This window comes from Schistocerca nitens, chromosome 3, assembly GCF_023898315.1.
Source record: "Schistocerca nitens isolate TAMUIC-IGC-003100 chromosome 3, iqSchNite1.1, whole genome shotgun sequence".
NCBI lineage: Eukaryota > Metazoa > Arthropoda > Insecta > Orthoptera > Acrididae > Schistocerca > Schistocerca nitens.
The window spans coordinates 434,878,541-435,022,719 of record NC_064616.1 but is presented as its reverse complement, the minus strand read 5'-3'; positions in this window follow the sequence as shown (position 1 = coordinate 435,022,719).

Sequence of the window (144,179 nt, the reverse complement as noted above, 5' to 3'; positions counted from 1 at the left end):
CAATACCCGCTGCGTTCACAGGTTGTCGTCCTGGTGCCACTGCCATTTCTTTGACACGAAGGTGAGTACAACACACGTCTACGTACGGCTGCTGCGACACAACGTGCGCTTCCACACAACATGCTGCCCTGGCCAGCAAAATCAGCGATCCTCCCGCCAGTCGAATATGGATGGGACATGGTGACGCGGGAAAGTACTCCTTCTCCAGCGCCTGCTAGAACCATTGCCGAATTGCAGCATAGGTGCAACACGCATCGGACAATCTATCGCAGGATGTCATTCGTCACCCTTATGACTGTTTGTGTGCAAGAATACACGCCTGCGTTGCCGCCAGAGGGAATGCACTGTGCACTGATGCGACTGTTTGGGTACCTGACGTGTTTATTTCATTTGTTGTGGGTTTATTATCATATACTCCTACAATGATCTGCCATGTCATGTCTCAATAAAATGACGCTGTTGTTGAGGATGTTGCATTTTTTCGGCATTTATATAAGAAGAACTATGAGCAATTTGAGAAACTTTACTGACTTGATATGTATCATGTCTCGAGATTTACAAAACGCACATCCAGAAAGTAAGTTGGCAGAGGAAGGAGATTGACGAGTGTCACATGATGGTAACTTTTCATTTCTGATACGAGTTAATAGAGCAGCTAATGCGACAAACAGGTGACGTGCGATAAAATACGGGGTGAGACTGCCAAGATCGACCACCCAAACTATACTCAGAGCGATTAAACATTTTGAGATGCCGTTTTTTCTAAGTTAGAGCGTATACTGTGGACAATTTTCTTGTGTACGCATTGGAAAATCTTTTTTGTTCCTGTTCTAGTGACTGCAGAACATTGGTTTGTGGCGCTGTTGTCTTGTTTCTCTTTGGCCACAATTCACACATGTCATGTGGTTGAAGTCACCTACGAAGGCTCTTTCCAGTACCACAGAGAAAGGGGGGGGGGGGAGTTGGTAGGTCCATCAAGATGACGTGGTAGGTGCCAAAATTCGGCAGATGTTACAAATTACTTGCGTATGCCACATAAACCGCTACATAATCTCCACATAACTGCGCCTCGATCTATTTACTCGTTTAGGGTATATTTTGGGTGTCTTTTGTAGCTGCGTCGTTCTGTATATAAGACATTTTAGTATCCACAAATATCAGATAACGTTTCTAAAGTTCTAGAACGGAATATGAATGGACATTAACTGACACTTGCTTCTGATAAACAGACAACTTTGCAGTGCAGCGTCATGATGGGTATCATCCATCAGAATGACCGCTGCATATGCAGACACTCATCCCTTCTCCAGATTTATTTGTTACGATATTCGTTTCATTGTGACATATTTTTCCTCACAGCAAACTTTACCTTACACTAACTGTGATGGAGAAATTCTGAAACACTCTTTACTGTAAATGGCCATAATGTGACTCGTTAAGTAGATTATTAGAGATGTAAGCAAAATAAAAGACAAATTATGTACAATTGCATTTCATTCAATAAGTCGCAAACTATGAAATGAGCACGTACTGTTCAGTTAAATAATATAATACCAGTATTACCAGCTGCTTCCAGAAGATTTGTGACCACTTCATGAGAGTGAGTTGGTAAAGGAATTTTACGATAATGGCTTGCTATAAATAGATGGCATTCCATACATACCGTTGTTAATATTCAGTGTGCTGTTTTTGTTGGTGGGATTACAATTAATTCAGTCTATTTCTTATTTGCCTAAAAAGGTAAGTACACACTGGCTGCCCCGTATGCGCCTCCCATTCCATCAAAAACTGATGCTGAAGAGCTTTAGTAAATAAGTGGCTTGTTAAAATTAAAGCCTCTCTCTTGTCAAAGAAGCTGCAGATCAGAGATTGAATCAGTGTTACGCCTCATGGGACACGCTTTACGACGGACAACAAGTCTGGGGAAATGGGTGCTCTTGTGATCCTTCCTACCACTATTTAACGCCTTAGGTCGCCGTGGCACTCGGCAGCGATAAATGTCCTACGCAGAAAGCTTGGAAATAAAATACAGTAGGATGTGGTTTTCCACAGGGACGATCGTTTACGGCGGCGACGAAAGCCTGGAATGTCATGAAACTAAATGAGGAATCCAACCACAAGGGTTGGGCTGCCTTTAAGTGAATACGTTCTCACGGGAGAAGCGGTGAGCTAATTTTCTTCTGTCAAACAGTCTGAGAGGGAAGAAGATGAACAACGTTAATTTCTTATCCTGGATGCTGCCCAACCGCAAAGAACAAATTTGCTGTGGGGAGTGGTCCTTGGCTTTCAAGGTCAGGCTTGAAATAGAAAACAGTTAAAACTCTTGCTCACGTGTTTCCTTTCCTAGAATTTCCTCAAGCGAAAACAAAGGGAACTGAAATATCGTAACTATATTTTCATTATACCTGCATCTTAATTGCGGACACCGCGATTGCATATGATGAGCTTTTTCGCCTTTAAAGTTTATCAGGTGATTTAAAGCTGTTAATATTATTTTTCAGTTATCGCACTGCTCATCAGTATATCTTTCGTGGTGCCGGAAGATGAGTACTGAGAATATGGGAATTTGTGTGTACTCATCTTTTTCGCGTAGTATGTTGCACGAAAACTAGATTCCCCAGCCGGCCGCTGTCTCCGAGCGGTTCTAGGCGCTTCATTCCGGAACCACGCTGCTCCTACGGTCGCAGGTTCGAATCCTGCCTCGGGCATGGATGTGTGTGATGTTCTTAGGTTAGTGAGGTTTAAGTAGTTTTAAGTCTAGGGGACTGATGACCTCAGATGTTTAGTCCCATAGTGCTTAGAGCCATTTGAACCATTTTTTACTTTCCCCAAAATCTGCAACTTTTAAAAATAATACATCAATGTTGCTTCGCTGCATAATTTTAATGTCATTCTAGAAATATAAGTTATTTATCGACTTTAGAACCCAATACTTTCCTGGATAACATTTACTAGGGTATCGTCTGTTGCTTAACGTAGGACAACAGGAACATATTTTAACCGGCAGAGTGGTGATTTTAACACAGACGAATCATTCATTATTGATGATGGATGATTTATATCAACTGAAAACTTTGCCTACCCACGTTAGCTGTTACTCTGTGGCACTCTGTAACAACTCCCTATACCATATGACAATTTTAAAATTATCTGTAGCGACTTAAATAAATATAGCTAAGCTATTGGACTTTTCATTCTGTTTTATATTTTAATAGTTTTATAGTTTAGTAGTTAGTAGTTAAATACTTGTTGTACTGAATGATTTGTGAATAAGTCATTTATTTAAAAAAGAGCACTTTTTTAAATCTAAATATGCGGCATGTAATCCTAAAATGAATACTTCAAGCTTTGCAGATGTGTTTGATTAGTCTTATTTGAAGACAGCTTGATTTTGACCAAGCCTCACCTCTGTCAATTTCTCTAATCTGGTGTTTATCGTTCTTGAGTAATTTTAGTTGGCTGAGTGGAGCGAATTGAATCGTCGATAATTTTCATATTTTGATCAGTTTCCTTCTATGGAAAGGAAGATGCTATGCATTTTGACACAAGGATTAAATATCATGTAGTATATAACATTAGTTTACTAAATGAAAAAGTCTTAACTCCACGGAGGGGCTTCGTTTGTTGGTAGTTTTGTGTCATCTCATCTGCTCCACTAGTTTTCTCGTTTTTATGTGGCATTAGTGCTACTTTCAACTGTAGAAGTTTTATCGAATCTATGGGTTTACGACTTTTTTTCCTGTTTTTCGTCTTCTCCAGTTGAAACCTCCCTTCGTTATAAATTCTCATGGTACTTCCTCAATTTCTCATCTTGCATAGTATTCAGTTTGACTATTTCCTTTCTCAATATACTGTCTTTGGTCTTATAATAAATAAATAGTCCCCAACTCAGGGAATGAGAATGGGTGGGGTGGGGGTGGGGGGGGGAGGGGGGGGAGATGTAGGAATCCAGCACAGCTGCTCATGGAAAGACTTCAGTGGAGGTGGTTCACCGTTGCCTTCCTCCGAATTGTTACGAAGTCTGAGGCAAGTATCTGTGTCTTGTGGACGATTGTGATGAGTTCTTGCTCGGTGTAGTGCTGGGTTTGTGTTGTTATGGATGAGAAGGGGGAAAGTGAAACACGGGCAGGACATAGCTTACTCCTCTCGAACAGCACGAAGGGGGCCACCGAGCTTAACGTCCTCCTCTGACGGACTAATAACCAACAACAGTGTCACGTGCCCTCACTTCACGATACACTGCGGAGATGTTTGGAATATAATCCAGGACATTGGTACAAAGTCTGGTTATCAGAAACCCTACGCGACCACCACTCCTCCTCTTGCCGGCCAAATATTAGCACTGAAAATATCATACATCACCAATATTCGAACTGTCCAGCGCCACCACGCGTTAGCGAACTAGGCTACGGAGGTAAGCGTCTTAGGCCTCACACGTAAGAAATATTAGTCGTTTGATGTAATGTTTCACTAAATAGAAAACTGTCTCTGTTGCAAGTGATTTATTAGTAATGAGGTGTTTCGCGCGCTTATCCCATCTTCAGATTATCTGTATTAGTAAAAGCACTTCTCATAAAATAGTTTTATTCACGAACCTATGTAGCACCAATCAACAGCAAAACTATGCTAAGGGTGAGAAGTAAAGACATTCAAGTGTGATGAACAGAGGAGACAACATTATTCATATCAAAAAGCCACAGATATGATGGCGTTAAAGCGAAAACCGCAGCCGTCAAAATATGGACATAAGAAAGCCTGAAACGTCGCATGAAATCCTATAAGTCAAAGGCATAAAACTACAACATTAATAACAAATTAAATCCTTGTATGAGCAGGATTAAGAACCAAAAGAGAGACTCACCGAACTATGGCAGTATGCGGTGCAAAGATAGGTTAGCTATCACAGCCAAGCACAGATAATCTGTAGATGCGATAACGCACGAAACACGCCACTGTTAATAAAACTCTTGCAACAGAGACAAAGGACGTACTGTACGCTCTCTGAAACGAAGACTAATGCACATTATCACTGCAAACTACCAATTGGCGTATATTCAGTTCTATATCTTAAAACACTGACTTCGAGTACATTATACAAGGTGTACTGTTCAAATTATTGATTATAATGAGATCCGGTTTTTGTGTTACTAAGAGTTTTATGAAACTTTTCCTCAAACTTAAAAGAACCTAAAAAAATAATGGCAAGTTGTAAAATAAAAATTTAGTGATTATACACTATCCCACATGTAAAAGAAAGTGCACATTTAGCTTTTACGAAAAAGTTACGTGTATTTTTAGAAAATAGTAATAGTTTTCTGTTTAGAGAACACTAAATTACCTTGAAACATCGCGTAAATTTACATTTGTAAAAATATTCGTATCATGTGGCACTTTTTTATAACTCAGGTTCAGTGAAATCTATGGGATAACTAATCTTCATGACTAACAGCTTTTACATTCGAAGCCGGCCGAAGTGGCCGTGCGGTTAAAGGCGCTACAGTCTGGAACCGCAAGACCGCTACGGTCGCAGGTTCGAATCCTGCCTCGGGCATGGATGTTTGTGATGTCCTTAGGTTAGTTAGGTTTAACTAGTTCTAGGGGACTAATGACCACAGCAGTTGAGTCCCATAGTGCTCAGAGCAATTTTTTTTTTACATTCGAAGATACAATGTTTCAATACGTTTGGAAATAATTTGGAAACGTATAGAATTATCGTAAATACTTTAGCATAATGTCGTAATCCAGTAGGCTTGACTCCTGTACTGCATTACTGCAGTTGGAAAGAACATCGCCGAAAAAGAGAGACGATCGCATTTTTTGGTAAACTGACGGTGTTGTCGCAAACTATATTTTAAATAGTAATCCCATAATTTTGGACAGTAATACCGGATACTACTCTGTATTATTATCCTCATAACCTTTTTATGCAGTCCAAAAAATGAGTTCATTGGTAATATTGAGTGCATGCAGGAATAGTACACAGTTACAGTGCGCCATCTGTTACAAACTAGTGACAGAACTAATGATATGGCATAGTGATTTTGTTCTCGTTGCTGGTTTCTTCGTGTGGTCGTTCTGTTTCAGGTGACAGTCAATATTAGTCTTATAACTATTTTGTCCGTTATGCAATCTGTTCAGTCCGTATAATGAGTTATTAGTAATGGAAACGAAAGAAAAATTTGGAGTAGGAGGTAAGGTCCCGGGAGATAAAATACACTCCTGGAAATTGAAATAAGAACACCGTGAATTCATTGTCCCAGGAAGGGGAAACTTTATTGACACATTCCTGGGGTCAGATACATCACATGATCACACTGACAGAACCACAGGCACATAGACACAGGCAACAGAGCATGCACAATATCGGCACTAGTACAGTGTATATCCACCTTTCGCAGCAATGCAGGCTGCTATTCTCCCATGGAGACGATCGTGGAGATGCTGGATGTAGTCCTGTGGAACGGCTTGCCATGCCATTTCCACCTGGCGCCTCAGTTGGACCAGCGTTCGTGCTGGACGTGCAGACCGCGTGAGACGACGCTTCATCCAGTCCCAAACATGCTCAATGGGGGACAGATCCGGAGATCTTGCTGGCCAGGGTAGTTGACTTACACCTTCTAGAGCACGTTGGGTGGCACGGGATACATGCGGACGTGCATTGTCCTGTTGGAACAGCAAGTTCCCTTGCCGGTCTAGGAATGGTAGAACGATGGGTTCGATGACGGTTTGGATGTACCGTGCACTATTCAGTGTCCCCTCGACGATCACCAGTGGTGTACGGCCAGTGTAGGAGATCGCTCCCCACACCATGATGCCGGGTGTTGGCCCTGTGTGCCTCGGTCGTATGCAGTCCTGATTCTGGCGCTCACCTGCACGGCGCCAAACACGCATACGACCATCATTTGCACCAAGGCAGAAGCGACTCTCATCGCTGAAGACGACACGTCTCCATTCGTCCCTCCATTCACGCCTGTCGCGACACCACTGGAGGCGGGCTGCACGATGTTGGGGCGTGAGCGGAAGACGGCCTAACGGTGTGCGGGACCGTAGCCCAGCTTCATGGAGACGGTTGCGAATGGTCCTCGCCGATACCCCAGGAGCAACAGTGTCCCTAATTTGCTGGAAAGTGGCGGTGCGGTCCCCTACGGCACTGCGTAGGATCCTACGGTCTTGGCGTGCATCCGTGCGTCGCTGCGGTCCGGTCCCAGGTCGACAGGCACGTGTACCTTCCGCCGACCACTGGCGACAACATCGATGTACTGTGGAGACCTCACGCCCCACGTGTTGAGCAATTCGGCGGTACGTCCACCCGGCCTCCCGCATGCCCACTATACGCCCTCGCTCAAAGTCCGTCAACTGCACATACGGTTCACGTCCACGCTGTCGCGGCATGCTACCAGTGTTAAAGACTGCGATGGAGCTCCGTATGCCACGGCAAACTGGCTGACACTGACGGCGGCGGTGCACAAATGCTGCGCAGCTAGCGCCATTCGACGGCCAACACCGCGGTTCCTGGTGTGTCCGCTGTGCCGTGCGTGTGATCATTGCTTGTACAGCCCACTCGCAGTGTCCGGAGCAAGTATGGTGGGTCTGACACACCGGTGTCAATGTGTTCTTTTTTCCATTTCCAGGAGTGTAAAAGTCCGCAGCTCGTGGTCGTGCGGTAGCGTTCTCGCTTCCCACGCCCGGGTTCCCGGGTTCGATTTCCGGTGGGGTCAGGGATTTTCTGCCCCGTGATGACTGGGTGTTGTGTGATGTCCATAAGTTTGTTATATGTTAAGTCCCATTGTGCTCAGAGCCATTTGAACCATTTTTTTTTATGAAATAAAAACTATGAGGTTTGCCGATGATTCTGTAATTCTGTCAGAGGCAGCGAAGTACTTGGAAGAGCAGTTGAAAGGATGTACGCTGTATTGAAAGGAAGATATAAGATGAACATCGACAAAAGCCAACCGAGAATAATGGAATGTAGTCGAATTAAATGAGGTGCCGCAAACGGAATTAGATTAGGAAATGAGACACTTAAAGTAGTAGAAAAATTTTGCTATTTGGGAAGCAAAATAACCGATGATGGTCGAAGTAGGTAAGATTGGCGATGGCAAGAAAAGAAGAAGAGAAGTTTTTTAACATCGAGTATAGATTCAAGTGTAAGGAAGTCCTTTCTGAAAGTATTTGCATGGAGTGTAGCCGTGTATGGAATTGAAACATGGATGATAAACAGTTTAGACAAGTAAAGAACAGAAGCTTTTGAAATGAGGTGCTACAGAAGAATGCTGAAGATTAGATGGGTCGATCACGTAACTAATAAGGGGGTATTGAACTGAACTGGGGAGAAGGGAAATTTGTGGTACAACCTGACAAAGAGAAGGGATCGGTTGGTAGGATACATTCTGAGGCATCAAGAGATCACCAATTTGGTACTGGGGCGAATCGGTGGGAGGTGGGGGTGTAAGAATTGTAAGGGGACGCCAAGGGATGAATACAGAAAGCAGATTCAGAGGGATGTAGGTTGGAGTAGTTACTCGGAGATGAAGAGGCTTGCGCAGGACAGAGTAGCATGGAGAGGTGTATGAAACCAGTCTCTGGACTCAAGACCACAGAAACAACAACATGCAATCTATGGAATTATCATCTACATTGAACGTTACAGAATTACTTTCCCTCTTTAAGCGGGAATTTATGCTGTTTGGATTCTATACCTAAGCTTTTGCCCTGTTACAAGTTTTCCAATTGTAAACATTGTGCAGGATTTCATTTGCTGTATCTACCACAAGTTGCGGTATATTATCCGTCACTAAAAATTGGCTGTCATAAGAAACGATTTTTCGTCTTGCCCAAAATGTCTGTTTTATATTTGGAAGTGTTAACTTATTTCTCGCATTGTAATAACAGCAAAAACGAATGACACATCGAATTTTTGAAGATAAGTCACTCTTTAGGAAAGCGTGTTTTACCGTTCCATCTATTTTACACAGGAACAATGAACTACCAAACATTCTTTCGCAAGTTGCTAGGGCTTTGCAGCCAAATAATCACTTGACTGACGCACGTCACGAACAATCGTTCTGAAGGAACGTCCGTGGAAATTCTTAGTATGAATTACAGTGCGTCTGAGGTTAAGTGAAAGGATTCACTTTAGGACAGGTTATTATTACACCATAGCTTCAATCACATGGCTCGAGCGAGTAAGGCAGGGAAAGTGTGTGCGTTTGTATGTGTTTGTGTAGGGGGGGGGGGGAGGGGGGGTTATAAACAGAGACAGAGAGAGAGAGAGAGAGAGATGAGAAGAAAGAAAACAGGTGTAGAAAACAACAGGCACGCTGAGCGTTTTGAAACAGGTAGGGCTGCGGCGGCGTGGCCGGCTGCGGTTCGTGACCGACCTACTTCCCGCTGCCCGCGCTCACGTAACCGCCGCCGCCACCGCCGGCATCGGCATCCACGCGCGCAGTCTTGCTCACGCGTCAGGCCCGATTCCCGTCAATGAACTCTCCACTGCCACTATAGCAGCCAGCATTTGTTACTATTCAACTGTTTCTCTGCTTAAGAGAAAAGATTTATGCGTGGCATTTAACTCTCGGACAAATACACTTCAGACGCTAAGAGCTTTGCAAATGAACACGAGTGCAGCCCTCCCCATCTGGTGGTCAAATTGGAATCGTAGTAACTGCTAGTGAAGCGGTGACATCTGTGATTCTAAATGGACAGAAATATACCGGCGAATAATTTATCAGAAGAGGTAGATCCCTGACACTAACAGACAGAAGTACTCATACACTAGAGACGCGCTATTATCGAGGTGTTGTCTAACACTGGTTTAAACAGGAGACTGTAACGTATATGAGACACAATTTTCAAACTGTGATATTTCCAAATGAAGTACTGGTGGTGGTGGTTAGTGTTTAACGTCCCATCGACAACGATGTCATTAGAGACTGAGCTTATGCTCGGGTTAGGGAAGGATTGGGAAGGAAATCGGCCGTGCCCTTTCAAAGGAACCATCCCGGCATTTGCCTGAAGCGATTTAGGGAATCCAGATGAAGTACTAAAATGGTTTAAATGGCTCTGAGCACTATGGGACTTAACATCTATGGTCATCAGTCCCCTAGAACTTAGAACTACTTAAACCTAACTAACCTAAGGACATCACACACACCCAGTCATCACGAGGCAGAGAAAATCCCTGACCCCGCCGGGAATCGAACCCGGGAACCCGGGCGTGGGAAGCGAGAACGCTACCGCACGACCACGAGCTGCAGACAAATGAAGTACTAAGCTACCGGTTAAGAACGTAATACGAGTATATGTAACAAACTTTATGGTTGGATGTGATTATTCCTAAAATCCATAAAACTCAAAGTGACTGGAATTTAGAAAGTTCTCATCTGTAGGTAAGTCTCAAAAACAGGAAATTTATCAAATGCAGGACACCTGCAAAGCTCGACGACTGGTGCCGGGACTGGCTGTTGATCCAGAGCAGAAAAACCATAAAGTTCCATTAATTTTCTATTACACTATTCGTGAAAACCACTGGAAACAGTAACACACGTAACCATCAGAAAGTATCCGTGTGGAATGACATAAAGATAAAAAGCAACACAAATTTTTGTAGGAAAAGACGGTGTAAAAGCAAATGACACATTGAGATTCATTAGAAGAAATATATAGAAATTTTATGCAACCATGAAACAGATAGCTTACAAAACCACATTTCGACCAATTCCTGAATAATGCTCTTCAGGTTCTGACCCTTATCAGACAGTAACAGGAGAAGAGTTGATCCACAGAAGAGTGGTACTTTTTGTTCAGTAAGCATGAGAGTGTCAGGAAAATACTAATCAAATTCCCAGAGCAGCTACTGCTGTAAAGGCATTCTGCATCTTCATCTATAAGGGGCAATCAAATGAAAACGAAACAAATGAAAAATTGATTAAACTGTTTATTATATATAGAAAAATATTTTTTATGTTCCATCAACTGTATAAATTATATTTATTCGACCGGTTTCAGATGTTTCAACCATCATAAACTAGAAGAAAAATTATAATATTTGTTCGTTTAAAAATTCTGATTTCTCGCAGAAGACACTTTCTTGTACCAAACGCAACGATGAGAAAACTTGGAGTGAAACAGAACCAGATTTTGACATTATCTTTAAAAGCTTAGGTAAGTTACACATAACTAGTAACAGTTAACACGCACTAAAAGATGATGTATCGTATGGATGTATACCATATCTGCATTTTCTATTACTGCTGTCACAAAAATTTCACGTTCGAATATTAATAACATTGTTAATATTTATTATGTAGACAAGGTAATAATTTTATAGCAATCGTCTACATATTATCATTTCAACGCTGTCATCAGATCTTCTTTAGCTCTTTTGGAAACGATTTAACTGATTTTGGTGGATAAATATATTATATTTTATAGTAAAATATATTACATAAATCAAATATCAAGCACCATACTTTCTGCCAATTCTCTGCATAATGTCCTATTATAACATAATGTATGCTGCAGGACCCACGGTGAAGAATTATACACACTACAAAAAAAGTTTTGCATCACCCTGGTTCCCAGAACTCCTGAAGATAGACGTTGACTGTGGGTATTGTATCACAGACACAGTCTTTTTGACTGTTCAGAGATGTCACTGAACCCGCCCAAAGAAGTAAACAACCATGCATGAGCAGCTCCTATTAGACGGAGGGGTTCTGACAGCCGATCAGTTGCAGTCATTCCACCAGGAAGGAGGTACACGGCTTGTGTTGCCTGTTGTTCAACCATGCGTAGACGGTCAACACCGCATTTCGATCACGTCCGCATTGTTACTTTGTGCCAGGAATGGCTCTTAACAAGGGAGCTGTCCAGGTGTGTCGGAGTGAACGAAAGCGTTGTTGTTCTGACATGGAGAAGATACAGAGAGACAGGAACTGTCGGTGGCTTGCCTCGCTCAGCCCGCTCAAGGGCTACAACTGCAGTGGATGACCTTTACTTACGGAATATGGCTCAGAGGAACACTGAAAGCAATGCCACCATATTGAATAATGCTTTTCGTGCTGCCACAGGATATCGTGTTACAACTCACGCTGTGTGCAGTAGGCTGCATGATACGCAACTTCATTCCCAACATCCTTGATGAGGTCAACCTTCACAACCACGACATCATGCAGTGTGGTACAGATGGGCCCAACAACATGCCGAATGGACCACTCACTATTGGCATTACGTTCTCTTCACCGATGAGTGTCGTATTTTAGTAGGGGGACAAGCCAAGTTGTGGCACATTTCGTTAGTGCGGATTGCCCACATCAGCGGCAGGTACGCACTCAGGGGCAAACCTATTGTTCTCCTTTAATTGACAGGTACTTAACCTAATGTTCTCCTTTGGATGACATGTCCTTAACCTGTTGTTCTGCTAAGTAGTTTTCTATGTCACTGCACTTAACCTATTCTTCCTCAACCCCCTCCCACGCCCCTCTCGCTCAGGTAGGGGCTGCTGGGCCATTTTGTTAGTGAGAGTTGCCTAAATCAGGGGCAGGTATGCACTCAGATGCAAACTTATTGTTCTTCTTTGAGTGACAGGTACTTAACCTATTGTCCTGTTGAGGCCTTTCCCAAATCAATCACATTTACTTTTGATTGACAGGTGCTTCAAACTTTCTGCTTCCCCCACCCCTTCCCCCAACCCCCTCCCCATCGCTGTTACAGGTACACTTTCAGGTGTGAGTTGTTGGAATAGGCCCCACTATTACTCTTATCAATTTGATTGACTATTTAATTAAATTGATCAAATAATTAACCTCTCTGGTGGGATAGAGCCATGCTCCCCTGCCATGTCCCTCTGGTGGGAAGTTCCAATTCCATCACAACAATGCAACCTCTACTAACCAAAGAAAATGGCAGGAAGATACGTCACATTGACTGCTTCATTAAACATCAATTAATTAACCTCTCTGGTGGGAAAAAGCCTCTCCCCTCTGTCGAACCCCCCTGGTGGGTAGTTCAATTTCCATCAGGACAATGCAACCTCTACTAAACAAAGTAAATGGCGGAAAGGCGGGTCACTTTGACTATATAATTAAATTGATCAGTTAATTAACCTCTCTGGTGGGAAAGTGCCATGCCCTCCTGCCGTGACCCCCTGCCAGGAAGTTCAAATTCCATCAGGACAAAGCACCCTTCATTTACCTATGATAATGGCGGGAAAAAAGAGCACCTCCACTAACCTAAGTCATCCGACCACCACCTCTTCCTAGGAATTAGCAGGAAAAAGGTTCAGTTGATCGATCGTTTGGAGGTTATTCGATTATAGTGTATGGAATATTGTTTAAATAAATCAAATATTGTGTGGAATATATGGAGAGGGTATATTATTTATTTATAAAAACTTCAATTTGTGGGGCTTGAATTTATCTTGCTCATGATTCTCTGCTGTTTGGAAACATCTAGGTCTAGCAAGAAGCAGTTACATGGGGCAAACATGTTCCATAACCTAATGTTCATCACTGGGTGTCCTAAACTAATGTTTGGCCCTTTGTCGGCACTTAACCTATTGCTCTGTTAAAAGGTTTTCCACGTCACTGCACTTAAACTATTTTACCACCATTGAAACGAAATTGAGTAATTAGTTATGTCCTCTCACCATTTTCTGGTACACATTTCGAATTTCCCATGCCTTTCAACGCCATTTCTGGCGCAATCTTCTTTGTCACCTACAACCTGACACTATTGTATTGCGTTTTTCATAAAAATTATTTAAATTAACTTAGTGTTCTGCACTTAACCTGCTGTTCTGCTCCATGTCACCCACTCACACACTCCCTCCCATTAACTATTGTACCGCTAACAATGCACTGATACAAAAACATTATGCAAGTTAATTAAATCGATATTTTCACTTGTATGGGGTAGTTTTTTTTTTATTTTCAGCATCCTATTGCTTGGTGAAACCGATGGAATATAGTTTAAACACAATATTGCTAATAAAAAACATATCCCGCCATTCGACGCCCGCAGCCGACGATGTACCCCCCACACCCGCCGCTGCGAGCAACTTCTAGAGCATGCCAGTGTGAGCCATTGCTCTCACACACTGCAGCAGGTGAAAGTTGGGTCTATTTTCGTGTCTACAGTTAGAATTCTTTGAGTGTTATACTGACGTCACAGGACTCCAAGGCTGGCACCATACATGATGATGCATAGCTGTGGTATAGACCAACACCGAAAGAGATGTTCCAACGCCTCCCAGAATAGCTCAGGGTGCATTGTTCCTAGTAATCTTTTGCCATTGTTTTCTGAAGAAGAGACTTTCAAAGGTAAAATAGTTTTTGCACAGATCGTTAAATTGCAGTGACAGTTAAACACTGCAAAAGTTAGCTACAGATCATCAAATACATACAAGACTCATAAGAATATTGAAAGCCAGGAACATATTTACCAGTGTAACTAGAATTAAATATTACGATTGCTGATACAGTCTGACACCAGTCTATGTACTGATAATGTCTCCTCTTGATGGCTGTGGTTCTTGAACGAATCTGAGTATCTATAGCGAACTCTCGCAAATTGCATAGTGTCCTAGAGATACTTTTGTAGGAGTTTTCGTCATGTCTCGGCTTGTATGCACGGAAATTCTTGCCCTAACAGAACCTGTTTACGAAAATAGCGCAGAATGACATGGCATATGTCCATCACGTGTTACCCTTCCAGTTTTCAACATACGCAAACGTTCTCACCGCTAAAAGCCCGTGCACGCTCGCGAAACATCGCTAATCATTAAAGTAATCTTGTTGTTTGGAAAGAAAGCAGTCTCTAACCACAGACGGGGGAAATCAGAACAATTACACATACAGAATTCGAAGCACTGTCTTACAGAAGAGAAAAAAATGGCGAGAATTTTCGGTATCCTACAGCTACAGGTCTGGAGATGTCCTAATGCCACAGTGGTGGATGGGTGAAGGCATCCCCACCAAAGATGGATGGCCTGCTTCAACTTGTCTTTGAACAATAGCTTTCTCAGAACTTTCCTTATATACCTTGTCTCCTTCTTGTTCGAATCAGTTTGTAGATGCTCCTAAGAATAGAGCATATACACAGGTATGCTTATACGCACATATACAGAAATAAGAGCAAATGCTCTCCAAATATGGAGGTGATTGGATACAGTCGAGTACAGTGCAGTATTAGCCTCCCGATCAGTGCATTTGGGCTAGGTGTTGGCATCTGTGCTACATTTACAAGCAATTTTAGAACACAGAACTAGAGGCTATGTCATGACCGCATGGATAGATCTGACATAAAACCGATAGAATTGCTGAAAATGAGGAGGGTATAGGTATAAATTAACCGAAAAATGGTTCAAATGGCTCTGAGAACTATGGGACGTAACATCTGTGGTCATCAGTCCCCTAGAACTTAGAACTACTTAAACCTAGCTAACCTAAGGACATCACACACATCCATGCCCGAGGCAGGATTCGAACCTGCGACCGTAGCAGTCGCGCGGTTCCGGACTGAGTGCCTAGAACCGCTAGACCACCGCGGCCGGCAATTAACCGAATATACATCAAAATGCGGGGAAATTGAGGAAGTACTTGTGTATCTTCTGGTTCGCGCCGAACGATTTGTACATTGGAACAAGTATGCGGCAACAAGGTTTTCTTCCATCGAGGCTGCATTATAGTTAATGTCTATTGGGGTACCAGCGATTCATGCGAGTTGACTACTGTATTTGGTGCTTTTCAGGAAGACAGAGAACCATCCGGCTCTAAACTTCCTTCAATCTGCATTAAAGGATAACAGGAAGTGGACGGGGTGATTGCTTCAGATGGAGCTGTAATGAGGCACGATTTAAATGGTCGACTGATGATGCATTCTAGAGAAGGAGAAGTTGCTGCAGGTCAGTTTTTCCAAGGCACTGCATTCCCCATGTACATATTTGCCTGACAGGTGTGCTGATTACAAAGTTAGTGATGGAATGACTGGTAATTTTCACATGTCGGACGCTGCTCTTAGGCGTTTATCTGTTTCTCTATAAGAGTTATTCGCCGTTACTAACGATCATTTTATATAGGGCCGAACCGTGATCGGATGTTAACAGTGAGCGCTATACATCTCTGGAAAGCTATATTTCACCCGTATCACACAGAGCCAATGTTTTAAGGAAGTAGTTTTTTCGTTTTACAGTTCGATTACATAGTTTATCGTAGAGAAACCGGGAAGAAGGGTGTATGTCCTGTGCTTGAAATGTATTTCTTACATTGTAATATTAAAAATGCTAATTTCCATACGACTGATAGGTTGGAAATTCAGTCAGTCTAACATTATTGCCCGTTTTAAGTGCGGAACATTGTAGCCCTATGAGTGTGTGTGTGTGTATGTTCTCTCTTAGCAATACCTTCCAGGTACCGATCCTAGACTCTAGAACAATACTTTAGAGTATGCTTGGTGACTCTCATACGCAGAGAGATAGATCGTAAATTACGCACTGTGCTCTAGGTGTTAGAAATATGTAGGCTCTGTCTGGTATACTTTGATGATTTATGTGTTCGAGAATTAACACGGAATGGATGTAATGTGCAGTCATCTATCTAAATTCGCAATGATGCTCGTGAAGAAGGCAAGGGGCATTTTAGCAATGATACTGAAAATGGGGAAACATGATGTCACATTATTGGTCGGTGTTGAATTTATTGTAAAACAGCTAAAATTTTCGCGCTGTCAACTGTGATGCTTATTATTACAAAAAATCGGCGGCGTCTTTTCCATCCCATCCATGCAGACGTGACTAGTTTCTAGTTAGTGGTTTACAGCACGCCACCACCTAGCTAAAGTTTCGGGTTTTGTAGAGAAATAATTTCCAGTCTATATCTTACGAATTATGCAGCGAGACGCAATCGGTAGGATGGTGCTGTGTGCTTGATATCGAGAAGTACCGCGAAAATGGTATAATATTATGGCGAACCATGTGAAAATACGTCTGTTCTTGTAATCTCCGAGTCTGGAGATGTGTGTAGAAAAGCGAGCAAGAAAGCAGGTCCAGACTAGAAACAGTAACGCGTTTGTGCCGAGGGGAAAAAGAGTCCAAATTTGTAGAACAGTTCTGAGAGTGACTTCGGCCCGATGTGAGCACTCTGGTCACCCATCGAGGGTCGATGACATCTGACCTCACATGTAAGTATCCAGCACTACTAGGAGTGTATATGGTGATGTCTGTCTTCGTGGTATATTGTAAAGTTGTTGCTTTAATTTGCTATGAAAGCGGTGCTGATAGACAATAGAAGCGGGTTAAAAGCTGTGAGCTGTCTGGGGAAGTTAACCGTGCATTACTGCGCAACTGTTTCACCAGGTATCTAGTCTAGGTTTAGCAAATTCCCAACCAGACTAACATTAATTATAATCTTTTAATAGTCATACAACAACCGGTAATAGTATATATAAAAAAGAGAATTTAAATAAAAAGAAATAAATCAGTTTATATTTGGAAATTTATTTTAACATTGATCATTGAAATTTCAGCATATTAAACTTGATTCATTACTAAAGTGGTGCCTTATTTAGGTTTGTTAAAATTTGAGTTTGTAATCTTACAGAACACATCAAATATGGAGCCAAGATTGGGAGACTGCATACAACACTGCATTCATAAAATAACACACAAAGAACGTTGAAACATATACAAGAGGAAATTAATCACAACCAACCGATTCAATTTTCACCCAAAGAAGTTATGTTCGTAGCGCAATCCTGTCCGTCATGTAATTACCACACACTGGTATACTAAATTCATACTAACTCTCTGTGAAATGTTCCCGAAAAGAATAGCTGAGGGCTACTTTGATGCTTTCACCACATGCTTCACGTGGTCAACTTGGTTTACACAAAGAGTGTAACTCCACAATAATTTTGATAATTAAAATAAATTACATCGAAACGCAATTTACTAAAGAAAAACCTTGAACTGGTTACTATCGTCTTACTATTAACCTGATGGGTCAAACAGTTATATAAGCACGTGGTACTGGTCTCGCAAAGTACACCCCACGTGGGTTGAACATAAAGAAAAGTTGCTATATTGAAAAATATTGTCAAGACGAGACGTTATAATCACACAAGCATTCGCATTTAAGATTGATGATCTTAGTTAGAGTTACTGTTCAACACGTGGTTCCACTTTACTCACAAAGTAGTGACAAAGCAACTACCGGAAGATATTCTGAACTTCACACGCGAATTACACTGCGTTGCCATTTAAGATAACATTAGATATTGTAGAGATAAACCTGAAATAAAGGTGATTAAATTTTCAGTTAGGCTGAACTTAAGAAATCCATTGTCCTGCGGACTTAGCAGACACGCGCTTAGCCGGAGATCTTACCACTTTAGACGCTCGCCGCGGACAGACTGCCCTGCGCTCCTACCGAGCGCGCTTCCCAGATACAAACGGAAGTGACCAGAGAGACAGCTTCCTATGCCAACATGACAAGGGACGGGCAGAAACATGCTAAGAATGGAAACCTCTCTGCTTTTAGAAAGCGTAGCTACCTGTTCCGACGTTGGTCCTACTGTTCTCTAGCAGACAGGCTTGTCTGCTACCCTCAAGCATGCAACTAGAAACACATTTGCCCATTCATCCTCTCACACAGAAGGGAAAGGGGATGACAGTATCTTATCATATACAGTATATAAAAGATAGCGGATGTAGGTTCCGTATGAGACTGTGTGACATGAATTACGTATAAACTGTGTTTTAAAGTGTAGTAGTGTGACAGATCGTTCTTGTTTATGTGTAAAAGTAACACGTTTCACTGCTCAGTCTCCTCCCAGATAGTCAGAAATACCACAGTAAATTTAGAAGAGGAATTTATGCCGTAAATGACAACAGATTTAAGAAATTAACATGAAAGGAATCCAACAGAGACCTTTCAATATGTACGGATGATGTAAAATAAATGATTTTGAATGGCACAGAATAGGATAGGTATGTTTACTACACTGACACGGTACGTGGCGATATATTACTGGGTTGGAGATCTGTTTTCCGCTCCTGTATTCAAGCTCATGTCCTCAGTGGGAGAGCAGTGTAATTGTGTGAGAGTCTTTCTATATTTTACTAGATGTAGGGCACGTTGCCAGGTTTAATTTTCGATGTAATATGGTGATCTGTACAAAATACAATCATAATGCTCTATTCATTCACAAGACATCCATTGTGCTGTGGCATAGGTGTGTCTACAAACTGATTCGAACAAGACGGAGACAATGTATGTGCGGGAAGTTCTGAGGAAGCTATTGTTCAAAGACAAGTTGAAGCAGATAATCCATCTTTGGGGGGGGGGGGGGAGGGGGGATGCCGCCACACATTCGCCACTGTGTCGTTAGGACTTCTCCAGACTTGTAGCTGTAGGATACCGAAAATTCCGGCCATTTTTTTCTCTTCTGTAAGACAGTGCTTCGAATTCTGTTTGTGTAATTGTTCTGATTTCCCCAGTTTGTGGTTAGAGAGTGCTCTCTTTCCAAACAACAAGAGTCCTTTTATGATTAATGGTGTCTTCGCGAGTGTGCACAGGCTGTTAGGGGTGAGAACGTTTGAATATGTTGAAAGCAGGAAGGTTAACACGTGATGGATGGGCTGCCACGTTATTTTGCGCTATTATGGTAAACAGGTTCTGTTAGGGCAAGAATTTCCGTGCATAGAAAACGAGACATCACAAAAACTCCTACAAAAGCGCACGTTAAGTATCTCTGGGACACTATGCAATTTGCGAGAGTTCACTATAGATACTGAGATTCCTTCCAGTACCACAGCCATCAAGAAGAGGCATTACCTGTACATCAATCGGTGTCAGACTGTAGCAGAAACCGTAATATTTAATTGTAGTGGCACTGGTAAATATGTTCCTGGCTTTCAATATTCTTATGAATCTTGTATGTATTTGATGATCTGCAGATAACTTTTGCAGTGTTTAACTTTCAGTGCAATTTAGCGATCTGTGCAAAAGCAATTTTACCTCTGAAAGTGTCGTCTGCAGAAAACAATGGGGTATGGATCGCTAGAAACAATGCTCCCTGTGCTGTTCTGGGAAGTGTTGGAACATCTCTCTCGGTGCAGGAACATACCACAGCTGTGCATCATGTGTATGGTACTAGCCTTGGAGTTCTGTGACGTTAGTATAACACTCGAATAATTCTAACTGTATACACGAAAATAGACCCAACTTTCACGTGCAGATGGTTAAGTGCCTGTCAATCAAAAGGAAATATGGGTGACATGAGAAAGCACTTAACAGAACAACAGGTTAAGTACCTGTCAATCAAAGGAGAACAATAGGTTTGCCTCTGAGTGCATACCTGCCCCTGATGTAGACAACCTGCACTAAGAGTATGGCCAAGCAAACCCTTCCCGAGGTGGATGGGGGAGCAATGGGGTGAGTGTGGTGACATGGAAAACCACTTAATGGAACAATTGGCTAAGGCCCTGTCAGTCAAAGGAGTACAATAGTTTAAGTTCCTGTCAATCAAAGGAGAATAGTAGGTTTGCTCTGAGTGCACACCTGCCCCTCATGTAGGCAACCCACACTAACAAAATATGCCAGAACATAGCTTGTCCCCCTACTTGGCTTCAACCAGACAATCATTGGAGACGAGTTTGGAGGCAACCCAGTCAGGCTGAACGCCTTAGACACACTGTCCAGCGAGTGCAGCAAGGTGAAAGTTCCCTGCAGTTTTGGGTTGGCATTATGTGGGGCCAACAGACACCTCTGGTGTTCATGGAAGGCCCCGTAATGGCTGTACGGTATGTGAATACCATCCTCCAACAGATAGTGCAACCATATTGGCAGCATATTGGCGAGGCATTCGTCTTCATGGACGACAATTCGTGCCCCCATTGTGAACATCTTCTGAATGACTTCCTTCAGGATAACTACATCGATCGACTAGAGTGGCCAGCATTTTCTCCAGACACGAACCCTATCGAACATTCCTGGGATAGATTAAAAAGGGCTGTTTATGGATGGCGTAACCCACCAACTACTCTGAGGGATCTACGCCGAAACGCTGTTGAGGAGTGGTACAATCTGGGTCAACAGTGCCTTGATGAACTTGTGGATAGTATGCCACGACGAGTATAAGCATGCATCAATGCACACCTCCAGGGTGTTAGAGGTACCAACGTGTACAGCAGCCTCCTCTGGAGGTCTCGCATATGTTGGTACAACATGCTACGTGTGGTTTTCATGAGCAATAAAAAAGGCGGAAATGATGTACAAATTGATCTCTATTCCAATTTTCTCGGAACCGAGGTGATGCAAAACTTTTTTTTTGATATGTAATATTTCAATTTTGGACTCATTCAGAACGTAGCCACGCTGCTAGCATCCGTAGCCACGCAATGGTATGGCTCGATTTTTCTCCCCCATTCGTCAATCCTAGCAGCATCCGCGCACTGGACGACCAGAAATCTACTCGCACTCTGATGTAGCTCGCTGGGGTCTCTCTGTGAGATGGCTTTCACTTAGCGGTCCGTCCTGGTCACTACGCTGCAACTTGCCAGCCACATAGAGATAAGTTAAACCATATGCATGTAATGTCATAGCTTCCTCCTTTCCACCTTCCAGGCGCCAAAGTTTCATGGGAAGAACGATTACTGGTAATCCTCCGAGTGCGATGAAATCGCTCTAAGTTTACCATCATGGTCATATAGCGGTATTTACGTAGGAGACAGTAATGTGTTGGTTGACTATACCATGAATGAACTCTTAAGTTCTTAAACCACACCATGGCGCAGAAAGCCTCTTCTGTAGCGTCAGCCTCGTTGGCTAAGTATGTCTGTGACACTTTCGCTCTCACTACATGAAACAGTAATGAACCACACTGTTATTCTCTGGGTCTTCTCTATTACCTCTATCCATCATATCCGTTATGGATCCCACCCTGACGAGAAATACAGTATTTATGTATTAGCCGAATAAGCGGTTTTCAAGATACCCCCTTGTGGGTAGACTAGATTTTCTGAGGATTATTCCTATGAATATCTGTGATTCGCTTTATTTCCGATTAGTTTTATGTGGTCGGTCTACTTTAAAACGTCCTGCATGCATAATCCTAGATATTTTATGGATGTGTTTGCGTCCAGTGATTCTTCTGAAATTTCGCAATCGTACATTAATGGGACTTCTCTGTCCACTCATGTGTGATACGTTACACTTCTTTACGGTTTGGGTCAGTTGTTAATCTCTGCTGCAAGTGTCGATCCTTTGCAGGTATTCATGAATTTTGCAACAATTTTGTAGCGTTGCTACTGAATGGTTCAAATGGCTCTGAGCACTATGGGATTTAACTTCTAAGGTCATCAGTCCCCTAGAACTTAGAACTACTTAAACCTAACTAACCTAAGGGCATCACAAACATCCACGCCCGAGGCAGGATTCGAACCTGCGACCGTAGCGGTCACGCGGTTCCAGACTGTAGCGCCTAGAACCGCTAGGCCACCCCGGCCGGCCGTTGCTACTGAAAAACGCCCTCCGCTTGTACGCTTATCAAAATGTATAAAAATTGGGAAATGGTTAATTAGCGGCACGTTCTTTCGCCATTTAACATGGACTTTCTTAGCCGCGAGCTTCCTGGTGAACAAAGCACCCTCTAGTTTCACTTGAATTCGTAAATCATCGGAACTCCCGAAATAATAATTGACATTAACGTTAGGTTTTGTCACAAAGAAAAAGCGAAACGGAAATCTAACTAACGACCGGTGACTGAACTTTATAAAATGCTCTCTAGTAACTTCCTCTTTTACATAGCAATAACAATGAGTGTATGGCATTGGTGGTCGGGAGACGCCTAGCGGGGCGGTTCGGCCGCCGCTCCACAAGTTGCGTAACGCCGCTACGGCGACTTGCGAGTGAATGAGGATGAAAGACACACAACACCCAGTCATCTCGAGGCATAGAAAATCCCTCTACCCGCCGGGAATCGAACCCAGGACCCAGTGCACGGGAAGCGAGAACGCTACCGCAAGGCCACGAGCTGCGGACCTCTTTTACATCATGTCAGTGGTCACAGGGAGGGTAAAGCGTGATGGTATGCACATTGGGGAAAGGTATAACGAAATAAATTGCTGCTTAAAGAACATTTAATCACAAAGTGCAGCCTACTCATGAACTTAAATATACGTGCAACATATATAAAATCGTAGAACAATGTTTTCGTAAAGGTAAACTGTATTTATCATCATTATTCGGAAAGGACTAGATTGGCGCAGAGGTGCAACGTGGACGTTCATGTGCTCACAAGCAAAGATTGAAACATTCACTGAAATACAAAAGACAGTATTCACCATGTTCAAAAAAACTGAGAAGTTGTAGCTGGCTTCTGAATTGCACCGAAAAGAAACACGAAGCTCAATTGGCATCACGATATACGACGTACATCAGGACCGGATGAAAAGAAGTTAGTCACCATTTGAATCTACACTGAGCAACACAACTTAAGTGTCACTTTTTGGAAAGCTTGAACTGTCTCGCATTATTATGCAGAAGCTTGAAATTGGGCTCAAAGGTGCCTACAAACTTTCTCTGTAATTGTGCACAATCGTCGCGTCATACGACTTCACCACTGGGCTCGGAGACGCTTCAAACAGCAGTGCGTCGACACATGCGAAGAAATGTCCAGAGCTTAGAAGCTCATGTAAAGTGTTGTCACATTGACACCAAACTTCAACCTAGTTCTGTCCAACGACACTGTACGTGTCACACGATGGGAAAGTCGTCACACCTTCCTTCACCCACATTTCAGTCCTTCTCTTAACGCCTCGGCTACGGAGGTCAGATCCGCAAGGCTCTGAGTCGAAATTACTCGGTTTTCTTATGTGCTGCAGAGGAAAACCTTACACACACACTGCCGCTAAGAAAAAACACCTCAGTGAGTGCGTAAGGGTGTCAGTGCAACGACACGTTTCCTTGGGGCACTGATTCCCACATATTTCTCGGACGTAAACGACTGTTGGCAGTGCGATGAGAAGCAGGACGACATTCTTGACACCCTTGACACTGCTGATACCATCCTTATCTAATGACATCGTGACCCTGAAAATTCGCTGCACTAAGCAGGCACTTTTGCGCTGGTACACAGGTAGGAATCACTAGCGGCCGTTGAAAACCGTCCGACGAAATTTGAAGGTTATCCGAAGAAAAAAGGATGTTTATTCTTATTCTAGCTACTGTTTCGCGGCCTCCTGTGGCGTAATGACGGGGGTGGGGGAACGGAAGGTGCAAACATTCGGCGCTATCCACTAGGACAGGTACTGGCCCAATAACAATGGACTGGGATCCACCCGAAATTACTCTTGGGTTTGTAGATTTCTCTTCGTTTAGAGTGACACGCTCTTTTCTGATTAAAAAGCTCTTCAGTACAATAACATAACTACGTAGTCTGATCGGTACTCTCGTATTTTGTGCCTCAGGCGGCAGAGCGGAACTATATAGAACGCTTCACGGAAGTTAAGGAATGTAACATGAACCTAGACGCCGGTACCTGCTGATTTTTAGGTCTTGTGGACGAACATGGCGAGCTCACTTTGATACAGTCGATGTTTCCGGAATCCCTGTTGATTCCTACAGTGCCAATTTTTTGTCTCCAGGAACGTCATAATACGCGAGCATAAAACATGTTCCAAAATGCTTCTGCTGTCCGACGTCAGAGATATAAGCCTATAGCTTTGTGCTACACTATATGTATTCGCAACTGCGAATAAGAACAACCTTCAGCTGTAGAATCGAATGACGACAATGAAGTTAGCCGGTTTGTCTATTTTTATTTATATACTACATTTTTTGTATTTATTGATACTTTTTGTATTAATAAAAGATCCTACAACTGCCGTAGCGAGCGTCCGAGTAGCCTTCTCATCGGTTGGTAGGGGTTCCCCCTATTCCGTCCGTAGGGGATCAATATGTTCCACAACGCTTCTTCAGGTACAGAACCTCATACCCGGAACGCCCCCCCCCCCCACCATTAGCAGGAGGGTCAGCAAATAATGAACCTATATAATTAGAGAAATGGGTCCTGTAGTTCAGGTGGCGGCGAAAGCTACATGTGTTGTGATCAGTAAGGAGCAAAAGTCGAGTCTGCAATTGTATGCATCACGAAAAGGATAGTCCATCAGATGACTGAAATGTAGACTCTGACGAGTACCAAACTTCCTGTTCACAACCACATATCACGTATCACAATGAATGCACCGTCGTAGGTAGAAAACTGCTCGCCACACCGTGTTCCATCCAACTTTGGGGCCCCCGTGTGCGATCGTATTGATAGGTTGCTGTTGTTGGTAAAGGCGATAATAGTCTTTCCTGCTTGGCATCCGTGTTGACGGAAGGTCCGATCGTAAGTAGTTGAGGTCAATCAAGAATTCTCTGATGAGAGCGAGTGCCGATGATATGTGTCCAACAAAAACCGGTGGTTGCAGAGAGCGTGGTTCAAAAATGGCTGTGAGCACCATGGGACTTAACTTCTGAGGGCATCAGTCCCTAGAACTTAGAACTACTTAAACCTAACTAACCTAAGGACATCACACACATCCACGCCCGATGCAGGATTGGAACCTGCGACCATAGCGGTCGCGTGGTTCCAGACTGTAGCGCCTAGAACCACTCGACCACCCCGGCCGGCAGAGAGACTGGTGCCACTTCAGCTGTCAGGGTGCCCTCAGATCTATGTGGGCAGAGGTCCACGTGCAACGCAGTGTGTTGAGATAGAGCGCTCGCGCACGGTCATAGACATGACTTAAACCGATACGGCCGGCCGCTGGTGGCCGAGCGGTTCTGGCGTTACAGTCTGGAACCGCGCGACCGCTACGGTCGCAGGTTCGAATCCTGCCTCGGGCATGGATGTGTGTGTTGTCCTTAGGTTAGTTAGGTTTAAGTAGTTCTAAGTTCTAGGGGACTTATGACCTCAGCAGTTGAGTCCCATAGTGCTCAGAGCCATTTGAACCATTTAAACCGATACGGACCGCCCGCTGCGGCAGTGTCAGGGTGGCGTATCGGACTTCAAAAACAAGACCGGCCTTAACGAAATGTCCATGTGGTGCTTGAAGTCTGTCGGCCATCGAAACCATCAAGGGAAGGACACGCGCAAAATAGTTCAGTCTGGGGACAATATATGTGTTAACATAACGTACTCGAAGGAGCACGTCCATTCGACGTCATTTGTTTTCCTGTATCAGGGTACATGTCTGATAGCAGGCGGTAAGAAGCTGTCGTCGTGAGGTGAACGTTGCTATAGAACAGCATTCATAAACATTTGAGTACGGGTCCCTCGTCAAAGGGCACCGTAGTTGTGTGGGGAAGCCCCCCCCCCCCCCCCCCCCCGACATCCATGCATTTTGCCATCTTCATGTTGGTTACGCTACCAGCGACCGCCCCGTACGGGCGTAGCCACTGAAACGCCATTTGTATTTCGTCTCCTGACCTGGCCATGAACACCACATCATCGACGAATGCACCACAACCAACGGTCACGTCCCACATTCAGATCCCTGCTAATCGCCGTCGTAGACCATGCGAAGCTAGTTCAAGCGCTGCTGCAAATGATATGCCCGACAAAGAGCATCCTTGTCGCACTGACCGTCAAACAACAGTGTGGTCATTCTGGTAATCGTTCACCATCATGCGGGAACGCGCCTCGTGGACTAATAGAAGGACCACCTAAACAGACTCTGGAGAGAGGCCAATGCATTCCAAAACTGAGCGTAGGAATGCGTAGCCGACGCGGTCGAACGAGTGGCGACAAGGGCGCAGGCCGCCGTCAAAGCTATTACGTCGCGGTATGCTCCTAATGCTGCATGGATGTTGCTGACACCACCTAAACATGCGTGATCGGTGTGAACGGCTTTCCCGAAAGCGGTGTGGAGACGCACGCGGAGGATGCTGGCGAAGATCTTGTAGTCGTTGCAGAGGAGTGTGAGTGAGCAAAAGTGCTCACATCTACGACCACCATTTGGTTTCGGTACTAGGACCCGGATGCCGTCTGTGAATTCCGTGAGGTAAGTGAAATCAGAGTGCACCTGTTCTTTAAACATTTGTAGCCACTTGTCGTCCATAAGGTAATAAAAAGTGCGGTGGAATTCCAGGGGTAAACCGTCCGGCCTTGTTATTTGTTCGGTGCTCCACGTGCCACGGCCGATGTCAGCTCGTCGGATGTGACGGGCAACAGCAGTGTATCATCTGGTGGCACGTCCTTATGGGTGACAAAACCGTGCAGCACCTCGTCATAATCACGTACGTTTCGCGGATCTTCCATGTAAAAGGTCCCATGGTGCTGGGCGAACATGTGCGACCGCTTTCCTCCGTGTTTATCGCCATGATGTGCCGACGTTTGCGGTGGCGCCTCTCGCGCACAATGTGATATATTGATGCCATGTCGTTGGTGATTGCGGTCTTGCACTCTCAAATGGTTCAAATGGCTCTGAGCACTATGGGACTTAACATCTGAGGTCATCAGTCCCCTAGAACTTAGAACTACTTAAACCTAACTAACCTAAGGACATCCCACACACCCATGCCCGAGGCAGGATTCGAACCGGCGACCGTAGCGGCCGCGCGGTTCCAGACTGAAGTGCCTAGAACAGCTCGACCACCAGCGGCCGGCTCTTGCACTCTCGCACGGATGCGGGCACCTTCTAGGTGCTCTGACCTGATGCGTAGTAGATGGGCTTTGATGTGTTGTACGGACATCTGACGTTCAGGAGGCGGTGGTTGAATCGCCAGTTCACGCAACGCTGTATAGTAAAATTCCGATGTCGGCCCTCGCCAACTCGATCTTTAACGTATGTATGCCACCATGGTCTTTCCGAGTACAGGTCTGACGCCCCAGTTACCACAGCACGTGAAAGCGTACATGGGCAGGCGCCTGATGCAACGGCGCCACGTGTCAGTAACTTCTTGCCGACGTGCTTCCTCTCGAAGGAGGGTGACGTTACGGTCCACGGGCATCTGCTGCATCGGTTGTGTTGGCGTGGTATGGTTATAATGCTGATACATGCGAGGCGATCCGAGAAGGCCGTCGGCCAGATTTCTACATCACTGGTCGATGCACCGTTTGGTTGCAGTCGAGTCGTCGTCATTGTCGGCGCCTACTCTCCAACGGAACTTCTAGCGGCTTGAGGGGGTCTCAGGTGTTGAGCATCCGTCACGTCATGTAGTGCCGTCTCCGCATACGTTAGTGAGACAGAGGTCATAGTGGATGGCTGGTGAAGTTCAGTGCGGGGCACCTGGACGAAGCGGCGCTTTAGAGACTCAGTTCGAACATGGCTCTCCCGGCCAGAGCCCGAGCAGGTCCGCAGTGGCCACCATATGTAACAATTGCGCGGCTGCTTATTAGGCGCGAGACATACATCCGGTCCAATCGACTGGCAGAGAGGACCAGTAAAGTGCGTATGTCCTTGCAGGTTCCCATGGTGTAAGAGCCATGTGTCGTGGAGGGCGAGGTCACGAACCAGTGCATGTAGAGCTGGGCATGGGACGCAGTGCGGTGTCGGGACCTCGGGTCACAGAACACTTCAAAATCGCCGCGCACTGTGTGATGGTCCATGTTTCCCTGCAAAATTGGGGCGAACTCCTCCGAATAGAAGACTTGCCTGTCACCGCGATGTGAAGTACCTGGGAGCGCGTAGACTTTGACGAGGCGGACTGCGCCAAGTAAGAGTGTGATGCCTCGCGCATTCTGCAAGTATATCATGATCGTCGCTTCAATTTCTTCTCGGAGAAGCATAGCCGTTTCTTCTGCGCTATCAGCAGATGTAGCCTGTAGCTGCTGTAGCCTTAAATGTAGCTCTGGACGGAACTCCTGGAGAAGGGCAATGTCCAACTCTGCCGCTCTTATCATGTCTTGTAACATGTGGGTTTTGAAAGTGGAGTGTATACCATTGACATTGACTGTCCCCACACGGTAGGTCTGAGACATCGCAAGTGGTGGAGGCAATGCATTGGCGCAGTTCCATGGTGAGGTCGTACACCACACAGCCACCGACCACATGACGTGCATTACTATTCTGTATGATCCCCTGTCAGGCAGGGCCCTCCAGGCTAAGTTTCAGTCATGGGCGCCGGAGGAGTTATCGATGTGTGCTGCACATCATCTGCCTCTACATCGTCTACCCAATCACCATGAGAAGATTGGGATGTCAGTGGTGGCTGGTCACTTTCACTGGAGCCCACGATCTGGGAGTCGACCCGATGTGCTCGTTTACCAGGCCACCAGGAGAAGGCGATTATTCCATACTGCCTGGCGCCTCATGGTGAATGAGGAAACCGTTGTCTTCCACCAGTCTCACAGTCTTGTCATGTTCTTTAGCTCATAATCGCCTCTTCTTAGTGCACTTGGATGATTTTTGCTTGCGGCACCGAGACTCGTCATCCACTGCAGGGCGGGGCTCGACACTGTCCTCGGAAATCCCTGCTTCCTATCCCAACAGTGACGGCGGCCGGGTGCTCCCGACGCCGCAGTGGGCAGAGGCTCCAAGACCCTCTGTACCATTCGGTTGCAGTGGCGCCGTCGTCACCGTCGGTGCCTACTCTCCAGCCGGCCGCTGTGACCGAACAGTTCTAGGCACTTCAGTCCAGAACCGCGCTGCTGCTCCGGTCGCAGTTTCGAATCCTGCCTCGGGCATGAATGTGTGTGATGTCCTTAGGTTAGTTAGGTTGAAGTAGTTCTAAGTCTAGGGGACGGATGACCTCAGATGATAAGTTCCATAGTGCTTAGAGCCATTTGAGCCTACTCTCCAACAGAACTTGTAGCGACTTGAGATAGTATCAGGGTTTGATCATTCGTCACATCCTGTCGTGCCACCTCCGCATACGTTAGCAGGGGAGAGGTGATAGCGGATCGCAGGTGAACTTCCGTGTGGGGCACCTGGACGAGGCGGCGATGCAGACACTGAGTTCGAACATGGCCCTTATAGCTGCAGCCCTAGCAGATCCTCGGTTGGCCATCATATTTAACAATTGCGTGGCAGCCGCCAACGAAAACGTATGATAGAACGTGCTTAGTAAGTTCTATGCTCACTTCGCGTACCCTGTCAAGTACAGGGCACGTTTCAAAGGTATTCCATTCCTCCTCTGTGTGGCTCAAAACTCTGCCATATGGCCGCAGCTTGTCAACGACATGGTTGGTGGGAATTTCGAACGGCAGTTCGAAGATGTGCACAGTATGCACCCCCAGACCAGCATGATCAACTGATACCACGCTCACATTGCCGTCAGCGTGATAGAAGCAGAAGCCGTTGGTAGATTGTGGGAGGAGTCCGTCACAGGCCGCTCCGTAAATCAGTCTGAGGCACACTGTGCTGTATACAATACACAACAGGATGCCATTCAGTTCTTGAGGTTCTATGTGCGAGACGTCTCGAACAAAGCATTCTATTTCATCGGCCTGCGGTCTTCTGTACGATGTGCTGAACGTTAGTTTGATTGTAGCTTCGCCGGCCGAAGTGGCCGTGCGGTTAAAGGCGCTGCAGTCTGGAACCACAAGACCGCTACGGTCGCAGGTTCGAATCCTGCCTCGGGCATGGATGTTTGTGATGTCCTTAGGTTAGTTAGGTTTAACTAGTTCTAAGTTCTAGGGGACTAATGACCTCAGCAGTTGAGTCCCATAGTGCTCAGAGCCATTTTTGATTGTAGCTTGTAGACATAATAACGCCATGGTGGGCCGGTGCTAGGACAATACAACGACGCCGATGGTGCACTAGCAGGTAAACAACAACTCCTGTGGAGCGATGTACAACTCGCCGAGCTCGTCCGCAAGGCGTCACAGCTGAAAGCCGCCACGCACCATTTGGCTATCCGTGCACGACTCACGGCCAGATCTAAACTTCCATATTTTGTCTACCACGTATCTACAACCTGTACTCGCACATCTATTATGTATATTGAGGTACAGGTGAGACGTTTTACTTTCAACTCGCATGCATGTCCAAAGGAAATTTGTATCCTAATTCAGAATAACGCAGGCACAGTAATATCGTACAGTTTTTTTGCATCTGTTCGACGACACTTCTTAAAAAGAGGAATGATCTAGACTATTTTTCAGTCATTATGAATGCTTCGCTCCTCCAGTAACCTATAGTACACTGCTGTTAAAAGAGGAGCAAGTTCTTTTCCATACTCAGTGCACTAACGCTTACTGAAAAGTAAATTTTTTGTTCTGTACTCAGTATTACTTGAGGTATTAAATGTCATTTATTTACTGGTTGATCTTCCCGCTTCGCTCACGTGAGTTATAACACTCTATTGCTAGAGGGCTCTGAACTATAGCGTGTAACATGTAGGTGTGTAACGTAACTATGTCGGTGCGTGAGGAACAGTGTGCTGCAACCGAGTTTCTAACCAAAGACAACTGCATCCACAAAGGCATTAAAGCTGTGTATTATGATGACTGTACTGACACCAGTTATGTGTTGCGTTCATCATTTCGTCCATGATTGCCAAAGAGCATCAATGGAGTTGCGCCATAAAGGACCACCGAAATATAAAAAGTTCTGTACGCAGTCAACAGCAGATCAAGTCATGCTCACATTGTTAAGGTATGTTTACGGTGTGGTCCATTTGGAATTCAAGCCTAAAACACCACAATTAACTCTTCAAGGTACTGCGAGACCCTCAAAAAACTGAAAACACGAATCTAAACCGGTCTACCACACATGGAGGACCCTCTCCTTCACCATGTGTCCAAACACATACGAGCCCTGCGACAACTGCAACAGTTCGACACCCTGGGTTCAGTGTCACCGATCATCCTCCATACAGTCCCGACTTCTCGCCATCCGATTTTCATCTTTTTCCAAAACTTAAAGAACACCTTCGAGGATTTCAAAAACAAATGGCTCTAAGCACTATGGGACCTAACATCTGAGGTCATCAGTCCTCTAGACTTAGAACTACTTAAACCTGACTAACTTAAGGACAACACACACAACCGTGCCCGAGGCAGGATTCGAACCTGCTACCACAGCAGGTTCCGGACTGAAGGGCCTAGAACCACTCGGCCACAGCGGCCGGCGAGGACTTCACTTTGATAATGATGAAGTGTAGTAAGCAGAGGTGTGATTGTGGCTCCGTCAACGAAGTGAAATATTCTGCAGTGACTGTATCAACAAAGTTTTATGTCGTTAGGAGAAATTTGTTCTTCACAAGAATGATTATATAGAGAAATAATTATGTAGTCATGAAAAATAAACATCTAGAATGTTAACATAGTTTCTTTTCTTTAAAAATCTTTATGAGCCTTCATATAAAAAATTCTAATGTATTCCTTAGCAGCACGCCCTAGTATAATCGTGTTGGTATTCCGTCTGGTTCAGTGGCCTTTCATCTGTGGAGCGATTTCATTTGTTTTTTTTTATCCCGTGGTCACTAATTTTGATTTCTGTCACTCTGACGTCTGTGGGACGGATTAAGGGTGAAACTACAGTACGATCTTCCTCAGTGAAACAGTTTCCAGAAAAGACGTTCAGTATGTTGACTTTCTCTCTGTCATGCTCCATTTCGATGTCATTTGATCACAGTGTGTGTGGAAAAAGATCTCCGATCCGTGCAATGATTTAACGTAAGACCAAACTTCTCTAGAGTATCTGTCAAGCAGGTTGATAGAATTTTACTTCCAAATTTGTTGAACGCTTCATGCTCTCCTTATGATAATTTTGACTTCGTTCTGTTTCTGTTTGCCTGTGAGCCTTTGGCTTCGTTTAAATTTGTAGTGATGCTCTCATTTCTTTAGTAGCAACTCCCTTAGACGACTGTCGAACCACGATGAGTCTTTCTGATCCCTCACAACTTCGCTCGGCACTTACCTTTCTTAAACCTACTATACAGTACTCTTGAGATTCGTCTATTATGCTTCACATTGTCGGTGCTGCAGATGAAATTTTTGTGTTGATCACCCAGGTAATCTGAGGTACGTGTCTTGTCACAATTGCCAAGCAGAAATATCTTCCTGTGTTTCTTTATATTCCTATGTATTTACAGCGGTATTCTGTGATACTGTAAAGGTCTATTGGTTGCTGATTCCTTTATCTGTATGACTAGGTCGAAACGTTCGGGTCTTTCGGAGAACAGCAGATCTAATATGTTATTTTGTTGACTCAGTTCTCTGATTAACTGTACAAGATAATTTTAGGATCAGAATATATAACAGTTTCACATGATTGTCTGTCCATAGTACCGGCCTAGCGTCACAGAGAAGCTTTCAACCATATTACCAAGTGAATACGTTCTAAAAAGAAACAGGCTACATAGTACTTCCTCGGATGTATATCTTCGATGATAGGAAATTCACGGAAATTCTAGACCTTACAAAGATTACCAACCATTCTTCTTCCCAAGTACAATTCACAACTACAACGATAAAGTGGAAAATTAATAGCAGGACCAGAGATACGCTCGGAAACGCACCGAAAGAAGATGCTGATGGAGATATAGAACACCTCTGAAAGACCTACACATCTCGTAAACTTGATCAGTAAAATGATTTCATTTGCATGAGAACTTGGCCGCTGCTTCTGCTCTATCGACGCATCAAACTTTTCTACATCTCTAAATGCTCCAAATCCTGTTCCAAGCTACCTTCAATCAACTCCCACTTCTTGATCCTTCCTACCAGCTTCAGTCCCTTTCTTCTCCTCTCTACAAATCAAGGCTTGGTTACGGACCTCTCTAACTCCCACTCTGCATCTCCAACACTACATATTATACACATAACACACATCTACAACTCCATTCCTGACACAAATCCAAATCTGAGAACCTGCTGCTCTTTACTTCGCTTCCCATGTATCTACTAATCTACGCACTTATAGTTACCAGAAGCCACTACTCTGTCATCTGTGTCCCACAGCCATCAAGTTGTGAGCATAATGATATTCATTAACACAGTTCCTTTCTTTTAATCCTTTAACTTAACTACCTCTTAACATGGTAGGTATTACTGTGAGTGGTTAAGGTCGTGTAGTCTGAAAGTACTGATGTTTTATTATTTAAATATTTTGACGAACCGACGTGCCATAATGGCAGATACGATCTCTCGTTCAGCCACATCACGAATAATGCTGTCGGTTAGTTGGCCTATCGACGAGTACTATCAAGGGATTCTACGTGGAATGGTATACGAATCATAATCGTGTAACGCAGCGTAACAATACTAGTCTTAAAAAGATACAAACGGAATGGAAACGGCGAAGAATACCGTGACTTGTCATGGACAATTGGTTTTAACCCGGACAGGAATTATGGCCAGTTATGAGAGAACACAGTGAAGAGAACTGTGTTCGACAGACACTGGAGTCGTTTACCTCGCAAAACGTCACATTAAGCTGCATTTCTCCACTGGTGCAAAAACACAGAAACTGGACTCTAGGTGACTGGAGATGAGTAAAATTGACCGACTAGCTTCAATCCATTCACTTTTGAATTGATGGAAACCGTGGAGGTGCTTAACACGCAGTTCAAAATGGTTCAAATGGCACTGAGCACTGTGGGACTTAACTTCTGAGGTCTTCAGTCCCCTAGACCGTAGAACTACTTAAACCTAACTAACCTAAGGACATCACACACACCAATGCCCGAGGCAGGATTCTAACCGGCGACCGTAGCGGTCGCGTGGTTCTAGACTGTAGCGGCTAGAACCGCTCGGCCACCCCAGCCAGCTAACACGCAGTGCATGAATGGTGTAGCTCAGGTGGATCTGTTTTGTTTTAGGGATGGTTTCCCTACGATAAGTAGACCACACTTGTTCAACGAGAGTGTTTGTTTCATTATTATGAGTGACTGAGTGTTGTCTTTTCTTCTACATCTTCATGAGGCGTACCCTGTGGAAGCTCTCATCTTCCAAGATGACAACAGCCATGTTCACAGCCATATTAATCCCACAAAAAAATCTGGAATTATTTGAACAGCAGGTGAAACGTAGCTATCAACATCCCCGTAATTTGGTGGGTGGACGGGATATCTTCATCGAAGAGTAGCTTCAGCTGGATACGGCATAACTGAATGGACTTATGGACTCTCTTCCTCGCTGAAATGTGACCATAATACTACTAGAAACAGTGTTACACGGTATTAGCGTCATATCTCCTGGGAGCAACTGATCTGGTGAGTTTATTTGCATTGGTGGGTCACTCAGAGTGGGCAGTAACTACAATGTTTGGGAGCTCTTTGATTTAGAGGGCATACAGACCACGGACTCGCTGATCCTGTAACAAACGAACTTAACTAGTAAAAAGAAGAACATTATGTCCTGATCATCCTTATGGATTAATAAATACACTCACGTAGTCACCCACAACCAACTAGTAGATGGACTAGCCAGACTCAACATCAGTAAAGAGAAGCCTTTACTTGCACATTTTCCTTATTGCGACTTTCTCTACATTTCGAAAGACAAGAGTTGACATGCAATGGGAACATTACTGCAAAAATATCAGTAGGCAAAAGATTGACATATGTTGTAGTCCAGTGCCCCATATCAACAAAGGATAGGTACTGATAGACATGAGACGCCAAGTGTTCACATTATGTTGGAGTAGGTTTTTCACGCTGACCACCTGTATAGGAGTGGTGTTATAGATTCTTCTGGATGTAGCAAACATCCGGAAGTGAACGAACTTCAGAATTATGTTATCCTGGATACACATACACTAAATACGCTCCGAGCTTTAATAAACAGTAGGAAAAGATAGCAAGACAGCGGATTCTTTTGTCAACAATCACGACACCATAACGAGTGAGTTTACTATCGAAATTAACCACATAATAGCACTGTTACAGCGAGGAGTCGCCATATATCCCTGACACATCAAACATCATAATTTGGAAGTTTATTCGTGTGTATAGTAACTGTATGTTTTAGATTTCGTTCTTTGGACTAGTAGCTGAGAAGTACTATTGACAGTCTGGAATGACTGAGATGAAATTTGACAAATAACTTTCTAGGCTTGATAATGTTTTGCCTATTTCACTAGTTTTAAGTACGTTTGTGAAAGAATATTATGCAGAAATAAACTGAATCCATTGATCTATAATTATGGATGGCCATGTTCGATTGTAATACAAATGTTAATTCAGTAATGCCCTCAAGTGCCCTCAGCTCGGAAATATCAGGCTCGCTAAACTCATATTCGGCCAACACTGTTTAAGTTCTATGAGATCCTCGGCGTTAGACGTAATCCGAGAAACATGTGTGGCTTATAAAATGTAACTGAGCATTTAGGCTCCAATTCAGTAGGTTAGTAGCTGGGTCCATTATGGTCTCTCCTTTAAATCCATCGGTTTTTGATCAACTACTCAAGCAAGGTACTTAAAAGCTTTATTGTACTATTTTCGAGTGTTAGAAAGATATTATAGGGACGGAGAGCTAATTTTCATTCCTTACAGGATGTCAAATCAAACATCTTTCAGCAGTCTAGTTTCCAAAATTATTAATTATTTTGTGGCTGCTAGTTTCGGCGATTTACTACGCCATCTATATTCTGTATTGAACAGCCGAGTCCCACAACCATCTCTGAAAAGATGGACCCACAGAGACCTTTCTACATCCTCTGCTGTAATACTGTATATACCAGAAACTTACAATGTGCGTGAGCCGAAGGAATCGCGTGAAATGAATGTGGGATGATACAGAGGGCAAAGAAAGCAGTGTCGTCAACAAAGAGACTAATACTTATTCATGGTTTATCTGGCTGAAACACTATTGTTTCTACTCATTTAACACAACCAATTAATTCGAAGTAGGATATACTGATTTCCAGTCTTAATGAAGCGTTTTGATTAAATTATTGCTACCTATCTGTGTGAAAATTCTTGACTCCATTTATATACTGGATTAACCACGAATAGGTTAATATAATAGAACGAGGGTAAGGGGGGCAGTCATAGCAAAGATTAGAAACCAAGCTTTTTAACATATATTTCTTATATATTGCAGATTATACAAGAATATGGGACCACCTGCTTCCAACAAGACTACAAAAGGGTCAAGCAATACGCATAAAATAAATTTATCTTCATATCAAAAAGAAGCAAAGTTTCCAAGAGGGTCTAGCCTAAGTTATAACAATAGTTGAAACAGAAATTGAGTTATCCCAAATCTTTATCCCTGTCTATACACTCTCTCTTCTTTTTACAAAATTGACCAATTGTTGATTCGATTAGCGTTGTAAATGGAAAACGATTGCGATTCACTTCAGAAATATAACCAGCGACTCACATCCTTGGTTATAGAGAGAAAACAAACGTTATACACGTCATAAACCAAACGCAAGTTTAACTTGTGTCATCCCAAGTAATATCCCAAGTGCTTCCCCATCCGAGTCACACCAAAAATTTATGTGTGGATGGTGAAGTTAAATGGCCTCCTTCCAGTAGTGCCCTTGTGTGAAATAAAGAAAAACTTCCACTTGTCGCTTACTAAGAAGTCTAAGAAAGTACACGCAAGAATTTTTTAAGAGCACATGATCACCATGGATCTACAATAAAAAGTTTTCATAGGCTGACAATATAAAAGGTGAGAAAAGTATAACTAAACGCGATTTTTAATGAGTAGGAGGAAAATATGAGGATAATAATAATGGGAATATTAGAATAATATCCTAGTGATGTTGGTTCACACTAAAACAGAGAAAAAATATAAATGTATTTATAATGGAAAGAACATTTCTGTCTGAAGAAAGAAGAAAAATGAACTGCACGAAAATAACCAATGTATTTTTTCTCCATGAATTTTCAAGTACAGATACCGCATATTATTTCTCTAAGGCACTATGCGGAACTAATGACCTATAACAATAAAGCGAAGAGCACAAAGCATAGTACTCAACTCAGACGCAAACAGAGATAGAGAAAAGAGAGAGAAGGGCAGGGGAAAGTTAAGGAGCTACAGGATTTACTGAGCTTAATGGCGTCACGAGGAAGCTTCGTGTTTGTAGCTGGTCTGCGAAGATTAGTACCGCAGATGTCAACTGTGTCTGAGGACGAAACGGACAGGACAGTATTTGTAGATGCGACATCCTTATTATGATCGACGTTGTTGGCAGGGTAGGATGTCAACCGTCACACACCAGTCGTTTGATCCCAGTACGGCACATGGCGCTGCAGTGCGAAAGAATGATCCTGCTGGAGACGGTGCTGTTTCCGTGCTCATGAGTAGTCATCTGCCAAGCTGCGAAAGACCTGATGAGGTTCCTTCCTTTCCTGTATGTTATTCTGGCTGAGACCCATACACCTAGTAGGCGTATGATACGCAGTATACTAGGTGGCTCATCATGGCTTCTGTCAACTGTGCACGATGCATATTTAAATTGCTAAAGTTGCAAGTAGCTACATGTCTGGACCTGAAGCTATTAGGAAGACCTTATGGTACCCAGTTTCTCCTTTGACTAGTGCTCTAAACTGTTGTGCCCGAATTTTCCACAGTCTTGAGACCCTCTCTGCTCATAGCTTACACTGAAATGTATGACAGCTATGAGTGACTTTTTCACATAGACTTCTTAAACAATCTGACTAAAATATTAAAACAAAATTAAATTTATAACAATAGTGATAACAACAAAAAATGAGAAGCACGAGAATATTAAGTAATAGATACACTAGGCAACGAGAAAATCTGCGAGTTACATGTAAGCTTGTTCACTTTAAAGACCGAAGCTTTGTAGCGAGCTCCTTTCATAAATCGCTGAACTGTGGTACGCTTAAGTCGCTTTCCACTCACAAATTATTATTCAATACTCGTACTCCGTCGTGTCAATGGCTCATCTTTGCCAAAACGGGGAAATGCAAGGATCTCTTACCTGCAATGCTAAGGCTTTGGACAATACGTAATCCATACGAAGAAAGGAAAAAAAAGTTCGTCCATACGACGTTCTACGTTCGAGTGAAAAGTCTATTTTTATCTCCTTCTTACTTGATATGTTACGTTCATATATGTTGAGGTTAATTAAATTTGTTTAACAGTAAGAGTCAGACTCCCAAGGCCAGGCTAAAAACTTTACGTGGTGGATACTCCTGAAAACTTATGCCACCGATGAAGCTAATTTCTCGTTGTCTATCCTACCAAGATTCAGACTGTAATCTGTAAAACCACACCAGTCATAGCATCGTCAACAACAAAATTTGTATATGATCTCTTTACTGAGACAGGGAATGTTCCAAACTCCATGGTGACCGACATTTCAGAGCTGCTCAACCTGCTCAACTAGGTTCCGCCGTAATGCCTCAAAGGAGTAACAGACACAGCATTTGTAATTTAATAACTTTAAGTTATTCTTTAGCGTGTGGGTGAATGAATCGATAATTCTACAGAATTCCAGAGGTGATCTCGGCGTGACTGACCAATGGAATATTTTCGAGTTTGCTGATCCCACTTGATGCTTCCATGTTAAGCACGCTAATTCGACAACTTATCTAGGCCATCTCTTCAGTATTATGTGTTGTGGCTGCTTGGACCCTTATCAGAAGCTACAAGTTTTGTAGAAAGATAATTGAAGACTGTGAGAGATTCTTCCGAAGTCAGTGGGATTTTAAAGGGACTATAAGTTTTGATCGGTAACTTTTAACATAGCCTTCGAAACCAAAATGGGACTTACGGTATTGGAGACAGATGAAATGTTACATACGAATCTACGATGAAAGTCACAAAGGTCGGCATATGGTATAACAATGATTATGAAACTTTACTGGCTGCGCTTCGCAAGCTACTGTAATCAAACATGCACAAAAGTGGAGCTGCATTACTTTGTACGGTTATTTTCCCTCTGTTTTAATACTGTCAGTATAAAATTCTTCAGCAAGTAATGGCCGTGTAACATGTTCTGTATTGAACGTTGACACACAAGTATTAATTATGCTAGCCTTTTGTTCTAAGTTGAACGCACGCTTTTCGATATTTTAATCTGGAGTACTTGCACTGTTTTTGTTTTTATTGCATTCACTGTTTCAATTTAAACAAAAGTACTTAGGTTATGACGTCCTTTACAACTACAGTTTGAGTAAAAGCGTTTCGCTGTTTTCCAAAGTGTCAAAACTGAGCACCGTAATGATTATGTTTTGGCATTTAGTTGAATAAATGGAAACAAAATCAGAATTTATGTTTATCTTTGGCTTTTCGTTCCACATGAGTGCCGTATTTAACGTCACTTAGGTATACTGAACAAGACAAACACACAAAACTGTACTATACTTAATATATGATTAATTCACGTTGATTTTAATTGCGCATGTTTTCATGAATTGAAGTGAGAGTCGTCATTTCCATTTATCTAACTTCTCTTTTCCGCATTTGTTGTGTATGATTAGATGTTCTTTTTTCTGCAATGTCTGCTATTTTCACGTTCATAGGGCAGTGGTTTAATGACGTCCAATAGCTCTTCCAAAGAACAAACTTTTATTCCATGATTACTTTTGATTGAGGAAATACATTTTCGTTACTAACATACTGGTGGAGTGAAGGCGAAGAACAGGGACAGCCGAGTATCATATCCATTACTGCGGAAACATTGCTTATAGTCAAAGATATCGTGTGTAGTATTGATAGCGTTCGACTTCTAATTTCTTATGTTTCAGTTGCAACGTTTCTTTCCAAAAACGTAAATTTTAATGCACCGCAGCACTGCAGACGTCTCCTTACGGAGAAAGTGAAAATGTTTTTCAGTACTTTAAAGTCTTGTATCATCCTTCCCATGTCACTACTATGCCCACAAAGAACACCAAAAGCATACAAGCAGATCTGCGTATAGAGTACATCGTAATTCTGACACACTACATCGAAACAACGTAAGTTGACTCGTATTTCCGAAATCAAAACAAGCTGCCATTGTGGCGTCACTTTCTCAATGTGTTCGTATTATTTTTGTACAGTCAACGTAATAACTAAATACGAAAGCGTCTATTTCACTACAGACAGAATGTGTTTAGGCTGACATTTCCAAATATCAACGGACGACTGTTGCATTGACATAACGATTTCCTCTGCGCTCTCCCACGTCACGGACGGCTGCGGAAAGTGGGAGGATGAGGCCAGACGCCATCTTCCTGTTGACATTTTGCTACAGCCGGTCTCCTTCGACCTCATAAGCAGAATGTTACATGTTTCCTGAACACGTTTATCGGACGTCCCTTGGCCGGTAACTGTCTGACCTTCTCCAAATATTTTTATCCTCTGACCTACCAACTGATTTCTGGCAGAGAGCTTCCTGCAATGGATGTTATGAATTGGTTCCTGCTGCTAACATGTCGGAGTACATATTTAGAACGATACCTTATTTTCGAATATGTAATTAAGTACTTAGTCGTTCCTAGTCCATTAGAAGTTGTCCGTTGCCAGGAGACACATCTCTTCAGATGAGAATAAAACATAGTTGTCCTACAATTCTAATCTTAGTACAAATATAACAGTACTATTACCTTCACAATCTTACTTAGATATCTGCAGATTCCAGAACTTCCATATTACGGAAGACTTCAACGATTATTGTGGTTGTAATTATGAAGTTTCACGTCAAATACAATGCATATTGAAAAATGCATATTGGGACTACCTGTGTTTTGTAAAGATTTCTTCGTAAACGAAAAATAATGAACATATTTAGAGAAATAAGGACACGACAATGGACCTCTGTGGAATATTTTTTCTGTTTTAATAATTAACAGCCATAATATACTATGTACGACACGCTCTGTCAGAGCTTTAACAAGTTCACTTATATTTGTCTCGGACTTTAATTTGTATCTAGAAATACGCGAACATTATTTTGTAACCGAACGGTCTCAGGTTTTACTACTGTCACATGTTTTTAATTTTTATCAGTTTCTCTCTGTGCCAAGTAGGTTTACTGAGAAAAACGTGTTTTATTGTTTTCCTCGTTGCCCGATTCTCTTTATCTGTTACGTCTCTCTTTCTCTTTTCTAATTTGCCGTGCGTGTAGCTCATCAGCTTTCCGATTAGTAGAAAGTGATTCGAAATTCACTCTATACGTCCTGAACAAAACTCGATTTCCCTACTAGCGGGTCCTTTTAAAGCGATGAACAACTGGTTTGGTTGTTTATTACGCTCGCCTTCTCTTTCAGTCGCAGTAAACAGATTTCTGACGAGGAAATTAGTCGCGGACGGAAGCTCTTGTATGAGTGATGTAGCGGCCCTCATTTAAGGCTCCATTTTTCATTGGTTTGTATACAACTAAATGGTTTTTGACAGGCAGTAATGGTTTCGTGCTAGCAAGCAGTCGTTGGCAATAATGATGTTTCTTATTTATTTGTAATTTTATGATTTAAATGAAGAGCAACTTAATTATTTAGCTGCATTTGAATTTCGTGCTTTATGTTGCAAAAAGTGTTCAGAAAGCCAAAAGATACCTGTAATTTAAACCAACTTCATTTTATTCATTATAAAACCTACTCCTGCATTACCCTTTTTGATTTTGTATTTATAACCCTGTATTCACCTGACCAAAAGTCCTGTTCCTCCTGCCACCGAACTTCACTAATTCCCACTATATCTACATTTAACCTATCCATTTCCCTTTTTAAATTTTCTAACCTACCTGCCAGATTAAGGGATCTGACATTCTACGCTCCGATCCGTATCATGCCAGTTTTCTTTCTCCTCATAACGACGTCCTCCTGAGTAGTCCCCGCCCGGAGATCCGAATGGGGAACCATTTTAGCTACGGAATATTTTATCCAAGAGGAGGCCATCATCATTTTGTCATACAGTAAAACTGCATGCCCTCGGGAAAAATTACGGCTGTAGTTTCCCCTTGCTTTCAGCAGATCGATTTACCAGCACAGCAAGGCCGTTTTGGTTAGTGTTACAAGGCCAGATCAGTCAATCATCTCGACTGTTGCCCCTGAAACTACTGAAAAGGCTGCTGCCACTCTTCAAGAACTACACGTTTGTCTGGCCTCTCAACAGATACCCCTCCGTTGTGGTTGCACCTACGGTACGGCTATCTGTATCGCTGAGGCACGCAAGCCTCCCCACCAACGACAAGGTCCATGGTTCATGTGGGGGAATGCCAGTATGTGCTGTTAATGGGATTATCATTTAATGGACCTAGAGCTGAATACTGTAAATTGCACACAACACGCGGCTGTGTAAATGTTTTTCGTACACAACTTACTTGACCTTTTTCAGTGCCTTTAACATTATTTCCGTGAATTTGACACCAGTGCTTCTTCTCTATTACCGGCTCATCACTTAGAAAGCTTTAGTTCTGACAAAATGCGGAAAACGTCATTGCGACAAAAGGAAAAGGTTCCGTGTTATTGGAGTAGTACTCTTACCTCGCCAAGCAAAGGACACAGGTAAGAGTCCGCGTTAGACATGTGGCAGGTACGTTTGCTTACTCCATAGTAGGACGATGCGAACATACAGTATGTGTGAGGATTAAAAACGAAGTGATGACGAAACTGTAGTCAGTCAGATGACTACATATACATGGAGAATCAACTAAGACTTGCCAATTTTTATACCCTGAGCTCGTTGTGATATCGGAAAAAGATTTTCGGCAAATGATAGTAGAGAGAGGGCTGTAAGCATAATACTGTTAACTTTTGCATCATCTGAGATATTTTAGAATTTTTTTAATGGTACTATTGAGAGACTAGTACAATGAGATAATTACTGATTAATTAATGCCGTCATTGAAACTTAAGTACGATAAAGTGTAATTTTGCTCTTGCCGCCATTTTATACGAAAGAGGCACACTTTAGTCGTCTTTCCAAGAGCTTTTAAATGCTGTTGAAAATGTAAATCGCTAAAAAAAGAAAAAGAAAATACTTGCTTCAGTATCTCGGTTGATACAAATGCTAATAATACACTGTTCGACTAAAAATACGAAGCACACAGAAAGAGGGGAGGAAACTTCTCAGGTTCAGACAGTGTGCCGTACTATTTCAGAGATTTGACGTTGCACTCTTTGTGACCTAGATGTATTCAGTGTCTCAATTAGGAAAAGGGTCATAAAGCTGTTCTATCCTCTCCTGAGACTGCTGACTCACAGCTTTTGTACCCGCTCCTTAATATTCTGGATGCAGGCACTGGGGTGCAGTTCACGTCCGAGTTAGACCCACACATGTTCTATAGGAGCTGGGGCTCTTACTGGCCACAGAAGTTCCACAACATCATGCACGCAGTTCACAGAGACACGACCACGTGTGAACGATCACTATCCTGTCACGAAATGGCTGTCACTGTAACATGCCATGAAAGGTAGCCATTTTGCATTGCATTTTTGGCAGTAGAATAGTAACATTAATCTCTTTTATATTTCCGTTCTTAATTTGTCACTACTTTTTCGTCAAAATAAGAGGTAGCTCACTGCTGCTCTTGTCATTTGTTAGTGTTACTGAGAAAAGGATGGACTTTGTTTCATATAAAAGGACCAGTACTTTATAATCTGCGTATCAAACTGTACAAAACTAGAAAATTGCTTCAACGTATCAATTACACATTTTATACAGCGCAATTCACTTCACATGCAGATGGAAATTTCATGTGAATAAAAAGTGTTCGATTTATTACTAAAATTTGTAAGTTACCAGCAAGTGAAAACGTATTTGCAGTACATGAACACAGACAACATGGCGGCAGTTATCTATATCGAATCTGTCTCTGATCCAGTATTGGATTTTGCTACAAGTAACAGTTCATTCTTTTTCAATGGAGTATAGATTGAACACTCTAAAATGCAGATATGACAATAACCACAAGCCGAGAATTTTATTCTCTGTAATCTTTGAACATTATTTCACACAAAACGTGTGTTTTATGTTCACCTAATACGAATTTTCTGTGGTTGCTACAACTTACAGAGTGGAGAAACCCTAGCCGGACCTCACCTGCATTAGATCTCACTGACAAATCTCTTACAGTTTTTTGTATGTAAATAGGAAAAAGTAAAACTTATATCACATAGTTTAAACTGAAGTCATACGAGGTAAACACACCATTAAAGAACAAAAAAATTACTTGCTCTCTCACAATGACATTTCGGGACCTATGGTTCGTTCTCCTGGTGTAGGTGATGTTCACTTGGATTTAACTGTCATTGTTACATACGTGCTTCCGAAATTGTGAAACCGCAGCTATTACAAAACTTTAAATAACTGAACTTATGAATAAATTAAATTTCGTTTCCCAAAACAAATCACTATTTCAAGCAGTGAACTTTCAGTATCATGTTGCAAAGTGTATTCTATTGGCAACTATAGTATAGTACATGTAAGGAAAAAATATTTAAAGCACACTGCAAACTAAAAACTCATCAAAGGTGTGATGATGATTATGACTGTCTAACATGTGTGAGACTGGTTCTGATCTATCTTCTTACCAAAGATGTGCAAGGACGTTCTGTGAGTGTTTTAGGAATTTGATGTTGAACCTACGGCCTGCAAGGTACAAAGATACCTTCTCACACACGCAAAGGTTAGAAAAGTGCAGCAGTACGGGCAGTGATGTAATCAGACAATGATCTCAATGTTGGTTCCACTACACTCCCTGTAAAGGAAACATTATTATTAACAGAGGCATCGTTTCTTTTGTAAGGCAGAGTTTAACATCTGCTACGTAATACTGAGATAAACTGCTTTTTCTTTTATGCGAGTTGTTAACACAGGTGGCTACAGTCAGTCACCAATGTTTTGAGTTAGGTTTCTCCAGACGTTTTATCTGGCATCTCTTACCGTGTTCCTGTAGAAAGGCTTTCCGAAGAGTAGTCGTTAAAAGCAGGGGCAAGGGGCGGCTTTTGCCGCCGGCCTACGCAGTGGCTGCAGCATCTCACTGTGTCCACTAGTTGCCCCACAGCGAAGGTGTCGGCCTACATGGGATGGGCACTGCCATCGTAAAATTGTCTTTCCCTCAGAACTGCATCTCGTAGCCTGGTTCGAGGAAATTACTTGTGTGCAATCACAAGTGTAAGAGTTAATGGTTTATATTCACAAAATGCTGGCTTATTTGTTAGATCTGCATATTAATCAAATTCATACACTTTCACATAACTATGTCATGTGACTTATCGACTTAACCGGAACTGTTTCAGAAAGTCAATAAAAGGTGTGTTATTTGTTTGACACCTTACGTATCACCATCCTTCAATGATAATTTTTGTACTGAAGTTAGACAATGGTTGAGGCGTTGTCTAAGTCAGTCAAAAATTATGCTTCTTCTCAAGCATTGACTATTGGTCAGCCACTTGTTCTAGTCCTTATTATGTTGAAGGGGGCAGGATGTCTGTAGTGGCGTAGCAAGACAGCCAAGCCACTCGGAGGTAGCCGAAAGGCACGCGTTAAGCTCACGCAGATTGGCGTGAGGTCTGGAACAAAGTAAAGTAATTATCCTATAAAGAAAAGAACGTAGTTCTTGGAATACTTAACTTTAATCCACAATTGGAGAACATCGCTCTTGTTTAGACATTATTACACTGAATATAAACTGGTAATGGCGCCTTGCTAGGTCGTAGCAAAGGACGTAGCTGAAGGCTAAGCTAACTATCGTTTCGGCAAATGAGAGCGTATTGGTCAGTGTAGCTTCGCTAGCAAAGTCGGCTGTACAACTGGGGCGAGTGCTAGTAAGTCTCTCTAGACCTGCCGTGTGGTGGCGCTCGGTCTGCAATCACTGACAGTGGCGACACGCGGGTCCGACGTATACTAATGGACCGCGGCCGATTTAAAGGCTACCACCTAGCAAGTGTGGTGTCTGACGGTGACACCACAATGTCAAACGGGCCAACTTGGAGCAGGAGCGGCACCAAACGACATTTTAATTCCCAGTGTTTATACTTTTACATATAAATTCATGAAACTTTGTTAGCATGACTGGGAAGGATTCAGGATTCACACACATAGCAGTGGCAGTTAAAAAACATAAGAAAATAATTTCTTTTACATGTGAAATTTCATCATATTTACACTTACACTTGGCTGCATTGTTGCTGCAGGTACACTTTTCTTCATAAGTAAGAGACATTCTTCGTTGCACAGCATACAAACCATACTTACAGGTGTGTGAAACTATAATTTATTTAATTTATGAAAAAATGAATGAGCTGTTACATTTTAAAGTTCATGTTTAGAAAAAACTCAAATTTTATAGTTAAATATCTTAATTTTTACCACAGTTTTTAATAGATTTTGAATATTGTAGAATTTTGCAGTAAGGATTTTTTCTTTAGTAAGAATATCAAGTTTGAAAGTAATAGGATTTTTATGTTGGATGTTGTATGTACCTAAGTACAGGAATTTGTGTTTTGTGGAAAATGGCCGTTAAAGTTTCTGCTTGTATATGGCGTTCTTTTAGAACTCTCCAGCACCATAAGCAGATTCTTTTTCATTTTCTAAATCAGTTTTCTTCCTTTTCACATTCATATGATGCACTCCTCTGGATTTTATCACCTCCAAAACTGATTTATCTGCTTTCACCACATGCTCTCTCTCTCTATTGAATACAAAACTTTGATGCATTACACTTTGGGATTACTTCCCATATTCTCTAACACATATTTACTGCTTTGCACACTATCATAGAAAGATGAAACTGCATAATAAACACCAACATCAACTGCATTTATTCCCACAAATATCGTGTTTGCCGATATTTCCAAGACACTTTGTTAAAACTTTCATTTGTTTTTTGATACCGCCATGAAGACATTTATTCAATAAGTTTTCATTTGCATAGTCCCTCAATATAGGTTTGATGGCTTCCATTAGAGCCATTGGTAGAGAATTCCTGTGATGATATTCTTCACCACCAGAAACTAATCTTTGGTAGCCACACCGTGGTTCACTTCCTTTTGCACACAATTTGTGGATAGGGATATTGTCTATGAACATTTGTGGAAGTATAAGGCCCAAACTGCGTGCTACATAGTTTTCAAGTCTACTGTGTTCCTTCGTATTGCCTTCAGACTTCATCTTTGTGTCTTCTTTGGGCAGGATATAGGAAATTATTGACTCCCAGTTGCTTCACAGTTTTACATTCATTAGTGTTTCAGTCCTTGATTAGGACATGTAGTTCAGCATTGATTGACTGATTTTCCTTCAGCTCTCTAGTTCAATATAATATCGTAATCTGGTGGTGACAGTGCCATTCCACACGCAGTTGTTTGCCAAATTGTGCCTTAGTCAAGCCGGGGTTTCGGAAAGGCGTTTTGTTTTTACTCCGCGCTGGCTGCTTTTTCGTTTTTTGTAGCCCGTCATTCCCTGCAGAACTTCCGACTTGAATATCGGTCGGAAGTGAATTTTCGCAAGGCCTGGACCCAACGTCGATCATCTGCTGCTCATCCATCCTGCTTGTACTTTCTTTATCACGGCAAGATTGGTACTGCATTGTGGTACAAGGGTTGCCATGGTTACAAATCGCCATCAATCTCGTGCTCTTGCCGAGGCCTCCGAATCGTAGAAAATCGTTGATCTCGTCCATTCACGTCCCCAGTACATTTTCAGTTACCGTCCGCCGCATTGTCGTAGGCAGCTGGAGATTGTTTCTTGCAGGAGGTCGAGTACAAAAATCTTTTCTTATAATCTACCTCATGCCTAATGCATTATTTACGCCGCTTAATAAATTCTTTACATAATTCGATGTCATATCTCTGTGTTTCAATTCTAGTTTCTCTATCAGGTTCCAATTTGTTCCTGATATCTTAAGCTAATCAGACTCCTTATGGTCGTTATGTGTGGTGTCGAGGTGTGATATGTTAGTATGTTATGCTATTAGATCATCACCTTTTCGAACTCTACATATCATGTTAATTGCTACATATTAAAATTTGAGGTATTTCTGCGTTCTCCATCTCCTCTTTTCCTCAGACTCATGCTCACGTCCTGTCTGAAACATACTTCATGGCTTCTTTGATATTATTTACTGATGCCTATAACTGATTATTTATCATACCTTTTGATTTGGCTCACATGATGAAGTCCTAAACTTTTACTTATCTCATTCTGTGTTCGGTTCGTTCTGTCTATACCCTTTTGTTTGAGTGGTGGAACATCGTTCCTTACGTCTGGAAGTCTCTTGTTCTTCCACCTATGTTTGACACTCTGGCTCAAAGAAAAGTATAGTTCTTTCAAAAGTGACGCTACCTTTTCCCATGTTTATCACAGCTTATCATTGATTCAGAAAATCCACACCTGTTATTATGTCCACCATTACTTTCGGTATGATAATGAAATTGGCTTAACCCTGGCACGGAAGAGATAACCTTGTTTGTTTATTGACATCCGCAGCATGATTTTTTGAGACCCTTCACTTTAATCTTATTCAATTTCAAGATCGGCAGTTCTTCACTAGATTTGCATTTGTTAAATAAGCTCTCCGCAAACACGGTTAGCTCGCTATCGCTGTCTATGACTACATTAATTGGTATTTTCGCTACCATGGCCTCAACAACTGGTTGAATCTCGACCGGTTTGCTGTGTTCTCCCTCATCTCCCTGCATTAAAGCATCCTGTGTTGTATCATATGTGAGTTGTTTCAAGATTTTTACCTGTGAGTTGAAGCCTTCTGTCGGATGTGCCTCGACCACTAACTCTCTCTCTCTTCCACAACTTCTTCTTCACATCTAACTTCGTCTTCCCTCAACTCAACTACATCTGCCTCTTCTTTCTTCGTGAAAACTCCCAAATAATCGCATCTAAATGCCCTTATTACATCTCTTTAAGTTCCATAATTGTATACATTTGAACCTGTGCCCAATTGTAATTTATTTTCAACTTCCTTTGACTGAGCATTGTCCTCCTTGAGTACGTTTCCCTGGTTTGAGCCTCAAAGAACTCTGCGATTCCAATTACTTTGTCCCTAATCTCTTCTCTCATTGTGCCTTCCCTTGGTAGTTCGTTTTCTTCGTCGGTGTCCTCCCAATTAATTTCTCCCCAGCATGACGTTGTTGTTTTCCTGATTTTTTTTTAATCCCTGGGATCCTATTTCTTCATTTATTACCTGGCGTGACAAAATATTTATTTCTCTCGATGGTACGTCATCCTCTTGGAATCGGCACTCCCTAGTTTCAGTATTAAATAACTCTGCAATGTTAGTTACTTTACCTCTTACCTCGACTTCCGTTATACTTACTTCATTTTATTCCGGTAGTCCGTTTTTTTGCGAAATCCTCTCAACTAATTCCTGTCCAGCCTGCTGTTTGCGGTATATCGACTTCTTTCTGTCCCTGCGGTTCTGTTCCTTCATCTTTCAACTCTCGAGATAAGGTGTATATTTCTCTCATTACGTTGCTACTGCTTGCTTGGCTAGGTGCGCTGTTCTCCTTGACGTGGGCGCTCTCTCATCTACTCGAACGTTTACGGGGGTTTCTTGGCATTATCTAAACGTCTTATTTCGGTTCTTCCTGTCTTAGATCGACTTGGTGACACGGGTTTCGTTGCTGGTAATTTGTAGCTCTACTTGTACTTCCAGATTTACGATTACCGTCATTTCCCCTGTAGCTATTATTGCTATTCCCGAATGGATAACAATTGCCATTTCATGTTCCGTATCCGCACCCATATCTCTGTTGGAATCGATTGTCATTTCTCGGCGAGAAGCTATCACGCGGTTTGTGATAGCTGACATTCCGTCGTACAGTCTCCGACAAATTTCGCGGTCTTCCATTCACGTTTTCACGCCGGTTTCGCTTTTTTCTTGTCTCATCTTCCGAGTCTATGAACTCTAGTTCACTTCAAATTCCTTTGAAGGCTTGCACGTCATTGCCTCGACGCTCTACGAATGACTGTTGGTATTATAGTGGCAGCTTCATGGTAAACAACTTAATCAACACTACATCCCTGCATGGCACATCCAAACATTGGTTTTTCTTTGCCATTGCTTCGAAAAATTATACAGACTCTTCTTTCCCGAATTCTCGAAGTACGGATTTTGTATGAGTTCATACTTCACCCTATTTTGCGCTTCACTCGACCAGTAGCGTGAGAGAGACTTATCACTGAAATCTTCATACGATCGACATGTAGACGCTACGTTTTGCTTCGTTTCTGCTACTGTTCCAGACATATGGCTACAAAAGAAGTCTATTTTGTGTGCTAATGTCCACTGTTCTGGTAGTACTACTCGGAATTGATCAATGAAGGTTCGTGGATGCAGTGGACTTCCTTCACGGAAATGCTGAAGCTTCCTTACAGTGAGGAAATGATCATTGTCTTACCTCGTTATTGTACCGTACGACATTCGCTTCTGCTTCCGTTCATTTCAAGTCTCAGTCCTTCAAGTTGCGGTAAATCCATTGGATATTGCCCACTGTAACTTTCACCGAGTCTTGCATGACATCGTTGTAATAGAACGCAATGACTTTCTTCCACCGGCTCTGTGTGAGTGTCGGTATGCTTTACGCAATAACCTTCGTGCCCTAGCACTTCCCTGTCACGTATTGGCTATGTGTCTTGCCTGGCTAATCTTACCTCTTCGTCGTGTGGTCCGAATTGTTCCGAAAAGTGTGCTTGTTGTACCTGATGTCTTCGTGGTACCGTCTGCTCTTCGTAAGTTTCGAAAAGTTCCTGTGGCATCGCAAGTGGTCGGCAATTGTGTAATTTCTTCTCTGCTTGTGATTTGAGTTGTATTTGCATTAAATCATTTTTCGTTCCTTGTAAAACTTGTTGCTTTTTTGATAGCGTTATTGACTCGGAAGTTGTCCGGACTCAAAACTTGTATGATCTGGATCACTTCCTTCTTGTATATTTCGTAACAGTTCTTCTCTGAGTTTTTCGAATTGATTATTCGTTTTCGCTTCTGCTCTCACGATGCGAGTATCATACCTCTTGAGAACCGCTTTCGTGATGCGTTTTCGCGACACACTATCTTCAACTATTTATCGTGTTGTGCCCGCTGCTTGGCGTGTAACTGCATTAAGCTATTTGGTTATCTTGGCAATTTCACTCTGAGTATCATCACGTAATGATTTAATTTCTGTCTTTGCGTCTTCACGCAATGTTTGCACATCATCCTGGAGTTTGTCAATATCTGTTCTTAATTGCATGTGACCTATTAATGAATTTTCGATCACATCTCGGGATTCTTTTGCCTCTTCCCCAGTGTGACGTAATTGTTTACTTACCACCATTTTTTTAAAAATATAACACAGCTGTTTCGTCGCTTCTGCATTCCGCTCACGTATCTATTGTTGCAGTTGTTTCACTGTTTCCGCAGTCTGCTCACTCGGCTCACATACCTGTTGTTCAAGTTGTTTCATCTGTTGTTTGATCTATCTGTTTTGTATTGTTATGGTGTGCGTTAATTGCAGGATTTTTTCCGACAAATTAACGGGTCCTACTACGTTTTATTCCAACCCACTTCGCTCTGCGTTTACACTCTCGTGTCTGTCCGAAAGTGACTGCAGTGAACCATTTAGTGACACATTTAGACTTGTACTGTCTGTACTAGGTTGCAATGGAGGTCTTATTACATGTACTATGGGTTCTACATGTTCAAGACGTCCCCCATCCTCTTGCACCTTTGGAAGATATTGGTCGCCGCTTACGGCTTCTTGTTGCTCAGTATTTACGTCCTGTTGCACCGCCTGATCTATTTCTCGCGGCATTGTGTCGTCTGTTAATCTGTCCTGAGGTTCCCGTATATTATCTTGCTGGGCGTCAGTCTAAATTCGTCAAGGTCTCGATCTGCTATTGCTAATCTCTCTGATTCCAGTCTTTGCAATTTTAACTGACACACCATACTTCGCATAATCATGCGATCATACGATGTTACTCGCTTCATAAACTTACTACCTTCACCCTTTCTCTAGTGTTTCTAGTTCCCTTGATACAATGAAAAGACTGTACGACTATCACTTATCAGTTGGGACAGAACCAAATTATCGACGCTGTGTCAGCCACCTGTGATCTTGCAAGAAAATCTTAAACCTAACATGGCGTTACAACTATACTGTGGGGATACTGCGTGTGTCTCTCGAGGCGCTGCACGTCTCTGTCTCGCTATTTGCTTGTCAGTAGCCTCTAATATTTACCATTGGCTGTTGCAACCCAAAAATTTATTATGAAAAATTGTTAAGAGGATTTATTCTTTTTTTGTCCTAGTAATTACATATGGTTGACCACATTACCATGTTATTTTGCCACCCTGGAAGGGTTGCCATTATCTAACGTGTGTGAGACTGGTTCTGATCTGTCTTCCTACCATAGTTGCGCAAGGACCCTTTTTTGAGTGTTTTAGGAATTTGGTGTTGAACCTACGGCTGCAAGGTAAGAAGGTAGAATCTCACATATGCATGGTTCAAAAGAGTGCACAGTATGGACAGTAATGTAATCAGAAGCTTTGGAAATGTGTGGTCTTTTCTATGGGACCAAACTGTTCAGGCCATCAGGCCTAAGTCTACACACTACTTAATCTAACTTAAAGTAACTTACGATAAGACAATACATACACCCATACCCGAGGATTCGAACCTCTGACGGGGGGAGCATCGCGATCCGTGAAAAAAGCGCCTGAGACAGCGCAGCTACACAGGGTGACGATGTTATCAGATAATGATCTCAATGTCAGTTCCACAACACTCCCTATAAAGGAAACATTATCGGTAAGAGAAATTGGTGTGAGAGGTGGCATGAGCCCCCTCTCATATTTCTATCTTAGTCTTAGTAATTCGATCTTCCTCTCTAATTACATGCAGTGAAAAGTCACTATTCCTTCACACGTGAACTTCTCACGCAGCGTCTCTCGTCACCCGGGTGGTCCGGTGACAGGTGGGCTCTGCTGATCTTGAAAGGGTTATGCCGACAGGTGTGAGGGGGTCGAGTGAATGCTTTCCAGACGCCGACATAGTGATAATAGCGGTGGAGACACGCCTGCAGGGGCCTGAAGGAGTGGCTGGGCTAGAGATTCCGTTACTTCGCAGAAACTTTGTGAAAACCGTTTCTGGTGGGCTACCAGCGAGGCGTGGGAATGACTTGTGTTCCCAGGTAGTCTTGCCGGGCAAATTCCCACGTTTTCTGCAAAATCGTAAGTGTGATCGGCTTGCTCAGGGCATAGCTCCGTGACGTAGCAAAATCGGCGCAGAAATTGGCGCCAAGAATCTCCATTGGTGGAATGGTAGTGCTTCGACAATAGAGTGGAATTTTCCGCCGGTTTTCGAGTTGCCGATTGGAACGTTTAACCACGGCCACTGTCGCGGGGGCGGGAATGTTCTGTGTTCGGTTTGTACGGGTGCTCTTGTGGGGGTCGGCTCTCGTCTTTCGGTTGGAGTAGGTTACAAGCCTGAGCTCTCGCTGCTCTGGACCACCTGCCTTCCGTTGGCTGTCTAATATACTTTTATTTAATTGTAACTGTTTGACGAAGTTTCTGAAGTTTCGACTTTAATGTAACTTTCCAAGTACAGTTGGTAATTGAGCGTTCTGCATACAAGCGGCCTATGTTGTCTGTCTTGAGCAGTTTTGGCTAAAGTTGACTGTATCGGAGTTACTGTGTGCCTTCGCTTGTTAAAATCAATCACTGTACCGTCAGTGATTGTGTGGCGAGCCTTCTTCGTCTCCCTCAGAGGCGCATTTGTATTGCTAAGAAGTCTTTAGTCTGGAACCACCGGACCAGTATAATTTGTTTCGGGCTATACTCGCGACTTTATCATCACCACGACGGGACATCGAAGCAACCAGCCATCGTCTCCGGTACGCCATATCGTGTTCTAGCAGTTAAGAAGACAGATTGGTAATGTATGTCCGCAGCACCGGCAGATTAGGGATTTTCCTAGGTGATAATCAGAACTCAGCAGAGCGCGCCTGTTCGTCTTTTTTCTAACTTTGTTCTGTCTTTGGTGTTCTTTGTTTGCGTTCTCACTACTGTAGGAGCAATTAATGTTGCCTTGGGTGTGTGTTTCTCATAAGATTTGAGTTGCAAGGAATTGGCTCCGCATACCACTTCGTCATAAATGTCACAATCTAGTTTAGGGACAACTTCACCTTCACAGCATTTATTTGAGTATCCAATTTGAGCCAATTTGATGTATTGTAAATGTTTCGTGTGTTTTGTTTATTATTTTGTGTTTAGTCATAATAAATCATATTGTTATTTTGGACAGAACTTTCATTCAGTTAATCGGTAGAGCAACCCTTTCATTTCTCATACGTTAATGAAACTTTCCTTTATTTAACTTATTTATCAAATTAAATTATTGCAGGTGCCAAACTCTTTTCTACTCCACTTGCAGGGTCGATTACAGTCAGTTCGCGTGTCTTTTTAATCCATGAGCAACAGCAAAAGTCGGAGTTAAAATAGGGGGGGGGCTTAGAGCATCATTTATATATCAAGATTCTAGAATAATTTAGTGTTAAATGCACTGCTAGCCCTGGCACCTCGCATAAAATGGCGACCCTTAGCCTCGGATCTTTCCTGTGAATCACTGATAAGCAAACAGTATTCTTAGTAGGAACATTTAAAATTTTTTTCTCTACCTTTTTTTAATGATTAATACCCAACTTCGCCGGCCGCGGTGGTCTAGCGGTTCTGGCACTGCAGTCCGGAACCGCGGGACTGCTACGGTCGCAGGTTCGAATCGTGCCTCGGGCATGGGTGTGTGTGATGTCCTTAGGTTAGTTAGGTTTAAGTAGTTCTAAGTTCTAGGGGACTTATGACCTAAGATGTTGAGTCCCATAGTGCTCAGAGCCATTTGAACCATACCCAACTTCTTTTTCTTGTAGTTCTGTGATTAGTTTTAAGTAGCGGCGCATAATTACTGTTTTTGTTTTCAGCGTATATACTTGTTTGTTTGTTGATTGTTTTATGTGTTCCTTTGTTGTGGTGTCCATACCACATTACACTTTGTCGGGTTTGTGTAGTTTCTGTGCATGTAATTACAGCGCTGGAACGGCGTTCTTGAAATTTTATGTCTATGTGGAAAAATATATGGAGCAGATTATTTTTATTGTGCATTTTAGATAAAATTGTTTTCCATGAATGATCACGAGAAGTAAGGCACGACTATTATCGAGCGAAGCTAAAACAAAAGAGGATAGCATAATGGATAAGGGGCAGTTTACTGACGGGGATAGGTTCGGAGATGAGATGGGCACATTTTTAGCAGGACAGGACGACAGGGTCATTGATGAGGAAGGTGATTTGGACGCGATCTTAGATCAACGTCGCGGCTGTGATTATGATAGTGAGGTAGAGGATGAAACAGACAGGCATACAGGTCGAGACGGTAGCAGAAGTTTATAATCAAACGAACAAGAGCAGACAGGGGCCAGCTCGGTCACGTCGGAGCTCTAGCGCCCAGGTATCCAGAGTTACATCGCCCATGTGTGACGAGGATCAAAATGATGACATAAACCCAATACTGAGCTTCCTACGATCAATGAAAGAAGAAGCTGACGAACAACGCAAGAAGGAGTAGGAAGAAGATGAGAAACAACACAAGAAAGAGAAGGAAGAAGATGAGAAACAGTTGAAACGTCCCCTTTGAACAATCATACATGACTGTGTTTAAACTGACACACAATATTTTTAGCGCAACGCAATCTGACTTTCAAAAATCCCTACAAAAGAATGGCCCTGACTAACATTAACCTATACCTTTCACAAATCACTTACCTCACAAAAATCTTCGTTACTCAAGCTACAGCAATACAGCGAGCGCCACTACTGCCAGCTAAATAAAAGATTCAAACTACCGAAGGCACTAACTACTGATATGCATAGTTGGCAAATGAAAGATTTTGATAGAGAACAAACAATGTATTTACCTTACTAGTGTTCAAAAGTCATAATATATATAGCAGTTCATGACAACCAGTCTTACAAATTTCAAAACTCCGTCATCTCTCTCAACCTGTTGTCCCTAAACCCAACTTTTTTGCTCATATCCTCTTTCAAAATACTTTTCTGGCCAACCAATTTTCTTATAGCTTCTCAATGCATTTCTTCCAATTCATCACAACTCGTTCTCTCATATAGCCTACCCCATCTTTAGCTAACTTAAATCTACTGAGCTCAGATGCTAAACTAAGGAACGAGGCAATGCAGCAGCACAAAACAATTAACACAAACAGCAATGATAAAAAATAAAAATGGCAAAGCAAGCAGCATAAATTAGCAAAGCAAATGCAATATTACAACTAATATAAGGCAATGTGCAGCAAACAAAAAAAATAAATTCGTAGTAAAACTGGCTTAACAGAGTAATACAAAGTGAATTTTAGTAGCACTATGCCTGGCAAACTGCAGCAGCAAATGCGATAACTTATATCTAAACATGACATAGCTTAAGCAGAAAAAATATTACAAAAAAAAATGGCCATGTTTAATACCTATGTCACATCTTAACACTAGAGTGATGCATCACTGTGATTTGCTCTAGCAGACAAGTTACCAAGTCACTGACAAAATTATGTATGCAATTCCTGTGAAGTGGAAATGTCTTTTTGTGCTCCCTCATTTTTTTGGAGTACATCCATCACAAAGTTATTTTTTACTGGATCTGTAGGCATAAAATATTTATATTAGTGCATCTATATAATTTTATTTTAACCAATGTTGCAGTGCAGCTAGGAACTAGATATTAAACAAAATAGGCAAATCAAGGCGTGAAACGTCATTCACTAGCCATATGGAATTTCAAAATGCAGTAAACAATCTTTCAACTAGCAAGACAATAGACATAACCAGGTGTATAGACACAAAATATTTCTCGTCATTTCAGTAGACATTTCAGTAAATATCAAATTAAGAGCTCCACAGTGGAATCATATGTTTTCAAGTTTGAGCGTGTCGTATTTGCGATGCTTTCGACAAAGAAATGTCAATAGCGAGGATAATGGGCTCTTTTTTTTCACCTGTGCCTCTGAAAGGCACACACTAATGGCTTCTTTCCAGGCGATTTTCGCCCAGCTGGGTGCCCACGACGCATTATGTGAAGGTGGTCACTTAACTTTCTTACCGAAATATTTACGACAGCAGTGACAGTCTCATATAAAAATTTCACAGGTCGAGAATTTGCGTTACAAATGTGTAGAAACAAAATCCTATCAATATAAGAGAGTTCAAAAAATTTTCGGCGGCATTGTGATACATTCACGCATGTACACACATTTCATAACTCTTTAAAGTACGATTCTCAGCTTATTGATTATAAACGTACCTCAACAGCATAATACACATCGTCATCGCAATAATAACGTCATAACAGATCAATCAAATCTTGAAAACGACGTAGCTTTCTGCAATAATTTCAAAACCTAAAGAAAATTCTCTGCTCATTTAAATAGTGTCATCTCCCTCAAACGTACTATAAAAAATCATGATCCCATTTCAAATATATCATTCAAAGCTCTCATAGTATCACAATGGTTCCAAAAAAATATGAACAGTTCACAAAGTACAGACAAAATACAATTTCATAAGTATGAAATTATCCAACTGTGTAATTGCGTGAACATGTGTCACTGATGTAGTAAAAAAAAGTGTTTCTCTCTCACTTAAATGATCAGATAGCTGTGTAATTTATGTGTTAGAGAAATATGGTACCGAAGTGTAAAGTTGTATAAGTAAATACCATATTAGCTAGGGCTTGCCAAACACATGGTACACAAAGTAAGTGTGTACCCCCCTGAGGATTAATGTAATTATACCCTCAGGTGTTACAGATTACAGAAATAGAATAAAATTTATCACGGAAAACTTTCTTTGTAATTCAATAATCTCTAAAAAAGTAAATGTTTTAAGTACAAAATTAATCACTGAAATGCGTGTCCTTTAGCGCTAAATGTGCGTCTTGCTGTAAGATAATTCTGTTGAAGTGTCGTAGTTATCGTCCTCGTAAGCAAAGTTCTGCTGAAGTAAATGTACTCACCTCATCATAAACAAAAGTGAGATGCTTTGCGTATAGATATCGTAGTTATTATGCTTATTGCCGTGATGAAGAAAGTACTATAATGTAACGTATTGTTGTGCTACGAAAAAGGCTGTCTCATTGTAGCTATACCACAAAAGTTACTACTAAAACATGTTTTACTTTCGAGAAGAATTCAGAAAAACTGTGCAGACATAAACCAGATACACCGCAAAAACAACATTGTAAATTGTCACTCATTAGTAGCGGCGTGATAATATCGTGTAGCTGTCACATAAACTAACCACTGTGTCATCTGGTATCTCACAGAAAGTACTTTAAATCCAGAATGTATTTTCAAGTAAACCAATATGTTGCATTAAAATCTCATTAGCAGTACTGGTAAATGTTCTAAGTATGTGAGCCTTATAGTCGTTACGTAATCGTGCAACTAACAAGCAAGAATGTACACACACAATAACACTGTGTCGTCTGTTCACAATAACAATGCATTCGTAATTTCTGTTTGAATAAGTTCTCTTGGTTCTTGACTGGATATTTAACTTCAAACATTGTTGCATATTAACAGGTTCTAAGTCGGACAAAGCATACTAGTAATGTAAAGGGAAAAGTTGTATGGCAAAGACAAAGTTAAAAAGCAGATTATCTTTCAATAAACGGTTTTACATGTGAAATGTGGTGTAAACCTTTACTCTTCCTAGTACGCAGAGTTTCAACTTCAACGCAATTATCATGTGGTATACGTCGGATACTGTAAAGTCCATTGTATACTAGTAGAAAGAATTTGTGACTCAAGTGTTTCTTCTTATGTGACAATGAATGAGCTTTAATGAGAACTTTCTGACCAATATATAATTTCTTTGCATTTGCTTTACCGTGTAGTTTTCTCCTTTTGTCTGCTGCAGATTTTATATTTATAATAGCCATATCAGTTATGTCTTTGTGTCGAAGTTTACGTGTATTCGGGAAAGGTACAAGCTCTCTGATTCTGTTCGGTGGTTCTTCATTCTTCAGTACAAGAGTAGGTGGTAAAGCAGTGGAGTCATGAGGCATTTCATTCAACACGTTTTGAAATAAGTGTAAATATCTGTCCCAATGCTGATGCTTTCTGTGACAATAAAGTCTGCAAAGCTTATTGATTTCTTTCATAATCCGTTCGGAGGGGTTACAATGTGGTGAGTACAATGAAATAAAAACAGGTTTGATTTTATGATTCCGAAGCATGCGTGACCAAACAGCAGATCTGAATTGCGGTCCGTTATCTGAAATGACTTTACTAACGTGTCCAACTTCACGTAAGAAATTTTTAACAAAGGCGTTGGATACAGACCGTGCAGTGGCTTTACGTAACGGAGTGAAAGAAACAAATTTTGAAGTAAGTTCAACAGCGACTAGAACGTACGAAAATCCATTAGATGTTCTGACAAGCGGTCCCAAGAGATCAACAGCAGCAAACTCTTTTAATTTAGAAGGAATGATAGGAAACAGCGGAGCACGATGGGACATAGTAGATGGTTTCGCCTTTTGACAAAGTTTACAAATAGACAAGACTCTTCGAATTCTCTTTTCCATATTATTAAAATAACAAGTCGTCCGAAGAATATGATAACAATTTCGTGGACCAAAATGTGCGTAGCTGAAATGAATGTACCAAATGAGCTTATTAACAAAATCATCTGGAATGCAAAGTACCCATAGCTTGTCATCAACAGTGCAGCGTTTGAACAGTATGTTGTTTCTAACCAGATAATAATGCCGAATCTGAGTGTGTGTCTTTTCATGCCATTTTCTTTTGATGTCTTTCCAAATCGGATCTTTATCTTGTTCATGAGCAATGTCCTTTAAAGATGTGGTGATGAAGTTTTCAAAGGCGACTTTCTGAATGTAAAGAATACTGAAATTTTTCTCGAGATTGCCTTCTGTGTTACTTTCCTCAAGCCCAGCCGGTGCGCGTGACAGTGCGTCCGCAACAATGTTGTCCTTGCCGGGAATGTAGACTATTGTGAAGTGGAATTCTTGCAGAAACAATGCCCAACGTTTTAACCTGTCATGATTTAATTTTGAAGACATAAGAAATTGTAATGCACGATGATCACTGTATACTTTTACGTGCCTACCAGAAAGAAAGAAACGGAATTTGTTAAATGCCCAAACGATAGCTAAAGCTTCTAATTCAGTAACGGAATAATTTTTTTCAGATTTTGTTAGCACTCGGTAAGGAAAAGCAATGGCTTTCTGAACAGTAGTGTCATTTTCTATGGCTTCTTGAAATAAATGGTCACCAAGACCGACTTAAGAAGAATCTGTGCTAAGGCATAAATCTTGTGACAGATCTGGATGAACTAGTACTGGCGCGTTAAGTAATGCTTCTTTCAAATAATTGAATTCCAACTGTGCTTGTTCGTCCCAGGTCCAAATAGTATTTTTTCCAGTGAGAGAACAAAGTTTTGGTGTAACAAGACTTTGCATATTCAGAAAACGACGGTAAAAATTTACGAGACCTAGAAAACTGCGGACTTGTTTTTTTGTGGATGGAACTGGAATGCCTCTGATTGCTTCTAACTTTTCAGGATCCGGCTGAAAGCCTTCAGAATAAATAATATGTCCCAAAAACTTCACCTTTGTCCTACCAAATTCAGACTTTTCCAAGTTAACTGTAATTCCAGATTCTGCAAAAATATGTAACACGCTGTTGAGGATGCGATTGTGTTGTTCCCATGAGGCTTCTGCTATCAGAATATCGTCCACATATAAGGTGATGTGACGTTTTAAGAACTCAGGTAATATGGAATTTAGCCCGCGAATGAATGCTGCCGAAGAAATGTTCAAACCAAAAAGAAGTTTCCGAAACTGATAACAAACGCCGAAACAAAGGATAGCTGTGTATTTTCTACATTCTGGATGAAGTTCGATCTGATAAAAGCTGGATCTGAGATCAATAGAAGACAACACTTTTACACCATTAAAATTTTGAAGAAGTTCTTCCAACGTTTGCGGCCTGTCTGTTTCAGGAATGATGATAGTATTGATTTGTCTCGAATCTAAGACAAGCCTGATCGATCCATTTTTCTTCTCAACAACATGTAATGGATTGTTGTATAAGCTTACTGCAGGCTCAATAATACCCTCGTAAAGCATAGATTGTATTTCTGTTCTAACAAGGTCCCTATAATGTGCTGGAATTACGTATGGTCTAACACAAAATTTAGTATGCTCACGAACACGAAATTGGTATTGAAATCCCTTGATTGTTCCTGTTTTGTGAGTAAAACTGTGGAATGTGCTTGTAAAATCTCAAAAAGGTCCTGCCTATCACTGTCACTACAATTGTCATTGGTTTGAATTTTATTCTGAATTAACTCATTAGTTTCAAATATGCCGTCGATATCATCCCTGTCAGTACTTGCACAGTGATTGTTAGTGTCTAGTTCCGTAGAAAATTCCGAACTGTTGCCTAATAGAAGGTAAAGCTGATTAATTTCCTCGTCATGGTTTGAGAGCCAATCTTCAAATTTCAAAGCTATTCACTTACCTTCTTATTTCAGCATCGTGATAGTTTAAGATTGCTTTGTATTCATTAAAAAAGTCTACTCCCAATTTAATATCCGTCGACAATAATGGGACAATAAGAAAGTTCATAGAGAAGCTGTGGCTTTGACAACAGAATTCTAAGTTGGTTTGTTGGCGTACATCTACACTTTTTCCAAAGATTTCACCTTGTAATTTAATCTTACGTAACGGAAGTGTGGGGAAATCGTTCGATTTGTTGCATTTGCTAAAGGCTGTTTCACTAATCACTGAAATGGGACTGCCAGAGTCAAGTACTGCCGTAAATTTTACATCATTTACTGTAATGTGAATCACAGGATATGCAATGTTGTTATGTTTTACGTCGTGTTCCTGGAGTAAGATGTCCCTAATGTCTTCCATTTTTACGTAATTACTAGCTACGGCAGCTGCGTCGTGAGTTTCATAAGTACGTTTTGTGGCTGCCAGCGGTATGAGTCATTGCCTATTGTGTCTTTGTTGGCGCGCGTCGTTATTGGGACTTGGAGACCTAACTTCTACAAATTCACCTTGTCGAGAGGGCCCTGCTCTGTTTGAATCCCACCAGTTCTGATGCAATTCAGGTCTGTCGTTACGATCATATCGTCTGTCGTCATGTCGGTAGATTCCATAGTTTCTTTCTTGTCGGTCACGTGGTGGAGAATTTCTACCTGAATCGTAACTGCGCGCTGGACCGTTGCATCTAAAGTTGTTCTTTCTCCCTTGATAATAATTATTTTGGTTCCCATATTGTCTGTTTCTCTGATTGTCTCTGTGATAGTCATTACTGCGGAGAGGTGATCTTTCCCTGTAATTATTACTACTCTGCCAACGGTTGTCATACGGGTGGTGTCTGTTTTGGTCACGATTTACGTTGTGTATTATTTCTGTCATCGCGGAATTGTGACAGATGTGACCTGTAATTGTTGTGCACCTGTTTTCGCGTTCCGCGATTGTCAGTGTCAATTTCCAGTTCTTGTAACAGGCCCTGAAAAGCTTCAATGTCGTCTTTGCAACGTACTGCTAAAATAATATGTCGTAAATGTTCAGGCATTTTGATTAAGCAAATGCGGATGAGTTCTGAGGGGCTGTATGGGTTTGAAAGATACTGATTCTTATGCAACATGTCTTCAAAATATTTCATAAGACTGGAAAATTCAGATTGTTCGAAACGTTTCATCATTATGATGCTATGTTTTACTCGGTCTTGTGTAGCTTGAGACCAATACGCTGAGAGGAAGGCATGATAAACTTCTCCTTCACTGTGGCAATCGTGAATGACCGATCGCATTCTTACAGCTGGTTTATTCTCTAAATAGCCACACATAAATTCTAACCTGTGCTCCAATGACCAGTTGGGAGGAAAACAATGAGTGAATTGATGAAGCCATGCTTGTGGATGAATGTCGTTGTCAGAATTCTTAAATGTTTTGAATTTACGTGCAGTAATGAACAGCTTATAGTTAAAATCATCGTCTCTGCGAGTCGCACATCGCTCATTGTTACTTCGTTTCGGCGGTTCCATCTCAAAATCCAATTCACCTTGCCAATTTCTTTCATAATTTCCGAAGTGTCCTGTGTTATTATTTTGTGGTTGTTCCGTATTTCTATGTCCCTCTTCCCGTACTGGAGCGCGAGTGTCCTCTGAAATATGTAATTCTTGTATTACTTGTGCCAACTGATCTTGTACTTCCCGGATTTCTCTTTTTACTGTGTATCGATTTGATTTTGATTTTGTTTGAATTTTCTAATTTGTTCATACTCTTCAGTGGCCGTGAAGGCTACAGGTCTTGTGTCATTCAGATCATCATCTACCTTTGTAGATAAGTTAGTGAACTGATCTGAAAGTTCGGCTACTTTATCCGTTACTGAAATTATTTCCTCTGTGTGTTTTTCTGAACCAAGTTTCAGAGTGTCCATTTGTGTTGATATCGTATCTACTGTGTCTTTTAAGTTTTCCTGAGTTTTTGCAAGTTGCGTAACCGAATCGGTAGATGCAACTGAGTCAATTTTAGCTTGCAAGGTGTCGTGATTTTCATGAACAATAATTTGCAGTTCTTTTATGGCTGCTTCGTGATTCTGTAATGCATTTTCATGACGCGAAAAAATAGGTTGGAAACGCTAACAAATTTGTGTTTGTACGTCGTTACAGACTTTTTGACATTTCGATTCGATTTTATGTAACTCAGTAGTTAAATCTTCACGTGTTTGTTCAAGCGTGGTGTGAAGATTTTGTTCCATTGCGTCTAACGTTTGAAGATTTTGTCCCATTTGTTTCTGATTTTGTTCAAGCGTTGTGTCTAACTTTTTAAGATTTTGTTTCACTGTGTCTAACTTTGTAGCCTTTGTCCCACTTGTTGCATTAACTGTAATAACAATGCACTCGCGTCTGAAACATGTTCTTCAGTGCTTTTCGGCAGTGAATTTGCACCGGCAACATTCACATTTTGACAAGCGGAAAATGTGTCTTGACTCATTTGAGAAAACGGTGAGAACCCAAAACATTAGTCTACAGTATTTGCAGTATTGTGTCCTGTCATTTCGGAATCCTGAGGCGAGCTGTTGCCGTCCGATCGATCGATAATGCTTCCCTGTTCACTAATTGTTTCACTGTCTACACCATTATTTGCCGCCCGCTCCATTTCCCTATGCACAATTACCAAATTACTACTTTGAATGTCTGTTAATTCATTACACAGTGGTGGTGATAAGCTACGCTCGTCGTCACTATTATTTCTCAGTTTACTTTGGAGCCTAGTGTTACGTTTTTCACCGCCATTATTGTCACAACATTTCACACAATAACACAGAAAAGCACAATTTGAAGAGCAAAAATAAGAGAACACATTAACATAGCACTGAAAAAAATATCTAGTTAATTGCAACCGCAGCTGCGAAATACTTGGTGCAAATTTACATGCATGCCACAACTGTTTTACTGTACAACAATGAAAGACAGCAACTTCAAAGGAGATTCTCTCTACAGTTACGCTCTAGCAATAAACTAAAGCTACACTAATTACACAAACTACAAGAAAAGATCAGAAGATTGCAGTGAGGTATCCTCGGCTAATGGTCGACATATGAAACGTCCCCTTTGGACAATCATACATGACTGTGTTTAAACTGACACACATTATTTTTAGCGCAACGCAATCTGACTTTCAAAAATCCCTACAAAAGAATTGCCCTGACTAACATTAACCTATACCTTTCACAAATCACTTACCTCACAAAAATCTTCGTTACTCAAGCTACAGCAATACAGCGAGCGCCACTACTGCCAACTAAATAAAAGATTCAAACTACCGAAGGCACTAACTACTGATATGCATAGTTAGCAAATGAAAGAATTTGATAGAGAACAAACAATGTATTTACCTTACTAGTGTTCAAAAGTCATAATATATATAGCAGTTCATGACAATCAGTCTTACAAATTTCAAAACTCCGCCATCTCTCTCCCCACGTCCACCACTGCTGGCGGCTCACCTCCAACTGCGCAACGCTACGCGCTGTTAACATCCAGCTGCCCAACGCTACAATGACAGACAACAATGGAAACTAGCCACAGAATGCACACAGCACAGCCAGTGATTTTCATACAGAGCGCTACGTAACGTTGCCAATAAGAAAACATAAACAGCCTACTTACACAGTGTTCGAAGGAGAAGGAAGAAGATGAGAAACAGCGTAAGAAGGAGAAGGAAGAAGTTGACGAATAGCGTAAGAAGGACACTGAGGCAATAATTTCGCATATAGGGGAAATTAGTGGGGAATTACTAACAATAAAGAAAGAATGTGGAGAAGTAAAACAAATGTCAATGGGTGCACAAAAAGTAGCAGTCCTGGCCAAAACGGCAGCAATAGGGGCAATGAAAGTCGCGGAAGCAACTTCTAAACTCGCAGGGCGATTGCGACGTACAGCACAAGCCCACTCAAAATCCCAGCCTTCTTAAAAACTCAAGGTAATATCGCGGTTACAAACACCACGAAACGAATAGAAGAAGTAGAGAGTCGGATAGCAAAACTAGAGCGAAACGGGCACACGAGCACAGCGCGTTCGGATACCAATGATGGAGTACACAGAATTGTGTCTCCGAGTAAAAGCCCGCCGTGCTCTAGCCCAATGATCGAGTGCGGAACTAACAATGCACACGCAGAAACAGCGAGTAATAGCTCCAATAATTGTAGCCCACTTAGGAGAGGGAATTCCGAGTGCCACTTCCACTGTGATACAGAGGTAGCACATCACAGTTATCAGCAAGATAGATCAGGACACTCAGCAGACGTGCAAGTATCGGAAACGAGTGACAACACCAGTGCGAGGATCGGACAGGATTTTGATCAGAATCACTTCCTCTCGATACTAAAATTCCAGAAATTCAAAGATAATGGAGGGTCGATGCATCCGAAGAGCTGGGTGATGCAGTTTACAAATTCACATTACCGTCGTCATGGCCAACCCAGACAAAATTAGAATTCATGTGTGGACACATCGAAGGCCAAGCCGCGGAAAAGATACGGGGTGTGGCAGCGACGTGTCGGACAAAAAATGGTTCAAATGGCTCTGAGCACTATGGGACTCAACTTCTCAGGTCATTAGTTCCCTACAACTTAGAACTACTTAAACCTAACTAACCTAAGGACATCACACACATCCATGCCCGAAGCAGGATTCGAACCTGCGACCGTAGCAGCCTCACGGTTCCGGACTGCGCGCCTAGAACCGCGAGACCACCGCGGCCGGCTCGGACTTATCAGGAATTTGTTGGTGCATTCCTGCGGACCTACTGGTCAAAGGAAACGCAAGACAGGATTAAAGAGGAAATAATATTTTGTCCTGAACTGGAAGTGTCGGGCATAGGAGCGCAACCAAATTTCTTGATGATTTACTCAAGAAGTATCAATTTTTAGATAGTCCATATAGCAACGGAGATATCATTAAATTTTGCTTTTCCAAATTGCCAGTTAGGTACCAACAGGCACTTGTCGGGAAGTGTGGATCTGACATAGAAGCATTCAAGAGTCCATTGCTCGAACTCGAGGTAGTCTTAGATAAACAAGACGCAAAGGACAAGAAGAAGGTGCAAAGTAACAAATACCACGGGCCAGGATGGGAAGACGACAACAGATCGCATAATCGCACTGGTCAGTTAGGAAACCAGGGTTACGGAAGTCAAGGTTAAGCTATTCAAGGTTATGGAAACAAGAGACACGGAAACCAGAACGTCAGGGAACAGGGTCATTCTAGACAAGGAATCTGGGATAGGAGGAATAACGAACGGCAAAGCGACCGTAATTGGAGGGAGCGAAACCAAGGACAACAGTGGAGCCAGGAGATTGAAACTAGACTCGCAAATCCTAACGCACGTCAGAGTAGGGGGAGCTTAACAAGGGACTGACGCCAGACTAGTGCGAACATAGGCCGCCGGAATTTCGCACGTAATCTCGGACCTGGCCAACTACGGATGATAAATTACGAAGATTTATCAGATATCCTGCTCGAAGAACATAAAACAACTCGGCGAACATAGGCCGCCGGAATTTCGCACGTAATCTCGGACCTGGCCAACTACGGATGATAAATTCCGAAGATTTATCAGAAATCCTGCTCGAAGAACATAAAACAACTCTTCGACAGGATCGGCAGCCTCTTATCACAGTAGCAATAGCTGAAAAGAGTATGAATGCGATAATAGATAGTGGAAGCTACATAACAGCAATATCTGAGGCAGTATACGAGAGCTGCTCTCAGGAGGTAGACTGGCCTGTCCTATCGGTTAAGAAAACCAAAATAAAACAGGCATTAGCGGGTAAATGTACGGAGGTCACCCAACAAACAAGACTGGAATTCTCCTGCCAAGGACACAAAATAGAGTCTAACTTCTGGATCGTGCCAAATCTGGCGATCGACATGATAATAGGAACGGACTTCCTAAATGAGCATGAAGCGATAGTTGATCTAGGACGAGGTGAAGTGGTTTTGAGGAAAGGGAACCCCGTCCACATTAAGTTCGATGACCAGCTGATCCCAGCTCAACTACCGTCTAACCGTGTACGGATAAACTATGCGTGTCAGAAAGACAGAAAGAAAGAACAGGTCGACGTTGCGGGTAGGGGAGAGTACACGGATGAGAATGAAGTCGTAATAATGGGAGAAATAAAGAGAAAGTAGGAAGAAAAGTGGAAGCAATTAAGAATATAAGGTCCTACCACCGCAAAGAACTTCATAAATTACTAGTAGAACATGCGGAGTTTTTAATTCCCAAGACAGGATCAATAAAGAACTTCCAATATGAAATCCATGTACGTCCGCACAAACAGTTTCGTGTGCCACCCTACCCAATCCCCTTGGCATATCGACAGAAAGTAGCAGCTGAAATTACGCGAATGCTGAGTGAAGGAATAATAGAACCTACGGCTTCAGCCTATAATAACCCGTTAAGAGTAGTCGAGAAGGCAGATGGTAGTATTCGTTTAGTCTTGGACTCGCGACAAATTAATGCCATAATAGAACCCGAAACAGACAGACCCGAACGATTAGAGGAACTCTTACAAAACTTCCATGGAATATCAATCTTCTCAACAGTTGATCTAAAATCGAGTTTCTGGCAGACCGAGCTCCATCCAAATTGCAGACAGTACACAGCCTTTTTAGCATTTGGAAGATGCTACCGGTTTCGTCGTGTAACATTTGGTTTGAACATTTCGTCTGCCGCATTCATTCGGGGGCTGGACGGCATACTAAGCGATAATTTGAAACGTCATGTCACCAGCTATGTGGACGATTTGCTGATGGCGGAGAAATCTTGGGGAGAGCACAATGCGGTCCTCCGTGAACTTCTTGCGACATTCAAGGAATACGGAGTGACTATCAATATCGAAAAATCGAATTTTGGGACGTCCTCTGTCAAATTTCTAGGACATATCATCATGGGTGAGGGCATTGCGCCAAATCCCGAAAAGATCGAAGCGATTGAAAAGTTTTCCATTCCTACGACAAAGAAGCAGTTAAGGGGGTTCTTAGGGATCATAAATTTTGACAACCGCTTTATACATGTCAAAACTCAGAGCAGCCCTAGGTCGCATCAACTTATAGGAAAGAAGATTCCGCGGGAATGGGATGAGGCGGCAGAATCCGAATGGAAAGCATTGAAATTCGCATTATTACAAGCACCCATCCTCTCACACCCAAATTTAGCAGAAGAGCTTTGCATAGTCACGGACAGTTCATACTCAGGTCTGGGTGTCATGGTGTTCCAAGACTATGTACATGAAGGAAACAGGGTGTGGAAGACAATTGCGTTTGCTAGCAGAGTACTAGCGAAGAGTGAGAGGAATTACTCAGTAACCGAGTTAGAGGCGCTGGCTATTGTATGGACGTTTGAAAAATTCAGATACCTTCTGTTTGGTCGCAAGACGAGGGTCTACACAGACCACAAGGCACTCGAGTTCCTGATGACTGCAAAGCTTAATCACAGGCGGCTCATTAGGTGGGCATCATAGCTACAGCAGTACAATTTTTCGATAGAATATATCCCCGGCAGTCAGAACATTATTGCATACGCCTTATCACGGTCACCGATCGGATTTGAGCACAACATGGAAGAAGCTCTGGAGGAAAATCACTACTGCCTATTCTATATGCAGAAAGTAGCCTTTGAAAATTTTATTACCTGTAGTATGAAGGACATCAAGAAGGAACAAGACAAGGACCCTGCCCTAGTGTTATTAAAACAGAAATGGATAGACAGAAGACACGCCACCGTCAGGCAGTTCTACCTCTTGCGGAAAGGCATAATTTTCCACCGAAATTATGCCAGTGACACTGAATGGGGGGTATGCATCCCTGAACACCTAATCAACAAGGTTATATGGCATACTCACCTCAGCTATGGACACTTCGGAACACGCAAGTGCAATCTCAGGCTAAGGACCATGTGTTACTTTCGGAACATGGAGCGTCGAATTCGGAGGGTACTGTCGTTGTGTAAAGACTGCCAAAAGGCTAAGCACACCACTATGAGCATGCAGGTACCATTATACCCAATCGCACCGACCAAATTAAGACAATTAGCGGCAACAGATTTGATGGGGCCTTTGCCAAGAGCAAGAAGAGGATATACTTATGTATTAGTGTTTGTTGAACTAACGTCCAAATACGTTACCTTTACGGCACTGAAGAGGGCGACAGGACGAACCGTATCACGAGCCCTAATCCGGGATTTCCTACCACAGGTTGGTCATGTGAGTAGAATTATATCTGATAAAGTGTACGGGTTCAGGTATAACTATATATTAGCAAAAATTAAAACCATAGATTTTCGTTATTAAGTTTTATTTTTACTCTAAGTATGACTTCATGACATACCAATGTAAGCAAAATTATGTACAGGATGATACAATATTGATACTGGGTGTTCACAACTGTAAAGCGAAATCCCTAACTATTCTATGGCTCTTCAATGGTAAGATGGTTGATGACCATATCTGGGGGTCAATAAAAATACAAACCAGAAATATCAATTACTCTAAAATGCACAATGAAAATACCCAGAATGAATTGGGGTTTTTAAAGAGCCATCAAAAAGAAGTACACAATGAAAACAATTCATAACTCTACAGTGGCTGATCAGTCCTTTTCATTAGATCGGACATCTCGCTTTTCTGCTTCAGTTAAACTCAAAAATTGTGAATATGTTTAACTACATTTCATGGCTGAATGTATGAAAATTTGGAGAGACAGAGGTGACCACAGTTTTGAGTGTCAATTGAATATCACATGCTGGCATCTCAAGAGCGCACGTGTGTTTACCTTGCACGGCGGTGGCAGTGGCGGCTGTCAGCGTGAGCTGTGAACCTGAGAATTATTTGTTCTGTATCTCTCTCGACTGTTGAACACCCGTCGGATACATTTCCTATATCTTCCATGAAGCCGAGAGCCCTAGTTATTCCCTAACTAAGTTAATTGACATGGTACACGCTATTTGGCTGGAATAGCACATATGTCATTGGCCTCAAATCGCTCACAAGCACTGTCAGTGGTCGGTGCGATTCTCCATATTAGGAGACTTTGCACTTTAACTCTGTAAGAGTTAAGACGTGCCTGTGAACAAGTGTTCACATAATGACTGTCACATACTTCTCAGAGCAGCGCAAGTCTCTTTGTTCTAACTCGCGCCGATTTTCTGCATGAGAAGTGTGAATTACTCTGCCTGCCATTTGCCTATAACAAAGCTGGTGGCCACGCGTTTTCTTTCTGGCCCATCAGAGCGTTCGTACTTGTTATAACTCCACCAACTAGAGACTTGTAGCCTATTACAGGCGTCGTTTCTTTCGTAGGGCAGAGTACTGCTACGTAATACTGAGATAAAGAGATTTTTCTTTCATGCGAGTTTTTAACACAGATGACTACATTGAGTCACAAAATTTTTCCGTTGGGTTTCTCTGGACGTTTAATCTGGCATCTCCCACCATGTTCCTCTAGAAAGGCTCTCCAAATGGTCGTCGTTAAAGCAGGGACAAGGATCAGCTTTTGCCCATGGCCTACAGAGGGGCTGCAGCATCTCATTGTGTCTGCTAGGTGCCCCACGGCGAAGGTGTCGGCCTACATGGGATGGGCAGTGCCACCGTAAAATTATCTATCCCTCAGAACTGCATCTCCTAGCTCAGGTTTGGGAAATTACTTGTGTAAGAGTTAGTTCTTTATATTCACGAAATTCTGGCTTATTTATTAGATCTGCATATTAATGAAATTTCTACAATTTTACATAACTATATCTTGTGACATACTGAGTTAACAGGAACTGTTTCAGGAATTCATTATAAGGTGTGTTATTAGTTTGACACCTTACAACAGAACTGATTAGGTGCATAATGCAGGGGTTTTTATCGCCCATTTTGAAATGTTACATGATGAATGTAGTTAGATTGCTCAAAAACTAAAAGAGAGGACCTAAATTAATGTGAAACTAGTATCTTTAATGATAATTTGTGTGGATTTACACACACAAAGTAAAAATTCTTTGTATGTTAGCTCTTAAAACATAGTTGAGTAGGGCGCCAGTTGAATTAAGGAAGTGATTAAGGGATTGTGTCTGATATGTGAGGCTGGTTGATCACTATACATAACTAAAAATGAGCCAGACTATCAGTGACACTCTAAAACCGACAACATATGACCTCTGGTTTGAGACAAGAGAGTTCAAAAACTTTAAATGCTTTTTGGCACTCGTATCACCGCTGGCTAAAACAAAGTGCAGGTCGCCATTTACAAAAGCCCTCTGGGTCAACTACAAAATGCACTGATAATACGTGGCCTCTTGTGAGTAGTACACAACAGCCATCATGGTCGGAGAGCTCTTCCTGCAGGAGCAGGAGTTATGCGTTAATGGACAGTGCACTTTTCAAGCTGGGACACAGTGGCTACAGCCTGTTAAATAGACTGGTATGATGAACACCACAGCCAGATGGCTGGCCTCAACGATGGAAGTATGTTGTCCACAATATATTGTCTCTCTTCCTGCCTCAGTTCCATTAGTGTTTGATTCAACAGCTTGTTGACTGCACTCAGAAGAATGGTATGTAGAGTCACACCGATTTCCTCGCAGGCCTCTTTGTCTGCTAGATCTACAAGCTCCTTTCCCCAAATTCCAACATGCCACAGGTTTTCTATCCTACTTGGCGTAAGTAGAAAACAGTTTATAATCACTCACTGCGGTTGTGATGCTGAAACAAAACCGAAATTTTCCATGGCTCCTGATGGTGTGGTTCGAGAAGTAAACCGTTAGCCACAAACCAATTCCAGAGCGTAGCGACTGATGGGTCAGAGCCTAGGTGCTCCCTATGGAATTGCAGGCCGATGGACCGTGTCTGAGGCGCTGCTTTGTCTTGCCTTCAGGGGCATCTCCAGTCGGCTGCTGACGAGAAGGGAAGCGTTACATCTTGTTTTCGGCCAGAGCTGATTGCGAAGCCTAAGTGCTAATGGCTGGCTACAGCTTCAAGTATATGCCAGCCCCCTATTACCGACAACGACACATTGGGTTCTCACAGGGTTCCGTTTGAAATAGCGAGCCCATACATGGGAAACCATAATAATAATATGCCCGTGTGCGATGGTGGCAGATCTGTCATATGGCGCGCAGCGGGCCGAAGAGAATGCCGAGTCTTCACCTATGTAGAATTTCGGCCGGACTACTTCCATTTCTGGGTGTGGACCGGTATATTGCAAGGAAGCCAGTGAGCACTTCCACTGCGCCTGTCGACTGTAGCCATTATTTTGCGCATCTGCGTTTTGGAGGTCCTGACTATACGCTCGATTTCGAAATTAGAGCTGGCCGTGGTGGCCGAGCGGTTCTAGGCACTTCAGTCCGGAACCACGCGGCCGCGGATGAGCAAGTCGTTCTCTAACAGACTAAAAGCTTCGTCCTGAGAGCTTAGGATGTAGGGAAGATAAAACACAAATTCCTAAAACACGTACCATATTCAGTTCAGTAGCACATAACATTGAGGGCATGTCTGTCGGTAACCCATCTTGAACCCTCTCGTCATTATATAATATACTGTTGATTAAAATGTGGCAAATCTTAATCAGGTGGTTCTTCAAGTCTGAGAAGGAAGTTATGGGTCTGGAGGCTGTGTCTCATTCAAAGTCGCGTTAAACAGACTGCATCAATTCTAACTGGACGGAAGGAGGTGCGCCATCGTCTCACAGCCTCTTTTATTGACTGCAACTTATTTTCCGTCACGCCCAGCCAATCTTCCTCCCAAAGACGCCTGACAGATCTTCGAAGCAATGACAACACAGGCCGCAGAGGGACAGGGCAGTCAGTTACGATGGGAAGGGTACATGCCTCCTTGGTCGTGGTATCAGACAACTCACTGCCACGAATAGCAACGTGTCCTGGTACCCAGCAGAGTGAGACCTCCTTTCCTTGTCTTTTCAAGTGCAGGATGACGTTGTGGATGTTTTGGACAGTTCTCTATCTGCTGGGTACATAGACTGGAGTGTCCGCAGCGCACTAAGCGAGTCAGAGCACGTGAAGAATTAGGAACCTAATTCATATTTCGTCTGATCCACAGCTTTAAAACTCGCATCGAATTCGACGTCAGAGATAGCAAACGCTCTAGGCAGACGGAATCTCAAGACAGAGGCAGCAAAAATGGCTGAAAAACTGACAGCATCCCCCTCTTGGGATCGATCTGTGTATACCACGTTAGATTCCTGGTAATCATTTAAAATGTCAAATCCAAAATTATAGTAGGTTTCAATACGGAACTTTGCACCAAACTTCCCTCTTATGTCTGGTGAAGGCACTCCCAGTTCCAATAAAAGTTGTTTAGCCCGTATACCGAACGGTTTCGTCCCTCATGGACGAGTTCGATAGAGTCCTTCTAAGGATTCGCAGATATTAATAGCTACAGGGAAAGCCAGCGAAGTCGGAAACGGTATACGGAGTCCGGCATCTTTAAATATGTCGCTCGTAACGAGCCATAGCTTGATCAACCGTAATCAAGACGTGATCCCATGAAAGCCTTATAGAACTGTAGCAAGCAGGATCTATCTAAACCCCACATCTCCCCAGTCAAGCACTTCATGATACCCAGGGCTTTAAGGGCTCTTGTTTAGACCTCCTTGTGATGTGGCAGTTAAGTAAGTTTGCGAACAGAAGGTTACCGGAAAGAGCAAAAACTGGACAGTGAGAGCAACTGCCTGTAGTTTGGTGACTAGGGTTACGGGAGAAGAGTAAACCGTGTCATCGAAGAACGCGGCCAGTCCTCTCTGAGCTCTGTCGCCATGAAGGTCATCTTTTCTACAATCCCTAAACGCAGGGGTATCGGATTCTTGAAATGTGTTTCCTGAATACACATACACTGGTCTGATCTGTGGGAGCCATTTAAATTCCACTGCCCGATGCCAGTGATCTATTTCGAAAGTTTTTCTTCACTTTCTCTTTGTACCTGGACGGGGAATGCGAGGTTATTGGTTCAAATGGTCCAAATGGCTCTGAGCACTATGGGCCTTAAAATCTGAGGTCATCAGTCGCCTAGAACGTAGAAGTAATTAAACCTAACTAACCTAAGGACTTCACACACATCCATGCAGGATTCGAACCTGCGACCGCAGCGGTCGCTCGGCTCCAGACTGCAGCTCCTAGAACCGCACGGCCACTTCGGCCGGCCGAGGTTATTGGTGGTGAACTAGTCGGACTAGGTAGGTCACCGATTGGAGCCACATCCATTTGCCAAATCGTCGATAGTAGACGTAGCAGGCGGTTTCACTGCCAGTGCCTTAGGTATTGTTCCACTGGAGTTTGACGTGGTCTTTATGGCGGCCTTCCCTTGTTGGGCTGAATCCCGGAAAGGTCCTTCAATGAGTGTACCAGTCAGTTCCCGTCAGACAGTCGCTGTTGGCAGCAATGGTTCCACTTTGTCAGTCCGAGAAGTCTGTATAACTGAGTCTCTGGCAGGCGCAGTGTTACGAGAACCTGGCTCTTAGCATGTGCAGCCACAGGAGTACGTGTTGGTAGCGGCGGTTGCCACATCCGTTTGTGTCGTCACACTAACTTTAACTGTGGGCTGTTTTGCAGCCGATGCAAATGGGGTGGCAAACGATAGGGGCTGTATGAATTGAAACAGATTCTTTGCTTCTGCATGTGACACGCGATGTGTAGCATTAAGTTAGTGAATTTCGTTTTCGTCGCAACTGATGGGACACCCTCTACTCCAGACTGGATGTGCGTTAGAGTGATTAACACACACCTATGAGGATGAAAATTTCACATCTGGTTCGTGAGGTGCTTGACCACAAAAATCCCACAAGCAATAGAATCATTGCATGCAACGGTAGGTAGTATGACAAAGTCTTTGGCAGTTGAAACACAGCATGGGGTTTTGGGAAAAAGGACGAACAGGTAAGTGTGAGAAACCTACCTTAATGTAGGTCGTGTATATTGAAAGTTAGATTGAATGTAGGTGTTGTTTCACATTTTTAACTTCCGTAACACCTTTGTTTGCCCATTTCCATTGTAAGACACTGATGCCCTCATCCACGAGGTCTTCACATGTTACCACCCTACGGCTAGAATTTAACGTTTTATGCTGTTCAATGGTAATATGGTACTCACCCAATGCATTTGCTTTCAGAAGTCTGTGTACTTGCCTTGATATGGCCGTTTCAATCAACGATGTATCACTACGAAGCGTTTTTACCGCCTTCAGGCCACTTTTAAAACCATCTAAACCTTTCTGGATGTAAAATGAGTACACCTTATCAAAGGTGTCCTCGGCTAGTTTAACCATGACAAAAACATTTTGACCCACCTGTGCCCTATTACTATAATCAATTCTGCATTTCTGAGGAATATGCTCAGTGGAGGTACCCTCATGGCTTCTTTTTTTGGTATAGGTAAGAGTGCTAACCAGTAGCCCACCCGATCCACTGGGAGCAATTTTTGAAGAGTTAGGAGGCTCCGTCGTCATCCCACGAACAACTAGGGAGCGGATGTCGACCAAGAGCTCCGCCTGCCATGGTAAGCCTTGTACAACTGAAGTGCAGCAGGTTTCCCAGATGTCGCCCGCTTACGACTGTTCCGCCTCAACAGCCATGCATCCCATCAGCGCGCAGCACACCTTTGAATTGAGGAGTTTTTGAAGAGGTTTTTACCATTTTCACCCATTCCCTGTGACACACAACGTTCCACTACCTGCCACACGGTGGTCGCTGAAGCATTCCCAAAGCTTATGGTGACAGAGGACTGGAGACTCCCAGCAGTCCCCAGCTCGGGGAACCCGGGTTCGCCAAGCCCGTACTCAGCAAATAAATGCTGAGCCCCCTGAGGGTATGTAGGAAATGCTAAGCGATACATGAGGTAGTGGAAAAACCGATGGCTGTGTCCAGTTGATGACTGGAAACGAGTGATCTGGAGTGGCCGGCCGCTGTGGCCGAGCGGTTCTAGGTGCTTCAGTCTCGAGCCGCGCAACCGCTCCGGTCGCAGGTTCGAATCCTGCCTCTGGCATGGAAGTGTGTGATGTCCTTAGGTTAGTTAGGTTTAAGTAGTTTTGAGTTCTAGGGGATTGCTGACAGATGTTAAGGCCCATAGTGCTCAGAGGCATTTGAACCACTTTTTGATCTGGAGTGTGAACGTTACATACCATCAGTAGAGTACAGAGAAAGAGCAAGTAATGGCGTTTGACTATGGGGTGTCTCTTGTGGTTAGCCTGTGTTCCCCTGATTGCACTTACGTAAACGCTATATCCCCAAGGATATCAACACACTTTACAGCACAGTGTACTGCATGCAACAGAGGAACAGTTTGGAGATGATGACTATTTGTATCAGCATGACAGTGTACTGTGTCATAAAGCAGCATTTGTGGGTCAGTGGTATCTGTGGTGAATTGAACTGGCCTGCCCAAATCCTCAACCTGAAGGCCACAGAATACCTTTGACTTTATTTACAATGTTATCTTCGCTCCAGACCTCAGCATTCATCACTACGTTGTCTGGTTTCGGCTGTAGAGGAAGAACGGGCTGCCATTCCTCCTCAGTCATTCAGATACCTCGCTGAAAATCTTCGTATCTGTGTTTGAGCTATCATGAAGGCGAATATAGGGCACATCCGTATAAATTTAATCAAGTGACAATTTTTGCTGTAAGATAGAGAGCAATTCATTGCAGTTTTGCTGTAACAAAATAAAAATGGCAACTTATGATACGATTTCGGTTGATGGTTGTCTGTAACTACGGAAGCAAAGAGAACAAAAATGCACTTGATCTTCTTGACTGGAATAAAGTAAATGAACTAATACAGTGATTGTTTCTCGCTAGCTTCGAAAGGAGCCGAAAATAAATCATATGATACTAAAATAACATCTATTAATGAAGAGCTTTGCGAATTGTAGGATGACTGTCGAAAATAAAGAAAAAAACTCAGCTGCAGTTGTGTATAACAACATTCCATCGGTTGGAAGATTTCCGCGAAAACTACGTTTGACAAATTTGCAAAATGTTCATATAATGGAAGCATGGAATTTTGTTCCAGGCTTTGGATTTTGGGACCCGATTACATGCAATCATATCCGATTTCACAGGAAAATTGGAAATATAGGTCGCATTATATCTTCAGTATTGCGTGCCTCATCTCGATGTTTAACAGGGCGAAGCACGTAATCTGGGGCTCAGCCAGACATTTATTTTACTTCGTCCTCTACTCGGAATGGGCTGACTACTGTTTTCGACTGTGAGCTGTGCCGGCTCGGATTATCACCCGTTCCTTGTACAGCAGTTGTTAAATAACTCTTTTACCGCGAATTGTGCTCAACCAACTTAATGCACCCACTACAGTGATGCAGAAAGGGATCTGAGTTCCTTGAGAATAGGTATCTGCTACATCTTGTTTTGTAATATAGAAACATAACACGCACGTTTAAGACTGAGTTCCGTTGATTGTGTTTACCTCTAAGGTAACATAGTTCAGAGGTAATGTTATTCCGCATGTGGAAAACCGAAATACAATGCTGGCATAGGAAAGGAGATATGACTTGAAGATTAATGCTAATTTCGTTTTTTTCCTGTCGGAATTTGCTGACTCTGTGTGATGTGTTGCTAAAGCTGGCCGCTCATTGCAAATAACTTTTGTTTGTTTCTGCATAGTAGAGATGTTACCATCAGCAAAGTCTTTGTCGTTGTCGTTTACGTTCTACGTTTATGACACAATATGTGAGTATAACATACACTACATACTACTTCTATTAACTGAATTCCTATATTTTGCTTATCAACTATATGATATGATACAAATCATCAGAGGTTATTCTGCTTGCCTGTTACAGGGCTTAAAGCATCTGTACATGGGTATAAGCCCAGTACGCCTTGAAAGACTATTAGCATCAGAAGGGACGGGAAGGGACAGCACCATCCAATATTTAGTGTGAGATAAGTCAACACCTCATCTGGAGTGGCACTGCCGGTTTATCTGAAAGTCTGCGAAATGTATCCTTCGTCAAGACCCTTGATCCTGATTGAAGATGAACTTGACATTCTCAAAAGCATCACTGTGTGCATGAATTATTGAGGACACAGTTCATTTCAAAAATAATGATACAAAAATGCAAAGTATAAAACTGTGTGCACAAAAATGTCAGTGCCTATTTGTAAAGTATCACACAGTGTAACTATAAAAGAGATTAATCTCTCCTCTCTAACAGAACTGTGTGTAATTTGCAAAACTAGTTTGTTCTCACAAACAAAATTAGTGATTTTACAAATGAAATGACACAAATTCAGAGTCTTTGCTAGTCTCATACACATATGATTTTTCGTATATGGACTGAAGTGGAGCGTGAAAATTTGTACCGAGGCTGGGAGTCGAACCCATGTATTCTGCTTACCAGGCAGGAGCGTTAGCCACTTTCACACTGCGGTTCACATGACTGCACGTACTGACCTGGACGCGTCCCTCCTCACTTGCTTAGTAAGCACGAGACCTGGGTTCGATTCCCGTTCTTGGTACAAATTTTCACTTGCGGATTTAGCCTATATACATAAAATCATACGTGTATGAGACCAGTAATGGCTCTTAAATTGTGTCATTTCATTTGTATAAGTTCTTGCACCTTCTTTCCAGGCTGGTTTCCCCAATTGCGTTCGATGCTGAGGTTCCATTCCAGAACACAGAGCGACTTGGCAATTCTGTTCGTGTGTAGGTGGGACTTCAACGTAGACTGGGGCGGCAGTAAGAATTTGGATCGAGGAGGGAGGCTTGTCAACGTAGTCCGAGGAGTTGTCTGATGTGCCTTGCCAAGGTGGCGTAGCGGCTACCACAACTGCACAGTAATCAGGAAACGTTGGCTCGATTCCCAGCCTTGGTATAAATTTTCATTCGCCGCTTCAGTCTATATACATGAAATTATTTCCCTTGTATACTCTCAGAATCGAACCAACACTGTCTTGGAAGGAGAGCTCTCTTATTCATTCCAAATAAAATCGAGTATTGCAGATAACACTTTCACTAAACGAATAAGAAACCATATAGACCATAAAAAATATGGAGACAACGAGACGTGAACTTGCCATCTTTATCTACAGGCCCACAACCCCATCAATTACTCTATAACTTCAACGTGGTAGCAGATTTACAATACACAATGCGTGCAAATGTCTAAAAGGCTGTTACAACAGATGTCAATGTTTGATATTTAACTGAAAAAAATTGTACCAAAAACGTTGCACTTTTGTTAAATAATCAATGCGCCGAAGCATTCAAACCGCTCACTTCCATAGGACACAAGTTATATTCGAAAAACATAAGGTACAAGAAGCCTTTAACTACTATTAAGTCGTATCCTTCCATTTTATCATAAGACAGCACCGAAACGACTAGTGTGCTTTGAAGCAGCTTATATTCATAGCACCTATGCTGTAACATGAAAAGGACCAATAACAGAGATAGTTCAACTCTACACGAATTAATGCAGTATGGCGCCGCTAAGTTCTGTTTGGGACGGAAAATCGTTATTTCACCTAATTGTCCTCGTTCTTCTCCACGAGGCGACAGTCTGACTGGGTAGATTCTACCTTTTACGCTTCTCATCTTACATAAAACTTTTGATTTTCGAATTTCTTCCCAAAATGAACTTGACTCTTAGAGGCATATTATTTTTCTAGTTTGGTTTTTGCCTTGTACTGACCCAGTTTCGTTTCTTTGCACAGAAAATGAGTTGCTCGTGACTTGCGCTCAGGAGGAATAGGTGAAAGAGTGTCCCTCTATTTGAAAAATCATAGAATCACATAAAATCATATTTACTTTTTATCTCAAAAACATTTTCACAAGTACCTTTTTAGAGAAAAACTTCATTACTTCCAACTTAATTATCAATAATGTATTGTTGCAATAACTTTAATAATACAAGCCATAAACTTTCTGTTTACTAAGACTGCGAAGGAAATATGACTAGAAAACATATGTTCTTTTAAACATACTTATTCGTTTATGATGTGTCTTTCTTTGTCCTGGAACCCTCAGGCGTATTGCGACACAAAATGAAGCATACGCTTGGACACTTGAATAATTTACAACGTTTAGTTTAGTAACTAGTTTTCAGCGTTGACATCTTAATTTCCAGGTCACTTTGAAGAATCTGTCGTAAGGAAATTGTCACACAAAACTCGTTGTTTAAATGTACTCTTATTTTATAAGAAAGGAGCAATTCAAACCCATTAGTCATATTGTTTTGGCTGCGATTGATTCCAAATTGAAGTATTATATATTTTCGTCGGTTGATCCCACTTCCCTTTTCAGTGTACTGACTGTTTTATTTTATTTTTTTTTTTTATCTAGAAGATGTAAGGATACAGACCATGGGCATGAACTATAGATGATATATCACTATCGAGAACCTGATACATACGTGTGAAGTTTTGAAAGAATTCTGAAATCCGAATACGGAATTTTTTACCATCTGATGCCGCACGGGAAGCATATATTGTTCTATGTATAAAATGGTTTTCGGTATCACCCTTCCATGATGGATCCATTTTGAAAACGGAAAACAATTCATGAGTTGGATCTTTGAGAAGAGAATCCGTATTTAGTACAAAAACTATAAATATAGTCTTCTGGTATATCTTATGTCTGCAAACTAAATACAAGAAACTTTTTTTCCAAAATGTTTTCAATAAAAACACACGCACCTCTAAAAGGCGTCGTATTTTGTATCTTTGTGAGTAACGATCTTTGTGAGTAACGATGTAACAGAACAGTCATATAGTGCAGGTTCCACGGATAACTTTTCCTACCCTTTGTAGTAGTAAGTTAAGCAACCGAAATATGCATAAAATTAGCAGCATTGAACTAGTACTGAATTTTTCGTTTCTCTTATTTTCAGGCACATTTGTGTGTAAAATTTATCTTTTAGGTACAATAAAACGTAATTTACTGATTTGTTCGTTTTCATATTCGTTTCATTGGTTTTAATGTCTGCCTGTGTTCGCTCAACAGTTCTCTTTGTCAAATAACTGATGATTGATTCCATGCATCTACATTGGGGCGCTTTTCAACTCCTGACTGACGAAAAACTGGTTACCGTTTACGATTGTAAGGACTTACCAAGCAATGACGTGCGGTAATTCATCAACGTTTTGAAAATTTTTGTTCCCTGTCACTTGCTAAATTTCGACCATTTCCCAGCACATTTTCGCTGTCGGTGCCGTTACTGATACGAACCTTCTAAGCTTATTATGCAGTTTCTCAGCTCCTGTCTCAGGAGTCGTTAATATTCCAAATAAATCGTCACTTCCCACACAGTATGATATTTTCATGCGTAGTTAATGTACACGTCGGCAAATTGTGAAAGAAAACTATTAATGTTGGTTTGACAGTTGATAGTTTACTTTCAATCATTTCGTACTAGTAAAGCCCACACAATTATATATAACTAGCTGCTACCCGCGGCTGCACTCTCATAGCAATAAAGTGAGATGACATGTGCGTGTGGCTTTATTGGCCGGCCGACCCGGGTAGGGGGATAATGCGGGCGCGTGGTGGAAGTCTTTTTATTGTGTGCCACTTCTGCGAGTTCCGCGTCGATGATGATAAAATAATGATGAAGTTAACATACACAACACACCTAGTCGCGAGCGGAAAGAATCTGACACTGCAGGGAAACGAAGCTTTTTTTTTTTTAGCCATCATTCTTTTTTTAATCATAATAAATAAAACAAATAGCCGCTTTTTTAAGAAATTTTTCACTCGTTTCAAGTTCTTCCTTTTAACATTTCCTCTCTTACTGCAGTTTTATTGAACATTTTTTTTGGTTTTAGCATTTTTTTCTTACATCTGACGGTCAATGTTAGTAGATAACTAATTTTATGTTACTGGTATACAAAATTTTATATCAAACAATAATATGAGAATAGGCTGACAGTCTGCTAGTTTTCAGTGGAATCTTTATCATATTTCGACTTTGGAAGGCTTCGTTTAATAGTTTAGAGGGTGACACCGAAACTTATCATAAGGGCAATGCGTATAAGAAACACTTTATGGTTATAATAAAGATTCTGGTTTTAATAATATTAAAAATTTGATGGAATACAACGACACGTAATAAGATATAAATGAGTGGAGTAAACGGCAACACATAGAAAGGGGTGGTTGAAATCAGTAGGCTCATATTTTCAGTGTTTAAGCATAAGATTTCAGAATAAAATTTAGATTTTTGATTGGAAGCTTTAGTAAGGTAATATTTTTAACACAGATTCAGTTTAGTGTTGTGTAAATTAATAAAGCATAAAATTTTCGGTGAAAATATGGCGGAGCGTAGCCTCTTTTCAGGCGGAGACGGAATATTTATCCCTGGACCCCATGATTGCAAGCCAGCAACGCTAACCTCATTAACACGAACTGCTGATGCGAAACGTACGCGTCTCAAAAGCTGTATGACACGCATGACGCTGAGCAGCTAAAATGCAAGGTTTTTTTTTTTTTTTTAGTGATATTAGTATGGAAGTATGAATTAAACATAGTATTGTATAAGCACTGTATACATTAAACTGAATCGTATTGTGTAGAACATATCAAACAAAACAGCGTTTCACAAATATGATAAAATTCCAAAGTCAAAAAGCTTTCTCAAACAGTAATTATTGTTCCATATTTCGTATTATATGCTTCATATAAATACATACATCGTACTAGACGATTTCCATAGTAGCCTGTGTTCTTCGTTAGCGTTCAAGCTATTTCCTAACAAAATTCTATCGGCATCGGTTCTGTGGTTAAGCCATGAAAGTGTAACAGGCGGTGCTACTTCCACCTTTATAATTCAGTGTGGGAATGTGGATTTTCTGTCAACGAACTGGAAACTAAGACACTGTACTTCCTACGACTACAACCTTCCCTCGAAAGTGAATAATTATTGGAGCTTTCCGTCTTGGGTCGCAAACAGCTTCCGTAACTCGTACTTTCGTTCAGTTTGTTCTGGGCTCCCTCTGCCTGGCTTTCGGTCACTGTCCCTTCACATCAACCGACTAACGTGATGCTTTCTGAGAACACATTCAGCTAAGAAAATCGAAGTAAGCAACCTGTCTACATTAGATAATCAATTACTATACCAGGTTGTTATAACTGAGGTGGAGCGACTCACGGAGGTCCAGTGGGGCTGTAATTAACGAACGGCAGAGCAACTTGGTAGATGTGTTGATGTATTAATGAGAAACCAATGTCCGCTGGAAAACAAATAAGCTCTGATTTTGACCTGCAGGTGCAAATCTGGCGTTGTACACTGGTTTTGTGATGATATGACATCCACACTATCATTTTACAAGCCGTAACGTGAGTGAACAGTATGGCTATCGAGATGGGAGACCGTGCGTTGTTAGTGAAATTGTTTTATGTGAACGGCAGCTATTAAAGTGCTTCATTGAGGGATGCGTCTTACCCTGGTGGACGTTATTGACGGGGTTGCTGTTGCTGGAACTGACCATGTAGCACGTGCCCCGGGGAGTGCTAGAACTCGTGCAGTGTCACGAGAATTGTTCATCCCATGGTAAGCTGTACGGACAGTTTTGTGGTCTATTTTACAGTGGTACCCATACGGCGCTGGAATTGAAACCTCATGATCCGCAGCAACGTTCTGAATTTGCTCTTCGGTTTCTGTCACAAACGGGAGTTGATCTCATGTGACCAGGCAGTATTCTATGGAGTGACGTGGCACATTTTACACAACAGGGTGCAATGAACACACAGAATTGACGTATATGGATTACTCTTAAACCGCATGTTGTGAACGAAGGGGCATTGCATTCGTCTTATGTGACTGTCTGGTGTAGATTCATAAACACCTTTATTCTAGGTCCGCTCTTTTTTGAAGGGGATACAATAAAATGGACAGTCAGGTTTGTATGCACGTTATCGAGACCTCCTTGTAATGCATGTTATTCCCGCACTGCAAGAGCTCAGCTGTGTGGAAATCACTCAAGATGTGACAACACCTCATGCCGTTCGCCCAGTGAAAGATGTGCTAAATACAACTTTCCACGAATTTGTTATGTCCAGAGATTTTCCAGATGCATGGCCTGGAAGATCACCTGATTCTGAATAGAAGTAACTTTTGGGTCTGGGGATACCTAAAAGAATGCGTTTACGGGAGTCACGTTCGGTGCCTATCTCACTTAAGGTCAGTATGCAGGAACACGTTGCTCAGATTCCAACGGAACTTCTTCGAGCAACTTTTGATCACATACTTTTACGGATGCAGCATCTCGTCGACATCTCCGGTGCTCATACTGAATGATTTGTGTAGGTGGCAGTTAATAATAAAATAAGCATTATGCCTTTCTCACTTAATTGACATTTTCTGCCACGATCAGTTCCTAATCCTTCACATACGGAAACATTTCCAAACGCCTTTCCTGCATTCACAGCGCCAGATTTGCAACTGCCTGTAAAAATGTCATCTAATGTTTCTCCGGCGTAAATCTGTTCCACATTAATGCATTAGAATATCTGTCCCCTTTCGCTGTCGTACGATAATTATAGCCCAGATTGGACTTGTCTGAGTAGCTGCATTTTAATTATAACCTCCCCGTGTTTTGCAGCATTATACTTATGAGTACTTGATATTTATTCGGCAAATGTATCTAAAACCCATATAACTAAAAATTAGGTAAAAAATGGACGGTGAACGAGTACAAGTGACCGGTTCACAAAAAGGAACGATCACCAGTGAACTTGTTCCCAAAGATAAACGATTCTGCCCATCTTTAAACAGGCTGTCTTCGAAGATTGATTGAAGACTGCGGTGTGATGGTTCGTCTCTGTGATGTGATCCTTGGAAGCTTTCATGATTTTCAAAAACATAAAGTTTACTTTATAGAGCCCAGTTCACCTTACTGTGCGCGTATCGTGACGATTTACTTTTGGACAATGCTCCGCCTGTCAGGCGAGTCCAGATGGGGAATTGGTTACCAGAAAGCAAATGGTCAACAACTTCCCCATCTGCTGTTTGTGTGAAGGCAGAAGAGCATATATATAGGCCGGTGGGAGACAAAGACACCGTATCAAATCTGAAGAGTGTGCTCCGTCGCACCAAATGCTTCAAATGGCTCTAAGCACTATGGGACTTAACATCTGAAGTCATCAGTCCCCTAAACTTGGAACTACTTAAACCTAACTAATCTGAGGACATCACACACATCCATGCCCAAGGCAGCATTCGAACTTGAGACCATAGCATCAGCATGGCTCCGGACTGAAGCGCCTAGAACCTCTCTGTCACAGCGGCCGGCTCTGTCGCCCCCTCAGAGAACAAAGGTCCTCTGTGAACTAAAGGTTCTCAACAGCTCCTCCCCGAAGATAGGTGGGAATGGAGCCACAGAGCACATTGTGTGTATTAAAAATCTTCACATAGTGACTGTATTGGTGGGTGTCTCCTGATCGACTCTTTGAAGAGGGCCAGGTGAAGAGAACATATAGGACTGATGTGTCAATGTCTTACGTACGTTGTGGCAGTAGCTGCTTTTACGTTGGTGGTAAAAGTGAGAGAATATGAGTGGAATGCAGTATCTAAACAACTGGGCACTCCAGCTTCATCTCTCTCCCCACCGACATACTCATTTCTCTGTGGTCTATATCGACCAAGCACAGTGGTGTCCAGAGCATAAAAATGAGTCTCGTCTAGACTCAAGCACTATGGTCCTCCCTATACTGAAAGTTTCAGATCCTCCCAATGAGCCCTGAAAACATTCCATTGTTCAACTATGGTACAGCAGGCATTTTCTGGCGAGGTAGTTCTTTCCCTCATGTGTTTCAGCTTTTGTGAGAATTCGGTGATATTTATGACTTTAGTTGAGCTGTGGATGATTGTCTCAGACTTGTTTCATTTTCCTCTGTTTCTGCAGCTGAATCACTAGAACCAACAAACAGAATTAAATCTGCATGATCTGACAGTTTATGATCCGTTATCTTGTGTTTGGCCATTTCTTCTCAATTTTTTTCTTGCTATTGCCACTCTGCATTTTATAAAGTGTCTGCCTCACCCATTATCAGCTACTTTTATGCACAAATAGAAAAACTCGTGTTCTACTTTTAGTGCCTCTTCTCTTAATCACCCTCATCATCGCCTGATTGAATTCGACTACATTACATTATCATTGTATTACTTTTGTTCAAATTCGCTTTATGACTTCTTTTCAGTATACCATCTATTTGGTTCAACTGAATTGCAAAACGCCTTATGCCGTCTCTGACAGAATTACAATGCCATAGGCAGAATTCAAAGTTTTATTGATTATTCCTGAGCTTTGAATCTCTTTAAAAAGTTAATTTCTGTTTCCCTTACAGCACGCTCAGTGTAAAAGTTGAACAACACGGAGGTTAGGCTGCAATCCTCTCTCCATCCATTCTCAACTGCCGTTTCCCTTTCGCAGCCTTCAACTCCTTGTCTGCCGTCTGATTTCTGTATAAGATGTAGATAACGTTTCGCTTTCTCCATCGAATTACAGTGCCTCATCACATATAAATATTCGTCTCATTTAATGATCTGAATAACTTCTTTCAGTTCTTGACATATTCTTTCAGTTCCTTCACCATCTGCGACCGTATAAAAAGAACATTTAGAAAGTGTTATAGTTGCTATCATCAACGCATTCTGAAACAAGATATCGTTGAACAGCACAAAAATATTTTTGTAGCCTTTATGTCTACAAAGAAAGATAAAATGATATAAAAATGGGCAGCAGGCATACATATGAAGAGGCGGAGAACCATGAATTGAAGAGTATCGACTGAAGCAGGCCTTCGTTGCTTGAAGACCATCTTCAGTCAACAACTGAAGTATTGCATGAAATTTAAGATGCTTACGAAAGAATATGGTTTCGTTAATTCAGGAATTTTAAATAACGAATATGTACTTTGCGAGCATGTAATTGTTCTTTGATTACACAGAGGGGCTGAAAATGTTTTTATATTTTAATTGAAGCTCTGATGTCCAGGCGTTGGTGCCTGGAAGTGCGCATGTGGGTTCAGTAGATAACTCTGCCGGGCAGGGCAGTCATTGATCAGAGCCGGCGGCACCGCAATCCCAGTACATCAGCCACCAGGTAATGACGCTTTAAATCACGTGACTAACGAACTCCGAGCGACCGCTCCCGGCTCCGATTGAGCGGCAACCTGCGGCTTTGCGCCTGCAGGGGTGTGGGTTCGATCCATCGCCCCGTTAACTCTGGTCTACATTTTTGGAAGTAATTGCAGTTAGGCCTCTTTCAAATGACTCTAATGTAATCTGTTTGCTCGGCATTTTCTTACCATATCTTTAGTTACGATTTTACGGTTAGCCCATGGAAACAGCAGCAGCTGGAAAAATGTGGAAAAATACGTGCATAAATGCAAAGATGAGACGTAATACAGCGTATGGTACATGTTGATGACGATACAGGATGAATTAATCGCGAAAATTAATTTAAATTTATCAATTGCAACAATATAATGCTATAAAATTCCCCTTCAGTTATGTCACGCTGTGTCGTATTACTCCAAGATAGGTCCGAAATAAGTAAGCATTGGTTTTTGTAGATATCTGACTGTCTGTTACCAGACAAAATCATTCTTCCTGTATTTCTGTGGAAAATTTACGAGGACGAAATGTTACTTGCTCATCTGAAAAGAAACTCTGGTGCCTTACACATTACCATAGAAAGACTAAAGCACACAGTACCCCAACGCTATGCACAATGCTGTACGATCCGCAGGCTTCATCCAGTACTGAGGTCACGTTGGCCACTCGTATATACACACAACTTCCACACATGCATTTCAGCTTCTGAAGCGTGCCTTGTACAATACGAATTTCCACGATATGGCAACGACGACGAGACTAACTTTTGTTTTTTAGTTTCCTCTTACCTTTCCGAATATACACTTTCTGAGGTTTACGTACCATTAACATGTAAAATTTGGTGTTATCTGGTTCCACCGAAAACACACTGTGACCAAACGCAAACCTACAAATGACAGCACCGACTTCAGCACGTGAGAAGCATTCGGATTCGCCTGTCTCAAATCACAGTTACTACTTCTCAGCTCTTGTGTGCTCTCCCGCAGACCTGACTATGTCAGCCATAGACATACTGCTCACAAATACGAAATCTTCAGCCTGTTTGACACATAAAATTATTCCATCTGTCAGCTGTTCTCTTTGTTTCAATTTCATTTATTCTGGATAATGTCCTTGAAAGGTTAATTATCTTCAAGAACACAAACATAATAGCCTAACTGCACACGAGTATTAGAGTGCATAGTATTTGTTAATAAGCAGCAACTGGGACTCCACTGTTATTCTGAAACTAAAACACGCCTCATTCAACCCAAAAGTTCGTCCATTGCCGTGATTCATATCCAGGTTAATTGTGATTTATTTTACGTACTTTCGTTAAATTATTACACTTGAGCAACTGAATAAGAAATACTTTCCTCTTTAAGTTTCTTTACTGTCCAAACTAGTCACCATCCACCCGCGTTGTTGATACTTCTACGACTCCATGTTTGTCACTCAGAACCGAATTGTAACAAAAATCACCAGAGCATCACTTGATAACCAACGTAATACATACCTGCTTACGACTTATTATTCAACTTCTACTAACTATGGTGTCAGCAGTTGTTGATAAACGACGGTTCCTGCGTTAGATAACTTTATGTAACTTGTTCGAAATGCGCTGATTCATAAATGAATTTTATAACATGCTTTTAAATAGAAACGTATGGTTTCACGGCTGTCGTCTTCTACAATAAAGCATATCCTGGTATGTGAGTGTGGTGACGTATTATTTTGTAGAATAAATACATTCCCTGATGAATGCCAGTTGCAACATTAGCTTTAGTGTATAAAAGAATGTGAATTTATTGGAAGTCATTAAATGTTGCTACAAAATATAACTGCGTAGGCGTAAGGATTGCAGTGCATGTAACATAATGCCGTACACCTTTAGAAAGTGGCGTACGAGTTGCAGGATTTTTATTTACCAGAATGTTGCCTATTTAGGTGGAACTTTACTAGCTATGAATCGTGTGTAGACGTGTTCATTCTTACCATTATGGGCAGAAAATATGGTCTCATGTAACAAGATAAGTGCTGTTACCATCGCTTCCTCTAAGGCTGTGTCATCGCTGTGAAAGTAACACCACTCCTGAACTTAACATTAAAACTTGGGATGGAAGATAATTTCTAAAAGAAGGACAACACGTTGTCATTAAAGTAGAGATTTTCGTAATGGTATGATGATCTGAAGTTGTCAACATTCTAAACGACAGTACAAAACTTTTATTGTAATTAGGAACCATGTAGCTAACGAAACCGATACGAACAAGCTTGGTCAGACATCTAAAAATACTGAAAAATTCACCTGAAGATGACTGAGTCAGGAGAAATATTGTGGCCAGATGTTGACGTCGTCCAGCTTCAAACCCCAAACCTCATCGAACAAACTTCCTATTCCTTATTTAACCCAGTCCTTCGAATATATTTAAAAAACAATAAAAACAGGATACACAGGAAAAATTCCGTTGTGAATTTTATTCTCTACCTGAAACTAATGACGCAGGTACAGTATGTCTCGTATTCCTAATGAAACAGAAGCCTATTTTGATCTTTTCCCTAATCCCATGTGTAGAAAGTACGGATTTTTTGTAACCTTTTGGTTTTCCTCTGTAAAGAAATTTTGGCTCCCTGAGCAACACCAGAGAGTGTAATTTTACTGTTGGAAAATAATTAATGAATATGTGAGTAGCCCCGTAACACTACGAGCGGCTCTCGAGCATCCCTCAATAAGCTACGGAATGTGGAGCCCCGGGCAGCGTGAAATGGCTATTTTGCTCCGCTGTTGTCTGGACATGCCTTCGCCTTTCACGCGGGGCTCTCTACATTCCTGCCTTTTTGTGCTTTTGCGTAAAATGACCCGGTGTAACGGAAACGCACACCGAGTAACATTTATTCCTCATGTGCTGCCTGACCCATTCGCCTTTCGGCTGATACCGAGAAAATGCATTTCGCTTCTCATGTAGCTAAATATTTGTTTTATCCTTATTTTTTCCAGCATATTTTTTCCATATTGTAGTCTACGATCTCTTGTGGGAATATGGTGAGAAAATGTAAATGTGTTTCTTGCTCAGTGAGCATTCACACAATCAATAGAGGAAATTCGCTGAAAAATTATTGTATTGTAAGCGTAACTTTCAAAGAAAATAGCTTAACCTCATTTTTTTCGAAATTTATATTTCTTAAATTCAGTTCTGATAAAATATTTCAAGTACTGTTATGTAAAACATACACAGATTATTGCAAGCATTGAGGTGCACAATGATAACAGATAGGAATCCATGGTACATGCTCTTGTCTACCGTTTTAGAAGTAAAGTTAATGACACATGACTTTTTATGATGAGTTAAGACTAAGTACCTGGCTAAATTTTAACTTCACTAGTAGATTTATTCAGATAGACCTATCTGAACCAGGTAGCACTAAATGTGGGGACAAAGATCTGTATAGCCTAGGGGTCTTACGGTAGAGTATAGGAAGTTTAATTTTAGTGCATACAGTATTGTAGAACAAGAAATATTATTACCGATTTCAACTCCTACATCAGAACTATTTGCAAAGAGTTAAAACATTTTAAATTACTGTATATTTATAATATGGGAACTGAAATTTCTGAATCCGTGAAAATATAGTACTCGTTCTAAGTTTCCCAACTTGGAAGCTTAAACTGTATTATATAATCTGCTAACAACGGCGTGAAAGTAAAACATATTATCAGTCAGCGTATTATATAGCTTTTCTAACAATTTCACTGCTTGCTTAACATCACAGATTCTTTGAACCAGTGCCTTACGAGAAGATAACAATGTATCTCAGGAACAGGAAATATATTTTTTCCCCTTGTGCTGCTGTCGATTGTTATAATACTTCATTGGCTTTGTTTCGGAGATAGTTCTTCCCTATGCATACATTGTACAACATTCTGACATGAACAAGATTGTATGCGTCAAACGATTGCAGCATCTAATAAATGAATGGTTTGCTGCGTTTCTTGCACTTACGCTAGTGTTCGTATCAATTTAAAAGATCCAGCAGTTTCTGCCTTCAATCAAAGCTCTCTGGAAGGCCATTACGCAGAAATTTTGGTTTCCGTAATGGTGGGTTAAGTGCAAGCGTAAGTAAATAAAGTTTAAGTATAGTAAACACTAATTGCGAAAGGCAGAAGCAGCCAAAATATGACCAGATAGTTATGATATATAATGTTAACAACATTAGAAATGCAGAACAGAATCAATGGGAAGAGTTGTCTTCGCTATATGTGAATGGATGACCATTTCCCTTCATTTTAACTGCAAATTTAGCACGGCAAGGCACTACAATCTTGTATTACAAGCACTCTTAAAGATTTTAAATATTTTTTTAGATTTTATTTTTCATTTATTTGATGCTTCTACAACAACTTCACCATGCCGTAATTCTAAGGCATTTCGTTACATTCTGTACATTGTATATTGAGCTTGTGGGACCAGACATCTACAGCTCTATCCAAAGCTATATTAACAGAAAAATACATAGAAATAAATAAAGTAAATAGACTGAAGTAGAAGTAAAAAAAAACCCTTCCACCCGAGGACCCTCTGTCCTTATCCCGTTGCAGTGGTAGACAGCAATCTTGAAATAGTTCAAGACTGCTGATTATGTAGTTCTCTACATACTGTATATGTTTATAGCTACTATTGGCGTAAAGTAAAAAACCAGCCCCCTCGCTTTCAGTTCTCCTTTCAGCAGTGGAGGGAAAATGTGATAATTACGAGTTCCTTAACTTGACAGAATTCAGACTCACACTGACGTCACTTTAGATAACAACTATAGTTCATGATGAACAAAAAACTCATCAGGATTACATCTCTCACAACCCTTTTGCTTTGGTAATAATAATGATGAGGTAAGAATTTTGATTACAATTATGAGTAGCACTTCCCTATACCTGCAAGGCAGATTTATGAAGAATGACGGAAGTGCTCCAGCAGAAACATCGAGAGTAGCATGTAACGCGTTTGCCTTTCCGTATCAAGAGTAATAACAGCTGACCACACAAGAAATACTGGAATCATATCAACTCTCAAAAGTTACATATCTGTATCAAATTTTAACCCGAATATTCTAAAAAAAGCAGGATGATTCACTGACTAACGATAAATAATCACTTTGATATCTGCATCGCCATATGAAAATGTTGGTGGGGTTCTTTTAAGATAAATGCACCATTATGAAAGCCAAACAGGAACTGACTCTCATCTGAAGATGAGAGTAACGCATGTATTTATGAAGCATAAGCAATAGAAAATATTTTGTTTTGTTATACTGGCGTGGGAAGTATTGCACATATTTGTATCAGATGAGGACCATCTGGGACCTTCACATATGCAAAATTTTGGAGTTCAACTGGCATTAATTTCCATTCATGGGAATTCAATGAATATTCGGTACTACCTACGACATCAGAACATAGCCAGTCAATTAAAACATCTGTTCAAATACTAATTACTCGAGTCATTGTTGTGGGGTTGCAGCCAGGTAGGGGAGAGAATGTGACTAAGGATTCTACTATATTCAACAAGTGTAAGGTAACGAATGCAAATTTGTTTCTGAATTCTATGTATTACTCGTAAGATAATTTACAACTTAACAGGAACAATGACAATATTGGCCTGCTGCACTATATGTAGTCCAGGTTTCGCTCTTCCTACTATGAGTGTGATGAATATGCATGTACGCTCAGCCCAGAAAGTTTAAGGAATTAGCAACAGTTATTGTGACTGATTGCTCGAACCAAAACAAGAGTATTAACGCTTGCCGTATAGACACGCATATTGAATCCGATTCATCAAAGAATTGCTCTCCAAGGACCATGGCGTATGCATTATTGCATGATTGTGTTATTAATTACTCAACTATATTAGTAATTGTACAGTGATTGTTACAACGATGGCGGTGTTTCCCCAAAGTAGCGACATTCCGCAACGGCACCGCAAAGTGCAAATATCGCTGCGGATGTGCACAGCTTTTAGGATAGGAGTGGTCAATTTGAGTTGAAAAGACGCTGCATTCCTTGCACTCAACAATGCTGAATGGGTATTGATGACATTCTCCACTATTGTTGCTTCACCTAAATTATATAGTACAGTACAGAGTGCCAAGACTTGACAGACAGCTACTCGGTTGACCTGCAATTACCAGAGAATGTGATAGGATGATACCAGTGGCAGTATGAAGAAATGGAAACATCGCTCTGAATGTACGACCATAACGACAGCATAATTTATGTCAAAGGCTATGACAACGTGTTGTGGCTTCATGACATTTTCAGGAGTGCATCAACAAAGAACCTTGAAAATTACATCTGACAGCCTATTTTGAGACTCAGGAGAAAGTATGACGGGCACATAAGTAATTATATTTTTGCCTCAGAAAATGTGCAGGTAATTTCATCTTACGTTATCAAAAAATGATATTGTCTTTTTAAAAAAAAAACAGCGTCTTTTTATTCATTGAAATTGTGATATACGTGTTCCGCGGTTCAGGTAAGCATTCATTATATGTACGCTGCCTTTGGAGGTCCTTAATTTTTGGAGTTATAATTCTAAAAACCTTCTCAACACATATCTGGAAGCATCACCAGTCAAAGGCTGGCTGCATCCAAGGGCCTACATGGGCCCCTCTGTCCACAGCAGGCGGCCAATCGTTTAATACGTGAACTGACTATGTCACAATCCTTTCCTATAAACAGCCCTATGTAACTACAGTGCAGTGCCATGACCATATGCAGTACAGAGCCTCCATGACCTGCACACAGCAACAGCAGTAGCTGTGTAGCAGCAGTAGCATGGCCAGTGCTTTGCAGTTATTAGCTTCGTTGTGGCTGGCTCTCTTGTGCACGTGGTTTAATCTTATACCACTATGTGGTGCCCCAGCAAAACGTCAGAAGGATTTTCATCGTCACTGGATGCTTTACAGCCCATGTATGATCTCTGAAATGATATAGCACACTCATGCACACAAATACAAGAACACTGGCGTGATAGCAACGCTGTTAACTAGGATACACAAGGCTTTGGAAGAAAATACCTGCTTTTGAGTAAAGGATGTGCTTGAATTCAACCCCTGCGCATGTGATAGTCCAGTGCGATGATGGGAAGGCCCTGACTTCCCTGCGCCAATGCATGCCGCATCCATCCTGTCTAAGGACGATAATTGTCCTCCATTCCTTTTGGCGGAAATAAGAAACCGAATGCAGCGCCTGCTTATAAAAATGGTAGCTTCAGTGCATATGGCCATTCTGGTCTGATCAGTGACAGCAGTCACCTCCCTAATAGGTTTTTTGTTTAGAATAGCCTGATTCATATTTTTGTGTTCTCGAGAGCTTTACAACCATTCCCTTTATTTTCTATTGAGCAGGTTGGTTGGAGCAACCCTCTACTGGTTCTCAATAGCCATTACCCCTGTATTCCCTTCATTCCCACCTACTAGACTGATTACATTGTCGCAGAGGAAGCTGAGTAGCACCGTGGTGTAATAGCTATGATACTAAACTGTAACATGGAGGGTCGTGAGTCCAAAACTAACCTCGATTGTACAATTTTAATTTCTATATTCGGTTCCAGAATATTCTAGATGTGTCCACAAATGACAAGAAACATTGTACTCGAAAGTTCTGTAGCTGTATATATACTGTATCGGTTCTGGCCGGAGGCAGTTCACTCTGCGCTCTTGTATGTGCAAGTGCCGAATAAAGCTTCGTTAAATAAAGTTAGTTTTCTTCATTCATCTAATTACACCTTCTTCTGCGTGACATTATTCTGGTGGAGACGTTGAGTATTGGAACTTGTGATAGCGCACATTATGGACGACACAGTGGCTCCCATCAGGTCACGACAGAGCAGCCGTTTACGTGGCGAAAAACCCGAGTTCGAGCCATATTCAACGGATAGCAATCTTTCAGAGACAGAAGAAGAAGAGGACATTACGATGACAGCCACTGTGTGCCACCACAAGACACATCCTTCCGGGTTCTCTGGTGACGATAGCCAAGATCCAACCAAGTGGCTGAAGGTATATTAGGGTATAGCCAAATTTAAAAAATGGGATGACATGGTGTGTTTGGCTAACGTATTTTTCTACTTTGAGGGCACTGACAAGCAATGGTATGAGAACAACGAGTAGAAGTTCACAAGCTGGGATGTATTCCAGGCGAAACTGCGCAAGTATTTCGGCGACACACAACGACAGAAGTGCAAGGCTGAAGGAAATTTAAAGTGCAGGGCAAAGCGTCCAGGAGAAAGTCCAGGAGAAACTACAGTTTCCTACACTCAAGACATCTTGGAGCTGTGTAAACTAGTGGATCCTCGAATGAAGGAGGAAGATAAAGTTGCACATCTAATGAAGGGTGTTGCTGAGAACATGTATCAAGCCCTATTCCCGAAGGAGGTTTAGACAGCAAACGACTTCACAAAATGGTGCCAGTATATCGAGACAATGCATCAAAAAAGAATTACACGCAAGAAGCTTGAACGGCTTCCTAACGTCGTATCGATGTCTGCGATGGAGGAAGCAACTGGTTTCACAAGTGTTCTTCGCAGCGTAGTGAGAGAGGAAGTTCAGACGGCACTTGGATTGCACGGCGAGCAAAAAACCGAGACGCTTCAAGAGGCCATAAGGGAGGAAGTGGAACAGACATTGAACCCAATCTCTCGCCCTTCGGTTCCCTTTAAAATGGTGAAAAAGTCGAGACCCAGGTGGAGTTACGTTCCTATAATGCCGCATGAGGAACCTGTTTGGGCACCAAGGAAGACTGACGTCTGGAGGACCCAGGATAACAAACCTGTATGTTTCCACTGCGGAGAACTGGGACATGTGGTGCGCTATTGTCGAGAAAGGCGGTGGATATTTGATGACGCCCGTGCCAGAAGACAGCAGACCGATCATAGCCGACGCCAGCTCCGGGGCGACGAAGATGAACAAGAAGATGTGAGTGCAGGTCGCCATCGCCACAAGCTAGCCGCTGGAGAGCCGGCCACGGTGACCGAGCGGTTCTAGGCGCTTCAGTCCGGAACCGCGCGACTGCTACGCCCGCAGGTTCGAATCCTGCCTAGGGCATGGATGTGTGTGATGTCCTAAGGGTAGTTAGGTTTAAGTAGTTCTAAGTTCTAGGGGCCAGTGCCATTTGAACCATTTGGCCGCTGGAGCGGACGCTCCCAAACACGCCAATCAAGGTCTCCATCGCCGTTTAGAAGCTCCAGCCGATCACCTATCCGCCGCAACTTGGAAAACTAAAGGGTGCGAGATTCCTTGGAGGTGAGGTCACCGAAGAGAAAAATTCCCCGCCGGCGATCACTACAAAAATTATAGGAAACTACGTCGATATCCTCATGGATGGCCGACAAGGCCAAGCTCTTGTGGAGTCTGGAGCATCACGTTCAGTCATTTCGGAGAAATACCGTCGTCAGTTGCACCGTCGACGGCAAAACATCTCTGCCGAAGGTGGCTAATGGGAAATTTGTAAAACCTACAGGAAAATGTACCATTCGTATGGGTATAAGTGGCCATACACAGCCCTTAGAATTCATCGTCTTACAAGAGTGTAGTCATAATGTCACTCTCTGATGGGACTTTTTGAAAGCTTCTCAGGCAGTTAAAGATTGTAGTCGCTCGAAGTTTATACTAGACGGGATGAGATAATGTGAACCCGAAGATGCGCATCTGAGTGCGTGGAGACTATGTATGCTAGATGAAGTGATGATTCCTGCAGTCAGCGCCAGAAAGGTAACTGTCACGTGACATGCCATGCATCAACCAATGGATCTTGTAGTAGCATGTAAGAGAAGCATACCACTGAATAATAACTTGGTCAGACCAGCCTCTGTCGTCTCATTTAAGAACAGATTCGGTGAATTGAGGATAGTTAGCTGTCGCCGAGAACCTAGCGCTACCACTACGAGATAACATATTGTAGCCCGACTATCACCAGATCTCACTAAAGAACAACAGAAGAAGCTACTTGCCATTCTTCAAGAGTTCTCTGAATGATTCAATCCACAGGTGAAGAGTAAATTAGATAAATCGGCGGTGAAGGGCCAGATTAGCACTGGAGACAATCAACCAATATGCCAGAGAGCATACCGTGTGTCAGCAACGGAATGTCGAACAATGCACGACAAGGTAGAGAAAATGATGAAGAATGACATCACTCAGCTTTCGCAGAGCCCATGGTCGTCACCGGTGGTCCTTGTCAGGAAGAAGGATGGCAGTTGGCGCTTTTGTGTTGATTACAGGAAGCATAATTAGATGACTAAAGAGGACGTTTACCCTCTTCCACGAATTGACGATATACTAGTTTGTCTGAAGGGGCAAAGTTTTTCTCAGACATGGACATGTACTCGGGATATTTGCACATCGAAGTAGATGAGATTGATCGTGAGAAAACTGCGTCATCACCCCTGAGAGCCTGTATGAGTCTAAGGTAATGCTACTGGGTTTGTGTAATGCACCAGTAACTTTTGAACGGATGATGGGTAATCTATGTCACCTAAAGTGGACAATGTGTCTTTGTTATTTAGATGACATTAGAGTGTTCTCAGAGACATTTGATGAACAAATAAAAAAACTGAAGGCCGTTCTTAAGTGTCTCCAACAAGGCGGACTGAAACTTAATCCAAGAAAGTGTTTCTTTGAAGCAAAAGAAATCAAGAAATCAAATTACTTCTACACCGTGTGTCAAACGAAGGTGAGCGGCTAGACCCAGAAAATTTGAGATCTACAACGGAATTCCCTATTCCTAAAAGTATTAGAGATGTGAGAAGCTTCCTCGGATTATGTTATTATTACTGTCGTTTTATCAAAGACAATTGTATCAAACCCAGGCAACTCCAAGCGTCGTTAAAAGCTGTTGCTAAATTTATCTGGGGATGTGCTCAACAAGATTCTTTCGAAGTGCTGCAAAAGCTCTGACGACTGACCCTGTACTTGGTCTGTATGATGAGAGAGCACCTACAGAACTACACACATATGTCAGTGGGTATGGGATCGGTAATGTTCTGATGCAAATTTCGGATGGAAAAGAGAAGGTTATAGCCTATGGTTCTAGGATACTTACAAAAGCCGAGATGAACTACTCAACTACAGAAAGAGAAGGTCTTGCTGTGATCTGGGCCATGTGCAAATTTCGACAGTATCTCTATGGAAGGCCATTCACAGTTGATGCAGACCATCATTAACTTTGTTGGCTGACAGGTCTTAAGGATCCAACAGAACGACTCGCCAGGTGGGCACTACGTCTTCAAGAGTATGAAATTAACATAGTTTACAAAAGTGGAAGAAAACACCAAGAAGCCGACTGTCTCTCAAGAAACTCTGTGCAACACCATCAAGACTTTGATGAAGATAGTGATTGTCTCCCTGCACTTCAGGATCTCTCTGCTGAGCAGAAGAAGGACGCCAAGATATCTCAAATTATGCTTGCCTTAAATCGGTCAGTAGATGTGAAAGGACGATTTAAGTTAGTTAATGATTACTTTGCAAGAAAAAACTTTTATCCGTTTGGAAAGAGGTGACTACCAGTAATTTCTAAACACATGCGCTTAGATGTTCTACAGAAATTCCATGACACACTTGAGGCCGGACATTTATAATTTATTAAGACCTACGATAGAATGCGTAAGAGATATTTCTGGCCAGGTTTATTTATGAGTGTCCGTAACTGTGTGTCGCACTGTAGAGAGTGTCAGAGGAGAAAGGCAGTTCCTGAGAAACCACCTGGCCGACTCATACCAATTCCACCAGCCGAAACGCCTATACAGCGTGTTGGGATTGACCTACTAGGACGATTTCCAACGTCTGCTAGTGGCAATGGATGGATTATTGTTTGCACAGATTAACTCACACGCTATCCCATTACAAAAGCGGTGAAAACAGCCAAAGCATCCAAGGTAGCCAAATTCATCGTGGAAGACATTGTATTAATACACGGTGCCCAAGGTCGTTAATTACGGATCGAGGGAAAGTCTTCAATCGAATCTTGTGACAGAGATAAACCGTCGGTGCAAGATTGCTCATCACATGACGACTGCCTACCATCCACAAATTAACGGGCTTAGTGAACGCCTTAATAAGACCTTGGCCGACATGCTACCAATGTTCGTCAGTGTTGAGCAGAGCAATTGGGATGAGGCGCTACCTTTCGTGACGTTTGCCCACATCACCGCCAAACAAGACACCACAGGATTTACGCCATTTTTCCTGTTGCATGGGCGTGAGATAACTACGACCATGGACACTGTGTTTCCGTTACATCCTGATGACGTGGACGACGTTTACATCGGCCAGGTGTTAACCAGAGATGAGGAAGCTCGGCAGTTAGCTCGACTCCGCACGCTGCAGGCTCATGTAAACGATCGCTGAAGGAATTACGCGAGCCACCGCGTTGTCTACCAGCCTGGTGACCGCGTCTGGATCTTCACTCCTGTTACGAAAGTTGTCTCTCTGAGAATCTTCTCAGGCACTACTCTCTGAGAAGCTTCTCACGCACTACTTAGGACGTTATAAGGTTGTAAGGCAGTTGTCTGATGTTACTTATGAAGGTGAAGTGTTCGACTCCGACGCAAGACGGCGAAAGATGAGAGCTACGGTCCACGTCAGAAGCCCTACAAGGATCCTGCCACCCAGGGTAAATTCGAAGCTCCAGCGACAGGCAACAAGCCAAAAGATGAAGAAGAGCGTAGCGGCGAAAGAAGCTCTAAAAACGGAACCTCCCCATCGCACCCCCCTCAGATTTAGTTATAAGCTGGCACAGTGGATAGGCCTTGAAAAACTGAACACAGATCAATCGAGAAAACAGTAAGAAGTTGTGTAGAACTATGAAAAAAATAAGCAAAATATACTAACTGAGTAGCCCATGAGCAACATATGCAATATCAGAGGAAATCGTGACCCCAGAAGCGCCGTGGTCCCGTGGATAGCGTGAACAACTGCGGGATGAGAGGTCCTTTGTTCAAGTCTTACCTTGACTAAAAAAATTTTTCTTTGTTTATTTTCGCAAAGTTATAATCTGTCCTTTCGTTCATTGAAGTCTCTGTTCAATGTAATAAGTTTAGTGTCTGTGTTTTGCGACCGCAGCGCAAAACCGTGCGATTAGTAGACGAAAGGACGTGCCTCTCCAATGGGAACCGAAAACATTTGATCGCAAGGTCATAGGTCAACCGAAAACACGTCTGATATATTCTATACGACACTGGTCACGGCATGACGGGAATATGTTGTCGACCTACCTAACTTGCACACTTGGCGAATGGGTAAACAGATTCTTCAACGTTGCCCGATTTAGGTTTTCTTGTGGATGTGATAATCACTCCCAAAAAAGTGTTGAAAACATAAGAGTTCGTCACATAAACTGCAACAAATAAATGCATCAGTTTCACAGTCGCACAGTTTTCCTTGTGTTCTGTCAAAACATGTTTATAACGTTTTCAAATTTTTCCGTGCGTAGACCGTCAAATCCTGCATATGTCCGAGCAAATCTGAATATGTCCTGGAATTTTGGAGAGCGAAGTTGATTATGTGTGAGTGCCTGAACTTTGATTATTGTCTGAAAATAAAAAATTAAAATTTTCACCCGAGGGAAGACCAGAACCAAGGACCTCTCGTTCCGCAGTTGCTCCCTCTAACCACGGGACCACGGCGCTCCTGGACTTTCTATCATTTGTGTTGTTGCATATCTTGCACATGGACTACTCAGTTTATATATTTTGTTTATTTTTTTCATAGTTACACACAACTTCTTCCTGTTTTCTCGTTTGATCTGTGTTGAGTTTTTCAAGGCCTATGCACTGTGCCAACTTATAACTAAATCTGAAGGGGGTGCGATGGGGAGGTTCCCTTGTAAGAAGATCACCGCCAGGGCGAACACCAGTCATCGGGAGTCGGAGTATGCAGGACCGATGACTCGTTCCCGGACTTGGAGGACGCAACACCGAGAAGCTGTTCTCTTAATGAGAGAGCAGTGTCGGAGAAGAAGATGAGTGGCAACGCGGTGTAGAGGTTATGGTACTAAACTGCTGGATGGAGAGTCGTGAGTTCAAAACTCAACTTGACTGTACAGCTTTAATTTTGGTATTCAGTTCGAGTCTATTCTAGAACTGTACACAAATGACAAGAATCATGGTACTGCAATGTTCTGTAGCTGTATACAGGGTGTTACAAAAAGGTAGGGCCAAACTTTCAGGAAACAATCCTCACACACAAAGAAAGAAAATATGTTATGCGGACATGTGTCCGGAAATGCTTACTTTCCATGTTAGAGCTCATTTTATTACTTCTCTTCAAATTACATTAATCATGGAATGGAAACACACAGCAAATGACAGCAAGAGAGGGGAAGAAAACCAATGTGCACTCCGTGTGCATACCGGGGGGAGTCATTCCAAATGTGGAAAGGGTCCTTCCGGATGCCATGAAGGGTACAGGGTGCACCCATCTGCAGGTGGTCGCTCATGTCGGCACCAATGATGTGTGTCGCTATGGATCGGAGGAAATCCTCTCTGGCTTCCGGCGGCTAAGTGATTTGGTGAAGACTGCCAGTCTCGCTAGCGGGATGAAAGCAGAGCTCACCATCTGCAGCATCGTCGACAGGACTGACTGCGGACATTTGGTACAGAGCCGAGTGGAGGGTCTTAATCAGAGGCTGAGACGGTTCTGCGACCATGTGAGCTGCAGATTCCTGGACTTGCGCCAGAGGGTGGTGGGGTTTCGGGTTCCGCTGGATAGGTCAGGAGTCCACTACACGCAACAAGCGGCTACACGGGTAGCAGGGGTTGTGTGACGTGGGCTGGGCGGTTTTTTAGGTTAGATGGCCTTGGGCAAGTACAGAAAGGGCAACAGCCTCAACGGGTGCGGGGCAAAGTCAGGACATGCGGGGACCAAGCAGCAATCGGTATTGTAATTGTCAACTGTCGAAGCTGCGTTGGTAAAGTACCGGAACTTCAAGCGCTGACAGAAAGCACCGAAGCTGAAATCGTTATAGGTACAGAAAGCTGGCTGAAGCCAGAGATAAACTCTGCCGAAATTTTTACAAAGGTACAGACGGTGTTTAGAAAGGATAGATTGCATGCAACCGGTGGTGGTGTGTTCGTCGCTGTTAGTAGTAGATTATCCTGTACTGAAGTAGAAGTGGATAGTTCCTATGAATTATTATGGGTGGAGGTTACACTCAACAACCGAGCTAGGTTAATAATTGGCTCCTTTTACCGACCTCCCGACTCAGCAGCATTAGTGGCAGAACAACTGAGAGAAAATTTTGAATACATTTCACATAAATTTTCTCAGCATGTTATAGTCTTAGGTGGAGATTTCAATTTACCAGATATAGACTGGGACACTCAGATGTTTAGGACGGGTGGTAGGGACAGAGCATCGAGTGACATTATACTGAGTGCACTATCCGAAAATTACCTCGAGCAATTAAACAGAGAACCGACTCGTGGAGATAACATCTTGGACCTACTGATAACAAGCAGACCCGAACTTTTCGACTCTGTATGTGCAGAACAGGGAATCAGTGATCATAAGGCCGTTGCAGCATCCCTGAATGTGGAAGTTAATAGGAATACAAAAAAAGGGAGGAAGGTTTATCTGTTTAGCAAGAGTAATAGAAGGCAGATTTCAGACTACCTAACAGATCAAAACGAAAATTTCTGTTCCGACACTGACAATGTTGAGTGTTTATGGAAAAAGTTCAAGGCGATCGTAAAACGCGTTTTAGACAGGTACGTGACGAGTAAAACTGTGAGGGACGGGAAAAACCCAACGTGGTACAACAACAAAGTTAGGAAACTACTGCGAAAGCAAAGAGAGCTTCACTCCAAGTTTAAACGCAGCCAAAACCTCTCAGACAAACAGAAGCTGAACGATGTCAAAGTTAGCGTAAGGAGGGCTATGCGTGAAGCGTTCAGTGAATTCGAAAGTAAAATTCTATGTACCGACTTGACAGATAATCAGTAAGTGGCTCGAAACAGCATGTCCAGACACTCCGGGATGATGATGGCATTGAAACAGAGGATGACACGCGTAAAGCTGAAATACTAAACACCTTTTCCCAAAGCTGTTTCACAGAGGAAGACCGCACTACAGTTCCTTCTCTAAATCCTCGCACAAACGATAAAATGACTGACATCGAAATAAGTGTCCAAGGAATAGAAAAGCAACTGGAATCACTCAACAAACGAAAGTCCACTGGACCTGACGGGATACCAATTCGATTCTACACAGAGTACGCGAAAGAACTTGCCCCCCTTCTAACAGCCGTGTACCGCAAGTCTCTAGAGGAACGGAAGGTCATAAATGATTGGAAAAGAGCACAGGTAGTCCCAGTCTTCAAGAAGAGTCGTCGAGCAGATGCGCAAAACTATAGACCTATATCTCTGACGTCGATCTGTTGTAGAATTTTAGGACATGTATTTTGCTCGAGTATCATGTCGTTTTTGGAAACCCAGAATCTACTATGTAGGAATCAACATGGATTCCGGAAACAGCGATCGTGTGAGACCCAACTCGCTTTATTTGTTCATGAGACCCAGATAATATTAGATACAGGTTCCCAGGTAGATGCTATTTTTCTTGACTTCCGGAAGGCGTTCGATACAGTTCCGCACTGTCGCCTGATAAACAAAGTAAGAGCCTACGGACTATCAGACCAGCTGTGTGGCTGGATTGAAGAGTTTTTAGCAAACAGAACACAGCATGTTGTTATCAACAGTGAGACGTCTACAGACGTTAAAGTAGCCTCTGGCGTGCCACAGGGGAGTGTTATGGGACCATTGCTTTTCACAATATATATAAATGACCTAGTAGATAGTGTCGGAAGTTCCATGCGGCTTTTCGCAGATGATGCTGTAGTATACAGAGAAGTTGCAGCATTAGAAAATTGCAGCGAAATGCAGGAAGATCTGCAGCGGATAGGCACTTGGTGCATGGAGTGGCAACTGTCCCTTAACATAGACAAATGTAATGTATTGCGAATACATAGAAAGAAGGATCCTTTATTGTATGATTATATGATAGCGGAACAAACACTGGTAGCAGTTACTTCTGTAAAATATCTGGGAGTATGCGTGCGGAACGATTTGAAGTGGAATGATCATATGAAATTAATTGTTGGTAAGGCGGGTACCAGGTTGAGATTCATTGGGAGAGTGCTTAGAAAATGTAGTCCATCAACAAAGGAGGTGGCTTAAAAAACACTCGTTCGACCTATACTTGAGGATTGCTCATCAGTGTGGGATCCGTACCAGATCGGGTTGACGGAGGAGATAGAGAAGATCCAAAGAAGAGCGGCGCGTTTCGTCACAGGGTTATCTGGTAACAGTGATAGCGTTACGGAGATGTTTAATAAACTCAAGTGGCAGACTCTGCAAGAGAGGCGCTCTGCATCGCGGTGTAGCTTGCTCGCCAGGTTTCGAGAGGGGGCGTTTCTGGATGAGGTATCGAATATATTGCTTCCCCCTACGTATACATCCCGAGGAGATCACGAATGTAAAATTAGAGAGATTAGAGCGCGCACGGAGGCTTTCAGACAGTCGTTCTTCCCGCGAACCATACGCGACTGGAACAGGAAAGGGGGGTAATGACAGTGGCACGTAAAGTGCCCTCCGCCACACACCGTTGGGTGGCTTGCGGAGTATAAATGTAGATGTAGATGTAGAACAGAACGTACCAGCGTGACTTCAAACACTTTGTTACAGGAAATGTTCAAATTGTCCTCCGTTAGCGAGGATACATACATCCACCCTCCGTCGCATGGAATCCCTGATGCGCTGATGCAGCCCTGGAGAATGGCGTATTGTATCACAGCCATCCACAATACGAGCACGAAGAGTCTCTACATTTGGCACCGGGGTTGCGTAGACAAGAGCTTTCAAATGCCCCCATAAACGAAAGTCAAGAGTGTTGAGGTCAGGAGAGCGTGGAGGCCATAGAATTGGTTTGCCTCCACCAATCTATCGGTCACCGAATCTGTTTTTGAGAAGCGTACGAACACTTCGACTGAAATGTGCAGGAGCTCCATCGTGCATGAACCTCATGTTGTGTCGTACTTGTAAAGGCACACGTTCTAGCAGCACAGGTAGAGTATCCCGTATGAAATCATGATAACGTGCTCCATTGAGCGTAGGTGGAAGAACATGGGGCCCAATCAAGACATCACCAACAATGCCTGCCCAAACGTTCACAGAAAATCTGTGTTGATGACGTGATTGCACAATTGCGTGCGGATTCTCGTCAGCCCACACATGTTGATTGTGAAAATTTACAATTTCATCATGTTGGAATGAAGCCTCATCCGTACATACTGACGAAACTAAAATGAGCTCTAACATGGAAATTAAGCGTTTCCGGACACATGTCCACATAACATCTTTTCTTTACTTGCGTGCGAGGAATGTTTCCTGAAAGTTTGGCCGTACCTTTTTGTAACACCCTGTATATACTGTATGGGTTCTGGCCAGAGGCAGTTCGCTCTGCAGTCTTGTATGTGCAAGCACTGAATAAACCTTCGTTAAGTGAAGTTAGTAGTCGTCATTCATCTAACTAGACCTTCTTCTACGTGACAGTTTAGATGGATGGATGTGTTGGTATGGACTCACTACAACAAGGTCTTCAGTGCCGACTGATTAAAGTACTCTCTAGTGCTTCTAAGTAGGTAATGCTATTCCAACAATATTTCCCTTCCTACACCTTGTAAGCTTTCTGTGAGCCATGAAGTGACACATTAGTGGTTACAGTGGTGCCGCTACTAAGTGTTCCACATCGCACTCCAGTTGTTCTATTGATGATTTCTGTTAATATTGTTCTTTATATATGAGGTGTACATCGGTGTTCATGTGCAATCCAGCATAATCTCCTAAACTGAAGACGTCAGATATTCACCACATTCTCAAACTCTGCATTCGTTATGGCAGTATCATTTAGGTTACTGGATAATGTAGTTATGTCAGGCGATGTGGTTCCATGGAGTCTCTCCATCGAATCCATGTGTTTATATGGAAAGACGCCTTCCTTCATCACAAGTTTAAACTTTGCATCGTCAGGGTATGTGGTTGTGGTGATAGGCATGTCCTCCTGATGCATTGTCTCAGCAAGCTTCTGAAGAGACACGTGCATGGAGCAAAGTGAATCCATCTAGCAGAGTAAGTGTTGGTGTAATTTTCTTGGATTAAGCAACGTACTTTTCAGTTGCATCAGGAGTGAAACTGACCTTATCACCCTTCAAACCAAAATCATTTAAGTGCTGAACGACAAAGCGGACATATATCCACTTAAATTGTGAAATAAGACAGGTATGTGCCATGGAAGTTAGTACTTCAAACTGTACGCATCGTGAGCTGCACTGTGGAACCTCTCCATTAGGTGACGATGCTACCAGCCTGTAGTCTCCACTTGTCTGTCCAACAGCAGTCCACAAATATCTGTCCGCTGTGACCGAGCGATTCTAGGCGCTTCAGACCGGAACCGCTCTGCTGCTACAGTCGCAGGTTCGAATCCTGCCTCGGGCCTAGATGTGCGTAATGTCCTTAGGTTAGTTAGGTTTAAGTAGTTCAAAGTCTAGGGAACTGATGACCTCAGATGTTAAGTCCTATAGTGCTCAGAGCCATTTGAACCATTTTCCACAAATAGGAAATCAACTGCATGCTCGTACAATGCGTCACTCTCCTGCAAGTCAATATGTGCCATTCTGAGTAGGTAGTGTGGGAAGGAGTGGGATAGTTTTTACAACGCATCACACGAGCTCGGTAGCACTCGAAGTCAGCATACATGACTAAGGGACATTGCTCCTTGTGGTGGGCATTCTTAAGCTTTAAGAAATTTTTATCCTCAATATGCACATCTTGGGTAGAGCGGTTAAGGAGGTGCCTTACAAGATATCCATTCCTGGCGAATGAGTTCAGACATCTTCAACAAAAATGTCATCACTGCTCATTTGGACGGAAAATGGGTGGGACATACTTTTGATCCACACATAGTGTTGCTTCTCGGCATCAACGAATACCAACTAATCTATACGTTTGGGGCACTGACTGGCAAATTTTGAAAAGTAGAAGTGTCAAGCTACTTCATGCTTGAATTATCCGTTCTGCACAGAATGCTATTAGTCATCTTCTGGCTCACTATCACCATCAGCATTCAGGCATTAAAGGTGAACTGGACAGTCGGGTTGTACCTCTCAGATTTTGGTAGGACTTAGAGTATTCTTTTAAATTGCAGTACTCACGGACATTAGATGTTTTGTATTTACTTGTATGCTTTAATAAACTTTAACAACAGCCATGCACTTTAAGATATTTTATTTCGAGCAATCTGTTTTGGCATTTCGTTTTGTCATATTCAGGTCCCATACGCTTTTTCCAAATCAACGAGCTTATACTATAGCGCCATATAACTGGATATCGTGATTCTCAATCGTTGTGCAGTTGATTTAGACGAAAGCGTGACACGCCCTAGAGTATGTGATGTGTAGTATGTGTTGTGTGCAGTGTGAGGTGTATAGTTTTTGAGTTTTTGGTGAGAAGTGGTGTGTGTGATGGGTGTTGTGTGTGATGTGTAGTGTATGTGCTGTTAATGATTCTGGTATGTTAGAACGTAAAGTTAGTGTTCCTGACTTCTGGGTGATGCTAACTGCAGTTCTGAGATGACAGCACATGAGCAAAATGCGGAATATCATGTCGGGTTGATGACTGTATGGAATAGTTCCCTGCAAATAGCATGCTCTCCTTGACCGTGGGTACTAATTTCATTGACTTCGGTACTACTTTTCTGATGTGTTTCATACATAAAATTTTAGTTAGACATGACTGTGAGACTTCATTAATGTTTGTTCCGCTCTAAAGGGCCTTTCACCCTTCAAATTCTGGGTGTTACAGCATGTCTAATTGACCAATACTTTCAAATGTACGTGCTATATTTAATAATTATCTATGTGGTAAATTCTCTAAATTTATCTCTATGAGAGACTGTGCCAAGGCAGCAGATCGTTTCGCCTATATGGTCATAACACTGTGAAAGCAGCATTTATACTGGGTATAATCAGCAGGAAAGTTTCTAAATGACCTCCGCCAATAACATGTAATTTGGATTTGATTAATGATCAAATTAGTGTTATAAATGAACAACTGTTTGGAAAACTGTAGTACTTCAATTCTTCTCTGATGTACACTCCTGGAAATTGAAATAAGAACACCGTGAATTCATTGTCCCAGGAAGGGGAAACTTTATTGACACATTCCTGGGGTCAGATACATCACATGATCACACTGACAGAACCACAGGCACATAGACACAGGCAACAGAGCATGCACAATGTCGGCACTAGTACAGTGTATATCCACCTTTCGCAGCAATGCAGGCTGCTATTCTCCCATGGAGACGATCGTAGGGATGCTGGATGTAGTCCTGTGGAACGGCTTGCCATGCCATTTCCACCTGGCGCCTCAGTTGGACCAGCGTTCGTGCTGGACGTGCAGACCGCGTGAGACGACGCTTCATCCAGTCCCAAACATGCTCAATGGGGGACAGATCCGGGGATCTTGCTGGCCAGGGTAGTTGACTTACACCTTCTAGAGCACGTTGGGTGGCACGGGATACATGCGGACGTGCATTGTCCTGTTGGAACAGCAAGTTCCCTTGCCGGTCTAGGAATGGTAGAACGATGGGTTCGATGACGGTTTGGATGTACCGTGCACTATTCAGTGTCCCCTCGACGATCACCAGTGGTGTACGGCCAGTGTAGGAGATCGCTCCCCACACCATGATGCCGGGTGTTGGCCCTGTGTGCCTCGGTCGTATGCAGTCCTGATTGTGGCGCTCACCTGCACGGCGCCAAACACGCATACGACCATCATTGGCACCAAGGCAGAAGCGACTCTCATCGCTGAAGACGACACGTCTCCATTCGTCCCTCCATTCACGCCTGTCGCGACACCACTGGAGGCGGGCTGCACGATGTTGGGGCGTGAGCGGAAGACGGCCTAACGGTGTGCGGGACCGTAGCCCAGCTTCATGGAGACGGTTGCGAATGGTCCTCGCCGATACCCCAGGAGCAACAGTGTCCCTAATTTGCTGGGAAGTGGCGGTGCGGTCCCCTACGGCACTGCGTAGGATCCTACGGTCTTGGCGTGCATCCGTGCGTCGCTGCGGTCCGGTCCCGGGTCGACGGGCACGTGAGCCTTCCGCCGACCACTGGCGACAACATCGATGTACTGTGGAGACCTCACGCCCTACGTGTTGAGCAATTCGGCGGTACGTCCACCCGGCCTCCCGCATGCCCACTATACGCCCTCGCTCAAAGTCCGTCAACTGCACATACGGTTCACGTCCACGCTGTCGCGGCATGCTACCAGTGTTAAAGACTGCGATGGAGCTCCGTATGCCACGGCAAACTGGCTGACACTGACGGCGGCGGTGCACAAATGCTGCACAGCTAGCGCCATTCGACGGCCAACACCGCGGTTCCTGGTGTGTCCGCTGTGCCGTGCGTGTGATCATTGCTTGTACAGCCCTCTCGCAGTTTCCGGAGCAAGTATGGTGGGTCTGACACACCGGTGTCAATGTGTTCTTTTTTCCATTTCCAGGAGTGTATATTATCAACTGTTGGTTAGTTGGACTGTTGCTTTGTCTTAACCCTAGTTAATGCAGTCAAGTTTACTCTTGAAATTACTTTCCAACAGGTTCTTCTACATTTAGTTTATTAGAATACTTTCTGTATAACATATGCTTACTTTTCTTACAATTACAAACTTTTTCCTAGCTAGGAAATGGGCTTTCTTGCAATTGAATATGTCACCGACTCTTCCACCACTATAGGAATTAGGGAATAATACCAGAGATAAAGAGTGACTTTACACTGCTTTAGGTGGAAATTTCTTTTATTTAAATACATTATTAATCGATTTCTCCGTAAACTGAAGTGAAAATCCAGTGACGTGATGTTTGTATGTAGTCTGTCTTGATTTTGAAATCCTATGGAGATTTATGATGTTAAGTATCCATTGTTAAACATACAGTGATGCACGAGCAATCTGATTTAAAAGTTATGTGACTTGACAGAAATTTTCTTATGAGCAGCAAGGTTGGCTATAGACACACAGTGACCAGAGGGGCACATGCAGTCGACTGCTGGTTGTGCAAGGCCTCTAGAGCACATCATTTAGCTAACTGCAGTGTATTTATGGAGGCACACAGCTTTCTCCATCACATGGCAGGTACTACAGATTCTACATCTTACATCTATAAGATGGCGATAAATTCTGTTGGTGTCGCAGTTCAGCTCTTTTCGCCTTTACATATGATGCGCTATGGGCACTAACCCCATTGAAAATACCACACTTTACTGTGATATGACTTTGGCACCTTTTTGGTAGCTAATGTTCGACTTCTAAGTTAGGTATAAGTGTGTTTCATTCTGAAATGTTTTTTCTACATGCCTGGCATACGTAAGTTCATTTGTTTGACAACTCTGTTGTGGATGGCTATGTTACTACCCACGAAATAATTACCATCCATTCAATACACATTTTTTTTTTTTTTTTTTTTTTGCTGAATGTACAAGCATAGTACCTGAACTTGTTCTAGTTCGCTGCAGATCTGCCACATGAGTTTCCAACTCAAGAGGACAAATGTAAATCTCTTGGTTTCTCATGTTTCCAATCATTTTAACTCAAGCTATGTGGGCTGTGGCATCAATGTTATCACAGACAATAAACTGTTGCATCTCTGTGCACAGAGCTGTCCCTGGTAGGTGGTGACATGACTGTAGGGTGAATGGCACTCGGTTTTTGTGGTCTGATCTCGTCCTGCATTGCTAAGTGTGAACATAGCCAACTGACAATGCTGCAGCTCTTGGTTGAAGTACTACACTCTGAGACCGTAGTGAAATTCTGATTGGAACGAAAAGTTAGATACAGACTTAATTGTTTGAACTTCGATGTCAGATGGGAACTGTCAAATATACGACGGGTAGGATGGAATTCCATACTTAGAACAAGTGACCTGACTGCTATAAATAGCCCTACAACCCCTACAGAATCTAGTGCTTTCTATCAGTCTGGTTATTCCCCTTCTCCTAGCGTCTTGGTTCCTCATGTCACAGAGTTGCACCGTTATTCCGGGATACTCTGTACAAGTGATCTCTTCCATCAGAATGACAGCGTGTAATCGTGAATCTTGGAATGTTCTATAGAGCTATACTCAGTGCAGCAACCCTAATTCCACAGTAACATCATAGAAGTGAGGGGAAAACCTAATTCCACAGTAACATCATAGAAGTGAGGGGAAAACCCAGCCAATTTCCTCAATTTTTTTAATTTCCCGGCAATTTTCAATTTACGAACATTTAATATGTAGTGAAATTGGCCTCTGTCAGACAATTGAGGGGTCATGGGTGGGGATATCCTATGACATCATCAGTGACATGATTAGTGACCTACTTTTGGCCAGAACTCTCACTTCCTATGTACTCACATCTTTAGAAATTTGTAGCCGAATTCAAGATACCTTAAATAAATCAGCGTTCCAAGCAAAGACTCGTGGCAGAGCATCATCTTCAGCAAATTTAAGACTAACCGAGGTGACACCAGTAGCAACACAGTGTATTTACGCTCAGGAGTAAGACGATTCAGATCTCCATCCAGTTATCATTTTTTCTCAGTCCAAGGTTTTGCCCCAAAACTAATGACTTCACCGTCGGCTGGACGGTAAAACCAAATCATTCGTCCTTATTAAATAATGTAGAGACTGATGATATCTCTACAGACATGTTAGAGTAAAATTTTGACGTACATAACGTATAAGGTTCAGTAAAATGCCAACGGAGAAGATGGAAAAGAACTAAGTAAACTTTTCATTTATTTGAAAAGTAGTCACCATAACTGTTAATAGATTTATCCCACTGTGAGACAAGTTGGTCAGTGCCTTCATGGGAAAATGTTGGCAGCTGCCTACGGAACCATGATTGTGCTCCTCTTCATCTGAAGCAAATCAATGAATAGGAATGCCTTTCCTCAGGGCTCCAAATATATGGTAATCGCATGGGGAGAGATCGGGACTGGATGACGGATGTGCAAGTGCTTCCCAGCGCATCTTCTGAAGAATAGTTGAAAGAACCTTGGCAACACGTGGGAGGGAGGGGGTCCCTTCATCTCGCCAAAGTTGTTTACTTACTTTTCTTCATCTGCGTCCTTCTCGTTTTGCTTAATCCTTATACAATAAAGATCCAAAGAAACTGGTACACTTGCCTAATATCGTGTAGGTCCCCGGCGACACGCAGAAGTACCGCAGAACGACGTGACATGGACTCGACTAATGTCTGAAGTAATGCTGGAGGGAACTGACACAATGAATCCTACAGAGCTGCCTATAAATCGGTAAAAATACGATGGGGTGGAGATGTCCTCTGAACAGCACGTTGCAAGATATCCCAGATATGCTCAATCTCGTTCATGTCTGGGGAGTTTGGAGGCCAGCGGAAGTGTTTAAACTCAAAAGAGTGTTCCTGGAGCCACTCTGTAGCATTTCTAGACCTGTAGGGAGTTGCATAGCCCTGTTGGAATTACCCAAGTGTTCGGAATGCACGATGGACATGAATGGACGCAGGATATCAGACAGGATGCTTACGTACGTGTCACTTGTCAGGGTCGTATCTAGACGTATCAGGGGTCCCATATCACTCCAACTGCACACGCCCCACACCATTACAGAGGCTCCACCAGGTGGAGCAGTCCCATCCTGACAAGCAGGGTCCACGGATTCATGAGGTTGTCTCCATACCAGTACACGTCCATCCACTCGATACAATTTGTAACGATCAACAAGGCAACATGTTTCCAGTCATCAAAAGTCCAATTTTGGTGTCGACGGGCCCAGGCGAGACGAAAAACTTTGTGTAGCGCAGTCATCAAGGGTACACGAGTGAGGGCTCCAAAAGCCCATATGATGACGATTCGTTGAATGGTTCGCCCGCTGACACTTGTTGATGGCCCAGCATTGAACTCTGCACTAGCCTGCGGAAGGTTTGCACTTCTGTCACGTTGAACGATTCTCTTCAGTCGTCGTTAGTCCCGTTCTTGCAGGATCTTTTATCGACTTCAGCGATGTCGGAGAGTTGATGTTTTACCGGATTCCTGATATTCACGGTATACTCTTGAAATGATCGTACGGGAAAATCCCCACTTCATCGCTCTCTCAGAGAAGCTGTGTCCCACCGCTAGTGCTCTCACTATAACCCCAATTTCAAACTCACTTAAATCTTGATAACTTTCCATTGTAGCGGCAGTAAACGATCTAACAACTGCGCCAGACACGTATTGTCTTATACAGGGTGGCCACTGATCGTGACCGGACCAAATATCTCACGAAATAAGAGTCAAACGAAAAAAAATACAAAGAACGAAACTTGTTTAGCTTGAAGGGGGAAACTAGATGGCGCTATGGTTGGCCCGCTAGATGTCGCTGCCATAGGTCAAACGGATACCAAATGCGTTTTTTAAAATAGGAACCCCCGTTTTTTATTATGTATTCGTGTAGTACGTAAGGAAATATGAATGTTTTAGTTGGACCACTTTTTCGCTTTGTGATGGATGGCGCTGTAATAGTCACAAACATATGGCTCACAATTTTAGACGAACAGATTGTAACAGGTAGGTTTTTTAAATTAAAATTCAGAACGTGGGTACATTTGAACATTTTATTTTGGTTGTTCCAATATGATGCATGTACCTTTGTCAACTTACCATTTCTGAGAACCCATGCTGTTACAGCGCGATTACCTATAAATACCACATTAATGCAATAAATGCTAAAAATGATGTCCGTCAACCTCAATGCATTTGGCAATACCTGTAACGACATTCCTCTCAACAGCGAGTAGTTCGCCTTCCGTAATGTTCGCACATGCATTGACAATGGGCTGACGCATGTTGTCGGGCGTTGTTGGTGGATCACGATAGCAAATATCCTTCAACTTTCCCCACAGAAAGAAACCTGGGGACGTCACATCCGGTGAACGTGCGGTCCATGGTATGGTGCTTCGACGACCAATCACCCTGTCATGAAATATGCTATTCAATACCGCTTCAACCGCACGCGAACTATGTGCCAAACATCCATGATGTTTGAAGTACATCGCCATTCTGTCATGCAGTGAAGCATCCTGTAGTAGCATCGGTAGAACATTACGTAGGGAATCAGCATACAATGCACCATTTAGATTGCCATCGATAAAATGGTGGCGAATTATCCTTCCTCCCATAATGGTCGCACCAAACATTAACCCACCAAGGTCGTTGATGTTCCACTTGTCGCAGCGATCGTGGATTTTCCGTTGCCCAATAGTGCATATTATGGCGGTTTACGTTACCGCTGTGGGTGAATGACGCTACGTCGCTAAATAGAAGGCGTGCAAAAAATCTGTCATCATCCCGTAATTTCTCTTGTGCCCAGTGGCAGATCTATACACGACGTTCAATGTCGTCGCCATGCAATTCCTGGTGCATAGAAATATGGTACGAGTGCAATCGATGTTGATATAGCATTCTCGACACCGACATTTTTTATATTCTCGCGCAATTTGTCTGCTACTGATGTGCGGATTAGCCGCGACAGCAGCTAAAACACCTACTTGGGGATCATCATTTGTTGCAGGTCGTGGTTGAGGTTTCACATTTGGCTAAACACTTCCTGTTTCCTTAAATAACGTAACTATGCGGCGAATGGTCCGGGCACTTGGATGATGTCGTCCAGGATACCGAGCAGCATACATAGCACACGTTCGTTGGGCATTTTGATCACTATAGCCATACTTCAACACGATATTGGCGTTTTCCGCAATTGATAAACGGTGCATTTGAACACAGGTAATGTATCACGAAGCAAATACCGTCCGCACTGGCGGAATATTACGTGATACCACGTACTTATACGTTTGTGACTATTACAACGCCATCTATCACAAAGCGAAAAAAGTGGTCCAACTAAAACATGCATATTTATTCACGTACTACACGAACATGTAATTAAAAATGGTTGTTCATATTTTTAAAAAACGCAGTTGATATCCGTTTGACCTATGGCAGCGCCATCTAGCGGTCCAACCATAGCGCCATCTGGTTTTCCCCTTCAAGCTAGACGAGTTTCGTTCTTTGTAGTTTTCTCGTTCGATGCTTATTTCGTGAGTTATATGGCCCGGTCACTATCGATGTACCACCCTCTATAGGCGTTGTCGTCCGCAGCACCGTATTCTGCTTGTTTACATATACGCATGTCTATACCAGTTTCATTGGCGCTTCAGTGTACTTTGATATGTTAAGAAATGTAGCTGTATTGTGTGTTGTTTCCGGCATTAGTTAAGGATTGCATGCATATGACAGGGTTTTCTTGATTCTGTCTATGTTCCTGAGAACTATTTCGATGAAGTTCCTACGACGTAGGCTGTAACTACAGTGTGTAGTCACACTAATGTGACCACATTTCAGCCGCGCCGGATTAGCCGAGCGGTATAAGGCGTTGCAGCCATGGGCTGTGCGGCTGGTCCCGGCGGAGGTTCGAGTGTTGCAGCCATGGGCTGTGCGGCTGGTCCCGGCGGAGGTTCGAGTCCTCCCTCGGGCATGGGTGTGTGTGTTTATCCTTAGGATAATTTAGGTTAAGTAGTGTGTAAGCTTAGGGACTGATGACCTTAGCAGTTAAGTCCCATAAGATTTCACACACATTTTTTTTGACCACCTGTCAGCAGCCTGAATAACTACCTCTTGAAGTGAAAACCGCTGTGAGACATGCAGAAAGAGAGCCAGTGAGCTGCTGGCAGGTACGAATAGGGATGTGGAACCATGCCATCTCCAGTGCTGTTTCCAGCTGCGCTAGGTGTTCACGGTTGAGGATCCATGGCGGGAAAAACCCGATCGTAGTGGTCCCATAGACTCTCTATTGAGTATAAATCCGGAGAGGTTAATGTTCAAGGGATCACGGTAAACTCCTCCAGGTGCTTTTCGAAACACGGACGTAGACGGCGAGCTGTTTGACACGTTGCATTGTCCTGATGGTAGATGCCATCGTGCTGAAGAAAAGCTGCATGTAGGTGTGGGCATGACCCCCAAGAACAGATACATGATTGTGTTCATCCATTGTACCTTCCTGAGTGACTAGATCACCCAGGGAATGCCGTGAAAATGTACCCCAGGACATAAGGCTCCCTGGGCCCTTTCGAGGAATGTTGCAGAGAGTTTGCTTTCAGACGTTTCACACTGTAAACACCAACGGTCATTTGTCAGAAGAGGCATAGAACATTATTTACCGGAAAAGCTGCATGTAGGTGTGGGCATGATCCACAAGAACAGATACATGCTTTTTTTCATCCATTGTACCTTCCAGAGTGTCTAGATCACCCAGGCAATGCAATGAAAACATAACAAAGGATATAAGGCTCCCTGGGCCCTTCCGAAGATTGTTGCAGACAGTTCGCTTTCAGGCGTTTCACGCTGTAAACGCCAACGGCCATTTGTCAGATGGAGCATAGACTATAATTTACCTGAAAAGGCTACCTATTGCCACTCATCTTAGGTCCAGTTGCGGTAGTGGCGTGCAAATTCCAGCCTTAGCATGGTTTCATTAACCAGGTGTCTGCAGCGGAGGCCATATGCAACAACGTTCGCCGAACAGTAGTTGTATAGACACTGTTGGTAGCCCCTTGGTGCGTCTCGGCAGTCAGTTGCTTTTGTGGCTCCGCGTCCCCAACCCCTGCTCCTCTCTTTACATACCTTCATACCTTCCACTGTTAGTGCTGCAATCTTCTCTCTATGTGCGGTTATTGAATGTTAACGCCGACCATATTCGGCGTCACATTAATGTGACTGTACCTTGTAGTAGGCGGTTAAGCAGTGTATAAAGCACAGTCGACTTCTCGGAACTGCTGAGACGAAGCAGACAGCAACGGGGTGCAATTGTGACGTTACGTAGTAGAGGCCAAATAACTCCATCTTCTCTCCCCACATAGGCCTTGTGACCCTTATAAACACAATTTAATGAATACTGATTCGGATACGAAGTAGTTTCTCTTCTGAATGAGATGTGATAACACTGTGTAAGGAAAACATGTGTATGAAAACAAACATTTTTCATCTGAACGTAATGAACAAAATATTTTAAATTGAACACAACAGCAAATAACTCACTGTACGAAAACTGACTCCCCTGATACAGAGGCCGGCCGAAGTGGCCGTGCGGTTAAAGGCGCTGCAGTCTGGAACCGCAAGACCGCTACGGTCGCAGGTTCGAATCCTGCCTCGGGCATGGATGTTTGTGATGTCCTTAGGTTAGTTAGGTTTAACTAGTTCTAAGTTCTAGGGGACTAATGACCTCAGCAGTTGAGTCCCATAGTGCTCAGAGCCAGCCCTGATACAGAGATGCTAATGGTAACTTTAGACACCGAATGGAGGAACACAGACCAAATCTGTACTAAATATTGTTTGTTTGCCAGTCTTAGTTGTACATTGTTGCTTAGGTTATGAGTAATTTCAATCTCACTGGACCACCTTAATATCCACGTAGTGACGTCAGAAACACGTTGTGTCGTTATCGGAACTACACATCAGAGTACAGTGATAGTATTCCGATATGTATTTCTGATCGCGTTTGGGATGAACGTCAGGTTTTGACACAGATCTTTTGCATCGGTACATGCACAGGATTTCCACTTAAACAGCTCTCAAATAAAACATTTACCGCTGCCCACATCACATTAATGTCTTTCATGGAGATATCTACTTAATTAAAGAGGATAGCCACTTACAAAGAACTAAACTGTAGCATCGCTATGTTTAATGCCGTAGCTCAGAGTTCGATCATTATGGCAGACAAAGTTGCGAGCATCTGAAACATACCTCATCCATCTTCAAGCAACTATCGAAAGTACCACCTGGTCAGTGTCCTTTCCTTGCTTCCCTTGAAATCCAATCACTGATATTCATTCACTTGCGCCATGGAGAGGAAAGAAACTTTAAGTTCGTAGAACAGGGTTCAGTGACTAAAGGTATCTTTTACCTAGCTGCTCCAGCCTTTTTTCTCCAAGTATATAACGTGTCGCTCTTTTTTCGCTATTCTCAAGCTCACATATATACACAAACACATGTATACACACACACAAACACACACAAACACACACACACGCACACACACACACACACACACACACACACACACACACACACACACACACTAACTTAACCTGAAGGTGCTTCAAGGATTCTGAAACAATTCCAACACCTCACCGTGAAACTAAACCTCTCTGTTATAGCGGAGTACCAACGGCTGAGTTACGTAAAGGCGTGTCACACCCATGCGCTTGATTGAAGTTAGTCAGCATGTATGACGGACAGAATTCTATGAGACGGTCGATTACGGGCTAGTTTCACGGGCCAGTGCGCTGCCACCCATCGCCGTTGGCCATTCTTTCGCCACCACAGCTGAGGAAACTTCATAGGATTCCAATTAACCCCGCCTCACCCTCCCTTTGCTGCGAAGACCGACCGGTGCGTTAACTTTCTTGGGAATGCCTCAATTTCTTGAAGTACCTAGGTAACGCGTTTGCGAGACCCACGATTTAAGCAAATTATCTCAAACTTACTCTAAAACGCACTGGGATAGCGTGTTTGTGAGTAATCATCTTAAATACAGCTTATATATAATTAGTTTTATTTATTTTGTTCAGCTGAACCTCCGGGTTGATGGCACTATCTCAAATAACACGTTGTAACACTACCAGACGTTTTGAAACAAAAAATGAAAATAACATAAAGTTGAACTCTCAAATTCCAGAATTAAAATTAACTATATATGATAAAACGCACACACACACACACACACACACACACACACACACACACATACGTACAAACACACGCACAGGATGATTAATGTAATACGTAATACCTCTCTTATTCCGCGAACTGCTCCAGATATCGAAATAAGGTTTACCATAGTTGATCGTATGCTGAGGGACATGTAATATTTCCCATGGATAATGCTCTGAACTCTGGTGTCAACACAGATATGGAAACAAGGATGTTTACCTTTAATGGGTCAGTATACTTTTTATAACTACATGCAGTAGCTCTTTGAAAGACAATTACAGTGATACAGCGCTTGGTACTATCGACGTTGTAACCTTTTGCAGGAGGATCCGAGGAATGTACTAAAATAGAAAAGGAATGAGGCAAGAGTAGGCTATTGAAGCTTAAGTACCACTAAGCAGAGCTATCGTACCTATCTCCGTTATTATATGCAGCAATAAAGTCCTACGCTACTAAGAAAAGCCTCATTTGCTATAAGACATATGTTCCCCCATGAACCATGGACCTTGCCGTTGGTGGGGAGGCTTGCGTGCCTCAGCGATACAGATGGCCGTACCGTAGGTGCAACCACAACGGAGGGGTATCTGTTGAGAGGCCAGACAAACATGTGGTTCCTGAAGAGGGGCAGCAGCCTTTTCAGTAGTTGCAGGGGCAACAGTCTGGATGATTGACTGATCTGGCCTTGTAACATTAACCAAAACGGCCTTGCTGTGCTGGTACTGCGAACGGCTGAAAGCAAGGGGAAACTACAGCCGTAATTTTTCCCGAGGACATGCAGCTTTACTGTATGATTAAAAGATGATGGCGTCCTCTTGGGTAAAATATTCCGGAGGTAAAATAGTCCCCCATTCGGATCTCCGGGCGGGGACTACTCAAGAGGACGTCGTTATCAGGAGAAAGAAAACTGGCATTCTACGGATCGGAGCGTGGAATGTCAGATCCCTTAATCGGGCAGGTAGGTTAGAAAATTTAAAAAGGGAAATGGATAGGTTAAAGTTAGATATAGTGGGAATTAGTGAAGTTCGGTGGCAGGAGGAACAAGACTTTTGGTCAGGTGATTACAGGGTTATAAATACAAAATCAAATAGGGGTAATGCAGGAGTAGGTTTAATAATGAATAAAAAAATAGGAGTGCGGGTAAGCTACTACAAACAGCATAGTGAACGCATTATTGTGGCCAAGATAGACACAAAGCCCATGCCTACTACAGTAGTACAAGTTTATATGCCAACTAGCTCTGCAGATGATGAAGAAGTTGATGAAATGTATGACGAGATAAAAGAAATTATTCAGGTAGTGAAGGGAGACGAAAATTTAATAGTCATGGGTGACTGGAATTCGTCAGTAGGAAAAGGGAGAGAAGGAAACATAGTAGTTGAATATGGATTGGGGGGAAGAAATGAAAGAGGAAGCCGCCTTGTAGAATTTTGCACAGAGCATAACTTAATCATAGCTAACACTTGGTTCAAGAATCATAAAAGAAGCTTGTATACCTGGAAGAATCCTGGAGATACTAATAGGTATCAGATAGATTATATAATGGTAAGACAGAGATTTAGGAACCAGGTTTTAAATTGTAAGACATTTCCAGGGGCAGATGTGGATTCTGACCACAATCTATTGGTTATGAACTGCAGATTGAAACTGAAGAAACTGCAAAAAGGTGGGAATTTAAGGAGATGGGACCTGGATAAACTGAAAGAACCAGAGGTTGTACAGAGTTTCAGGGACAGCATAAGGGAACAATTGACAGGAATGGGGGAAAGAAATACAGTAGAAGAAGAATGGGTAGCTCTGAGGGATGAAGTTTGAAGGCAGCAGAGGATCAAGTAGGTAAAAAGACGAGGGCTAATAGAAATCCTTGGGTGACAGAAGAAATATTGAATTTAATTGATGAAAGGAGAAAATATAAAAATGCAGTACATGAAGCAGGCAAAAGGGAATACAAACGTCTCAAAAATGAGATCGACAGAAAGTGCAAAATGGCTAAGCAGGGATGGCTAGAGGACAAATGTAAGGATGTAGAGGCTTGTCTCACTAGGGGTAAGATAGATACTGCCTACAGGAAAATTAAAGAGACCTTTGGAGAGAAGAGAACCACTTGTATGAATATCAAGAGCTCAGATGGAAACCCAGTTCTAAGCAAAGAAGGGAAGGCAGAAAGGTGGAAGGAGTATATAGAGGGTTTATACAAGGGCGATGTACGTGAGGACAGTATTATGGAAATGGAAGAGGATGTAGATGAAGATGAAATGGGAGATAAGATACTGCGTGAAGAGTTTGACAGAGCACTGAAAGACCTGAGTCGAAACAAGGCCCCGGGAGTAGACAACATTCCATTAGAACTACTGATGGCCTTGGGAGAGCCAGTCATGACAAAACTCTACCATCTGGTGAGCAAGATGTATGAGACAGGCGAAATACCCACAGACTTCAAGAAGAATATAATAATTCCAATCCCAAAGAAAGCAGGTGTTGACAGATGTGAAAATTACCGAACTATCAGTTTAATAAGTCACAGCTGCAAAATACTAACGCGAATTCTTTACAGACGAATGGAAAAACTGGTAGAAGCGGACCTCGGGGAAGATCAGTTTGGATTCCGTAGAAATGTTGGAACACGTGAGGCAATACTAACCTTACGACTTATCTTAGAAGAAAGATTAAGAAAAGGCAAACCTACGTTTCTAGCATTTGTAGACTTAGAGAAAGCTTTTGACAACTTTAAGTGGAATACTCTCTTTCAAATTCTGAAGGTGGCAGGGGTAAAATACAGGGAGCGAAAGGCTATTTACAATTTGTACAGAAACCAGATGGCAGTTATAAGAGTCGAGGGGCATGAAATGGAAGCAGTGGTTGGGAAAGGAGTGAGACAGGGTTGTAGCCTCTCCCCGATGTTATTCAATCTGTATATTGAGCAAGCAGTAAAGGAAACAAAAGAAAAATTCGGAGTAGGTATTAAAATTCATGGAGAAGAAGTAAAAACTTTGAGGTTCGCCGATGACATTGTAATTCTGTCAGAGACAGCAAAGGACTTGGAAGAGCAGTTGAACGGAATGGACAGTGTCTTGAAAGGAGGATATAAGATGAACATCAACAAAAGCAAAACGAGGATAATGGAATGTAGTCAAATTAAATCGGGTGATGCTGAGGGGATTAGATTAGGAAATGAGACACTTAAAGTAGTAAAGGAGTTTTGCTATTTAGGGAGTAAAATAACTGATGATGGTCGAAGTAGAGAGGATATAAAATGTAGACTGGCAATGGCAAGGAAATCGTTTCTGAAGAAGAGAAATTTGTTAACATCGAGTATAGATTTAAGTGTCAGGAAGTCGTTTCTGAAAGTATTTGTATGGAGTGTAGCCATGTATGGAAGTGAAACATGGACGATAACCAGTTTGGACAAGAAGAGAATAGAAGCTTTCGAAATGTGGTGCTACAGAAGAATGCTGAAGATAAGGTGGGTAGATCACGTAACTAACGAGGAGGTATTGAATAGGATTGGGGAGAAGAGAAGTTTGTGGCACAACTTGACTAGAAGAAGGGATCGGTTGGTAGGACATGTTTTGAGGCATCAAGGGATCACAAATTTAGCATTGGAGGGCAGCGTGGAGGGTAAAAATCGTAGAGGGAGACCAAGAGATCAATACACTAAGCAGATTCAGAAGGATGTAGGTTGCAGTAGGTACTGGGAGATGAAGAAGCTTGCACAGGATAGAGTAGCATGGAGAGCTGCATCAAACCAGTCTCAGGACTGAAGACCACAACAACAACATATGTACAGCGTCAGATATGATTTTTGTACATGGAACTACGGCATATGCTATCTTCTGGCGCACCAGATGGAGCTAGGTAAACTGTTTCAGATGTGTGTACGTTCCAGGTTCTTGTGGAAGTAACTATAGTTTCCTCGGGCAGTTTTCCATGTAAACACTCTGTATTGTTTTTCACTCGTCAAAGCCGAAACAGGAATGTCGGTCGTTTATGCTTGAGAATGATAAACAGCCCAGTTCAAGGAAAAAATAAACTAGCTCATTAACTTTCTTACGTAATAATAACAACACTTTTTATATCCGGCCTCTCTTTGAATGCTTCAGTCCGGAACCGCGCTGCTGCTACGGTCGCAGGTTCGAATCCTACCTAGGGTATGGATGTGTGTGATGTCCTCAGGTTAGTTAGGTTTAAGTAGTTCTAGGTTCTAGGGGACTTATGACCTCCGATGTTAGGTTCCATAGTGCTCAGAGCATTTTTTTAATGTTTTGTAAAAGTAAAATATCTGCTGTTGGAGAAATGTATTTATATATACTAGTAACAAATGTAATTAGACGGAATACACTTTAAAGAAACTGAACATTTTATTCACGATGAATAACATGCCACCCACTAAATAAAAACTTTTCTTAACAAAAAGTGGTTTTATACTTTACTTTAGCAGTTGTTCAAATGCACACATCGTCTTGCGTAGTTGGAACTTGATGGTGGACCGAATCTTTGAGAGCTCGCCGTGGAAAGAGATCATGAGGAGTCAAATCAGGGGATCTGTTCGACCATTATACTGAAACGTTTCGTCGTACTCTATGGCCAAAACACTTGTCATTCAGTATTTGTGTTGTAATACCTGAAGAGTAAGCTGGGCAACCATGTTGTCGGAACTACATACGCTGTCGCTTATCCAGCGGTATTTTGCAAGGCTGCACTGGAATTTCGGTATGTTTTGGAATGCGACAGGCGACTCTGAGTTGCCGCCCTGACAGGATTAACTTCACCTAGTAAATCTTCCACTTGACTATCTCTCCTATGCGTCTGCTACATTGATTTTGCCCTTTAACTATGTCTGTTGTTTACAGTTTGCATTAGTGGTTACCAGAGTTATCTGTATCTAAATGAACATCAATGCTGAAAAAAAGGTTTATGAAATTGTATCCCTGTCATCCTGTTTGTGAGCTGTTGACGGGTGATACATATATCAACATGGGATCCATCTTGTATAACAGTTATGGCACAAGTTTATAGATTGAACTTGGACAAAAATACATGTTAAGCGTGATGAAAAAAATAAACATGATCAAATAGTAGCAAAAATGTGCAACGAATGGTTGACACCACTGTGTGGCGGCTGATTGGCTAAGACTAACGTTTGTCTGACTGAGCAATTTACTCTGGCTCTAAATATGGATAACGTAATCCGAAATTATCTAACACTGAATAGCCCTTGATGGATTTATTCTACATAGAAGTTATAGTACGTTGGTGCAGCTGAGAACAAGAGCTGAGATTGTGATCTTGTTTACCCTAACGAGGCCAACGGCCTTGCTGCAGTGGTAACACTGGTTCCCCTCAGATCACCGAAGTAAATTGCTGCCCGGCTGGGTTAGCACTTGGATGGGTGACCATCCGGTCTGTCCAGCGCTGTTTGCAAGCGGGGTGCACTCAACCCGCGGTGTGCGGACCACGTGCTCCCCCATATCCTCATCCATGTGCGGCCCTGTTTCAGGTGACGGTCGTGGAACAAGCATCTGCAGAGCAACTATGTGCGCCGCCTGTAATATCCTATCGAGTACGAAATATGAACAGTCGTCGCTAGCGATCTGTTAGATGGATCACAATTACTCTCTAGCGGCGTCCTGAAAACTAGGCAGATTCCACTGTGTGACACTCTCACTCAGTAGTCATGCCATGGACCAATGTTACTCACTTATACGGCAATGTGCACAAGAAAATCAAACGTCAAAGCAGCAGACCTGCCACGAATAAGGTTGCCCTTAGCCCAGCGAGTTGCCCGAGATAACTAAAGTCTACATGGTCAGCAGAGCTAAAGCCTTCGCCACCAGCTTCCAAATCAAAACCAGCTCTAGTGCAGAATCACGATCGGGAAAAGTGTCCCAAGTGCACCTCCCTCACAAAAAAGTCAAGACCAGTGTCCTCTCCAGAATGAAGTCTGAATCAGAAGATCCACTCCAAACAGGAATCTGAACCAGAAGACAGGAATCTCAATCGGAAGACCTACTCCAGAAAGGAGTCTGAACCGAAAGGCCATATATCTCCTCTCCTCACTTCCCATAAAACCGCGATAGCACTCCCGCAAATTCCTCAACAAGGGATTCGTGCCAGTCATAAGACTACACAAGCTCCATGTCTCCCATCTAACTCGTCTGCTCCACTTATCGGCCAATCCTGATCAAAGTTACCAATATTCTTCTCTTTTCCAGAGGTCAGTGCCGAGTGTTCTAGTAACCATGGGTAGAAGCAGGATACAGTGTCAGTTAGGTAACTAGCAAAGTGGGGCTGAAGAAAGAATAGAACGTCTGGTGCAATCAACACAGGGTCATCGACACAAAATCAGAAAGGAGTAATGCAAGATTAGGCTTAATATTATTGAAGTGATGGAACGAATGTGTAATGAAGTAAAGGGAGTTATTTATACCGTTAAGAGAGACGAGAAATTAATTTCAGTGGATAACTGTAGGTTGATAGCAAGGAAAGAAACAGAAAGAAAAATAGTAGGATAACATGAAGGGAAGAAATGAAAGAATTTTGCACAGATCAGAAGTTAGTCATTGCTAACACTTGCTTTAAGAAGTACAAAAATAGACTCTATACGTGGATTAGACTAGGAGGCATTGGAAGGATTCTGATGAATGACATAATGGTTAAACAGAGATTTCGAAACCAGATTTTAAACTACAAGACATTTCCGGGGGCGGATGTGGATTCTGGACGTAAATTTTTTGTTGAAAACTGCGGATTGAAATTCAAAAAAATTCATAAGGTCAGGAGTTCAGAGGGATGGGAATTTAATAAGTTGAAAAAACCAGAGGACGAATGAGTAACTTTCGGATATGTGCCAGTGAAGGCAGCATAGCATCACATAGGCAAAAAGATGAGGTCTTGCAGAAACCTTGGCTAACACTAGTAATAAACTAAACTCCGTCCGAACGGGGCATGAAGACCCAACGGTAACTATCCTACCACCGTGTCATCCTCAGCCCACAGGCGTCACTGTATACAGATATGGAGGGGCATGTGGTCAGCACATCGCTCTCCCGGCCGTATGTCAGTATAGGGGCCTGGAGCCGCTACTTCTCAATCAAGTAGCTCCTCAGTTTGCCTCTCAAGGGTTGAGTGCAGCCCGCTTGCCAACAGCGATATGCAGACCGGATGGTCACCCATCCAAGAGCTAGCCCAAACCGAGAGCTCTTAACTTCGGTCATCTGACGGGAACCGGTGTTACCACTGCGACAAGGCCGTTGGCTTAGATAACACTGGAGATATTAATTTTAATTTATGATGTAATAAAACATAAAGAGGGAGCAAATGAAGCACGTGAAAGGAAACACATTTTTAAAAAATCAAACTGACAGGAAGTGCAGAATGGTAAAGCGGGTAAGGCTAGAGGACAAATGAATAGCTGTAGAAAAATAAAATACTATGGTGCAGATAGGAAAATCAGAGAGACCATTTGGAGAAAAGAGAAAGAGCTGTATGAATATCAGGAGCTCAGATAGCAAGTCAGTACTAAGCAAAAAAGGGAATATAGAAAGACGAAAAGGATATATACAATAGATGGCCCATGAAAAGGGAAGTATAGTTGAGCACAGTATTAGAGAGTGTGAAGAGAAAGTTGGTGAAGCTTGCAGGACTACCCGTACTTTCGACTTTGAAACGGGTTGTGTCTATGTTCAGTCCACAGCCATACTGAAGTAGCTTTACAGGATTACCGCAAGAGCACGCAAATGTAGCAGTAGGGATGGATAAATAAAAAATCCTGTTCACAAATCATTCAATGTCACTATTAAGTCATTGCAATTGACACCATCAAAAAAAGTAGGCCTTAACAAGTGTGCAGTTTAGCAAGTTTCTCATCTTTTGATCTACAGGGCAATGAATCAAGGTGTCTACAAAACTTACGGGGGAGAAGTGGCCTTAGAATTTCTTTACTGATTGTCTACATTCTTGCTACTGGCTCCTTCACTGATGAGGTAAATGTCTTGTCTACAACGAGATTAGAACCGAAAACTATGCCATTCTCCACTTGAAAGACGAACACTACACCGCAAAACAAGCCGGCAACTGCATCAAACTACACTCCCTTTTTCTCTCTGTGATTGTTACGACAGACATTCTCAAATTAAATTGCCATGTAAATTGGAATTTCAGTTGGAACGAGCTTCGTAGACTCAAAACCACAAATTTGCTACCTTATATCATCCCGCAAATGAGAATAATCCACAAAGTTAGGTATAAATCAGGAGACTATTTCGAGTGAATCTGCCAGAATAATTTTGAACCACTCCAGGAGGGAAATCGACTGTCGCGTAGTTTCCAAATATATTCTCCGTAAGACTACCCGTAGACAGAACACATCTGGTCACACGTTGTGAATCTTGAGGTGGCTGGGACCAGGGAAGCCTACCCTTCGAAGATGCGGTGTTGCCAGCAGCCACTGCTTTAACCGGGAGCAGAAGTGGCTATTATATGGCAATGAGATTTATTCGCATTTCTGGAACTACGATTTACACCTAAAGCTTAGCTAGGAAAGATATCCAGGTGCACTGTCTGCAACTCGAATATCAAAAATTAGAAGCAGGGAAAATTATTATGGCAGTTCCCCTCTTCTGTAGCTGTTGTAGTCACTTCTGTGCTGTGGACTTAAGCAAGCTACAAACTAAATGACTCATTCACTGGAAGCAATTCAAGTTCTCAACATTGCTAGAAACTGTTAATATTATGAGTAAATATCAATCATTTTAGTATTATACACTCGAAAACAGTTTTCCTTACCATTGTAATACATAATAACACATATCAAAAGATGATATTATAACACTGTTTTTGTATGTTCACGTTTGGAAATCAAATTTCATATGTTGTGAAACGCGTAACGTTTGGAAATCAATTTTCATATGTTGTGAAAAACACATAGTTTCAGATCACAAAAGTAGACCTAGCAAAGGGAATTTTTCATTACGCCCGAAAAAAGAACACAAAATCCGATAAGAGAATCAAACACTTGAATCGTTTCAGTCAATATTCGTTTGCAGTTTGTGATAAAATGAAAGAAAGAGCAGTTGTGATGAGAACGTGAAACAAGAAACATAAAGTGCCGACAGTATTGTGTCCACCATGCGATTCTTAATCAACAATGTCATTCATTCTGTAAAACCCAAAGAGACGAAAAGTATCGTCTATTCGTAACGTTTATAACTACTGGTGATCCTTCGTCAATAACACTGAAAAGCCATTGATGAACGAGATTCTAAATTTTCGGACAGATTAATAGAGAAAGGAACCAAAGTAACAAGAATAGGTTACCCCAGGTGTTCATGAGAAAGAATTTCTACGCAGTATCTTGCGGTTGGCGCATTTCACTCGTAATTTATTTCTCGGTCGTTTCACACCAACGATCCATTTAGGCGACCACAACATTCAGATGTAAATTATAGAGGAAAGGCCTAATAACGTTTCTAAAACAGAATCTGCACGCATCATGTAGCTTCCTCATACAACTATTCATCAGTTCCTGTTTGGCTAAAACGTTTCGGCTCGCGTATGACGTGCAGGACGGACAAACACTTGCGACATTTGTGTCGATACTGTAGTGGACTCTAGCAAGCCCAAATTTACTGGAGGAGGTCGAGCAGATACTTTAATAGTCTCAAAGTATTGGATCACTTTACTAAAACTTGAAGAATCTGAAATACTTAACACTGAAACAATCCATGTCCACAGGAACGACATGTGGATTTGTTACTGCGGCTGAACCCTGTGATTTATCACTCCATACAATGCAGAATGACAGTTCCGACTCAATGTTCTACTATTAATTTTGCTATACAGTTCTGGCTTCTAATACAACTCGCACTTCTGAATGTGAAGTAAGACAATGCTGTCCTCGTAAGTGATAATCAGAGAGTGGGGACCTAGCGACCGTGCACTCTGACATATGGAATCTTTTGAGGGCATTTCTATGCTGACGTCTCCCATTCGTCGCTGCGTCTGGCACTGACTGTCCTTATTTGTGGTTCCGTGGTAAAGTACCAGCTATGATATGGGACCTTGGTCTTTGGGCGACATCAAAAATATGCGTAACGGGAGATCTCTAAGAGTCGTTGTAAACAGCTTCATAACTCAAGGTTGCAGTGAGGAATGTCCACACCCGATAGTTTCGTCATCCCAGTCCTGTTGCAATGCACTTTCAGCTAGCATCCTAGAATTTCATCGGAAAGCTCAGCAATGATATAGTTTGAGGAAGAGAGAGACAGAAAAAGGGATTTAAACGAGTCCAAAAATCATAGAAAATGAAACATGGCCGTTTCCACAAAAACAATACAATTTAATCTAACTTTAACAATACTAATGACATCGTAGCATCCTGACGGATGCAGAGCATGATGATAAATTTCCATAGTGTACTAGTTTCTAAAGAACGACATATGGGGTCTCTGGAGACTGTTCTAACTATTTTTTTGGTGCAGAAATAGTGCAAGAATTCAATGACCCTTGCGTGGGCATAGATTTACATCAGCAGTTGCCCAGAACTATATACCACATGGAGGTCCTGCAACATGTCGAAAATAAATGGACACTTATTTTGTCTTATGTGTCTTATTTTGTCTTATGTGTCAACACTCAATAGTTTCTGAGAATATGACAGTCAACGTTTTGATTCTACTGCATTATTTCGCACACCTGGAGATATACCAAGCTAGTTGATAGTGCGGTGACTAACAGCACAGTTTCGAATATTTGCCCTCCATGTCCAAATCAAAAGTTATGTTGTTATTTCTTTTCCTTTTGCTGTCACGGAAGCATGTGACATAAGTGGCATCAGTATTTTTGTAACATCGAGATATACAACGTTATTATCTATAAAATAAATAAACATCTCAAATTAGATGGAAAACATATAGATCCTAGTACACCAGTTATAGTTTGATTTTCACTTTTATACTGCAAGAGAACCAGTGTATTCCACAGGGTGATCTTTATCACAAACACGTTCAAACCATAGAATATCGAAGTACCACCAGCAACATGCGAAGACACATATGCCACACTCACATTCTGTAATGTGATTGTCATTAGAAAAAGCTAATTCGTTAGCTTTGTAAATCCCTCTCGATCTCGCGATAATTTCGCGGAAAACCATGCGTATCGAAGTATTTTTTAGAAAGCTGCAACTTGTAATTGATTACGGATCCAGGCACATTTTTTTAATTGTATCGCTTCTACTTGCGACGGAATCACTTATAATGAATTCGTCGATTCTGCGATTTCATCGACAATCAGACGATCGTATAACGAGGGAGAGCTTTGCACATCCCACGAGTTAATAATGTATAGAAATGGCTCTATTGTTAGCGTTCCATACCTCAGTTAGTAAAAACGGAACACTTATAGGATCATGTTGTTGTCCATCAGTCTGTCGGTGTTCCTGTCTGTCTCTCTGACTGCTAAGACCCTTTTTTTTCAGAATCGTATAGAGGTAACAGGTTGAAATATATGTCAGGTAGTAAGGTATCTGCCCCTAGGCAATATAAAAAAATGTAAGCTTCTCAGCCAATGTAATCAAAAAATGCGGCCATATATGTCCTATCTTTTGATACATACAAACTCATTCACCAAAATCTCCGAATACATTATGTATATTCTTGCCTGATATGGCGCTCTAACGGTAAAATGCATGCCTATGTATCGAGAAGTTACAGGATCGAGTTCAGTCGGGCCACGGATTCCTCAGTCTCCCCTTTGACCCAGCATTCCCCTCTTAAAGATCAGAGGAGTCGCCAAAAACCCCACATGGTTCGGACTTTTTGATGAACTGTAGGTTCCTTTTCCCTAGTTGGGTAACAGGCATAGGGTTGGGACGCGCAAGTCGCCGAAGGCGCATTCAATAGGAAGACTTGCACCAGAACGTTGGAAAATTATTATTATTATTTATTCGTTTATTTATTCCTTTCGCCCTTTAAGGAGCATGCGGAACCATTAATTAGCACTGGTCTTCTTTTCTTCCCAAAACTTCCTCATCCTTTCAGTATGGGCGCATCTTTTTTTTTTTTTTTTGTGTCCATGCGTTTTCCAATTTCAGATTATTTTCCGTCGGGTTTTCGGTTGTGAACTTATGAGAGTTGATTTTCTGTCTGTACGCAGTCCTTGTGGTTTCTAGTGGGTCAATACTGAGTTCCGGGAGGTCATTCTCGGTTTCTGTTAGCCAGCGTGCCCTAGTTTTGCGAGTTCCTTTGATGATATAGAAGATTTTCTTGGTCATTCTACAGTCTTCCATTCGTGCTAAATGTCCATAGAATTTCAACCGTCTTTTCCGTGCAACTGACGTGAAACGGTCAGTCCTTGAGCGCAGTTCTTCAGAGCTTTTGCGCATCCAGATACCATATTGAATGTTGGGTCCAAATGGCAAAACGTCATTTGTTCCGATGAATCCAGGTTCAGTTTACAGCAACATGATGGTCGCAACCGTGTTTGGCGACATCGTGGTGAACGGACATTGGAAGCGTGTATTCGTCATCGCCATACTGGCGAATACCGAGCGAGGTGGCGCAGTGGTTAGCACACTGGACTCGCATTCGGGAGGACAACGGTTCAATCCCGCGTCCCGCCATCCTGATTTAGGTTTTCCGTGATGACCCTAAATCGCTCCAGGCAAATGCCGGGATGGTTCCTTTCAAAGGGCACGGCCGAATTCCTTCCCCGTCCTTCACTAATCCGATGAGACCGATGACCTAGTAGTTTGGTCTCTTCACCAACCAACCAACCATACTGGCGTATCACCCAGCGTGATGATATGGGGTGCCATTGGTTACACGTCTCGGTCACCTCTTGTTCACGTTGACGACACTTTGAACAGTGGACGTTACATTTCAGATGTGTTACGACACGTGGCTCTACCCTTCATTCGATCCTTGAGAAACCCTACATTTCAGCCGGATAATGCACGACCGCATGTTGCAGGTCCTGTACGGGCCTTTCTGGATACAGAAAATGTTCGACTGCTGCCCTGCCTAGTACATTCTCCAGATCTCACACTAATTGAAAACGTCTGGTCAATGATGGCCGAGCAACTGGCTCGTCACAATACGCCAGTCACTACTCTTGATGAACTGTGGTATTGTGTTGAAGCTGCATGGGCAGCTGTACCTGTACACGCCATCCAAGCTCTGTTTGACTCAATGCCCAGGCGTATCAAGGCCGTTATTACGGCCAGATGTGGTTGTTCTGGAAACTGATTTCTCATGATCTATGCACCCAAATTGCGTGAAAATGTAATCACATGTCAGTTCTAGTATAATATGTTTGTCCAATGAATACCCGTTTATCATCTGCATTTCTTCTTGGTGTAGCAATTTTAATAGCCAGTAGTGTATGTAAATGAAATTAGGCCTTGTAAATTAAATAGTTACATTGTCATATATGTTGTCATTACTGTGCACGTGTTTTCACAAGGTGTTACGCTATTCCAGAACTGTTTAAAGTTTATCTAAATGAGGCTGTTCTTTGTAATACTGTGAAAAAAGGAATTCTTGTGCCATTAATTCAGATGAAAACTGAGATGAAACAAATTCAGCTCACTTTCCTCATATGCACTGCCTGACAGAAAAAGTGAAGCACTCAAAAAGTATGGCCTGATGTTAATGTAACACATATTAAATTAACACTGTGAAGGACATGGAAACTTCGCTCCTTTAGGTGAGACGATGTTGTCAGCACCTGATAGAGTTTGATAATGGCCTCACCGCAAACATCCAGTTTTTAGGCTGGTCGTATTGAAAATCATCCGAAGTTGTGGGGTATTCAGATGTGACGGTGGCTCAATATGAGACTGTTTACGAACTTGAGGGAAGGTAGTCAAGCCGCAAAGATTGCTGCCGACCACGTCTGACCACCACAAGGGAAGATTATTCTATTGTGCACCAGGCACATAGTAACCACTTCACATACTCCCTTGCCATCAGACTTCAAGTAATGGACTCGCTGAAACATTCTCTGTCACCCTGCAACACTGGTTCGAGACTAGCAGTCCATGGACTGGGGAATTACCTTCCTATTTGTTGACTGTCGTCAACAACACAACACGAGTGGCTACGTTTTAGAGTGGTTTCTTGACTAGGAAGCATGAAATGATGAAAAATGGGATTACAGTTTGTTCAACGACGAACCGCTGCTCTGCACTACTTGGGAATTACCATCATCGGGTAGTGTGGCATTCTCTTAGTTTTCGTCACAATCCTCTTCAATGAGCGTCTACGATGATCACTTAACACATACTTCCGTCCGTCTTGTGACTTAGCGGACGTTCCGCCTTCACTGTGTACAGCATAAATCTTCGATGCGGTACCTCTTGAAATACCAAGCACTTCGACTTACTTCGATACGGAAGCACCCACCATATGAGCAGCAACGATTAGCTCACGTTCGAAGGTACGGAGATCGGACATAATGCAATCATAACTATACAGAGTACTGTTCTGGCCACGACTCGCACTTGCAACATACTGAGGGCGTTGCACAGGTACCGCTCGTAGTCAAATACAACAGCGTCACATGCAGGTTTGGCTTACGTCTATGTTCAAACAAGCACTTCGTGCAGTATTTCCGTATATTTGTCCAACCGCTTTAATTCCATCGAATGATAAACCGGACAATTATGAGTCCAGTCTCATGAAATTCATGTCTAACATATATTTTTGCTGGTTCCTACATTTCAGTGCAGAAACAATGGTTCAAATGGCTCTGAGCACTATGGGACTTAACTTCGCAGAAACAATGATCTACCTTAATTAAATAATCTCCGCCTAAGCCACTGTTGTCTCGCGCACTTTTACCATATAGTAACATAAGTAGAGGTCCAATAATTACTGCAAATGAAAAACCTAAAAGTGGGTAGTAGTGGTTTTCTATGTAAGCCCACCTTTTCAGTTTTCAGTATCCGAGACTATATCCAATAACTTTTGACGTTTTATCCCAAACTACAAACATATTGTTTCCCGTGATAGAAGCCAGTTTCAAGCTTAACAAAGCACTAGACATAGGTAGACGTAAATAATGAATAACTATGTTAAGTACGGTAACGACCGGCAATGATACTGAACCTAGAGAAAGAACACTGTATGTAACTTCTTTTTTATATATTTAGGTTGAGCTACCATGAACTACGCATTAGAATATATAATCATTTTCTATGTTTGGCACTACTGATATCTGCTGGTGACTCTTCCTGTTGTATGGCTGCAGTCCATGAAACTTCTTTGTTCCTGACGTTTCGTCCATTGTTGCGTCGAACACTTTCAATGGTGCAATGGCGCCGTTGAGTCTTGCCAACTGACACGTCTCACGTCGAAGAGCGACATTAGTAGTGAGGAAGGAAGTAGTGGGAAAAGTTAATATCTGATCGGCAGAGATAATCCTTGTCAAATATTAAACTCGTCTGTTGAACTGTCGTCTGTCAAACATAAAACGTTCTATCTATTCTGTAGAGCCACTGTCAATAGCCTATACCACTGTGTTTGATGGTTTTCTCTTTCCTTTTAAAATCAGATGTAGCAGAGCATGTTCTTCAGTCATGAAATCAATACCTTTTTGAAAACAGTCGGCCAGACTCGGCGGAACTAAGAGCATCTCTGAAGACGGCAAACGTAGCTCTGTAACATTAATGTTTCATGGACCTCGTTCATACAACCCGGAAGATTCATTAGCAGCTAAGGCAACCGGTCGTGAAAATCTTAGGTGAATTGACATCCTACCAGTATCCCTTGTGTCCCTCAGTGAAGGCACTATTTCTTTCTTAAGAAAGAAGTTCTCGACGTCTCCTAGGCTCTTGTAAGCCTGGTACTTGTGTAGCGTTTGCCTTAGTTCATCCCTCAAGTGTTTGCTGCTAGTGTGAAAACGTCATTGCAGATTTTTTGTGTATTACACAAACCAGTTTCATTTTGTTTCCTTTCGGTTTATAAAAACCTAGATGCTTTTTCAGTCACCGGTCGTAGTATATTCTATATGTGTGCAGCAACCATTTTCTCTTTCTAACCGATGATATTATAGGTTATATTTGCTTAGCAATTCTTCATTAAAATTTAACTGTACATCAAACTATCTATTTCCATCACAGTTTCAACGAGTAATAAAATTTCTTTATTTAAAATTGTATTACCTATAGAACAAATATCTTTAGGGTAAATCGGTCAGAGCAGATGTATGTTAGTGGGCGGACAGTGAAGTTATTAATCTTGAATGAAAATTCAAACTAATTGCTTCGGGGTAATTTTTTGAAATATTGGCAAGTATGAATAGTGGAAGTAACACAATTGTTATCGACATTATAACTCTTACTTGGTTCAGTGTTTGAAGTACCAGTGTTTCATCTTTCGTATGTAATTTAATTTCTGTTGATAATTATTTCGTAGTGTGCATAATTTCAAAAGACTCTTCAGTAGCCATAATCAAAGTAAATGGCACGATAAATATTTAAAGTTTGACACTGGTATCTCCATTATTATAAAACACTACCCTCACAGTCAGTAAATGGTTGCCAAAGCACAAATGTACACCAGTTGATGGACGGCTCGTGCACAGATCGATGCCGTCAGGAAAATAAACACCCCAGATTCAAGAAAGTTTAAGTTTTTTAATTATTCCAAACGTTACGGGAAAATATAGATAACGAAAGTTTGTCTTTTATAAACGGAAGCCACAACATAAAGTAAAAGCTCCTATTATTAAAACCCTCATTCGGCGTAGAACTTCTTTTCTACGCCGAAAACACCATAGCAATGCCCCGCGAACGGTTGCCCGCATAGTAGAAAAGGAACCACGCTAAGAACAGGTAGCGATTTTCAGTTTCGCTGCTGTTAAACTTATCTGAGCGTGGGTGGTTGGAGCATGCTGCAGGCGGGTAAGCCGCAGAATCGTCAGATCTCTTAGGAAACCGCCGCTGTATCGAAACATCAGCTTAGCCACCGTAGCAGGCGTCAATTTCTGTAGGTGGACGTTGGCATCCGGGTTATTCTAGCTAACGGGCAAGATATTTCATGACGACGGATCACTGACCGACTTCAATCTGGCGTGAGTTCCCGACGAATACAGAAAGAGAGAAAAACAAAGGCTAATAAATCGCTATGGCCACCGGGACGAAACAGGGAGCAGGGCTTCCCTAATTGGCTTCGAAATCCTTGTGATGCAAAAGATGAGGAGATCGCTCTTCCGCTCCTCACTCGAATTTTACCCGCGGGGTAAGCCACACACAAACGTTAATACGTTGAAGGCTATGCGCAGCATCGTTTGCGGTCGTGTTCTGCCGATCAGAGTAAAAATAAAGCATGGCCGCCTCTCTCTTCTTCCTTTTTCGGCGCTCTGTTGGAAGCACGTGCCATTATTCCTCCAGTACGAAAGGTGCTTCTTTCTTGGTGCCGCGGATTCTTACTACTCTATTGCTGTATTTAACGCAACATGTTTCATTTCTCAACATGTTGCGGCTTATTGTAAGCATAATACACCATGTGAAATGAAAAAAGAAAATATTCTACTACATCAATTACAGTTCTCAAAATGCCAAATCGATAAGTTTTAATAACGTCTTTTCTTCACTTCTTGTTTATAGAAACGTTTCCATATTTTATAAATTGCGTTGCACCAGCTGTACGAAAGCGTGTCAAATGAAAATTAAAAATTAATAATGAAACAGCGATAAAATGGTACCAGTAGTCTTTAAATTCGCTAACATTTGATGAAATGTTCGCTTGTTGACTGCATCAATCGGTTACTGAAATAACAACAAAGAAACAACATCACAAATGCCGTCCTACTTCTAACTTGCACCAAGAAAGAAGAATATTCCATTTCTCGGTTTCATGTGATGAAGATCTTAAACTTTATTACAGATGGGACGTTAACTGTGTCAGTGCATGTGTGTCATTACAGCCAGTCTCCTAATGAAATGCGAAGTTCGCAAACGATGTGACGTTCGAGCCCAATCTTCCTCGTTCCTGCCCGGACACATCACACTGAGATTCCAGACATGACAGCCGTTGAAGCAATCGCGATGGAAAACCGACGAGTCCCACTAGATAAAACTGTGCTAACTGCAAACTTTACTCAAGATCCTGCTCGCCACAGTACGCACGATATGCTCTAATTTTAGGAAGTGTCTGAAAAATGTATGCCACGACAGGTGACTCTTGAATGGAAAAAGCAGCGCATTGATATTTTCCTGGCAAGAATCATTACCATGGACTAACTTCGATCCGTTACTGCCAAGTGACGGAAATCCTTGAGAAATTTGTTATTTATCATCACTCAAATGAAAGAAATTCCAACCAGAGCTGCCAGCAGAGAAATTTATAATTTCCTTATTCAGGGATAATAAAGGGGCTATAATGTAACATTACACGTCGTGAGAGACAAATACAAGTACTGAATCGTGCTCATGCCTCTTAAATAATCGTTAAAAAGTTTATGGAAATATTGGAAGGACGTCTGTGCCGTTCTAATGAAGAGATGCGCCACGCATTGTGCCGAATACGTTCGCAGTAACCTAAACGAATTCTTTTTGACAGAAATTTTGCCGCATTGTATTAGCGAATCTGTGTACATCATGGGGAGATTAATTCGAAAGCTCATATAGTTTTTGTGCAGCGTTTCCGTAATTAACTACATTAAAAAGTATTCCGCCTTCCACTTACAGACTATCTAACGGAGCGGAGATTCTGTATTACACTTACTGTCATTGCATTAGAACACAGGAGGGGTGTATACTACGGTTATAGTCATGTACATCTCCGTTTTCCAGTTCTCGCTCAGTTTACAGCAGCACTTACTAACGTTATCAAATTTCACAGAATTAATAATCTTACATGTCTTTTTAGTCATATAGAGGAATTATTGATAGGCACTTTACCGGTTAGAGATTGTAATACCGCCACAAGAAATGTCAGACATCCGGAGACGCTCATTCCCGTGCTTCTCAGGTCAACATCGTATTACAGTTCCTGGAAATTTACGTTGCGTACTGTGGTAACAATATTTCGTATTGTTTTTCATATGCTACAGTACAAAGCTGTGATTACAATAATTGAATCACGTTTATGGTGTACATTCTCTAATGCGCTTCGTACTTGCTTACGTATATTCTACAGTAGGTTTGTCAAGCAAGGACTTCCTGGAACTGAAATTGCTCGGACACCAGAATTTCACTTTTCCTTAGTGATGAACTTCTCAAATAAACTTGATAACGAATTTTTTTAAAAAAACTGATAACGCTGTTATTTTTAAAATTCCTAGTTTATGCAAATTGACCATAAAGTTTGAAAGTGAAACACGGTATCATTTCGGAAACACATTGCTCTGAATATTGTAAACCACAGCTGACAACCAGCATAAATTTGAATAAAGTATATTCATTTCTGTCGTTGTTAAATTAACGGCATTCTATTATCAGTCCATTATCCCTACTAAGTAGTCCTAAACAAAATATATAATGAATTTAATTTTTTGTAGCGTCTAGTGACTTTTCGAAGAGACTTTATTTGTAAAGACAATAAAAAGGAACGGGGAAGCTCCTGGAAGTTTTTCACATTTCTGAGCATAAAGAAGGAAATCTTTGAACCAACTTAATTAAATGCAATATATAGCTACATTACCAGAGAGTTTATTTTTCCGACATTCGTAAATGGTTCCTGAACCGAGGCAACTTCTATTAGTCGAACAGCCACTATTAAAGCTCTATTTATGGAATGAGAACTACGACGCAGATTGTATGTGATAGTCATAAACGTAAACTTCACTGCCTGAGTAGAAGGATGTGGTGCTACTTAAACTGATAAAATTCGATAATGTTCCTTCGTCTTATTAAATCTAAATAGAGTGCAAGACCTTTCACGTTCTTGTGAACATAAAATTACTGGGCGAACGTAAGACTGAGTACCTAATTATTTTATGTCATCTACAGAAGCAGATACAGAGACGAGATGCACGTTTTCCCTGTTAACAAACCAAGCAGAGAGGAGCTCATCCTCAGAATCTTGATGCTAATCAGTTTAGTTTTAATATAATCAGCGAAAAAGGGGGACTCCTGTCGTAGCGTATAATACGGGCACTGATTAAAACATGATAAGAAAAATACACAATTTACCATGCATAACTTAATTTCTTTTAACAACACTTACGGTCCAGAAAATTCTTATGCGTAATTTGTTTTCTTAATATTCATTTACGATGCACCTGTTCCGCGTCTTATGATGAGGTTATTCTATCAAATATCTGATCTCCGAGGCCCAATCTCCCACGAGGCAGTATATAAAAATACTTGTTTTTCCGCGCCGGTAGGTATTCTTGAAATATGTTAATTAGTCCTGTCGGCATTGACCGTATGTGTAACCGTTTAAAATCAAAGGACGCTGATGGTGTCTTCTGTGCTTTAGGTCAATATCTCAGCATCAGAAATGCAGCAGAAGCATTTCCCCCCTACTGTTAAGACACTGATGCTTAATCGTGTTTGTTATTCTAATTACTCCAAACGACGCAGCTCTCGTATGCGTAAAGCCAGATCCGTAGAACAAGACGAACTCATCTGAATGTCTCTGTTTGTGATTTCTAAAACAGAAATATCTTTATGTTAGTTTCTAGTTACGTCTCTTCGAGACACTATCCACCATAAAGGCTTTGTTGTATCATAAAACAAAGTCACCGGAGGATCTGGTTGATGCAGATAGCGCCTTACGAATACTACAGAAATTCAATCTTAGGTAACGTAAAATATGTTGAAAGTAATGGAAAATCATTGATATTAGAATTGCTTTGAACGTGTACGCTTTGCTAAATACTTTCGAGAGAAATAACAGTTTACTAGTCTTTTAAGTTTGGTGTAAATGTGACGATATTGTTTGTTTGTATTCTTAGCCAACATTACATTCACGGCGAAATAATAAGTCACAGCAGTTGCTTTCTGAAATATCGTGTTTTAGATCTGCGTCCAGCCGCCAAGATTTGGATTTTCTGTGGTTGTCTTAAATCACTAAAGGCGAAAGCCGTGATCGTCCCCTCCAAAGGAAACAGTCGATTTATTCTCCATCCTTCTCCCATCAGTGCATGTGCTCCCCTTTTAATGGCATTAACATCGGCGTGAAGATAAACCTTCATCTTCGTTGTACTCTTCTCCCTACAACAACTTTGTGATTCAATAATTAGCAATATTCAAAATGCTTGTAACTAAAATAATAATAACTTACAATCGTTCCGAAAGTGGTAAGACGTACAGGTTTTATTGCTGGAGCCAGTTTCGTTTACACGGTATCATATACGAGACTTAATTTAGTGCTGATATGCATTATTTTCGATAGAGTACTAATACCTGTTTTGTGAATAAAATCGTCTATATTGCTTAAAATACGTTTTTACCTACAACGATGGTGTCCTCCCCCACCTATCTAACTTTCGCACAGTTTTTATTGATACTGGCACTGAAAGTTGTTTCACTACATCACAGTTTTGAACAGCTGATCCCAGTAGCCGAAACCTCGTTGTAAATATCTTACTCAATCTGGACTGTTCTATTCACAAAATATCCACAATGATTGTTGAGTCACTCAGGAAATTTATTTCTTTCATTAATAAACCTTAAATGTCACAGAGACTGACAGTTTTGTAACTTAACGGCTTGTCTGCTTCTCTCCATCTGAGTGAATCTTCTTAACCCGACTTCTGAAATAAATGAGCAACTGAACTTACAAAGATATTCATGGGTCTAAGCTCTATTTTCACTTACCTCGTGTCTTGACAAAGATTTCAGCAGATTTCTCTAAAGAAGCACACAGTATACAGCAGCAAAGCAATATTAAAAAGTACGACCGAGGATTTTATACAATAGATTGCAGTATGCGTACATACGAGGGTATGTCAATTATTATCCGAAATTTAGTTATATGTTTTGCCACAACGGAATTTGTACGAATGGATTGAAAAATTCCGAAATGGTTACACAAGTATTACGCACGATGAAGGAGCCAGAAGGCCGTTTACCGCCACAAATGAAGAAACCATTGAGCGTTCACGTGAAATGATTATCTTAGACAGACGATTAACTATTGACGAAGTGGAACATCATCTGCAAATTAGTCACGGTTCTCCCTATGAAGTCATCCACAACAGACTTGTGTTTCGTAAATTTTGCGCAAGATGAGTCCCAAAACAACTGACAGAGTTGCATAAACAAACGCGCTTGGACATCTGCAAAAAACATTTGGATCGCTATGGTAACGAAGAGGACAACTTCTTAAACAGGATCATTACTGGTGACGTAACATTGAACCATCATTGCGAGCCGGAGAGTAAATGGCAGAGTATGGAATGGAAACATCCAAATTCGCCATGGAAGAAAAAGTTCAAGACCCAACCGTCCGCAGGAAAACTGATGCTTACGGTGTTTTGGGACGCACAAGGTCCAGCTCTGGAACATTATGGGGAAAGGGGCACCACGATAAACAGTGTACGTTACAGTGAGATGCTTACTGCCAGGCTAAAATATGCAATTCGAAGCAAACGCCGAGGATTGCTGTCAAAAAGTGCTGTGTTGTTGCACGACAATTCCCGCTCGCATATTGCTGCCCACACTGCTGCAACGCTTCAGAAACTCAAATTTGGAGTACTGCATCATCCTCCATATAGTCCCGATCATGCCCCTTCTGACGATCGCTTGTTTGGTCCACTCAAACGGGCATTAAGGGGCCGTCGATTTGCCTCGGACGAAGTAGTGAAAGAAGCGGTGCATTCGTGGTTTCGCAGCTCAACCGAGAACATTCTTTTATGAGGGCATCAGGAAGCTTGCACAACGATGGACCAAGTGCGTTGAAACGCAGGGAGACTATGTCGAAAAAGTATATTCTTGTAAGTTTCCTAATTGATTACAATAAAATTTTGTAACTACTTTGCTGATAATAAATGACTTACCCTCGTAGACAATAAACTGAGTGAAAGGTGGGAATTGTTATTGTTAGGAAATGACTTCTGACTAAATTCATATGAAACTCTGTATTGAGAGGTAACGCTTTAAAAATAAATTAAATTTTCACTACAATATTTACATAATATGACATTAAAAATTAACTTTAAGCAAGAGGAATCTCATCTTCGTATCACAACAATCTAAATAACAATCCTACTATCTCAGCTTCGTTGCTACAATCTCATAACACAAAACAATACGATGCATGTACATTCTTACCTCAGTCTCTCAACATTCCAGAAAAACTCAACAATAATCTTCATAGCTTCTCTCTCCATAATTGCATCAAAAATATTCATTCTCCAATTCCATCAATCTCGTATCTCACACTTAAAGAAAATTCTTGACCATTCTTCAAAATAAGTCTGTTACTCAACACTGCTCAACTTTGAATGCATGTAACTTTACTAGCGCTCTCAGGCGTAGGCGGTGCAGTAACACGATGTCTATATTTATGTAAGAGACAGAATTTACAGGGTGAACAAAGCAATATTCTTAACTCATAGTTCCTATTATCGTCTAAAGATTTTAAAGTGATCAATTTAAAACTGAACCATTTAAGGAAACTGAAAATGAAACCTCCCCACATCCTAATTAAAAACGCCAACTCACTGGGCAAAGCGTAATAGCTTCCCATTAGATATCCGTTGGTATCGTTGAGATTACCGAGGCTTCTTTGTACGGAGTTTAGTTTAGTGAAGATAAAAAAGAAAATAAAGTCCGTGACCATGCCCTGATGACCATGCCATGTCCATTGGTCGCTGTCACCCTCTGTGATGTGACGTAATGCGGATGCGGTGTGGAGGGACATGAGACCAAC